Source organism: Solea solea, chromosome 1 (assembly GCF_958295425.1).
Source record: "Solea solea chromosome 1, fSolSol10.1, whole genome shotgun sequence".
In the NCBI taxonomy this organism is placed as follows: domain Eukaryota; kingdom Metazoa; phylum Chordata; class Actinopteri; order Pleuronectiformes; family Soleidae; genus Solea; species Solea solea.
Window position 1 is genome coordinate 7,632,331 of NC_081134.1, and position 108,436 is coordinate 7,740,766.

At 40.0% G+C, this 108,436-nt stretch overlaps 13 protein-coding genes across 21 annotated transcripts; 9 read left to right on the top strand and 4 right to left on the bottom strand.

Moving 5' to 3' along the window:
- The first annotated feature begins 10,399 nt into the window (after positions 1-10,399).
- Positions 10,400-14,564, top strand: rgs18 (regulator of G protein signaling 18). The gene is made up of 5 exons (XM_058637277.1): positions 10,400-10,650; positions 11,140-11,244; positions 11,451-11,512; positions 12,028-12,194; positions 13,621-14,564. The coding sequence occupies exons 1-5, from the start codon at positions 10,529-10,531 to the stop codon at positions 13,873-13,875; spliced, it is 711 nt and encodes a 236-aa protein (XP_058493260.1). The 5' UTR covers positions 10,400-10,528; the 3' UTR covers positions 13,876-14,564.
- A 5,281-nt stretch (positions 14,565-19,845) lies between these two features.
- Positions 19,846-21,403, top strand: rgs1 (regulator of G protein signaling 1). 2 transcript variants are annotated; one of them, XM_058638960.1, is made up of 4 exons: positions 19,846-20,029; positions 20,234-20,318; positions 20,401-20,567; positions 20,801-21,403. In XM_058638960.1, the coding sequence occupies exons 1-4, from the start codon at positions 19,997-19,999 to the stop codon at positions 20,975-20,977; spliced, it is 462 nt and encodes a 153-aa protein (XP_058494943.1). In that variant the 5' UTR covers positions 19,846-19,996; the 3' UTR covers positions 20,978-21,403. The 2 variants fall into 2 exon arrangements, with proteins under 2 accessions (XP_058494943.1, XP_058494953.1); XM_058638970.1 differs by having other exon boundaries at positions 19,846-19,943; positions 20,239-20,318.
- A 3,396-nt stretch (positions 21,404-24,799) lies between these two features.
- Positions 24,800-26,606, top strand: LOC131469834 (regulator of G-protein signaling 13-like). The gene is made up of 5 exons (XM_058645213.1): positions 24,800-25,034; positions 25,155-25,211; positions 25,306-25,367; positions 25,455-25,621; positions 25,732-26,606. The coding sequence occupies exons 1-5, from the start codon at positions 24,967-24,969 to the stop codon at positions 25,915-25,917; spliced, it is 540 nt and encodes a 179-aa protein (XP_058501196.1). The 5' UTR covers positions 24,800-24,966; the 3' UTR covers positions 25,918-26,606.
- A 4,175-nt stretch (positions 26,607-30,781) lies between these two features.
- ro60 (Ro60, Y RNA binding protein) lies at positions 30,782-38,305 on the top strand. The gene is made up of 9 exons (XM_058645199.1): positions 30,782-30,867; positions 32,468-33,069; positions 33,395-33,615; positions 33,919-34,065; positions 34,150-34,287; positions 34,418-34,534; positions 34,889-35,005; positions 35,547-35,693; positions 36,249-38,305. The coding sequence occupies exons 2-9, from the start codon at positions 32,481-32,483 to the stop codon at positions 36,399-36,401; spliced, it is 1,629 nt and encodes a 542-aa protein (XP_058501182.1). The 5' UTR covers positions 30,782-30,867; positions 32,468-32,480; the 3' UTR covers positions 36,402-38,305.
- A 1,153-nt stretch (positions 38,306-39,458) lies between these two features.
- Positions 39,459-58,160, top strand: cdc73 (cell division cycle 73, Paf1/RNA polymerase II complex component, homolog (S. cerevisiae)). 2 transcript variants are annotated; one of them, XM_058635196.1, is made up of 17 exons: positions 39,459-39,626; positions 40,917-41,022; positions 41,171-41,240; positions 41,428-41,490; positions 41,709-41,761; positions 42,445-42,533; positions 42,714-42,927; positions 44,495-44,590; positions 45,583-45,661; positions 47,015-47,079; positions 53,688-53,745; positions 54,313-54,348; positions 54,488-54,575; positions 55,014-55,175; positions 56,804-56,904; positions 57,146-57,287; positions 57,393-58,160. In XM_058635196.1, the coding sequence occupies exons 1-17, from the start codon at positions 39,496-39,498 to the stop codon at positions 57,427-57,429; spliced, it is 1,590 nt and encodes a 529-aa protein (XP_058491179.1). In that variant the 5' UTR covers positions 39,459-39,495; the 3' UTR covers positions 57,430-58,160. The 2 variants fall into 2 exon arrangements, with proteins under 2 accessions (XP_058491179.1, XP_058491170.1); XM_058635187.1 differs by having other exon boundaries at positions 39,461-39,626; positions 44,495-44,593.
- LOC131463474 (beta-1,3-galactosyltransferase 2) lies at positions 47,208-52,192 on the bottom strand. 4 transcript variants are annotated; one of them, XM_058635222.1, is made up of 3 exons: positions 51,277-52,192; positions 50,714-51,175; positions 47,208-49,256 (listed from the first exon to the last, which is right to left on the bottom strand). In XM_058635222.1, exon 3 carries the CDS (start codon positions 49,034-49,036, stop codon positions 47,810-47,812), a length of 1,227 nt encoding a protein of 408 aa, XP_058491205.1. In that variant the 5' UTR covers positions 49,037-49,256; positions 50,714-51,175; positions 51,277-52,192; the 3' UTR covers positions 47,208-47,809. The 4 variants fall into 4 exon arrangements, with proteins under 4 accessions (XP_058491205.1, XP_058491197.1, XP_058491214.1 ...); XM_058635214.1 differs by having other exon boundaries at positions 50,714-50,870; positions 50,959-52,192; XM_058635231.1 differs by having other exon boundaries at positions 47,208-48,960; positions 50,714-52,192.
- A 2,696-nt stretch (positions 58,161-60,856) lies between the features above and the next one.
- Positions 60,857-66,526, top strand: LOC131456790 (complement factor H-like). Its single transcript, XM_058625427.1, has 11 exons — positions 60,857-61,007; positions 61,121-61,312; positions 62,218-62,397; positions 62,503-62,691; positions 62,938-63,030; positions 63,561-63,650; positions 63,897-63,938; positions 64,914-65,075; positions 65,182-65,340; positions 66,144-66,169; positions 66,305-66,526. The coding sequence occupies exons 1-11, from the start codon at positions 60,950-60,952 to the stop codon at positions 66,335-66,337; spliced, it is 1,224 nt and encodes a 407-aa protein (XP_058481410.1). The 5' UTR covers positions 60,857-60,949; the 3' UTR covers positions 66,338-66,526.
- A 1,407-nt stretch (positions 66,527-67,933) lies between these two features.
- On the top strand, positions 67,934-72,065 carry LOC131456803 (complement factor H-like). Its single transcript, XM_058625450.1, has 10 exons — positions 67,934-68,090; positions 68,170-68,361; positions 69,134-69,313; positions 69,390-69,581; positions 70,077-70,133; positions 70,467-70,499; positions 70,754-70,915; positions 71,143-71,313; positions 71,692-71,711; positions 71,813-72,065. Exons 1-10 carry the CDS (start codon positions 68,033-68,035, stop codon positions 71,822-71,824), a joined length of 1,077 nt encoding a protein of 358 aa, XP_058481433.1. The 5' UTR covers positions 67,934-68,032; the 3' UTR covers positions 71,825-72,065.
- Positions 72,066-72,381: 316 nt separating this feature from the next.
- On the bottom strand, positions 72,382-81,144 carry zbtb41 (zinc finger and BTB domain containing 41). 2 transcript variants are annotated; one of them, XM_058625412.1, is made up of 11 exons: positions 81,052-81,144; positions 78,407-79,696; positions 77,810-78,017; positions 77,064-77,133; positions 76,767-76,914; positions 76,105-76,234; positions 75,190-75,285; positions 74,953-75,059; positions 74,713-74,818; positions 74,544-74,632; positions 72,382-74,101 (listed from the first exon to the last, which is right to left on the bottom strand). In XM_058625412.1, exons 2-11 carry the CDS (start codon positions 79,662-79,664, stop codon positions 73,482-73,484), a joined length of 2,832 nt encoding a protein of 943 aa, XP_058481395.1. In that variant the 5' UTR covers positions 79,665-79,696; positions 81,052-81,144; the 3' UTR covers positions 72,382-73,481. The 2 variants fall into 2 exon arrangements, with proteins under 2 accessions (XP_058481395.1, XP_058481388.1); XM_058625405.1 differs by lacking the exon at positions 81,052-81,144 and adding an exon at positions 80,791-81,045.
- Positions 81,145-81,650: 506 nt separating this feature from the next.
- LOC131456770 (protein crumbs homolog 1-like) lies at positions 81,651-90,740 on the top strand. Its single transcript, XM_058625395.1, has 9 exons — positions 81,651-82,161; positions 82,492-83,448; positions 84,237-84,787; positions 84,879-85,044; positions 86,183-87,101; positions 87,188-87,229; positions 87,338-87,457; positions 88,091-89,935; positions 90,677-90,740. Exons 1-8 carry the CDS (start codon positions 82,113-82,115, stop codon positions 88,341-88,343), a joined length of 3,057 nt encoding a protein of 1,018 aa, XP_058481378.1. The 5' UTR covers positions 81,651-82,112; the 3' UTR covers positions 88,344-89,935; positions 90,677-90,740.
- A 295-nt stretch (positions 90,741-91,035) lies between these two features.
- On the top strand, positions 91,036-93,156 carry ahsg2 (alpha-2-HS-glycoprotein 2). The gene is made up of 7 exons (XM_058625438.1): positions 91,036-91,306; positions 91,460-91,570; positions 91,699-91,780; positions 91,897-92,048; positions 92,146-92,241; positions 92,403-92,477; positions 92,576-93,156. Exons 1-7 carry the CDS (start codon positions 91,109-91,111, stop codon positions 92,996-92,998), a joined length of 1,137 nt encoding a protein of 378 aa, XP_058481421.1. The 5' UTR covers positions 91,036-91,108; the 3' UTR covers positions 92,999-93,156.
- Positions 93,157-94,312: 1,156 nt separating this feature from the next.
- On the bottom strand, positions 94,313-99,872 carry LOC131465274 (uncharacterized). The gene is made up of 7 exons (XM_058637777.1): positions 99,528-99,872; positions 99,224-99,406; positions 98,290-98,411; positions 98,042-98,207; positions 97,535-97,650; positions 94,474-97,464; positions 94,313-94,392 (listed from the first exon to the last, which is right to left on the bottom strand). The coding sequence occupies exons 1-7, from the start codon at positions 99,802-99,804 to the stop codon at positions 94,387-94,389; spliced, it is 3,861 nt and encodes a 1,286-aa protein (XP_058493760.1). The 5' UTR covers positions 99,805-99,872; the 3' UTR covers positions 94,313-94,386.
- A 1,344-nt stretch (positions 99,873-101,216) lies between these two features.
- LOC131467357 (profilin-2-like) lies at positions 101,217-106,911 on the bottom strand. Of its 3 annotated transcripts, none has more exons than XM_058641224.1 (4): positions 106,784-106,911; positions 106,548-106,692; positions 104,155-104,347; positions 101,217-103,056 (listed from the first exon to the last, which is right to left on the bottom strand). In XM_058641224.1, exons 1-4 carry the CDS (start codon positions 106,819-106,821, stop codon positions 102,959-102,961), a joined length of 474 nt encoding a protein of 157 aa, XP_058497207.1. In that variant the 5' UTR covers positions 106,822-106,911; the 3' UTR covers positions 101,217-102,958. The 3 variants fall into 3 exon arrangements, with proteins under 3 accessions (XP_058497207.1, XP_058497198.1, XP_058497216.1); XM_058641215.1 differs by having other exon boundaries at positions 101,217-102,734; positions 106,784-106,906; XM_058641233.1 differs by having other exon boundaries at positions 101,217-102,734; positions 106,779-106,861.
- Positions 106,912-108,436: the final 1,525 nt, after the last annotated feature.

Sequence of the window (108,436 nt, forward strand, 5' to 3'; positions counted from 1 at the left end):
TTCTTGTGATGAGTCACTCCCGTGTGAAATATGAACCATCCGTCAGCAAAGTTTTTTTCCAGCGTACCTGCATCCAGACATGCGCCGACAGCCGTCACGGGTGTAATGGAACACCGTCCTCCTCATCTATTCCATCGGAGTATTTGCTGCATCCCTCTCCAGCTTAATCACAGAGGCTAATGCTTTTAGCTAATTGATTTAATTCATCCCTGTATTTTACAACATTATCTTTAGCCTCCGTTTAATTTCAGCAGCTGCAGATTCTGTGCGTTTGTCCCCTAATCTGTTAGGGGGTGAGCAAAAAAAGGTGTAGGACAAAGGTGTAAAATGTAGACACTTTGACATAATAAAATGGAATTACAATAAGAAGAACTACAATAAATAACTCAAAGAACCTGCTTCAGAATGACACCAGGGGAATATAGCTATTGACATCAACTAAACACCTTATTTTGAACTGAAAATTGTGAACCTAAATTGGTAAGCACTGTCAAACTTATGGGTCTTATGGGCTAAACTATGTGGTCATTTATTTAAATGTGTCAAATGTGAACAAATTAAATACTAATACTGGCGGGCAGCAGTCGATACAGCGTCTACGTGAACCAGTGACTAAAATGAAGGCATGCTAATGTGAAAAAACACAAAATATTACTACAAAAAATGCATGCATGCGAGAAAAGCCAACCAAGGTCATTCCTTTGGTAGATTTTCTGAAGTATTAAGAGAAAGGTTTTTGATTATGATTACTCGCAGTTGCAGCGTCTCCTCAGGAGTAAATGTTTATTGATCAAGAAAGACTTGGCCATGTTAATTCAGTTTTCTGTGTGTTGTCTGGCACCGAGAAGCTGCAGAGTGGAATCCATCACTATTGACATGTGGACCTGATTACTGGAGAGACTCTGAAAGTCTGATATAGTCCTATGACAAAGAACTCTGTCCGAAGCCCTTTACAACCACATCACTCAGTGTGTCTGCACAAAGCAACAGTATACTGCCAAAAAAAGAAGAAGAGGAAAACTGTTGCAGAACTTGTCTTAGCACAATCTACTTCACTTTTTGAACGCAAACTCATGCATGCCTGCAAAAGGGGAAAAAGAGTTGACGAAGGGTAAAGCAGTTCTTTTGTGCTATTGAACCATGAACATGTATTTATTTAGTGCTTTTCTAGTCCTGATGACCACTCAAAGCTACTATACACTGCAGTTTCTGCCATTCACCCATTCACACACATTCATACCCCAGGACACACCACCATGCAGACTAGTGAAGCCGGGAATCAAACCCACAACCTCACGGTGAAAGACTGGCTCTACTACTGCACTACCGCAGATTAATATATTGAAATCAAGGCTCACTGCGGTCACCTATCACCACGCATGCAATCATTTTTAATATTATAGTTTATCGTTATAAATTCACATTATATACAAAAAAATAAGCGTTAATATTTAGTATAAATGTAACAGATGCAATCATTTATGCGCATGCAGACTGTGATCGTATCTGTATTTAATTTTTGATCACTTTATCCTCCACATGAGGGTCGCAGTGTTAGGGTTAAACAAGAACATCATTTACACATTTGACATCCTGTGCTTTTAAAGAAAACCAGAAACTAACGATTGACACTGTTAACTCTTCAGAAAAATGTTAACTGACGTCATAAATTAAGTTGGGATTATTTTTCCCATAGACTCATTCAAAATGTGTTCTTTTTGCAACCAGCTGAGCCACCACCTGGTAGATAAGTGCCAGTTTTGTCCATCCATCCATCTTCTACCGCTTTATCCTCTACATGAGGATCGCAGGGGGTCCAATTTTGTCCTCGATATATTAGTGCTGTCAACGTCAACGCGTTCATTTTGGCGATTCATTTAAATAATTGATCACGTTTTTACACAGTTAATGTTGTTTGTTTACCTCTGGGGGCAACTGATCCAGTAGAGGATGAAGGGCTGATAGAAGTCATTCGTGTTACCATCGTGTCAAGAATACACACTTTGTATGAGGATGAGAGAGCACGGCGGAGGAACATGCTCCAGCGTCTAGTCCCTGCCGGTCTCTGCTACATGTAATACATGTTAATACAACAAACATACGTCGTTCATGCTGTGTTGAATATTAGCTCTTTCAGGACCTTTTCAAGGCCATGGGTGTCTTCGGTGGAGTAGGCTCACGGTCTCGTTTATTTTATTTTTAATTTTTTCCTGCCCCTCAGATTGAACCCTGCCAATTGTGTGTGCCCAGACCAGACAGCTTGATGTAGGTCTGGTTTACCAGGCTACCACACTAGTGTAAAAAGTGAAAATAAAAAGGTAGAAAAGTCCAGTCTGATTAACAGAGGAAGTTTGTATGGGTCCTATCCCAAATGTTAACACACACTCAGAGGCTTTGTCCAACTTTTCAGCTGAGGGAAATGGGTTCTTTTTTATGTCCCAAAGTTGCAAATGAAAGTCATAAAAGCTTAATCCAAGATATTTATGTGTTTTGATGACGCTGACCTACTCATTATAAAATGATTCCTCACCATGTCATAGGATGGCAGCATTGAGTCTTCTTTCATCTGCAAGGCTAATGAGTAAACAAAATAGATGCTGGCCTCTGTGCATTAGTGTGGGTCAGCTGGCAGCATTGTTCTTTGGAAACAGATGGCCACTTATGGATAGCACACTTCCCTAATTGTATTAAAATTAGGGCTGCAACTAATTTGGTTCATTATGCCCGTTATTGATTAAGCTGTCCTTGATCAATCGCCTCATTATTCGGGTAATGGAATCGCTTAAAGCAGTTCAGAATGGCACTGACGACTTCCAGAATTTCAGGATAACGTATAATGTTGTTTATTCTCTCTGACTGACACAAATATTGTTGTTTTAGTGCAAGACTCGAGGCGTTATGACTGTGCAGATGAGTCATTTCCGAGATCACCACCATTTCATATCAAGCCCCGGCAAATGCCTCTCCTGTACATCCCCATTCACTCACTGCGGTGCTGTGAGCTTTGTACCAGAGTGCAGTGCGAGTTTCATCTGAAGAAGGGAGCACCTGTGCGACCCACTGACAGGGAAATGATGTCACCGCCAACATGCAGCTGTGTCACTGTCTGCTGCTCAGCCACTTCAGCTGAACGTGGAGTGTATTTCCTGGAAGCTCGAAGCCTTCTTGTAAAGGTCTAATGAGGGAGATCCCACGCGAAATCACGCAAAGATGTGAATCTGTGAAATCCATCTCATAAAAGTGTTTATCACTTTGATCGAGTTCAGTAGAATCAGTTTGTACACAGTGTATGAGACATTAGCAATACAATTCACAACCACACTACCACTGTGTGTGTGTGTGTGTGTGTGTTGTGGGGACCTAAATTTGTCATATTATGGGGACAAAAATCGATTCCCCATAATGTACATTACTAAATTTTAACCCAGGGTGTCAAACTCAAATGACCTAAGGGCCAATGAGTGTCTATAGACAAAACAATAGATATTCAGCATGATATGTCACAACATTTCAAAGCAAAGCTGTTTGTTTTGATACACAGTTCAAAGTTCGCTCGGCTCGTTTTATGAACAAAAACAAAAGGAAAAACGGTCTATTTTTGTGACTTCTGCAACATTATTGCTACTTTACATCACTGCCAAAAAATGCGATGTAAAATGAATCATAACTTTGACTCAACAACACATAAGAAGACGGAAAACACCCTGCAGCCTAAATATGTGACCTAAAAACACACATACCCAGGATGTCCGTATAAGGCGTCATGTTTTATTCCCACGGCAATTTACCATGGGTTAACGTGAAGACATGTTTCAAAGTTAGGCTGAGGTTAGGGTCAGGATTAGGATTAGGCCAGTAGTAATTATGGTTAAGGTTAGAGTAAGTCTCCAGGAAATTAATGTAAGTCTATGCAATGTCCTCTGAAGTCATGGAAACCACAATAACAAGCCAAGGTGTCTGTGATTAGTCCTGATTGTCTTCTTACTCCGTCTGCATACAAGTGTTGTTCATGAGAATGAGGGGGAGCTTCGAGTGAAGTAAAAACACCCAAGGCCTCACATGGACAGCGCTTGTGTTCATTTAATTGGACTCATGTTAGAGACAAGATGTCCCCGGTTATATCCATCAGGTTACATTTACTGTAATGTGTTACCTTTTTTTTTTTTTGCTTTGCATTCACTGCACAAGCACACCAACCACCCAGAGGAGTCATTAGTGTAGCGACACCATCTGTACAACTGCATGTGCCTGAAGCTGAAAAGCACCACAAGTGGATATTGATTCCAGGTTGCTGCAAAGCTGGGCAAATATTCTTTTGCATCACAAACACACCTGCCATGTTATTTATGTATGTAAGATGACTTTCACCTGTACAAACAGTTCATAAATGAAGAAATAGGTCATAAAGTGGTGAACGCTTGTAAGTAAAGGTTGATTTTCTGTGATAAGTCCAAATATAATCTTTGTGTTTAAATGTGAAATTACTACAGATGTGCCTAATGCAGGGAACTCTGTCTGTCACGGTGCCTTGCTTTCCGTACCTGATTGTAGTCGCCTCACACACCAATGTGAACTAGATCTTAGATCTATCTGGCCTTCGTTGAGTGTAGACAGATATACACACTGGCTGACTCTTCTTGGTTTTAGTTCCCTTCTATTTATGTATCTTTCTACAAAGAACAGTGCCTGTGTTCTTAAAAGTGCTACGTCATTCACAACTCCTGCTCTTTAACTGTCAACTTGTTTGTACTTTTAAATCACTGTTTTATTTGTAATCTGTTTTTCTTGTATTCGTCTCAATTTGTCTTGGTCTTGGTCTCAATCGGTCTTTTACTAGGTTACATAAAGGTCAAATTAAAAAATGAATAAACAGGAGCTCAGTCCCATTCCAAAATGTATCTTAATGACAACAATCAATTATTTCTCTGGTGGGAATATTTATACTAAATACTACAGCTGTAATAGACTGATCACTATGAAAACTGAGACAAAGTCTCATTTAGAGTTTAATTTTACCATAGGGACCACATCTGCTTTTCTTCATGACAAACTGCTTGCAGCACACAGGCATATTCACTTGTCCAGTCTAATTTAATCTAAACAGTATGCTTTTATTACACCTGTTATTTTTCTTTTGTTGTATTCAGAGGTGTCTCTAATATTCAGCATTCACAAAATATAATAGACAGATAGATGCAGAACCCACAGTTGGATGCTGACCTTGAATCAATCAGGGGTCTCAAGCTGATGGCCTGAACTAAACCACACTCCCTCTCAGAAGTGTTATGGTGCGTGTCCACCGGGATTGTGTCCAATAGACAATTGAGAAGTACTCTCTAGTATTCAGCCTACAGGTCTACATCTGCCACCTACAACTGCCAGAACACATGCTGCACCTAATTGGACAAACACAAATGAGCAGTGGCCAACCCAACGACCCATATCTCGAATGGTATCGCTTATATTCGCTATAATGAATCACATTTACTCACATTGCTGTAATTGAGTAGGTTTTTTTGTGTACTTGTACTCAACAAATTAGTACAAAATTTGGGATTTTTGTTACTGAGTAAAAAAAATTAAAGATAATATATTGTACCAGAAACTTTGGCAGTGAATAATGATGACAGTTGAATGATGAGGACAGGTGAATGATTAGGACAGGTGATTGATGAGGACAGGTGAATGACAGGTGATTGATGAGGACAGGTGAGTGATGAAGACAGGTGAACGATGAGGACAGGTGAGTGATAAGGACAGGTGAACAACAGGTGATTGATGAGGACAGGTGAATAATGAGGACAGGTGAGTGATGAGGACAGGTGAGTGATGAGGACAGGTGAATGATGAGGACAGGTGAGTGATAAGGACAGGTGAATGATGAGGACAAGTGAGTGATGAGGACAGGTAAATAATGAGGACAGGTTAGCAACAGGTGAATGATGAGGACAGGTTAACAACAGGTGAACAATGAGGACAGGTGATTGATGTGGACAGGTGATAGATGAGGACAGGTGAATTGGTGCTATTTAAGGTTCCTGAGTGAGTGAGAAAGTTAAAGCATTTGTGACCTTTGACCTATTTTGACTGATACATTATGTGTTTACGTATATTTTTTTGCCAACAACTATTCATTCCCAATTAATGTGAGATTTGTGTCCCTTGTCCTTTTTGCACAGCACAAGAAAGACACCCAACCCTGTTAAGAAGTAACTAAGTAACTTTTAACAAGTAACAAGCTACTTTTTTACTTTAACTTAAGTACATAGACCAGTACTTTTACTTGAGTAGAACATTTCAGTACTCTTTCCACCTCTGTGCTTCCCGACCAAAAATGCACTGTGCAGCTGTGGAAAACCATGGAAATCACTGAACAAGTGGACATGCACATACTGTATATGTCCATTCAGTATAACCTGTTTTATTCTGTCAGTCTTATATAGATTACAAAAAAGAAAACAATGGGAAACAGGATCTGTTGTTGTATAGTTAAAATTAGGGAAATCCAGGACACAAACTCTGGTTTCTAATTCTGAACAAAGACAGAGGTGCACACACCAAACTTTTACGACATCATCTTTAACATAAATACGACAGCTATTTTTAATCAGAACACCCGTGCATCTGGTGCTGAGCATGAATTGTGAATTTTTATTCCCAAGATGACACATTTTCATGGATAAAACTTTTTTTTTTTTTTTTAATCATTCACTGAATGGAAAAAGTGCATAACACATTTTATATATCAGTAATAGGATAGAAGCTTATTATAATTTTCCCATTAAATAGACTGTCTAATATGGCAGATGATAAAAAGAAATAGAAGACCTTCTTCAGGCATCTGCTTTCATTTGACATAATGTACCATCTTGGGGAAAAATCAAGGCCTTATCGATGTTCGGCCTCTGTGCTGAGCATCCTGAATAGCTCTCTCTCTCTCTCTCTCTCTCTCTCTCTCTCTCTCTCCTGTTCCCTTTTTTTAGATGAATGCATTGCTGCTGAGGCACATTGTTCATCTGGCATTTGAATACACGGACATTAAGGGAATAAAGCAGATTATGCAAATGTTAAGCAATTTCACGAAATTTTAAGTTCATGCATTTGTGTGTGTGTGTGTGTGTGTGTCTGTGCCGTTTTTTTACCTTGGATATTTTGGGTGAAATGTGGCGACAGATCAGGAGCAGACGAGTATGTGAAACAGATAGACAGATGCACATGCAGACAGGAAGTAGAGAACAACCGTCCTTCTCCCTTCAGCGCGTCAGCACTTTGCCATTTTGACGCCATCACTTCCCCTTTCACTAAACTAACTCTTCTACTCTGGTCTCTATGCACAGCTGAGTTCACTGATGCATTTACAGGAAATTCACAGCAGCGGTGGGTAAACATAAAATATGTGTCAAACAGAAGTCATGTGATTTCATATCAGTGTGAAAAATAAGGCCTGAGTTCAGTGGCATCTCTAAGGGACACACTTGGTTTTGCAGCTTTTCCTTCACTCTTTGCTGATAGTCTCATTTTATGAACAGCTGACCACAACGCCTGGTGCTGGGGAAACAGTGACTGAATAATAATTTTAAAAAAAGGAACAAGAAACATTTCAATGTGACTAAATAAAACCGTACTTATCTTTTGTGCTCAGCCGCTGGGAGACCCTTCTTGGGCTCAGTGTGTATCGATTTTGTTGGTTCTCTCATCTTGTATGTTGACAAGAGGCAAATACATACACCGAAGCTAAATGGCTGCTATTTCATTTGGTTCCAGTGATTCAGCAGTCTGTTGTTTACCTGGGGGAAAGGGATGCTGCAGCTTCAGTTTACCAGACCACTGGGCTGTAGCTGCACACATGCATTTGCAATACAGCATTTGTCTCTTTTAATCAACTCGTGCAGTGCTCGTTTAAAATGTGCCTGTCGGTGCGGGCTGATTTCTCGGCCCGTGTTAATGCAATTTGCAGCTTTCTCGAGAGTGTCTTTCAAACAACTTTACACTCAACACTGCACTTTCAGCCACACCTGCAAAATGTGAATTTGGTCACTGAGCGGTTGTCAAGAAAACCATAATACAGACAGACAAAAGATTGATCCATTTACAGCTGGAAGGATGATGCAGTTTAATCCAAGTATGGGGAAGAGTGTTGGTGTTACCTGGAGCTGCACAGGAATTTTGACAACTGCAGTAATTCTGTGACTTTGACATTTAAACTATTTTCTCAGCTACTATAACCAGCATCTTACTCTGGCACAATCTTTGCACAGCCGAGCAGGAGCTCCTTTCCTCTTTTCAATTACACATAGGAATTATTTTGAGACGTGCAAATGTTTTACTCAAGTGAAAACATTTTTAAAAGTTTCGGGGGGGGGGTTCTACAGTCACCTGTCTGTCTTCTGACGTGAACCAGTTTTCACAAAAGTTCAGGTGTTGCCATTCACTAGGAGAGTGGTTCTCAAACTTTTTACACTCCCATACTCCTTCAGACAATCGACCTGCAGCCATGTACCTCCTACTCCGTACCAAAACTGTGTCTGTAGTGTTCAGTTTGAGCCATTAAAACAGAGCCATTAATTAATTTTTAGGTATATTAGGTTTGTTTGACTTGTAAGTTGCGTTTAAGTGTATTATCAAGTGTAGTTTTCATTAAGTTTCATTGTCATACTATTCATGTAATAGCCCAACAAGGGACAAGTGTTGCAAACAAGCAATAGCTATAGCAATAGCTGTATTTTGATCTTGATTCTCAGTGTGTTGGCTCAGAAGGCTCCAAGCTTCCACTGCATTTGTTCAAGTTGCCTTTTGGACCGGGATTGTCTCCCAAACCAGTCGTGAAGTCACAAAATTGTACTCGGTACACATTTAAACACAGAAAGGGTCCCATTTTTCTCTTTCTCTCTGTCAGAGCTAAGGAAGATACTGTCAGGATTTTCCACTGGTATGTTTTTTAAAAAGGAAATCTCTCTCTAACAGAGACATCACATGTGTCTCCATCAACACCAGAAAGCATCTATCCCCTGTTGCTTTCCACGGTGTCACACCGAGTTTGTCTTTCTCCATTAAGGCTCTGATGTTCGGGAAAGAGCCAAGCTCAGACTCTGCCCAGACGTATTCTATTATTTATTGCATGTTCAGGTCAGGTTTTTTTTTCATCTTATGAAGTACCTGGCCTTGCTTGTTGTGCAAGTGAAATAAGCTGCACGTCTCTTATAAGAGACACAATATCTCGCACTTAATGTAGAAGCTTGAGATGACATTGCACCAGTTGTACCCCGCCCCCACTGGTGAAAACCCGATTTTGTCTTTTGGTTTTTGACAAGTGTAATCAGCATTCACTCCCAGTCATAGATTATGGTGATGTAATTTACAGATCTGCTCCATAAACTGAATATCATTGACCACGCAACCATTGGCTTTGTTACTGGTGTTCCCTTTAACACTCACCACTGCAGTTTATATTCCCTGGTCAACTGGTGGACTCTCTTCATTCTCGCACACAAACACATTGGTTTCTCTTCATTTACAAAACGATAAGTGGTCAAACTCCGTCTAATCTTTGCTCATTACTCAATATCCATAGCACCAGTCGTGCTCTTCGTTCCAGTAGCTGTATTAACTTACTCGTCCCCACAGTCCACGCTACTTTCGGTCGTTCGCCATGTCAGTTTTCTGCTGCATATGACTGCAATCATCTGCTGCAGACACTAGAAATCAGTTCATTCCACTTTCCTCTGTTAAAGATTTAGTGAGGGCAACAATTTGCGACTGTTGCACCTGCTTTTAACCTTAACAGGTGACTGTTATGACTATATTGTCGTCATTGTAAATGAGAATCGTTCTGGTGAACATGTTCATTTTTTTTTATTTATCTTCATTTTGTCAGTGATGCAAATTCCATTGCTAAGATGCACGATCAAGTTCTGGCAATTAGCCGTGAATATTTTAGCAAACCTTGCTTTTTAAAATGTTGTTTTTATTAGGGCCTTAGTAGGTCAATGCCTTTGAGTTTGGATGAGGGACCAAAGAAAAATGACAAGTGTAACATTGTTACTGAGCTTCATTGTGTGGTTGTTGTTCTGTGATTTGTGACATCACACCTGGGCAATGGGAAAAACACAAGTTCTGGCTTTACCTGTACATTTTAGTGTGAGAGAGTTTAGAGTTTATAAACACACTATGCAAAAAATATGTTTAAAAAAAAAAAAAAAAAGTCCTAATGTTTGACACTGTCAGGAAATACCCCATCAAAACAAACACAAGAAAAACACATACTCTGTGTGAATGAGCTGCCGTTTTCAGATTTCTGACTAAACAGTCGACAGGATGTTGAACCCTGCGGCGTCTTTTCTGCATCACTGCCGAAGCTGTGTGCTTGTAAGTGATTACACCATTACAGGAAGTAGATCGAAAGGTATGGGAAATGAAATGCCAGTGAGGTTTATAAAAGACAGCGTGGTCGGCCGATGGATGGGGGTTAAACATTTCAGAGAGCTATTTGTGGCCTGTCGCTTCACACGCCAGACAGAGACAGAACAGCATGGAGACACTTGTTTTTCTATTTCCTCAATTCAACTACATGGCCCCAAAGGAGGAAGCATATTTCAAAATGCTTGGACCAGAGGACTTGCGAGCACCGAAGATGAAGGACCAGTCTAACAGGTTAGTGTCTGAAGCTCAGTTGTTTTATATATAATACGAAATATATTATATATTATGTTTGACTCCAGTAAGTGGTACAGTTAACAGCAGAAATGTGAGGAATATCATTTTTATTGTAGAAAAAAAGGAGATTGAGGCAGTTTGTAAACTTACAAGTGCAACATTTCTATGAAAGAGCCACTATGTGATATTTCCATATAGCTTTGTCGTAATGTGACTGAAAGACTCGATGTAAAGTTGATTCCGCTGCCTTTTGTTGAGACACGTGCAGACGTCACTTGTCTCGCAGCTTTACCACTAAGATCTTGACTGATTTATGGTGTGTGTGTGTGTGTGTGTGTGTGTGTGTGTGTGTGTGCGTGCTGCCACTGTAGAAATGTGTCTGAGAGGAGTAATTCTCCGATAAGTTGCTGATTGTGTTGAATTCTGCCGCAGCTGCACAAGCAGACAAGTTTGTGGAACTTGATGTATTTTCCCTGTTGTTTGCAGACAAAAAGACAAGGAGAGGAAGAGTCGACTAAGCCTTTTTCTCACCAAGTCGGGCTCTCATGAAAACGTCAGTCCCCACAAAAAGACAAATACTCCACCCAGCAAGTGAGGCAAAGTCCATTAATTTCATATACAGCCGATGTTGTTTGGGGACAAGTATTATTCATTTTGTGACCTCACTTTTCAGCTCTCGCCATGACTCATTGCCCACTTATAGAAACATGACCACGAGACATCTCATGAGAATCCTAAACATTTTGGCTGCATCATTAGGGAAGAGCTGACTGCATCTCTGATTTTCTTTTCTCCAGCATATCACCGGAGGCGGCTTTGCAATGGAGCGACTCCTTTGAAGAACTGCTAAAGCACTCAGGTCAGATTAATGCCTCCGACTTTTCAAAAGACCTTATGTAGAATCGCTGCCAAAAAAAGAAAAAAAAAAAGACTTCACCTGCTGTCAAACAATTTGCAGAATTGTAAACTGTGTTTGAGGCGATAAGTAGTTAATGGAGAGAGTTTCACTACATTTTTTTTTAATATTTGTTAGCACACGTAGTGATACAGAAACTGTTACACTTCCTCATAATCCCAGAAGTTGCATTTTAGTGTCACAGTAAAACACTGTAGGCCACTGTATTTGCTCTTTTGTATTCATTGAAAAAAAAAATAAATAAATAAAGAAGCTGTTTCTGTATAGTAAACCTTACCTAATAAAAAATAGAGTGTTATTCATTTGTTTGTACAGAGGATGGGATGAGGATGTCATGGAGTCCATATCTCCCTCAACAGCTTGATACAATCAAACCAATTTCCCCAAATGCACAAAGTTAAAGGTGTTTACCATATTTCACTCACTGAGTGTCCCTGGTTTTTGTTTTCTGATATCAGATGGGGTGGAGACCTTCTCTCAATTCCTCAGGACAGAGTTCAGTGAGGAAAACATCGAGTTCTGGCTGGCCTGTGAAGAATACAAGACCATTGATTCTGAGACGAAGCTGCTGTCCAAAGCCAAATATATTTTGACAGTATTTATTGAGTCAGAGGCCCCTAAAGAGGTACGAGACAGCATGTTTATTTATTATAAACCGCATAACTAGGCTATAAAGCAGAGCCACAGCGGCTTAAATAACTCTGGCAGTTTACATATTTGTTTGCTTTATTTGTCACCAAGGGCTTTTGGAGGTTTCAAATATCGATGCCCTTTTTAATGATAATAAGAGCGGGTGAGTTGTAAAGCTCAATGTACAATTAGGATTCTGCTGCAGGCTCACGTTTGTGAATGATTGTTAGACGCAGGAAACTGTCCAAGGTCATGCGGCACGCATGCGACGCTGCAAAACTCTGACCACTTGTGTGCCAGACAGTGAACTTTGCTGCGGCACCGCGATGGCCGCCTGGTGCGCTCTCGGGGGCCCGCCGCAGATCTGAGCGTTTAGTTTGGTGTCATGTCACGAGGTTGTCGTGAGGTTTTGACATTGCTCTGAAACAAGCGTGTGTGGGAGTCACCCACACACTTTCAGTCTAAGATGAATGTGCATGCACATTTGAATGGTTTTTGGAGCATGCTGCAGTGGCATGAGAGTGCACAGTATACGTGCACAAGTCAATTTAATTCTAGCCCATAATGTTTAAATGAACATGACCTTCAGGTATTTGATGGTAGATGGTAGACACTGCAGTTTCATATGCATGTGGGTTTTGAATGTTGTTGACACTTTGCACATCATAATCAGGATTTTCTTCCAGTCAATACTTTTAAAAAAGCTAACGCCACTTATAATATTTATCATCTGTATTGATACCAAGAAAGCTTGAACTTGACCTCACTTGATGCCAAGAAAAACTGAGAAAACTATTCACAAAACAAAAGATTGGGGTTTAGCTTTACTTCACATGAAGCTTTAAGAAATAATAGTAATCAATAACAATTGTTTTATTTATGTAGCTGTTTTCGACCATAGGCACTTTCCACGTATAAAAGGAAGACAGAATAAAACCCAGAAAGACAAATTGTACTAAGTGCAATAACTATGAAATTACAATTAAACATGGTTTAAAAACAAAAGTGACACATCAGTACGATACTATGAACAATGAAGGCATCTTAACCGAAGTAGAGAATAACATTATAACATGTATATATTTTCATACTTTACTTCAGTTATGTTATGTTATATCCCATAACTTGGAGGTGTTTATTTTCTCCATCCTTTTTAAAACAATCTGACTTACTCTTCTCATTCACTGAGGATGTTGGGGTTTCCCCTCAATTTTCATAACGAGTTGACACAGTCAGTGTGCTAGTTCATTCGGAGTGTCTCTCTGAACGTCAGTCGAACAAAGACGACAAGGCCCAGCATTATTTGTAGACTGATAATACTGAACTGTGCCTCATCATGCAATGCACCCGTTTTAAGTTTACATGAAGTCGATTTGCTTCTGTGGGTCATTTTTTTTTACTCCCAATATTCTTTGTCTCAGGTCAACATCGACTACAACACGAAGATGGCCATCCAGAAGGAGATGGCGGCGCCCACAAAGAGCTGTTTTGAAGCTGCGCAGATGAAAGTCTACAGCCTGATGAAAAAGGACTCTTACCCTCGGTTCCTGCACTCTGACATTTATATTCGCCTCACCCGGCAGAAAGGCCCCGGGGCCACCATGTTTCGCAGAAGGTCGCGCTCCTGTGTGTTCAATGATAGGGGCGAGGCCACGACTCCGTCCTCGGCGTGGTAGTTGTAACAGACGTGCAGACGCTCGTTCACGCGCTGTGAAACACAACCGTTATCAGAGAGAATCCCACTGGTCAGAGGATTATGCATTGTCCCATACAAGCAATTGTTAATATATTTGTTTGTCTTTCCTTGAGCTCTAGTTGAGGACCAACACCACTGCCATGTGTGTAAATGTAAATGTAAAATCTAGATGTAAAGTTATACAGCTTCTGAGGACAGGAAGCATGCGGGAAAACAGCTCTGTCACGCAAAAATGTAGAATGATAAATAAATAATCACCTCTAAAAGTCACTAAGTCACGATCTAAACTAACTAACAAGCTGATCATTACTGAACCCATAGCTGCATTTGAGTGACTCATGTTACACTTCTTTGTCTTCCAGTCCAACAATAGCACCTTGTGTGTAACATTAATTAGATTTCGTGTACAACCTGTGTGTGTATACCATTAAAATGGATTTAATCCTGTGCACTATCCCTATGCCTGCAACTCTTGAATTTCTGTTAATATTCAGAATATCTCATTTCCACTCACAGAAAATGCATAATATCTTGTGTGAATTATTATTACTGTTAATCAGGCGGCTGCCGTCGAATATAATTTATGTTGTGTCGTGATCATTTGCATTGTCTTACTGTTGTTAATGTATATATTGTAATATGTGAAGTCATTCAAATAAACACTTTCTTACAAAAGTCGCTTTAATGAGGCCTTTAGTTGGAGTGACCGCTTCTAAATGTGACAAAGTGAGTCACAATGGGTGTAACGTGTTGGAGGGGAAATTGTGATCGGGTGTAGCTCCCGATTCCAAACCACTGAAATATTAATGGACCGTATCAACTCTAGCACAGAATTATTCATGTCACTGTGTATGTATGTATGTATGTATGTATGCACAAACTATACTTCATACCAAGACAAATGTGTATTCATTGCCAGCTGTCAGTGATCGCCCCCAAACTCCTACATAAGTATGTAGAAAATCAAATATGTCCCAAGACGTTGTAGTTTAGCTCATTAACACACATGTCAGGCAGAATACAGTGGCATACGTGTAAGACACTTCCTGCTGTCTTCTTACACGAATAATCAGACAAGGATTGGTAGAACATAATGATGTGTTAACAATGGGAGCAACTCAGCTGGTGTGCCAAATTCACCCCTGCTTAAACTCTTAACTGCCCACAGAAAAAACTATTTGCTGGCTGATTTCTTTTTTTCTTTCCCATTGGTATTTAAATTTCTGCCTCTGAAAAAAAGATGTAATGGAATAACTTTGAGGGGGAAGAAAAGATGAAGAAAACAGCTGGCCTGAAGACATCACAGTTTGTTAAAAACAGGATAAGGCAACTTTAAAGCAATGACATTTTTCTGTATTAGAGTTGGAGTCTGTCACAAACAAAAAGATTTCTTTTCAAAAGAATCTTCTTTTGAGGCAAAAATCTGACTGTAGTTTTACATCCATCCCCCTCTACCAAAGACAGTGCATCCCTGGCTCATCCCAACCTCCGGAAGATGTATTTACAGCATTTTTACTTTTGAAATGTAAATGTTACGTGCTTCATTCATGTCAGTGTAACACTCTGAAAAAAAAATCGTGTTGCCCATCTCTGTATTAGAGAGACAAGTGTTTTAAATAGAGACACACCATTTAATGTTGCGTCTGTATCCCAGGCTCAAGTGGGACTCGTGAACTTGTGTTTATGACCTGTCAAGTTTTAAACACAACGTGCTTGGTAAAGTCGTGAGGAGATCGCTTGGCAACAGCGAACATTACAAACTCGTAGACGTTTAAAATGAACTTTCATATTAACTGTCAGGAAAAAAGGAGCTTTCATGAAGACGTGGCAAACTTGTGAACTCGGCTTTCAGAAGCTTCCCACTTGACAGGAGATGTGCTCGTCTGGTAAACACAGTAAGCATTATGATCGTGGTTTTTTTTTTCGCACCTGATGTTGTTGCCCTTCAACAATACTGACAAATAACTTCCGATGCAACGGCAAACAGAATGGCGTGTTCAGTTTGAAAGTCTCAAGGTGACAGTTTGTACCTTCAATATTTCACACTATGCTTAAACTGAAGTGTGTTGCATCATAGAAACCTATAAGAGGAAAAGAAACTTCCTACACCTCTGAAAGCAGCTGCTTGTTAGTCATCCTGCAGAAAGTATTAGACGCATGTTTACGAGGAAACTTCTGGACCTGCAAACACAAACTATCGCCCTCAAATGTCTGCGGCAAACAATCACTAACTAGTACAAGCAGTGTGTGTGTGAAGATAACACAAAATGAAACTGTTTAGATATCACACACGGCTCATTGTTTGTTGAGCTTATTTATCCTAAAAATAGCGATCAGCTACAGTGATCCAAACGTCCCTCCTGTACCAGATCTGATACTGCTTGTTGGTATTCATTGTGTTTCAACTTCCCTCTTGTGTTTTCATCGTTCAGTAAATGTTGTCACTGCTGCTTGTTTTACTGCGAGCACTTTGATGGCGCACAATACAGTCATGCCTGCACAAGTGAATGTCAGTGTCTGGATAGTGTTTTTGTTGACTCTCGTGTACTTTATTCAGTTTCTATGGGAGCGTAGAACTGCCACGGGGGAGAAAAACAAGATAGTTTTCTCTTTATGAGATAAGATAGTTATGCTATAACATCATTGTCTTCCCAAAGTTGTGTATTGGTTGTATACATGAAAATGCAAGGGTGGCATTTTGAGAGTTTTTCCACTCTGGGACTTGTTTTTTAAAAATAGAATTTTAGGGCTCCCATATTGCTGGTTCCAAATATCAATTTTGGTCCTCTGCACTACACCAACCGTGTGGCCCCATCACTGGATCCATGTGGATAAAAAGACAAAAGAAAATGATACAAAACCTTTCTCTTTAACTCATTCTCTTGTGAACAGGCCGTAACGGTGGAGGCTCTGTATGCTCTGAGGTTTGCAGCTGCAACAGGAACTTTGGCGCTCCTTAGTTTGGCAATGCAATCCTGGCCAGTATGTGCAAAACAATATAGAGAGTGTGAAACACTTTTGCAAAGTTAGAGACAAAGTTACATTTAGGACACGCTCAAAAAAAAAAATGACATTTCACAAAACAAATTTACTGGGTGCAAAACACTTTTACAAATGCTGATACAAATTGTCCTGAAGAGTACATGTCTAAACCTGGTCTTCTTCAATAGCCTTTGATGTGAATTTGGTAAAATGATGTTCCTATTTAGAGGAAAACTAATTAGAAAGTACAGTGAATTATGCGTGTGATTGACAGCTAGTATCATCCAATAGGAGCCTCGACGTGAATTTCCAGTTGGTAAAACCTGAACATACCACTGATTAATTCATTATAATTAAATCAAAATGGGGGGTTCAAATTCTTATGGGTGATGTTATAACAGTTATAACACCTGCTGACCTAATTGAAGGAGAATTAGCTAGTGAATCTTAATCTTCTTTGTTATTCCCAGACAAAAAGCAGCATCAACATTGCTGAGACAGAAAAATACAGGACCCTGTCTTGTCACAGATGTGTGCCATTGTCCATTCACGCTGTATATATTTAATATTTCCGTATATACACGATGATATTTCGATGTATTTTTTTTGTTCACATTTTGTTTACTGTCAGCACAAAAGAACAATCCGAATACATTCAACCAAGAAGGAAACAGACAACTGCAGGAGAGACTCAGGACAGACAGACAGACAGACAGGATAATACATGAATTTAAATGATGTGCCGTGCTTATTGTCATGAAAAGACTTATCTGTATTTTTCACATTTATATATCCGCTGAATCACCTGCCGCAAGGATGGCGGTAGAAAGCAGGTGAAAGAAAGAGATGGGGCACCTGAATTGAATCAAATGCATGCTTACGGAATTGTTTTCCCAGGCTTGAAATCTAATTTAAACAGGTTTTTTTGGTCACAATTCCACTCGACAACAGCCTCTCCTCTCCAGTGTGGGACTTCAGCAGCTTCAGCAGAAGAGTCAAAGTCCAATTCACTTTCAAATAAATAAAGCAAGCAGGAGCCAGAGTGAAGAGACACACTGGAATGCAATGCTGTCCCCAATTTCAGAGAAAGTGGACATATTAGGGACGGGAAAGGAAAGGAAAGGCGCATGTGTGTGTGTGTGTGTGGGGGGGGGGGGGGGGGTGGGGTGTCTGGAGTGCCACCTTGTGTTACATGGGAAAACTGCAAATTAGTATTAAGCGTCAGTAAACTGCTGCATTACAAGCGAGGTGTCATTGTGAAGGCCTGAAAATCAATCACAGCACTTTTTTAAAAACCGGAATCCTTGTACGTAGGTTGAATGAAGTCCCCTATGTCCTTGGGCGGTCACAAATCATTGCACTCGGGAATTTAGAAACAAGTATCATAACAAGACAAAACTATACTGCAATCCTCTGCAGTGATTGTTCTAAGATAATCCTTACTTTGTGCCTTGTTTGAAAAACAAATTCCTCAACTTGGCGCGCCTACTTACATGCAAATACAGCAGCCTGGGTGTTTTCCATCACCTGCTGTGATTTACATTCTTGGTTTGTTTGGGGCCTGTCACATTTCCAGCAGTGGTCAGAAAGGTCAGGAAAAGTCAGAATGCACTGAGCATGTCAATACTGAAATATTACTATTCATAATATAAAGGAGCTGAGGACAGTCCTACACATGTTGTAACTCGTCTGAATTCAAAGTTAGATAAACAGTATGATTTAAATCACAACAATATGTAATCAACGAGTGGGTAAATGCTCGCAGGCATTAGGCAAAATGTTTAAGTTTAAACGGTAGCGTCGTGAATCAGTAATCAAACAAGTGAACATTCACTGGTGGAAAGTGAAAAGTGCCCTGTAGACTTTATGTAAATACTGCTGTTGACTCCGTTCTAGCCGTATTTAATCACACCGCTGCCAATGTGCAAGGTGAAAATTCATTTCAGTCTTTGCCCAACATCTGTTTCTCACATAAGCGATGGTCATTTTTGTGATTCTTTTAGTTTCCTGCAATCAAGACGCTATGGCGAAATTACCTTCAAGGTTGACTAAATTGTGCATGTGCAGAATTTGCATCAAACCATCATCGCTTTTAGCAGCATCGTCTGTCATGCCGCCACATTGGTCCAGATGGAAATGTCTCAATGATCAGATGGATTTTTGTGAGACTTTAAAAATACTGAACATTAATGGCCCCCTGAGGATAAAAATAAGGGACAAAAGGATGAAAAAACTATTAGAACTAGCGAGTTCAGAGAAATAGGCTTTTGCAGCTGTAAGTCTAGGTGGTGAAAAATCACCCAGATACACACTCAGGATGGGATTAAAATCAAGTCGTATGACTCTGCTTTAGAAATAAATCCAGACTAAATGGGGTTTTAGCCCCGTTTAAATGAGCTATAGTGTTTTAAGACTCTTATTTTTTTGTCAGTGCACATTTCATCCACAAAATTTCTGTTCAAAGTGTCAGCAGTGACCTGAATCAGCAGGGGTATGGTGTTTGAAGCGCATTAATAAATCAGTGCTTGTTTATGGTTTTGTCACCATGATGAATAAGGAAACATTTCTGATATGCAAATAGCAGGAGAGCAAGCCTTTTTCTTAATGGTGAATTTGTTTGCAGCTATTTGTTTATGGTCAGGATATTTCCTGACTTGGACACGTAGTTCTCCCCCACAAAAGCACATTCTATGACCACACGCCTTAAAAGTCCAATTCCTCATCATAACGTGTTGTGCTCACTATTGGATTGTAGATGTTATTAATTGAAGTTCATGTTTGTTGGTTTGTATCGTCTGGATTCCATTAGTGGGGTCAGCTTTTATCACAGGTGAGCTCCCTGTTCCGCCATGTATGACAGATGCGTGTCCTGTCATTCCACACAACAACAACAACAGCGCTTTGCATACACATTTCCATATATTCCATTCATGTTGGGTGGAGGAGGTCATTCAGATTTGTTCAGTCACTTGACTCCCTCATTTCCAAACAATCACAACCCCATCTTCAGTCTGGCAGGATCTTATCTCTGTCTCCCTTCGTAGAGGACGAGGAGATGGCGATAAAGTGAGTTACTGCATATTTGATTATTGGGCCTTTTCCATTTTCAAACAGCAGCCATGTGGAAAATACCAAGGAGTTTTTCACTCACTGTAAGTCACACTTTGCATTGTGTCATTATTTACGAAGATGCTTGTAGTGACTGGAGGATGATCAATGTAAACTGAATGTTTACACGTCTCCGTACACTTTTAATGATTAATGAATTGGCCTGCCAGTCAGGTTTAGAGGTGTGCTGCATGCTGTTGACTTCACAGATAAGTGGGCTAGTGATTGATCTTGATGGTCTTTTCAAGGGTAGATTGTGTTGCTTTCCCAAGGATCCGCTGGAGGATGTTGAGACTTGGAGTGAGTCAGTGGACAAACTCCTTGGTTGTAAAGGTGAGGGTCTGTTTTTGATTGTACACATATTATGTTCGTATATACAGTTACAATGTGCTTACAGTCATTTCACATTTTCCAGCCGGACAGATAGCTTTCCGGGAGTTCCTGAAGTCCGAGTACAGTGAGGAGAACATACTGTTTTGGCTTGCCTGTGAGGAGTACAAAAAAATCAAGACGATCCCAGAGATGATATCATCTGCCAACAGAATCTACTCAGAGTTTGTCCAAACAGAAGCACCCAGACAGGTAAATCACCATAAATGCAACTCAAACTTGTAATTTGTACCATTGACTGTAATCTGAATTCACTATTGTTCTACAGCAGCTGCATAAAGCTGTGTGTTTGTGCCTTCTATGGTGGTAAAGCTGGTGAAATTTGATTAAAATGCACTCAAGATGCTTCAGAATGGTTTATTACACAGATCAAAGATGAAAATAGACGCTGTAATAGGCCCCTGGACAATGTTGTTTAATTCCAGATCAACATAGACTGCACTTCCAGGGAGAACATAACCAAGAACATCTCCAAGCCGACGCTGACTTCGTTTGACACAGCACAGAAGCTCATCTACAGTCTGATGGCCAGGGACTGCTACCCGCGCTTCCTAAAATCAGATATCTATCAGGGACTCCTGAGGAGAAATGATTCAACGTGACTGTTTTAAAGCTGACAGGCTGACAGCAACATCTTCTCCCCAACTCTGATCTGCTGTAGCACTCTTTCATTTCAGTGTGGATAACAGGTTTATCATACAATCCAGGCCCTAAATGTAGCACAAATAACTTTTTTTTTTCCAAGCCGTGTGATTCAGTAGAGTAGACGGGTGCAGCTCAAGGGGACACAAGCTTTGTATTATACTGCATGTCTTTAATGATGTTAATTTCAATTTCTTTACCATATAGAGTTTGAAATAAAAAATGGAAAAAAAAATGGATGATTGTAAAGTATTATGAACACCTTATTAAACTGATTATTCAAATGTAGGTCATGTATGCTTTTTAGAAGTTTAACCTTAAAATGTGTGAGTATAGTGTTAAGTGCTCTTTGAAGTTTACCTTAATAAATGTGTTGTTAAACTTTAGTTGAGTGTGTGCTTATGCTTTCTTTTCAATTTCAAATTGTAGCTTTTGAAATGTCTTTGGGGAGGGAAAAAAAAAAGCCTTCGTATGTTCTACTGAGGGACATCTGGGTGTAATAGTGTAATAGTTTTGAATGAAATGCAAATCACCTTTGCTTTTGTGTGAGAAGACTTGTCTGTATACTGAAATATGGTCATCGTCCAAGTAGACACCAGATGGCAACAGAACCCTTCGAGCAACAGCCTGCAGAGCAAGAGAATACACAACTTAACAACAAGAAAAAAAGAAAAACCTGCTTCACAGTCAGGTCACTGCTGTGGAAACTTCCTCTGGCCTTCATCTGTGTAGTTCTGCAACATACTGACTGTACACACAGGAGACATTTGTATACGAAGCACAACAGGAAAAGACAATTTGCTTGCTGGGAAACATAGAACACAAGGGCAGGGCTGTGCTTTTGTTAGCACTGTGGTTGGTTTCATGTTGGAAGGTGAGGTCATTCGTCACGAAAAAAAGTATCTGTGAGGATGTTAGTCACGTCTTAGAGTCTGATGAGAGGGAAAAACTCCTCTCTGAAGCAGCAGCAGCTCATTTGGATTTATGTAAATCGCCCTTCAAAATAAGATTAGTGTCGTGCAGAGTTTGAGGCAGCATTAGTTAGAATGTAAAACGCATTACATTGAATAAAAAGCACAATGAAGCAGGTTTTCTGAATTACTTTTAGATATTATGTTAAGACGGTATTGGATTTAAATTGATACGAGTCATGGAAGTTTTAGAATAGTGTTCCTTTTTTCACAAACAACCGCTACATATTCATTGTCTGGTGTGTTTTTCGTGTTTGGAAAGAGGAAGTAGGCACAGTGTGTGTGTGTGTGTGTGTGTTTTTCATGTGACTGCTGGGAGGTGTTGGACAAACAGTTTGTTCTGTTTATATCGGTGGTGTTAAATGAATGGGGATTCATTTTATTTTTTGTTTTTTTTAAGTTTTGGCAGATGCTGATCTGAAAGTTCCCCGCAACTTCCTCTCGTGTGGACAGCTCTGTCTACATTTGTCTCTTTGTAGAACAAGGGTTCGAATATGAAAGAAAAAATTAAAGTGTTGACAACAAAGTGAGTGGCAACATGTAGCTCAGACTGTAGCTATACGCAAAAATACCGCATGAAGGAAGTGAAATAGAAAAATGACTGAAACTGAGCAAAGTCAGAGTGACAACAGCATAAACGGGGGAAACTCACAAATGGGTGTTGCAACCGATAAAGAAAATGGCTGCGATACAGCTGAGCACTGTCACAAAACATTTCCTGTCAAGCAAAACTGGAGATAAGACCGACTAACAGTATGTGCAAGAGCAACTCCTTTACTCACACACTTTGCTTGGTATGATCTGTGTTTATTCTCATCGAGTGCAGTACCCACATACATAGCAGGCTTCAACTGACTCAGCATCACACACGTGGCACATAGCCTTGCATCTCCTCTTTCTGTTGACACAGCTTTCTTTAGGCATGCAGAGGTGACTCGTTTAGCGATGTATCTGTCGCATGTCTACCACACGGCACACATCGGTGCCCTTAGTCACCTAAGCCGCTCGTTGAACTGCGATTAACAGACAGACAGACAGACAGACAGACAGACAGACGTTCCTTGAATCCTACGCTCCTTTCATCATCTGTGCAGTCACATTTTACATGAAGCAATGTGTCTGTCTGTCTGTCTGTCTGTGTGTGTGTTCTGGGTTGTGTTGTTGATGTCATTGCAACAGTTAGTGTCTGACTACAGACAGATTTATGTCAGACCAGCTTAATAGACAAAATGAGCTGTAGTACACATAAATGAAGTTGTTAGGACGTATTAAATTATTATGCCAAGTATATATCTTGAGAAACGACTGTTCGACTTAAAACTCCAACATGGAGTTGCCTTGTAACTGTGCAGTAAGTGTAAGTGTGCACAACAATCCATCCATCTTATATCGTTTTTATTATCTTGTATCGTGGACCACAGATCCTTTGTCCTTTTTTGTTGGTTCCAGAATGTGAACTTTGTGAAATGTACTTACTGTCTGTCTTCGCTTTCTGATCCAATAACGGCAATGAGCAGTCACATGAAAACCAAGGTTAGGTTACTTGACTAATTATTGTCAGCAATGGCTTCAAATCAAAAACAAGACAAACAACAACTATTTAAAAACAAAGACAGTAAAAACTGGAGAGCTTGGAGTTCACTTACAGGCAAATAAATTCAGGTTAACTCTGTTACATTCAAACCTTTGTCAGATGAGTACACACAGTTGTGATTAAACCTGTCAGCTCCACACCTGTTGCCCATTGTCGAGGTGTTTAGATCTAGTTGTGTCGCCCGGTGACATTCTCGCGCTGCACAAAGAAGGTGAATTTCTTTTCTGTTTTTTTTTTTTAATACCAAGACAGATGGAGGCAACAGCAGCATTGCCTCAGTAAAAGCTTGGAGGCTTCAAACAAACACACAAAGAACACAACACAAATAAGTGTCCACAAAAAGCATCAGACGTGAATTTTACTTATAAACCTGATCATTAAGCAGTGGTGCAGCAGCTGGTGCATACAAACAAACAGGAAGGACACTGCATACAAATAATGTTACATCGTTTCTGTTCATGAAGAGCAAACAGAGGCATAATAATTTCATCACCAACAACAGCTCCCACAATTTAACTGCACCTGTTACAAAAGATTTCTTGTAGACATGTTTTGTTTGTGGGAGTCTAGAACACATTTCTGAAGGAGTCTGTAGCCGAAAAGACGAGAAGTCGATGCGGCCCTTGTTAAGAGTTTGTTCCACAGGGTGCTTTCAGTAGCATAAGCTGCACACAGACATGAAAGTGATATCAGTCTTTTCATCTAAGTTAAACTACAGCAAACATGTCTTGAACTGATGGAGGATGCAGTGTTATCTTATGAGTTTAGTGGGACAGGAAGAAGATGAAATGTCTTCTTTCCAAAGTAATAAGGTCTTACTTCAAACACATAAGTCATAAGAGAAATAGATATAATTGTCATTAGTTATTTTCTTTGACAAAATATTCCGATACAACAATAAAAAACGTTTTGAATTGAAAATACTGCATAAGGCTGAAGTGGACGTTCATGGCTTTGTTTTACATGTGAGGACTGAAAATAGCTCCATTGTGGAGTGTATTAAAACCGAAAGGTCTTTAGCATGTGTTCTCAAAATAATTACGGACCGAGGCTAAAACATTTGCTTATCTGCAGTTACATCTTCCACTGCTTCATTTGCATCCCCAGACCAAACAAGCTATGATGCACATTAGGCACAGTACAGACATACAGCCATAGCTGCAGTTTGTGCATCTGCGTCACACCCTGTTTCCTCTTTTTCTGTGGTTAGCTGTTGTGTGACGATACTTGCCAAATTCATTTCAGACTCTTTGCTGTACTCATATAAGTCCACGCAGAGCAGGTTCCTCAAACTTGTAGCCAACCAGCACCTGGAGAGGTGTCATACTTGTCTGCAGCAAGTGCCGCTCAGGAAGCGATCACACATGTACAAAGTGTTGTTGCCATGCCAAGTCTAGTCCCACCACCACCAACGGAGCTGCAGCATTTCAACAAAAACATGGAGCATAAGAGGTAAATATCTTATTTCAGTTTGTGAATAATTCCTCCAACAGCACTCCATGTCAGTGCTGAACAATCATGAATCCTAACACAAAACATGTGAGTGAAATTAGTGTTGGTTTGCTTCACCAGAGGAGGAAACTTGAAGTTTCGGCTGCATTGTAGATCTCAACCTGCGAACACTGATGGGTTAGTAAAAAAAAAATATATACATTCGAACTGGAAAATTACAATCCAAACTATTTTTGTTGTATGTGTTGGTAACAGTGCTGTTCTTTTACAGGCTTTGTTTTGAAGAAATGTCCCAGTGGTCACACTCACTGGAGAGACTTCTATCATCCAAATGTAAGTTAATAAACACAACATTTTAGGTTTCACAGTCGCTGTGTTTTCACAACATTTGCTAACTGATTGTTTTTCCTAACTATTAAGATGGCATGAAGATATTCCAGGCCTTCTTGAAGTCAGAGTTCAGTGATGAAAACATTGAGTTCTGGCTGGTGTGTGAGGACTATAGGAAGATCAAGTCTTCCTTCAGGATGTCCTCCAGAGCCAAAAAGATCTTCAAACACTACATCCAAGCAGAGGCTCCGAGAGAGGTAAGTAACCACAGAGGTTTTTATAACGCTGACAGATGTACGCTTCTACTATTCTACTATACTTACAACCCCTGCCAGTGCTTAAGTATTATGTTGCCTCATACTTCCAGATCAACATTGATCACAAGACCAGGGATCTGATCAGGCGGAACATTAACGCAGCCACCCCAGAGTGCTTCAGTGATGCACAGAGGATTGTCTATGGGTTAATGGAGAGGGACTCTTACCCACGTTTCCTCAGGTCTGACATTTACCAGGCTCTGATGGACTCCACTTCAGACCTGGAGAAGATGTAAGGAAAACAGCTAGTGGGGCCATTGAGTTTGTAGAAGCTGGACAGTGAAGCTGAGACCAATGCTGGACGACTTGAGAAAGGCTTTGGTGCGTATGTTTGCTTGTTCTGGGACCACGGCTGGTGATTCAAACCAAACGCATCCATTTTCAGCACCTTCACGTCTTCCTTTGCAGTTGGGAAAGTCGTGTTTTGAGGTTGCACCTGTTGTGATATATAGCGCCTGTAGAGCACAAGAAATGATTTCATAGAGATGCCGCGATTACAGAGTAAGAAAAACTGTTAGGGACTTTCTGTGAGCGATGCCAGGAAGTGGTGCACATCACCTTCCATTCACAGACTCAAGAGCTGGTATCATATTGTAACGTTGCTGTTACCTTATAAAAGCAATAGATGTCATTTAGATGTGGATTATTTATTTGTTACATGCTGACACTGATGCCACGATGTTACGACCATAAACTGTTATAAGCTGTATTCCCACCGTGTGTACAAACTGTGACTGTTAGGACTGATTTGTGTATATTTAATAATTTTAGGAAAGTCACCTAAGGGTGATTAATAAATGTACATTTTATCTTATAAAAGGAATTGTTTTAAATGTTAAATGTAAGTGATAGCTACAAACTAGGTCTGGATACTGTAAACCTCTCTCTAGGCACACTTAAAATAAAGTCACTTAGTTATACTTCATTCATTGATTTTCTTTTTTTATATATTTAGTGATGTGAGTTTTAGAAATGTCTGCATCACCGTGTCATACTGACCAGTAATCATGTGGATCACAGATAATGAAAAGTGAAACTGAATTTTTATCACGAAAAGGAGGACGTTTGTCTGTGGCAACATGACTGGTGTCGCTCTGCTAAAGGTTACAGAAATGATTATGATAAGACTCCACATGCACAAGCAGGCATGAGACACATGGGCTGTATGTGTCACTGGGTTACTGTGTGATGTTGCTTGACTGGTGCAACAGAGGTGGCTTTGTTTCAGGTCAACTAAACGTTCTAGTGAGGAAATAAATAATGAGATTAAAAAAAAAAGAAAAGAAAAAGAAACTGGTATAACCAGTGAGATCACAATTAATCTATTATTGCTTTTTAAAACTGGTTTTATTGAACATTTTAGAGGAAGAAAAATAAGAGTAACTGATGCAGGCGCGTTTCAAGAGACTTTGTGAGCCCCAGGCAAAAGGGGGCCCTGAAGGGCTATCGACATTGTGGGATTTCCAACTGTGGTTTAATTGCTGAACACAGAACTGAAGGGATGTTTGTACAAATTAGTTTTGCTGTGCACTTTCATTATCAGCTAAGCAGTTGCCTTCTTTACCTTCTTTACACCACTGGACTGTCATGGTCTGAAACCAGTAGCCTGCAGCTAACTAAAGCCTAGAGGATTTTCAAATCTGACTTGATTTGAAAAATGTGGGAGACCATAGACACAACAAACTCTGTAACCAATTTCCAATGTTTTAATCCTGAAAAAGAATTAATTTTTTTTTTATTAATCCCCTTAAGGGATTTTTCCTCTGCATTTGACCCATCCTAGAATTAGGAGTAGTGGGCTGCCACACTGAGTAGCACCCAGGGTTGGGTACCTTGCTCAGGGGTACCCCAGCCCTTTTTGGCTGATTGGGGCTTTGAATCTGCAACTCTCTGGTTATAAGTCAAGTTCCCTTTCCACTTGGCCACGGGCTGCTAACAGACTAGATGATCCAGTCAAGACACAGGACCACACACTTGACGATTTCAGGGAGGAGATCCAGGGATTGGGGATCTCACAGAAACTGTGACTTCAGAATTTAAACAGACATGAACTGTCGGCGTTGTCAGTTTATAGCTGTTGTGCTGTGTGCAATGGTTTTGTGCTGAGAAATGCAAAAAGAACTGTGGATGAAGTCATGGCCGAGAAGACGGAATCAACTTGGCTCGTACAAGTTACGGTTCTAAACAAAAGTACGTAGCATCCGTTTCCCAGTCAACTCACTCTCATTGGTTATTGTGGAGTTCTGCTCATGTCCAATGTATAATACTTATGATTTGAAATCGGGAAGACTCTGATGCATCCAATGAAGTTAAAATGGCGTCTGTTAATCCCTCATACTACAGCATTCAGATTCAGCCGGTTCAGGACCGATATCTGGCCAATTACATGACAAAGAATTCAAACTGTCTCTAGTTCTTGGTAAAACCTGGTTGATACTGACAGGGTTTTTGTGTGTGTCAGTGCCTTCATTCACACAGTAATAGGAGGTGTATGTAAGAAATTCATTCCAATATTTTTCATTTTGATTGCGATACCCTTTTTAAACTCTTGTGCATATCTTACATGTAGCCCCTTTAACTCATTTATCTTGGGTAGGATTCAATCTCAAATCAGATCCATCACATAACTTATTAATACACACACTTTGCACAAAACTGCACACGTGCACTACATATTCACTGTTAATGAATAATTGTGTTTATTTATTCAGTTGCATTCTAATTAAATATATATTAGATTGTATTTTATTTTAATATTTTTATATTTTTATTCTTTTCCTCATTTTTATAGATGGATATTGTATGTATCTACATTTCACACTTAAAGAACGCAATTTCAAGGGCATCCCCTTTAGAATGATCTCAATTTACTGTGATGTAACCAAAAAACCCACAAAGAACCATCAATCATAATAAAGGAGAAGTAATAAGTACTACAAACCACAAAAGAAAGATGGGGGGGGAAAGGCAAATAAGATGCAAAACTACCTCAAGACACTCGTGACTGCTCGACCTGTGACTGAAAAAACTCTCAAAGACTTGAATATGAGCTAAATGAATAATTAACTGGATGACAGCTTATGTAATGTAATGCTTTAACTGTGTAGAATCTGGCGGGGGTTGGATTTGACACAGCAATGATATGTTCTTTAATTAAACATTCAGGAGGAGCACAAGGTTTGACGGACTTACGGTATTCATGTGGTTATGTCTAATTACAGTTTGTCGAGGGTGCAGAGAGCAAGTCACCAGGGAGTGATGACCAGGGAGCAGGAGTGTGTGCATTTATATCAAAGTTAATTCCTGAATTTGGATTTTCACTCTGACGCTGGCCCTCACTAGTGAGAGGCTGTCAGGTTGGAAAGAATCCAAGGAAAATTCTCTGAGGATTCAGTGGCATCATGCAGACTGAGATACCATCAAATTAAAATTCACGAAGAACAGCGAGTGTCATTCAAATTCAATAATGACTGGGCTCTCGAGGACATATCTGGACTTCTTGGGCTAAAAGAGAATGTACAGTAAGTACATCTGACTTGTCCAGGGGTAGCTTATTTGAATTGTTTTTGGATTGATTGAGTGCAAAAATATTCAACCCATTATTACATGATATTATTGCATATTATTGTTGAATTCTCTGATTAATTGAGATAAGCCAATTGGGAGAAGAGCTTGAGACACCCCTTTTGCAGAAATATAATGTTCATGAGCATTTAAACTTTCTTATTTCTGTGGGGAAAACCTGAAGTTCTGGCTTGCGTGTCAAGAGTTCAATAACTGCGACACTCTAGAGAAGCTAACGTGGAGAGCACAGGATTTATGAGAAGTTCATCAGGGCCAAGACAGATAAATGTCCTCAAGTCACAAACATCAGCATTACAAGACAATGGTGAAGAAGAAAAATAGGACACTCTTGATTAGAACACTGACCTGCACCTTTTACTAAATTATACATGAACCACAGCTTCGTTTCTGAATGTGGTAATGACGCAGGTTACTGTACACAGTGTGAAATATGTGCCCCACGTTAATGTCTAACTTGCAGCTGTGTCTGTCTTCTGTCATTCTTGGTGAACCTAGATTTCTACACAAGGGAGGTCATCAGTTACAGAGTAACGCATCCAATCCCCCTTTTTTGGTGTGGCGCAGATGGAGAATGGCTCCTTTCCCTGTTTCATGTAATCTGAACAATACAGACCTACCTACCTGGTGCAACTTCTAAATAGAGAGGCCAGAGACAGAGCAGACACTCCTCCCTCCTTCAAAATCATATTAACATGTGTGTGTGTGTGTGTTTGTGTCAAGATGTGCTACAATACTGTGTTTTCTTTTGTTTAGAACGTAATCATTCTCAATGAAAATTGCTCAACTCACTGAGCAATTAATTTGAACAGGCTGTATCCTCATAAACTACTATCATGTATCATAACAGTCAGTGTACTACTGCCACCCTATGGTGACGTTGAGTAACTACAAGGTTTTGTCTCTGTCTCTTTTATAAATAGTTGTACATCGCATTGCAGCACATCCTCACTTATCACACAAGCATTTTTATTATTTTAAAGGGGATAATGAATATATTTAGACAGAAGCCATCAATTACAGATGGTTTGCATTTATATGAATCATATCCAGTGCATCTGTTCAAATCATTATTAGAAACTTGGAATTTGTCTAAATGCATTATTCAGTGTTTAGTCAAAAAGAAATATCTTCCAAAAAAGAATATGAAAAAAGTCAAACAGATTATGTTGCCATAGTTATCCAATATTGTCTTCCCTTCTGGTGTGGGATTAAGATTAATTAACAGGAAAAAGACGCGGTTTTTTTACTTTGAGAAAATGGAAGTGGACAGGGATTATTTCTTCTTAAATTGCCTTTATATGGAAAGTTTTGTATGTATCAATTAAAACAATAAGCCAACCCTATATAAAACACACACAAAAGGCACTCGGAATGTGGATATTACAAAGCGTTAAATTAATAATTGAATATGTTTGTTTATGAACTTGTTCTGTTAAAATCCTGGAATGTTCATGCATGAAAGTCGAATAAAGAAGAGAATTTTGCTGTGAGTACTCGTTCTCCCAGGATCCTTGGCGGCGCTGCCCATGGTTAGCTCACTAGTCGGTCAAGGAGAGGCCTGTCTGCATTTAGCCAGATCTCAAACTTGGGCACTGGTCGCGGTAAGTCCATATGTTTGCCTGTATGTCACTGGACACCGGGATGTTTTGAATGGCAGCACTGAATAATAGAAGTAAAACCGACAAAAGCAACGTTAACGTTAGCATTGATGGTGAGCAAGCCGCCCATCCCAGCTGAGCTGCATCAAACCCGGTTAGGTAACGCCTATATAGGGCTAAGTAGACTGTGGTTGGAGGAGACTAGACGGCTAACACTAATAGTCGTTGTGTTCGTATTTCCACTGCATACGTAGTCATGTAACTTTTTAACAGGGGAGGGACACAACATCATTAAACTCTGTCTAACCAACTGACTAACGTTTGATTAACTTAATCTTATTTGCTAGCCTAATAATCGAGCAGTATTAGCTTACTTGAGGTCTTTCAGCTAGATAGCAGCTGAGGATGTAGCTGACTTAAGCCTTCTTTCATTTGGGTCCCTGTTTATGTTGGCATAGCAGGGAATAAAAGGTTTGATGTTGGTAAAATATAAATAATTTTCAGTCAAATAGAAGTGACAATAATTATAAAAGATTACACTAAAAAAAAAAAGGTTATTGGGACATAACTGACACAGTATGCAAAGATATGTAGGTAGGAATGCTTTACAGGGCTGGAACCCAGAGGAAGAGATTGTACCCACCCGGTTAAAAAAAGGACACACAGGGCTCAATCATACACAGCACTTTATAGGAAATTACCACACTGGACTATGTGACCACTGCACTAGACCCCAAAACTTTAAAACATGTACTAATTGTACGTAATAAATTCAAAGACTAAAAGAAAGTTCTAATGATCTAATGGCACACTTTGCTAAATATTCTAGCAAATGCAACATTTAATGAAGTACCTTATAGTTACTGGATTAATTACGAGAATATGATTATACTGTATATGGTGTGTGCGTGTGTTTTCCCCTGCCAAATCCTCTGTCCCCACTCCAGTCCAGTAGGTGGCAGTAATGCACCTATAAACTGGTTACCAACTGCCAATAAACCCCAACAGAAGAACTATAATATAAGTCCTTTGATGACTTTAGACACCTGTCTAGCAAACCAAGACGCACACACAGACAAAACAGACAGACATTCTTTGAATTAATAGAAAGATTCTGTGAGTAGTTACTGTACAGTGTCACCATATGCTATAATATATATATTCAAATAAATCAATTTAGAAGGTGACAGCAGTTGCATCAAAGTGTATTACTCTTGGGAGATAGATATGTATCATCTATTTCCCAAGAGATAGATAATACACATGTACTGTGTTCCGTTTATATAGTTGTATACTGTAGATAGAAAAGTGCAGTGAAAGCCAATTAGAATGTACTAATAATAAAACTAAATCCAAAATAAACCCTCACCCTCCCTTGTGGCAATCTATCCCCACCTGGTACAGTTATTCTAATTATAACAAACACAATATATATTGTTTGATTACAGCAACATGCTCATGTATTGGACATTCTGCATGATTCTGTCTTTTATAAGTTCCAGATTCTATTGTGTGGAAATGTTAAGTCACCCGCTGACTTTGGTCAGTAAATATATAGAATATAGAAGTGAGTAAAAATTCCCTTTTGCTGCGTACTTTTCAGACCTTCTATTACAATGGAACCATCGGGAAGTACTACAGTAGTCACATCTAGCAACCACACCCACAACTCAACAGGTGATGGCAGTTGTCCATGGGAGGTCGGCGATAAGGCCAAACTGTGTCGATTCCTCTGCTATGGCTCAGAGGGAGACATATACACTGCCAGAGAGGAGGGACATGTCAGCATGGAGAACGCTGGAGCCCTCCTTTCTCTGCTGCAGGAAGGACGGGGCACCGAGGTGGTGGATGAGATAAAAAGGTTCACTTGCGATGCTCAAGCTGTCAGTCTCCATCCCTCGCTCTTTGCCTTAGCCTTGTGTTCTCAATATTCTGAGCTAAAGACGAGGCAGGCAGCATTCAAAGCTGTAAAAGAAGTTTGTCGGAATCCTGCCCATCTGTTTGCTTTCATTCAGTATAAGAAGGAACTGAAAGAGGGTATGACGTGTGGGATTTGGGGACGTGCTCTGAGGAAAGCAGTGTCTGACTGGTATAATGAGCAAGATCCCATGAACCTAGCTGCAGTTGTGACCAAATTCAAACAAAGAGAGGGATGGTCGCATCAGGATCTGCTGAGGCTCTCTCACACCAAACCAGCTAATGAATGTAAGTTTACACATGCAGAAGGAAAAAATATCAGCCACTTCACAGTATAACATCTCTCCTTTGCCGTAAATAATCTAAAGTAGCATTGAACTAATTAATTAGGTTTGAAGGTCACTCTTTGAAATTGGAACAACATTTTGTTCAGTGCCTTTGAGTGATCTTTGACTACCAATTCATTGATTTTTAATTGTTTTCTCTTGCTACAATGCATATAGTAATTGTGTGCATTTGCAACATAGCTGTGAGCAACTGCAAATTAGACAGGCGGGTAGTATTAAGTTGTAACATTGTGTAAGCTGGACTTGTCATACCTTTGTGTTTTCAGCAATTGCTTTGATTTGCAAATATCTAACAAAAGGATGGAAAGAAGTCCAGGCAGCGTATGGAGAAAAAGAGAATTCAGAAGAGGTCCTCAAAGTGCTTTCATATCTTGAAGTGGTAGAGAAGGTCAAGCACAGTTGTGATGAAACGGAGGTCATCAATTTAATAGAGGAATACAAACTGGAGAGGGAACAGCTACTGACAGACCATCTGAAGTCCAAACAGGTGAGAAGCATGTGTGTATGTGGCTTGATATCATTTTAGTATATCACCAGAATGACATTATAGAAAACTGATCCACAACCGGCAAACCATTCACTTTCAGGGTATTTGTTATGTGTAAAGTGTTTTGGTCTTCACAAATGAGGTCTGCTTTTCCCAGCAGACTGTTCAAAGACTGATAAATATGGGTGGGGACCCATGAGCTGCCCATATAAATTCTCGATTTGAGAAAGACTGACTGGAAGTGTATCATGTGGAATAAATCTGTTGAGGAAATAAGTGGATATGTTGATTGTTTTATCTTAGGTATGGAGAGCTCTGTTGAAGGAAATGCCTCTCCACTCAGTGCTCTGGACCTTGGGTAAGATGACATCAAACAAAATTCTTGAACCTGGAGGCTCAGCAACTCAGGCTCTGTGTGAAAGAATCCAGAGTGAGGCAGCACTGGAGAAGGTAGGACCTATAAATCTATATTTGAACAACAACAACAACGTGAGACACTGATTGAGTTCTCTGTGTACGTCATGAATTTGCCAGGCAAAGATCCACCCCTTCAGCATTCTCTTGGCTTTAGAGAATTACAAAAGAGGCCAAGGTTATCAGGGTAAAACAAAATGGGAGCCAAACAGCAGCATCCTGAAAGCAATGGACTCTGCCTTTTATACAAGTTCTATGGTAGGTTCTTGTATGGTCACAGCTTCATACCAAAAAAGCAGTCAGCAATCAACAGCATTAGATAAAACTATATAATAAAAAACGATATACTATATAAAATAATATTCTAATATTGAAATTATGTCCTCAGAATGTGGAGCCTGTGGGCAAACGCTTTCTCTTGGCAGTAGATGTGAGCACATCACTGAGCAGTATTGTACCTGGGACATCAGTCAACACTGCCATTGCTGCTGCTGCAATAACCCTGGTAAGACAGAGCTTGAGGTGGACAACTGTGTAGTGTATGAGTGATTGTTGTGCAGTTCGAACTGCTGCATCCATTAGCAAGGCTCAGAGTGCCCAATTTTTGTAGGGAGCCTGGGTCAAGGAATTGGTCTGTTGCCACATACTGCAAATTCCTTTGAAATTCTCACTGCAGTATGACTATGATAGTTTCCCTTGGCCCTAATTCTAAGTATATTCTGCAATTCTGTCAGATTGTTAATTGAATGATAATATGATTTCATACTTTAAGTTATTTTGTGTTTTTATTATTGCATAAGAGTTGTGTTTTTGTAACATTATCATCATGCTTTCCTTTTGGACTTTCTGTCCCACACAGATTTTTGCAAGGACAGAGGTGGACACACAGGTGCTGGCCTATTCAGAAGGAGCTTTGGTTCCATGCACCGTGTCTGCCGACGTGACTCTTGCACAAGCAACAACTGAACTGGTTAAGGTGAGGCATGTCATCATATCAGAGATGTGGCCCTGCAATAGACTTGTGAACTGTCCAGGGTGTAACCCGCCTATCGCCATATGTCAGCTGAGATTGGCACAGCACCCCCCATGACTCTCCTGTGGAGGATAAAGCGGTAGAAAATGGATGGATGGACTAATCCGTATGTTTGGAGCTTTCACTCCCTCCTTGAGAAAGCAGAGAAGACTGCCTCTTTGTGGAGTTCTTATTCCTGATTGGATTTACTGTCAGACCACTGAGACTGAGATAACCATTTCTCAGACCCAGAGAGACCCAGTCTAGATCATTTATAACTGATTATAGAGCTAAATAACGCATATTTTAAGCAATGTGTTTCACTGACACCAGCAAGCTTTAAAGCATGACCATTACATAGATAGATAGATAGATAGATAGATAGATAGATAGATAGATAGATTATGACCATTTATTTCAATTCCAGTAGCAGATTAGGTTTATATTGTATGTTTTCATATTGGTTTTATTGATAACATGCTTTTACACTGACCTCCACTTCCAGATCCCGGGTGGAAGCACAGACTGTACACTTCCAATTATATGGGCCACAGAGAATGGGAAAGCTGTAGATGTGTTCATCATTCTGACCAACAATCCAGTCTGGACATTTACTGCGAGCCCTGTGGAGTTTCTACAAAAGCACAGAGAAGTACAATTATTAATTTGCATCCTAATGGAAATTTAATTTTCTCCTCTAAGAAAATTATTGTTTTTGAGAATAGAATTTAGGGCTGATTAATATGGTTTGTTGACAAAACAAGACATTTAAGAACATCATCATTTTGAGGTTTGGGACACACCAATCAACATTTTATGGACCAAACAAATAATCAAATAATGAAGAAAGTTATTAACAGGTTAATCGATTATGAAAATCTCATACTCTCATATCTCAACTGGTGAAATTTGATTGGTACTAACTTAACAGAGACATTAATTTATTTCAAACATATTCACGTTTAATAAAGCTGATCCATGGGTTGTGTTTGTTTACAGTTTGTTATAATGGACAATTAATTATCTGTAATGACATGATAGTAATACATGAACAGTACTGTCCTGATTATGTTACTGGCTGACCTTAAATAAGATATAATATGTTTAAAGGAATAGAGGGCCAATTATCAAGTGAGTGTAACATGCATATGTTGTTGCTTTTTGCAAGTGACTAAATAAAAATGTTCTTATGTGCATTTTTCAACAGAAATTTGGAGCCAATTCCAAGTTGGTGATGTGTGGGCTGACTTCCACTGGACACGCCTTAGCAGACACTGAAGACAGGGGTTTACTGAGCATGTGCGGCTTTGACCTTGGATCTTTTAGTGTCATTCGCAACCTAGCCCAGGGTCTGATCTGAAAAAGTGCTGAGACTTTGTCTTGGATTCATGGGGTTTCTTGTAGAAAAAGAAGTTACAAAGTGGACCAGTGTGGCTCACTTAGCATTTAGAGTGCCCAAAATCAGCACTAATCCAAAAAAGGTTGACATTTACATTTCCAACTCTTTTTGTACTGTCACTTAGAAGTCAACTGACGTTGTCCAGCAGGCTGGACGGAACTCTGGAAATGCTTGCCTATATTTGTTTCTGAAATTTGAAAAAGGAGGTGATGGGATATGACATGTCATTGCACATCGTGCAGAGTTGAGGTGTCAACAGCACTGTGTGTGATGAGCTATGAAGTTAATTGATGTTTGTTAATGAGACAGAAAAGGTCTCACCATTCTTTGTGCATTCAGCTTTCACAGAGTTGATATGTGATGGATGTATCCATGTCACGCTGACCACAGTTGACCATAGCAAACTTGTGTATGCTGAAACTATGAATAGGCCTGAACCCATTCAGTAATACTGTATATTCACTCATTTGTAGCAACATGTTGACAGAACAAAATAGGAAGGGAAGTCAGAAAAGGGGTAGGGCTTTAGGTTTGATGTTAGAGTTCAGTTTTTAATTTGAAAACCTGCCACTAGTGTGTGTGTAGCATTATAAATGAACGGATATAAAAGAGATGAAAACACCAAAAGTCAACAGATTACCTTGCAGTGTATGTAGCTACTCTGGTATGTTCAGTTATTTCCATTACTCAGTCAGAAAAAACTAATGGTAATGTATAGAATTCCGTTTATACAACTCTTTCTGTTCATTTAGCTGCAGTTTTAAGTTGCATTTGAATTTTGATTTTAACATGGAGCTGTTTGTTTGGCTCTCAAACATATTCTATACAAAACTACCCCTGGTGCTCTTAAAATGACATGATACATTTTTGGGGATTATTTTGGTTGTGTTGTCCTCTATGAAACAATGAGGCCAAGGTTAAGGACCGATCACTGCAAGTTTGAGAAATGAACTTGTCATATGCTACGTCTGAATCATTTGCATATCTTGGGATTTTGCTGTATTATTTCCAGGCAGGTCAAATCATAGCTGAGATTGAATCTGCAAGCACAGTCACAATTCTGTATTTTACATGTTTGTGTATGTATGTCCATGATGCAAAAACTAACGTAAAATTGCTTTTTGGAACTGAATGTACTTTTGTAAGACATAATAGTTGAGATTTCAAGCATAATGCTTTATATTTTTTATTCAGAAACTACATGCACACCACTTACAGTGTTTTACATAAGGGGCCAATTCATTTAAGGTAAATAGATGCAGGAGACTACATGTGATTTGTGATTATTTGCAGTATATGTTGCAATTACTAACAGCATTCACACAAAATAAACTTATTGCCTCTGTCAATGGGATTATGTTTTTGGCCACATCTGTGAGCAACATAAGTCATAAGTAAATGAAGCATTTTGATTAAATTTTCTTGGGATGTAGATTATGGTTCAAGGAAGAAATAATCGGATATTTATATTTAAACAATAGGGATCTTTGTGAGATGGGGGGGAGTATACTGTCATTGTTGGAAAGTGAGAGGTTTGCACTTTCTGAGTGCTTTCTCTAGTTTGGGGTCTTTATGAAGAAAAATTAACTCCTGACCATGTAACTGTGAAGGATTTTGTCTTCACACACTGTTGTTTTCAATATTAAGATAATGTTCACTGTCTTTGTGTCAAAGGTCAAGATTCTATAAAGCTGAAATATTGGTGTAATATAAATGCTGAATGTAGAAATAGTTATTTGTTAGTTCATGTGTTTCACCCTGATAATTTTTCCCCACCACCTTGTTTTGTTTTATCCATTTTACTTTACATCAACATATTTGTCTGTAGTGGCATTGTAAACTCCTAATAAACACATTGCTGCTTATCATTATGTTATATTCTTGGCTCTTTGTCCATAAATACCTGCATAACCCCTGCCAATGTACTCTTGCCTTTGATGACTTTGACCACAGGAGTATTCATAGACACTCTGTGGTGGCTAGCGCTATTATGTTGCCAACAGACTCAATAAGCTCATTAGAAAGGCCAGTGACGTTGTGGGGGTGGAGCTGGACACTTTGACAGCAACAGGAGGATGCTGTCGCCTGCTGTCGAAGGTGCGGGCGATACTGCAGCATTCCTCTCACCCTCTCCACCCTCACCCTCTCCATAACACTCTGGTCAAACAGAGGAGCACCTTCTGCGAGAGACTAATTGCTCCTCTATCCTGCCTGTGGCCATTAAACTGTACAACTCCTCCCTCTGATGATCGGACTCCTATGGTTATCTATAAAACAAAACAAACTATACTCATCCTCACTTCTTTGCTAACTATTTGTTTATTGTATATATTTCCAGATTGTCTACTTTATTATTGTATTATTTTATTTAATATTTTATTTCATTCCATCTTATTGCCTATTTTACTGTTTATTTATATCCATATCTTACGCCTTGTTTCCACTGCTGTATTTCTATTTCACTTTGCACGGAGCATCTGGAACAAAAACAATTTCCCCCCGGGGATTAATAAAGTATTCTGATTCTGATTTTGATTCTGAAAAGTAGCCTGAAGTGTAATATTATGCACAAATTTGCTGTTGTCAATAAACTCTCATTTAGATCACATAGATTTGTCATCTTTAAATTTGTCATCTTTCATTCAACATAGTTGCATCCTGGTCAAATTTGATGGGGGAACAATTGTTTTTTAGTGTATTTAAATAATGTATTCTCATCGGTTTTATTATTACCCCTGGTCTCTATCTCCTACAATTTTTAGCCGTATTCATTAATTCACACTTTCCTTGGTACTTCTATTTTGGTCAAATTCGTTTTATTCTTTTTAAAGAATTTAAGGTATGACAGTCCATGCACAGATCAGAGGCAACATGTGGGAATACACACATGCACACAACGAGAAATTGATACACAAAAAAAGACACATGAGACGAATATTCCCCACTGAATTTTCTGGGAAAGTATGTTGTGGTTCGGGTCAGGCGTTCTGTGAGGCCACGCGCTGTTGATAACTGGGGGCCTTGCAAACACTACTCCACTACAAGACAACTGAAGATGGCGGATGTGTTGAGTGTTCTTCGTCAGTATAACATCCAGAAAAAAGAAATCGTCGCTAAAGGAGATGAAGTTATATTTGGAGAGTTCTCCTGGCCGAAAAATGTCAAGACCAACTACATAATCTGGGGGTATGTCAGTGCTTAAATGTATACAAGTAGCGTTTGTAGGCCGACAGCTGAAGCTAATCGATGCCTTGTGCTCCTGGCAGCGGCGGAAAACTCGCTAGCTGCAAGATGCTAACTTAACTCAACTCAACTCCTCGCTGTTGTTGCGTTAACTTACACTCTCTGGCTACTCCGCATTTTTGCTCACACGTAGCAGTTTAATTCACATACCTTCTTTGATAGCCTTTGCGTGTGTCAGTTTCAATTTTTAACACTTTCTTTTTGTAAAGGTATGCATAGCATGTGTTGAGATAGTGACCTTTTCCTAATGGACGCTTGCTAAGGCTTTTTCCCTCACGGGATTTAATGGCTCTTTAGTAATGACTAAATTAGCGTCATTGTCAATATTGCAAACGTCTTCTCTGTGCTGTAGCTCAGCAAATGTAAGTTGTGTTACGATAAGCTCTACAAGAGGAAATAGTTATTGGCTAGTCCAGTACCCAATTGCTGTTTTGGAGATTGTTGCTAAGTGTTTCTTCGATTTTTGAAGCGAATTGCACGCAAAAATATGTCATGTTCTGTAGATTTGATGATAATACTGTACTGTAGTACAATACAATCATCTGTACTGTAGTACATTGGACTTGTAGCTGCCTGTATGCAATTAGTCGTCTTTTTACAGAGGAACACATGGGAATGCACACTGTAAAGGAACATACCATATTAAAAATCGATTACAATCATGATTAGTATTTGTAAGTCATTAATAATGTTAAATATATAGATATAATGTATACATATGCTATTATTTAAATTTGTCTGCCACATTCACTCACAGACAGGACCAACCATGTCTTTACTGTTTGAATGAAAACCTGATGTGGATTAACAAACTGGGTGGATTAAGATCTTAAAACTTTTTTTTTTCTTTTACTTGGTATGGCATACACACACCTGCACTCACAAATAGTTAACAAGCATCACACCATCCTTGCAAGTAAACAAGTCTGCTGTCATCATTATAAGCCACATAAAGTCTCTCCCATGTTTTAATTTCTATAGGAAGGCCACTGCATTTACTAGCAGTCACTGTAGTTTACAGTAACAGAGTTCATGCTGAATTTATGGTGTATTAGCTTGAGTGTACATTTTATGACACTGTCTGTTGATATCTTTATCATCTGATGAACAACAATAAGGTAGCCAATATATTGAAACCTATGACACACTTCAAGAGCAGTACCAGATTTAACTACATTTGATTTGTTATCAGTGATATTTATTGATTTATTTATGTTTTTTTTATACATCCAGTACTGGTAAAGAGGGCCAGCCCAAAGAGTACTACACCTTGGACTCAATTTTGTTCTTGCTCAATAATGTGCATCTCCCCCATCCATCGTATGTGCGAAGAGCTGCAGTAAGTAAGGCCTCTTTGTATATTCTTTATTCCATCAGTGTCAGTGTTTCATCACTTCTGGACAAAATTGTGCTTTAGACTCCATGTCTTTTACTGCAGCATCTTTCAGGATTTCTCACAATTAACCTGGCAGTGTTTTTGTTTTTAGACAGAGAACATCCCAGTTGTCAGGCGACCTGACCGAAAGGGATTGCTCTTATATCTCAATGGCGAGAGTTGTAAGTAGCACAAATAAGATCTTGATTGATTATAATGTGTCTTTCTCTCAAGTCTATGGTGTTTCCCCTAAATATACACTGTATTGTCCTGATTTCTCACTGTTGAAGCCTTCTTGTGTAAGATTCTTTGTACAGTTGATCTAATAAGAAGCTATAATGTGTGATCTATTTTTTTTTCCAATTGCAGCAACATCATCAAGTATTGACAGAAGTGCACCTATAGAAATAGGGTTGCAACGGCCAACACAAGGTAAGTTCACAGCTTTGGTTGTAGCTTAACCACTTTATCATTACCATTAACTAAAACAATTTTACATTTACATTTAATTTGTTAAATAATACACCCTTTGCTGCAAGCTTTAACTTTACTTTGAACATAAGCTTTCTATTAAGTATTTGCTTTTTTCATGGGGTTGTTGGATACAAAGATATACTGAAGTAATACAAATGTTTTGTTCGGCTTGTCAGTCAAAAGAGCAGCAGATGAGGTATCTTCTGAAGCCAAAAAGCCAAGAATTGAGGTAAGCTGACAGAACCATATCATGACTGAATGCCTAAATACAAAAGAGCAGTAACCTTAAATGGCATTAGCATTCTCCATGATATTCTCTGATGCGCACACAATACCAGTCTCTCTACTAGACTTGTTCTGATTTTATTTTTTTTACCTGTACCAATTCTGATGCCTGAATATTTTTATTATATTTTTAGCACCTTATCTGAAGATTTGTAGTAATGCTTTTACAGCGCAGCACCTTTGGGCTGTAAAAGAACCGAGCTAACCAATTATCAGAAAAGCCAATTAGAATATGGTGAGTGATTGAGAATCTGTGCAGTTGCATCTCCACAGTTCCGAAAACAACTGACGCTCATACAGAAAAACCTAGCTTCAACTAATGGCCATTGACAAACCAAGCCACCGCACCTTTCAAATTAAAAGTCCTCCATCTTCTGGGGGATGGTGAGGCGTTTCAAGTGGGTAGTCTGCACACAACAATATAAGACGACAGTCCTATTTCCGCAAAGCGTTACAGTTCAGTTAGTCGAACATTATACGATTTTATGTTAAATGGCTGCAACATTTTAATTAATGTCAATTAATTAAGCATGGCAGGAGCCATTTAGGGCATTTTATGTCTGTTGTTACACTGTAATATATAATAATGCAGTTTGCTAATATAGTGTTTATGGCTTTCATCTAAAGGATGAAGAACGAGTGCGGTTGGACAAGGAGCGTCTCGCTGCCCGTCTGGAAGGCCACAAAGAGGGCATTGTACAGACTGACCAGATCCGGTAAAATGGGTCTTTATCTGCACCATTTTTATTTGTAATTTGATGTTTCTATTGGGATTTTTTTTACTGAATAAACAGTATTCTGGGGTGACGAATATTAATGTCATGTTGTGGTAGCACCTGCTTCTTTGTGAACGATTTAAGTGATCATTTACCTTTCTCCTCTTTCTCCTTGTCCAGGTCGCTTTCAGAAGCCATGTCGGTGGAGAAAATTGCTGCCATCAAAGCCAAGATTATGGCCAAGAAACGTTCGACCATCAAAACGGATCTGGATGATGACATAACCCTGAAGCAGAGAAGCTTTGTGGATGCAGAGGTGGATGTCACCAGAGATATTGTCAGCAGGGAGAGGGTGTGGAGAACCAGGACAACCATTCTCCAGAGCACTGGAAAGGTCAGCATTTAAGCAAATGATGTAGTCACACTGTTCTTTCACTGCAAACAAATTTCTCTTGTCCCAGTAGTTGGTTTAATTTCCATTTTAATACACATGTGCCAGATTAGTACTGAGGGGGTTGTATTTTCACCTGTTAAGAGGCTTAGTATCAGATTTCGACTCATCACTTGTCATTTTCCCTTTTGTAAATGAGCTTTAATGAGCATGTCCACATTCTGTTTTGTATGTTGTGAAAGTATTATTGCAGTGACCTTTTGGATTGAAATTGTACTTCCTGTCACACAAAACTAATTAAGCAAAGTTGTGCAGCAATGGTTTGTTACTTCAGTTATGCTGGTCACCAGATGTGCAGTTGTGGATTTCAACAGCAGGGTTCCCACTTGTCCTTGAAATCCTTGAAAGTTTGTGAATCTGAATTTTTTTTTTAAGGCCCTTGAAAGTTTTTGAAATAGACATGGGTCATTGAAAGTGCCTGAATTTTGTGCAAGAAAGTTCAGTTGATATTTAGGTAAATGCCTTCTGCCGCTCATGTGCACTTATTCACATTTGTTTCACGTGCCCTGCATTGCTTGATGTACATAAACTAGGCCTACACTGAACAAACGTTGAGTTGTAATTACGAATGGTGTTGTGGGCAGCGTACACTGTCTCTACCATTGACATGAGATTCTATGCAGAACAATGAGCGAGTAACGTTAAGTAAGGGAGCCAATTACGTGATGCCCGGGAAATGCAAATTCCAAGATCTCTGGCTCACCAAAGAAAAAAAGACTGGCTTGCCCAAGATCTCAAAAACTATCACTTGGCCAGATGCAGAGCGTGCTGCAAATGAATTAAAGTGGACACCATGGGCGAAGTGGCTCTTACAATTTGCCCATGTCGGCACATTAGGCTTTTGAATTTGAGGGAATTGGTCCTGGGAAGTCTTTGAAAAGTCCTTGAATTTGATGTCAACTGACAAGTGGGAACCCTGCTTACTGTGTGTAGTAGAAAGCAGATGTACTTTATCTGGTGACACAATCTACATGTTGCTAGAAGTGTTGAGGAATATGTCAACATTACATCACTTTCAAGACTTGTTCAAAGTTGCGATAGTGTTTGTTGGCTTTAAGATCAGTGTATATATATATATATATCTGCAAGAAATAGTAGATCTAAAGTTCATTTAGACATAGGCTAGGCTGGTGGCCCATAATTCAGATCCCTCTTGAAATAATTTCAAACTGTTCACAAGATCGGGAAGTTACCACCTCACATATCTTAAATTAAGCATTACATAAAGTATCATGGTGTAAATTGCAATATATTTCCTGAGAGGGGCAGTGTTGTTTCAGTAATTTATTTTCAGTTGCTCATCATCTTCTTCTATGGGGTTTAGCAGCAGCTCACATGCATGATGTTGTGTCACTTCCACACTACCAAGTCTTGTTACCCTAAGAAAGCCACTTTCTACTGTTTTTTTTCCATCAAAGCCTTTGATTATATATCCTGTAACATCATTACCAAATGATTTAAAAACAAAACATTTTGTTATTGAAAATATCTCTTTCTTTTACCCTTCCAGAATTTCTCCAAGAATATATTTGCCATTCTTCAGTCAGTGAAAGCCAGAGAAGAAGGACGAGCACCAGAACAGAGACCAGCACAGAACACTACTCAGGTGGTAAGAATGTCGTCTTGTTTTCTTTTTCTACTTCTTTTTTGATGTTTTACAGCAATTGGCATACATTCATTACCACTGCAGCTGTGTTGAAGGAGAAACGGGTGATGCTACAGCTGCCCTTACACAAGCTGGTCACTGCAGGTGACATTGTCACAGCACAGAGAGCAAGCATCTTCTTCTTCTGAAGAAGAATTTTCAACTCCCTTAAATCAACTCCACAACGAGTTTAGTTTTCTTAAGAGAAAGAAGTTTTTTATTTGTTTAATGTTTACTTACTTGATTTGTGGTTTGCAGCACAGGCAGTAAGCCTCAGTTACCTCAGTGTGAAACAGTAGCCTTTGTAAATGTAAGAGAACTTGATTGAAGAAGAATTTTCAACATGCTCGAATCATCTCCACAGTGGAGTTTAGTTCTGTTTGTCTTTCAACAGTATTTTGTTACAAAGAAAACAGAAGTGTTATAGCTTTGGCTATTTATATTGTTAATAATTTGCATAGTTAATCTTGTTCTTTGGTGTTCAGTTTATAAAGGTTTTTCAAACGTTATTTAATAAAAAAAATAACGCCCGCCCTAATAATAATCTAATAATATCGTGGAAGTGTCTATCGCGATATATATCATTATCATATTATCGCCCAGCCTTATCCTAGGGACACACTCCTCATTTTCTTTGACAACAATACATTGTGTAGAGTTTCTTCAACCCAAATTTCATCATGGAGGCCTGTTGAACATGACAAAAGGTGGACTAACTGGTGAGGTGTCAGAGCTGATCTTAAAATCGAAAATCAAATTGAGGGTTTGGAGAGTAATGAGTCCCCTAATTACTATATCCTACTTCACAAAAGACTGTCTTTTTCCATTCCTGTGCATACATACCTTGTTTTTAGTTGTCAGCACCTGTTTAATTTATTTGAAATGTTTTGAGAATTGGACGGTATTGACAATTGATATTTACAGTTACTATTTGTGTATCCTCTATTTTCCAGGACCCATCCTTAAGGAACAAGCAGCCTGTCCCTGCTGCCTACAACAGATACGATCAGGAGCGATTCAAAGGAAAAGAGGGTGAGTTTCATTTGTGTTTCTGTAAATTGTTTTCACAAAGAAAAATGTGTGTAATATTCAAAAATGAACCATGTTGTTATTGAATTGAAAATGAGTTTGTCTCTGTATGTTGGTTCTGTGATAGACTGGCAACTTGTCCAGTTCTGGCATAATGTCAGCTGGGATTGACCCTAAAAGGACAAGTGATAAAGATAATGGATTGATTGCTAGAAAAATAATTTGGTGTTTAAATCCCAGTTTATTTGTGTGATGTTTTTCTGGTAATTGTCACAGTAACTGCTCACTGCCCACAAGATAAAAATCACATATACGGCGTATTTCCACCGGCTCTACTCGCTTCGGCACGGTTAGGTTGCATCTCCACTACAAAAAAGTACCTACTTAACGTGGGCGGAGTCATCACTTCACAGCTGACTGAAACTGCGGTGACTTTGTTTTATACGCAACATATACACAAACACACACACACGAGTGACTAGTGACTTAACACCAGACTCTTGTAGTTGTCGGAGATTAACCCAAGTTTTTTAGGTTGTTAAGTAGTTTTAACTGATCTACAGTTTGGCATTGTTTGGCATAATTTCTGTCCACACATCTCCAGAGTACAGCTCCTACAGCGGCAGCGATAGTCTGTGGAGTGATGACACCAGCATGCTGCTGTGATGTCGCGACAATCGCCGGCGCTGTCTCTAAATACACCAGACTCCTCTGTTAAATGTAGAGATTTCCTGGTAGTTGTTGGAGATTAACCCATGTTTTTGGGATTGCTAAGTAGTTTTAATTGATCTACAGTTCGGCGCTGTTTGGCTTGATTTGTATGTGGGATGTCTCTTCCTGTGACGGCACGCTGGCCAGTTAGTGGCCGGCACGCTTTTGGAACCTCTCCTGAGCAGGTACTAAAAATAATACCTGGTACCAGGTACTATGCTAGTGGAAACGCTACTTAAGCTGTGCCGTGGCGTGGAGAGGCGAGACGAGTAGAGCCGGTGGAAATGTGCCATTTGATTGATTACCATAAACATCCCATGCCCTTTGCCATGATTTTATAAAGCCCAAATGTGATTAATTTGGGGTTCATTTCCATAATATTAAGATACAATACAGTGTTACAGTTGGAGTCAGAGCATCTTAAGAAGGACCTCAAGGGATAATAGAATTAATAAAGCAATTATATTATGGCTTTTGAGGTCTCTTGTCTGATGTTTTTATATTGATAAAAATCTATGGCATTTAATATGTATTGGTGTCCAATATTTGATATTAGACCGGATGAGGTAGCGTTGGCCGGTTTGACCTACAATGTATATCAAAATGTCAACATCCTCAACTCCCTATATTCCATATTTTTTGTAGAAACTGAGGGTTTCAAGATTGACACCATGGGCACCTACCACGGCATGACACTGAAGTCAGTGACGGTAAGAACAAAGCTTTGTGTTTGCTGAAGATTTATGAAAAGAGCGACACCGTACGTGAATTTTTGTTTGTGCCAATCCAAAAAAGTGCTGCTGTGTTTGATGATGGATGTTTGTTCGAAGCTGCTAAAACCAGTTTAACTGTTTTATTGCGCACATGAAAAGCCACATAGACCACCACAGACAGGAAAGACACATTAATAGACAGCTGTTATCATGTCCACCCATTTTGTTACTCGGTTAACAAGAGGAAATGTTAAATGTATTAATCTATACAATTGCAATGCCTTAACTTAGTGAGGTAAGTACACACAGTCCCAGCCATAACAACAAAATTAAGTTTAAAAAAAAAAAAAAAACAATGGTACAGAATTGACGTAATTTATTTCGGTGTTTCTGTTTTTGGCCAAGTGTTTCCAGATTTCCGGGTCCTGGTTTCGGCCAACAATTTTCATTTCGGTGCATCCATAGTGAACATTGACTGAAATGAGACAGAGGTTACCAGTGATTTCATTACAGTAATTATACTGTGTTCTACCATTGCAAAGAATACGATGATCATGACTGGTGTTTCCACCACCACTGTTTTGAGCTGGAGCCAGTAAATATCCACTGAGTACTTAAGAGTCATTTGACCTGGAAATTGATATAGATTGTACAATTTCCCATTGGTACAGCGCTTGTAAGTACAAAAGTATCAGTTATTGAGCCTGTCTTTTGCATTCATTCCTACTTAGTGAGTCTTGACCGCTCTCTCTTTAAATGAATTGATGCAGGCATTGTGTTTATTGTTTTGCAAGTGATGCCAATATTTAAGTAGTTCATTCGGGTGAAACCCATGCGATGTTATCAGATGGCTATACTTGCAGCTTGAGTAAGACACTCGCCAGTGGTTAAATAGGAACTCATTGGGTGGTGGTGTGGGCTCAATGCCGAGCTTGGCCAGGCAAATTCCCACATAAACATCCTCGAGATGCAGGTGGCGAATGCATAGAGATGTCTCATAGATTTTAATCGCCAAGTCTCCAGAGAAGACATAACCAGTCCCAGAACAGAAGGTGGGATACTTTTCATTTGGGTACAGCTCTGGGGGCATGTACCATTTGCTGTTTTTATTTCGGTTGGGTGCAAAGCCTCTCATGTTATTTCCTGTGAAGTAGTGCTTTTTGGGATTCAGATCTGGTCTGAGAAGTTTATAAATGAGGTACTCTGTGTTGACGAACATGTCACTGTCTGTCTTCATGACATAGCTGGCTTGTGGGCAGTGCATTGCCACCCAGTTCATTCCCATCAATGTCTTAATAGTCAAGTTTTTGTAAGAATCCAGAAAGTCCTGCTGAATTATGTCATGGTGCCTCTGGCTCTCTGCTTCGAGCATCCTTTGTTGTAAAAGTCCAAGCTCCCCCTCACTTTTCCCCAGCATGAAAAGTCGGATGAATCCCAGAGCTGGAGAAACACTCTCATTCCCCCATGTCTGACGAATGGCGTTCCTTGCTTCCACCTTCCGAGCTTCAGTAGCTATCAGCAACACCAGAAATGGTGCAGGGCTCATTTTTACACATTTGTCTGGCTCATTGATGATGTAATGGAAAGGCCCATGTCTTATGTTATTAATTTCTCTCTCTTCACTTTGGCTTGTGTTGCCTGCCAGAGCATTCTCAAAATCTGGGTCTCCTTGAGGAAAGAAGTCCTCCTTCTCATGGGAACTTGCATTGACATGAGCCTTGGTAGTTGGCTGTGGAACAATAACAAATCTCCACATTGAATGTTGGGAGCTCATGTTCACTTTGGCTTTGGTGTTTTGAAGTCCACCTCCTCCATACACCACAGGATGGCCTCTCCACCATGGCATACCTGTTAGCCTGGGCAGCCACACCTGGTAAACTAGAAAGACCAATACACCCAACAGTGAGAGGAATATGGCTGTGTGATTACAGCAGTGGCGCCGTCTCCACTGCATGGTTCTGCTGGCTGTGATTCACTTAGCACTCAGCAGCATTTGGCCAGGTATTGATCCCTGGAGAAAACCCGAAGTCTATCTGGTGAGTCAATTAAAGGACTTTGACCCCGTTTTGGCATCCCATTTCAGTAAACCAATTTGTTGATGTCCAGTGGTTCCCTCGATCAGGGGTGTCAAACTAAAATAACCTAGGGACCTACGAGCATCTGGTCCGGCTAGTCTAGAGAAAAAAGTGGGCGGAAAAAAACTGTTATTCAATAGTAAATGGGCAGTATGAGCTCAAAATGATAACACAACAAAGATATTTATGATGATATTCCACAGAATTTCTGAGTGAAAATGCTTGTTTTGATATGGAATGATGTATACTTCAGAATAAAAACATATTTAAACAAATCTATATATATATATATATACATAATATCTATATGTGTACAACTGTAATTTAAACAGCAAAAAGGCTGTATATATTGTATACAATGTAATGTTCAATGTAATACATTTAATAATGTGATAATTACAGCAAAATGTCTTGTTATTACTATGACAAAAATATTGCTAGCAAATATATTTAGTAGTATATCATCTCTATATTCCATCACCTTGCAGAGATCACAGGCCATTTTTTTATCTGTGTAACAAATGCTTGGGAAAAAAATTACACATTTTCCCCAAGTCAGTCAGCCCTAGTCAATAGGCAGTTGTTCAAATAACCAGATATTTTCTTTGAGAAGATGGGTCACAAGACCTCTCTTGCGCCTCTGTTCTCACATATGACTCTCCTGAGGGTAAGCACAGATGATGTTGTACCAATAACTCCAATAGGCAATTTTTTGATATGTGAATATTGGCTATACAAATACAATATGTTTTTGAGGGAAAAGATGAAATTGAACAACAACATAAGCATTTCCCCAAAAAAAGGGGTTGGAATACTCTTACGTGTCTTACTCTGTCTTTCTGTGTATTTCTGTGTATTTCTCTGTGTCTCTATCTTTGTGTGTGTTTACTCATGCTGTTGTCTTTGCCTTTTCGGTCTTGCCTATGTATGATGGTCCAGAAAAGTTGTAGAAACATTTTAGTAGTGTATTTTAAATTGTGGCCCCACAGATAACAACTAACTGAGTCAGTGGCAGTGTCTTTTATTCTAAAATGTCTATGCACGAAACCCATAAATGTGGACTTGTTTGCCATGCAAGTTAATGGAAAAACAAAATAAAGTATATTACTTTAGACTTCACTAACTTAAACATCAGACTGCTTACATACTCAACATTGCTTTATGCCCCATAATCATCAGTAATTTGGTAAAGATGTCTTTTAAACTGTTGGTTTCAGTATGAATTGAATTGTTTCAACAATTCAGATTAGAAATTCTTAAGAGTAGCCTAAGTTTGTGTGTTCTCTCAGTTTTGACTGAATTATGCTGCCCTTTTAAAAGACCCCAACAACACAAAGACTGGTTTGTGAGAGCTTGCGGAAGCACAGGAAGACTCATGTGAGCGCTTTTGCATGCATCAACAGAAAAAAAGAGTGATTCCTGTTTAAACAGACAACACCCTTTAAACTGCATGTTGCATAAAATGCTGATCATTGTTTTTTGCAGCGTGGAACTCTGGCACATTGTTTTGTCAACGGGCATTTGCATTGTATCTTGTATCACTACAAAAAACTTACACGTTTTAATCCAAGCCTTTTCTTGCTGAATATGATGAAAAGCAGTTGCAGACTCGGTAGCGTCTAGGTCTTTGCTCTGCACTCCCAGTCAAATCACAATCGCATCCAGCTTAGATCCTCATGTATTCACATTGCCATGTGACAAAGTAGCCTCCTCCTTCATTAGAAAGTAATGTCAATGTTGTTCATTAGTATATTAGTCACTTGGAAATGAAATGAAATCTTCTCCAGGAGCTTGTACTAACCGTCACATGCATGAAAAAGCAACATGTCTGCATCAGCAGATCATGTGTCGGAGTGTCGGCGTGTCGGCGTTGCAGTCTCTGTTTTTGGTGCATTGTCTCCAGAGGCTTGATGCTAATGTTGCTGCTGTTGCTGCCACCGCCACCTCTGGCCAGAGGTAGAGGGGAGGTCTGTTGCTGGCAGGTAGCCCGATTCCTTTCACTGTCCTCTTACGCCATACTGCAAATATCAAAGCAACACTGGATAAATTGGGTGAATCCCTGGATGTTGCCCAAGCTGTACATCTCTGTCGGGCTAAGCTTTTCTTCTAAATTACACACCAGTGCTTTTGCTCCTGCGCTGCTGCTTTCTTCCTCTGATTCACGCTTGAGTGTCATCTTCCCTCCCCCCATGTACCTCTCGTCTCCTTTTTTACTTCCATTTTCCTCTCTTTGTGTCCGTCCTTCAGCGCACCGCCTTGTCTGTGTGAGGGGTAGAAGGGTGAGAGCAGTGTGGGAGGAGAATGATGAACAGGAGGCAGTGCTGTCAATTATGTTGTTTTCTGAAATGCAGCTTCAGGCTTGGTGGCAGTACATTCTCCCACCACATCACGCTATCTCTGCTGCTGTTGCTGCCTACTCTGTTGAGGTGGGGGGGGGGGGTTGGGCTTCTGACCTATATGTATTCATACCCACTGCTCAGAGAGAGCAATGAAGCGTTATCACAGTTTGGCATGCTGTTAAGTAAGAGGAGAGAAAAAATCATCCATCATCTTCTTAACCTGTGCAAACACTGACAGTGCAAATAGACCCTCCTGTCCCCGTCTTCCTCTCCTGCCTGTCTCTTGTGCTGGACAAAGATAAAGATGCTTAATTAAAACATTCTTTCCATTCTACCCTGCTCATTCAACCATTTGAGGCTGTTTCCTTAATTCTCTCATCCATGCATTGTCATTTTAATCCTAACAATGAATTGCTGGGAGCAGTATTTTCTTTATTATCCTGAATAAGGCAGGGAACAAATACTACATGACACACTATTCCTTCAAAGATATTCAGTGAATGTCAGCACAGGATGACATATTACTTGCTTGTGTCTATCAATTTCACAGCAAACTACAACATAATACAGTGCCCTCTGCTGGACCAAGCAGCAATTACATGGGACTGTTGTGGTGCTAGGCTGTATATTTTGAGCTCAAACTGGTTTTTAAGGTTGGAGTTTGACCTTGTCCCTCAAGTTTGACCCTGCTTTAAAGATGCTGTACTTACTTTGATGGATATTCTGGTATATGCTGGGAATTGTGTTCTTTATGTGGCCAGTAAATCGATACATGTTGAACCAAGTGGCCATTACTGATAGTTTGCTTTGAGACATTGCATTATTACAGCTTACTTCAAAATCACCATTCAACTTTTTCTGAAGCTCCTCATAAGAATTAGAAATTTATTTATGGAGTTTAAAGGTTTGTATTAGTGTAATGTTTGTAGTTTGAACCCATCCAGACTAGTAACTTGAAAAGAATTAATGCATTTTATCATGAAAGTGTCATCAGGATTATCTTAGAACAGATAGATAGAACTTAGAACAGGCTGGAGTAGTTTTGATTTATGTTCGAAGATGGTCTAAATGAACCCTATATTTTTTTATTTGCCAAAAAGAAACAGTGTTAGTGGGAGTGCTGCGCTCTTTGGAACAGCTGTTGTAGCTGATTTTTCTAATATTGACTTACTAGCACAACACCAGCCTAATAATATTGACACTGAATGTTCTTCAGCCTCAGCCACAGACAAACCAGGTTCGTCTGTTTCAGTGGCTCCTGCCAGTGTTGGTGCTATCCTGAGGGGATCTCACTGAATGATGGATTACTGTGAGCCTAAGAACTCCTAATGTTGCACTGCCTTCAAGTCCCTTCCACCGCATTAAACACTTGGACATACACACATTTACACATGCACCTTTCTACAGGCAAACATTAGTGACCGGGACCGAGTGAAGGATGGGTATCTTTAAGCAACATACCTTGTTCTATTAGCATGGAAAACAGGTCAAAGCCTTTAAATGGAACTTGTCCCATTTTCACAAATTTGTTTGACTTTTAAGGCTTTGCAGTTCTTAATGCACTGGGTCAAGCTTTTAAGACTTTGAGTATAGTGTTATATGTATTCTGTATGCATTAGGGATAACATTTCACTTACTGCAATTGAAAACACTAGGGGTGTGGTTTCTCGATTTTTTTTCGAAAAGCAGAACTGAGATGCTGCACTGATATCCGATACTACACTGTGTTCACACTAGACAAACATAAACGAAAAAAATAATAATGGAAATGCAAAAGTAATGGATAAAGTGTGTGAGAGACGGGGAGAGGGAGAGCGTCGGCTGAAGCTTCCTTGTCTGGGAGAAAAGTATCGGCACTGACATCTGTCATTGTCTGTTGTCAGCTTGTCGGCATCTGTATTTTAACAGATCTCAACTGCAGACTCTTGTTTTGCTTCTCCTCCCATCAATACATCTTTGAGAGAGATAGTAAGGATTTTGAGGTCCAGAATTGTTCTGTTTTTCTGACCCTACCTGTACTCAGCTGATTGACAAAGTTGAATCTAATCCAAGTGAATATTTAACTAAAGCTAGATTTTATATTGCGTATCAAATAGCAGTCGCAATGTGTGTGACAAAAATCACAATATGATATTTTATCCAAATCTTTCAGCCCTCGTTTACTTAACTTGGGGTGTTGTGTTTTTTCCAGGAAGGAGCTTCTGCTCGGAAAGCCCAGACCCCAGCACTGCAGCCGATTCCTCGTCCAGGTTAGTGTTCACCTCAAAACATCAGCACACATTCATGCATATGCCAATTGTTTGCATTTTGTTTGAATAACTGCACGTGTAGAGACTGTGACTTTCACCAAATGTGAGTGTCCATTGTGTCAGGGGGGTTTGGGCAGGTGTCCATATGTGTTGGGTACAGTGAGGAAGCTCTTCGTTGTTCTACCAGTAAGTCAGCTAGTCGATGTGTGGGCACGAGCAGCGTTTTATATTATCAGCTGCTTTATTTGTATGGCCATGTAGAATTAAACAGGGTAGGTGGTGCATTTTAGGCAACGGTTTAGTAAGAATTAATGACATGTTGAGACTGCGCATACACAGTGTGCATGGAGGGATCCTCCGCACATCCCTTTGTTTGTGGGGCCCTTCATTTCTGTCACAGTAACTTAAATTTGGATTTATTGTTGCCGTTAGGAACAGTCATCATTACAGGAGTAACCTGTGACAGTAGAAAAACAAATACCAACTCTGTGTGAAATCCATGTCCACCAACACGTTTGTATATGTCCAGACATTGTCACATTTTTCACGTCTTGTATTTTCCTCTAGTTTCACAAGCCAGACCTCCACCAAATCAAAAGAAAGGTAGGTTTACATAAATGAAAAAGCACATCTGCTTTACATTATATAATATATATTATTGTTTATGGTAACTGGCTTTTTTGGTCTCTCAGTCCAACTCTTTGTATCTATTTTTATGTTTTTCTTTGATGTTTTTTAACAGGTTCACGGACGCCCATCATCATCATCCCTGCTGCCACCACCTCACTCATCACAATGCTCAATGCTAAGGATCTTCTGCAGGATCTTAAGTATGAAACCCATTTGTAATTTGTTTTAAACAAAATTCTTTTAATTAAAAAAAACAAAACATATATGATTACACTCATAGTACAAATATGTTGTTTATTCATTACATAACATTGCTCAGGTTGATCCAAACTTCTCCAAATCTAACAGCTAAATAGCTGCTGTTGTGTACAGTAGCATCAAGGTTCAGGTTCCATTCAGTGTGCGACCATTACACAGTGAATGTGCCAGTGCTCAACTGAGCTTCATTCATTCACTGTAACTCAACACGGAAATGTATGAAATGCCACAGACCTTTTTGAAGTCGTCCTGTTTCAGCTGTGAAATGTAAGCCTGTTAGCCAGACAGGCTAATGTTGTAATGTGCAGCTTATTTTAAAGCAGAAAAACACTGAATTGAATCACTTCCTTACACTGCTCCTTTTTGTCTGTGCTGACCAGGTTTCTTACTTCAGAAGAGAAAAAGAAAGGTGGCATCCAGCGCGACAATGAGGTTCTGCTTCAAAGACGCAAAGACCAGATCCAGCCTGGTGGCGCCACACTGAGTGTCACTGTGCCGTATCGTGTCATCGATCAGCCTCTCAAACTGGCACCACAGGACTGGTGAGCCTTTACTTTATGTTCATTAATGTTTTCCCACCACACAGGAATCTCTTTAGTGCAGAAAACCTGTAAGGTCTCCACCTCCTGTAGTATTTCATTTCTAATTCTTTGATCTAGAAATTGTCCTGTGTTGTGTATTCTTGTTGTGTCAAAGCATTCAAAGAGGAAAAACAAAGCTTCAAAAAATAAACGATTACGTCGATTATTAAATTTGTTTATTTTTCGAAGCTTTGTTTCGGAGCATTTTACCAAAATAAAAGAAGAATGTGCAATGCAAAATCTGCAAGGCAGAACTTGCCTTCCATGGCAGTATGACGGCGATGCACAAGCAAGGAAGCATGTTATGGCTGATTACATTTCTGACGAAGAGGGACAGTCGTCTCGGTAAGCTAATTGGCTAGTTAGCTGGTAAAATTAACGTCAACCGTGAGCTACTTACTTATAGCTGTAAACGTTAATATTAACGATGCCGATTTCATTGGCCTTAGCACACATATGTTATGTGTTTGCTGTAACGTTACAACAGCGATGTCATGTTAGAATAGGCAATGTGATAACGCTAATGTTTTATGATATATATTCATAGTGCATATTTTTGGTTCCATTTTACAATGGACTAAACATTTACAGCCAAAAAATGTTAAAGGCCAGAGTTGTGCCCTCATTTTATTTTATTTATCACATTAAAAAATGTCAGAAATGTTCAAAGTATCAAAGTAATCGTTTGTGGCAGCCCTAGTGTGTACGTGAATACCATTTCATATTGGACCCGTAGATGGGTTTGGCCTGGCAGCCACATTTTACATTATGTCCACTAAAGGTTTTTGCTTTTGCCAATAAATGTCAAAAACAGTGATTGTAAGAGTCACTCAAGTCTCGCTCTGAATTTACATCAGACTTGAAGCAAGGCGAAGAGGGAAATGTGAGTGAGGGAGAGTTAGGGAGAGGATTTTGGAGTCTCCTGAGAGAATTTCCTTTTTTATTGCGGCATGTAGCCAATGGGGATAATGAAGGTGTGCTATTTAAATTTAATTACAGTCTGTAATTGTTTGAGCCACGAACATGGATTAAAAATTCAAATTCTCTCTAAAGATGAGCAGTCTTGAGTTTCAACCATTTTCTTCTGAGTCATAGGCCACACTCCAGATGGCTCAACTGTTGACTTCTGTGAAATTCTCTCACTGACTAATTCTGACTACTGCAGTCTGTGTAATGAGAAGTGGTATAAGTTGTTACAGAATGTGTTTTATGTACAGTAGTTGGTTAAATGTTCAAAGTCTCTGTGTCAAGGTTAGGAGAGGATGTGGTTTATATTTCCTCCCATTTTGTGCACCATTGTTGCAGGCCTTGTCATGCTTCTTTCCTGTTGGGTGTGTTGTACCAGAATTATCACACACACTTGTTCATCTCTTGCTCATAGAACTGTTGATTTTTCATTTTGATGCCACTTGCATAAAGTAGCATACAGTACAAAGTGAATTGAATCTGCAGTTTACATTCATGTAGCATTGATCATGCAAGTATGACGCAGTGACAGGTAACTTGGTTTTATGTGAAGTGTGTTCACTCCGCCTGGCCCTGACTGTGTGTCCTTTCTTTGCTCAACAACCTGCACATTTTCTTTGCAGGGATCGAGTGGTGGCCGTGTTTGTGCAGGGACCTGCCTGGCAGTTTAAAGGCTGGCCGTGGCTGCTGCCCGATGGATCTCCTGTCGACATTTTCGCCAAAAGTGAGCAATATACTTCATTTAGTTTTTCCTCTCATAGCGAGATATCAGCTTGTGGTTTTGTTATGTTGGCTTTCTTAAAATCATTGCTGCTAAATTCTTGCTGAATTTGCTAATATGATTTAAATTAAATTTAGCCTGCAGAGTGCAGCGGCTGACTTAATGTGAGCGTCCAGATGAAGTTCCTGTTCAGTCACATGGCTGGTTTTAGCCTCTTTATAAATGTGTGGCTGTTTCCCTCCAGTTCGAGCCTTTCATTTAAAGTACGATGAGGCAAAGACGGACCCCAATGTGCAGAAGTGGGATGTGACCGTCCTGGAGTTGAGTCACCACAGGCGCCATCTGGACCGGCCAGTTTTCTTGCGCTTTTGGGAAACCCTTGACAGGTGTTTTATTGTCGTACACACAATCATTTTATTTCTTTTGAAATGTTGTCATTGATGAAGATGTTTTGGTGCCAACTAACCTGTCTAATCTTTATCGTTCTGCAGATACATGGTGAAACACAAATCTCACCTCAGGTTCTGAACCCAGATCAGTGTCCATCTATCATCTATAGTCCCACAAATGATTTCTCCAAACTCCCATCTCTCCACTGATGACCTCTTACAGCTGTATCCACTCCCACCCAAGTTGCCGTCCCATCTTCCACCACGCTCCATGTTTTAAGGACAGATTACCTTGTGGTCTTCCTGACGTTTCCTCGGACTCCTAATGCAATTTGCTGGATTTGTTGCCCCGGACACTGGAGAAGAGATTTATGGGATTTTTGTGTGTGTGTGTTTCAGTTGTAATTGTAAAAATACCAAAATGTTTTATAAAAAAAAAAAAAGGCAACGTAACTTTGGAAACAATTAAAAGAGACGTTAAATAACAGTGGTGATGGAGAATATTGTGAATTCAACTCGGAACAGCTTGGTGAAAGAGACTTTGTGCTTTCATTTTTTTTCCATTTAGGGTGTTTGTTGTCTGAAATGTATATAAATAACAAAACCATGTCAGAGCCAAAAGTCTTTTGGGAGACGGGAGGAGGCAGTTGAGAGATTTAAGTTGTAAAGCTACTCTGATCTGGTTCCCAGTCATGCAGCCAGTTCCAAGCTCTTTTTTTTTTTTTGTTTATCGGACAGATTAGCATCATGCAATGGCCTCATTAATTTCTTCTTTGTTGGTGTTGTGCTGTCAGGAGAGTCATGATGCACATATTGCTTTAAGTCATCATGTGGAAAAAAACTAAAACAATAAAGCCTCAGAGAAACAAATGCTTCCCTGCTGCCTGTTGTAAACTGTTCCTCAGGAGCTTGATTTTGGTTTGTTTTCATCTTGACAGTGTGTGCTGTATATTTTGGTTTTTAAGACTGGAAATGGCTCAACTAGGAACTTTTGAAGCGTCATCTTAATGCACCAGTGACTCATGTCACTAAAGGTTTCTCATTTGAACATTTTGGTCAGTGTGGCTGTAAATTCTTCTAGTATTACTTCCTCCTGAAGAGGAGCTGACCATTGTATGGCCGCACACAAATGGATGTTTAAATAATCTTTGCTGGTCTTTTCTTCTAATGATGGCCTGTAGGAATCACATAGTTCCTTGGAAACGGTGTCTGGTGTTTAAAGTTCCTGGCTCCAGCTCCTTAACCTGCAATGGAAACCCACCCGTAGAGATGGACGACAGAATACCTCCTACAAGCTTAAGGGTCAAGTCATGTCTCCTTTATTGCTGCAGCGCGTTTCGTCTTGATGTCTACAGGTACACAAGTACAATCTCTTTCCACTGTTTATAGTTATATTAATGTGTCACTCGGTGTCTTCTGCAGCTGTGGCCCATCTGTTTCAGGGTGTTACTTGTTATCTCAAGCATTTTGACTATTTCCTCTGACATTTTCACTTCCTGGATATTTTCTCTGTAAACTACAGATGGTTGCATCTACTGAGATGGTTCTCAGTAGATCAGTAGTTTCTGAAATACTTGGACTTCAACAGGTCGTCCTGATCATGTCTATGTGACTACACTTGTTGCCATGTGATTGGCTGATTCGATATTAGCATTGAGGACCAGTTGAACCTGTGTACCTAATAAATGGACTGGACAGTGTATGTGAAATGACGAAACATGATGTAACAACTTATTACAAATAGAAAAGCAGGCTAACGAGATTAGGGATAAAAGAAAATTAGATTGAAGCGCATTGCTTGATGAGATGTGGAACGCTAAATGAGTGTAATGAAAATAAATATTCACCTCATGATCCTCCAGAGCTCATTGATTTTCTTATTAGGCTGCTGCTCGAAGAATAATGAGAAACTTCTTAGCAAACTCTGGCTGGTGTTTTGTTGATGCAGGCTCATGAAAAGCTTTTGCTGCAGTGAGAAATGAACTCTGCATTACATGTTTCCTCCAGTCTTTGAAAGCAAATGCACTGCAGGGCGTGTGTCTCTACAACTTTACTAGATTTACCTGCAAATTCTGCATCCTTGTTGGCAAATGATGTCTGAAGAGGGATTTCTCTTAAATGAACATGTATGAGCCCTTCAGCAACAGCAGTGGCTGATTAACTTCAAAGGAAAATGTAGACACAAGGAGTCGGGGGGCAATTTATGTGCAAATTAAAACTAAACAAAATGACGATGGGCTGAGGACGTTATGATTCATGATGTCATCTGCTGAACCAGACGAATAATTCTTATTATGTCAGCAGACCCTTTATTCTCCACACAGTGGCACACTTTTGATGTTGCTCTTTCAGTTCACTTGTTTTCATAGGATAGGTCATCTAGGATGATAAAAGGAAGTGTGAGGAAAAAAAAAACCCCAGGAGAAAATAGGTGCTTTTATCAGGGATAGAGATGATGGTCTTGTCTGAGGTCCCCGCGCTCACTGCAGCCCGGTTATTGGATTCTGTTGAGATTTGCTGGTGTTGTCCAGTGAGACCTTGTGACCGTGGAGCTCAAACGGACACAGGATGTAGAGCACTAGTGGCAGTGGCACATGAAATCTCAACTCTTGGGAATGGATGTTGCGTAAATCCACACGAGAGCAGAAGGAATCCAACAAAAGAAGCAGCAATGACATAAAATGAAAACCTGAGAACCAGTAAAATAAGTGAAATGGCCTCTAACACAACCACTTTCTACTTGAACACATCAGAGTATACGACAACATAGAAAATATAACTTCCTGTTAGGGAAAAACAAGCATTTTTACATTAAAAAGTCAGAAATGTTACTCGGTCTTTTAGAAATGCTGCTATGATAATGCAAACTATACATACTGAGAATTAAAGTATGTGTGTGAGAGCACTAACCTTTTAAAACAACCAAACGATTGTTTGTTTGTTCTTCCTGATCCTAATCAATTAGAATGAGGAATAAATGTGCAGTAATATATGTATTGATATATAGAACACATTTTTACTGGCATTCACTAATGTTTCTGAATTCTGACCTTTGTCATGACTGTGTTTGGCATTTTGCAACACTTATCTCTTGTCACAGTATTTTGGTAAATCATTTTGAAATCTGGTGTTTACGCCAACACTGTGGTCAATGTTCTTCAGCACAACTGTCCAATCATTGGCTTTTAATCACATTAAGTTGTTTACTAAATGGTTTTGGTTTATGATGTTTGTTGTTTGTTCTGAGAAGTAGTTTCACAATGTAGTGATCACATTGCTGTTATGACAGATTTTTATTAATACATTAGTATGAAATACATAGTTGTAGAGAGTGTGTGTTTTAAAAGTGTGTTTATTAAAATAAAACATCGAAAGATAGGCAGATAATTAAAAACAGTTAAATGTTTAAAAACATCAAAAAAGAGAAGATATATATATATATATATATATATATATACATATATACGTACATACATAAGGTGTGTATATATAAGGTTTTCCATTTTGTATGATAAGACAGAGTCACAGTCACAGCGACAGAAGTGTTGACTCTACATTCTGACATTTGGGGGGGAATGGCCCTTAATAATTAACTTGTTTGGATTTAAGCTGTGGATCCTCACTCTGTTTCATCCTGCAATAATTTCATTCCTGGCATAATGAGGATGAAATATTTTGGATTTATCCTTCTGATCTGGGTTCCAGGAGGGCTGCACGGTAGGAATAAAGACATAATAAAAAATAAATAAAAAATGTGTAATCGAGAATCATCTTAATTTGTTTTCAAAGCTTTTGAGGAACACTCGCCTTCTCACTTGTCTCTGTTTCAGCACAAAGCGACGCTGAGCCTTGTTCTGCTCCCAAACTGAATGGTGGTTATTTTGTCCCTGAACATGAGACATATTCTCATGGGACCAAACTCCAGTACGCCTGTAATACTGGACATAAACCTGCTGTGGAGGGTTGGTGGGCAACAAGCACATGTCACAGAGGTGAATGGTTTCATAAACCGCAATGTATAGGTAAGTGTGTCTTATAACAAAAATAAAAGCTATTTACTCATTGGTAGCACTTCAACTTTATTTATTATATATATATATATATATATATATATATAACGAATGAATAGTTTTGCACCGCTTTAATTACTTAAACTGTACGTTTCTCTCCTGTCATTTAACATTGTTTCAGTTCAAGTTCAGGGTGGTTTGCGTTTGTTATCAGTGGCTTTTTCCCTGGTCATCGATAACGTTGTAGAATTACAGTCGGAGTAGTTCTAAGTAGTTTTAGGGTAGTTATCAGTTGATTTTTGGTAGTTATCAGCAGTTTTGAGGTAGTTATCAGTTGATTCGGGGGTAGTTGTCAGTTGTTGTTTATTTGGAGTAGTTATCAATAGCTTGGGGGTAGATATCAGTTGATTTGTGGTAGTTATCAGCTTTTATAATGTAGTTATCAGCTGTTTTAATGTAGTTATCAGCAGTTTTGAGGTAGTAATCAGTTTTGGGGGTAGTTGTCAGTTTATTTGGAGTAGTTATCAATAGCTTGGGGGTAGATATCAGTTGATTTGTGGTAGTTATCAGCTTTTATAATGTAGTTATCAGCTGTTTTAATGTAGTTATCAGCAGTTTTGAGATAGCTATCAGTTGATTCGGGGGTAGTTGTCAGTTGTTTATTTGGAGTAGTTATCAATAGCTTGGGGGTAGATATCAGTTGATTTGTGGTAGTTATCAGCTGTTTTCGTGTAGTTATAAGCAGTTTTGAGGTAGTTATCAGTTGATCGGGGGTAGTTATCAGCTGTTATAATGTAGTTATCAGCAGTTTTGGGGTAGTTATCAGTTGATTTGTGGTAGTTATCAGTTGATTTGTAGAGTTAGAGTTGCGGTGGTTAACGTACAACAATGACTGAAGTTCTTTTCTTCTTTCCCAGATGAGAATGCCTGCATCCTACCAACTATTGTCAATGGAAAATACGAAGTCCCTCAGGAAGGTTGGTTTAAGAACGGACGCAGGATATTTGTAACATGTGACAAACGATATGAACTAAAAGACAAAGCTGCAACTGCCCAATGCAAAAATGGGACATGGTCCTCTTTGCCCATCTGCCAGAGTAAGTCATAGTTTATAGTGAATACCATAAAACTAACAGTGAGCAGGAACACTCTAAGAGAAGCTCATAATGTTGTGTGACGATGCTTTTGTGTGTTTTTAACAGAAACAAGAGACACATGCAGTGAGCCCCCTAAAATCCCACATGCAGTTGTCATTCGCCAGCAATACCAGGAGCTCTTTGCTGCTGATTCACAAGTTGAATATCGATGCGAGAAGGGATACACTATGGAGGAAGCACAAAGAAATCCAATCATTTGCATGGGCGGAAACTGGACCAACGGCCCAAACTGCAGTAAGTTGACAATTTTGTTTACAGTGTCAAAAACATCAGTAAATAAAAATGCGGAAATAAGCAGTTGGTGGTGCAAAATTTAAAATCCAAGCAAGAGGCAACTAGTTTGTCCCTGAGCTGTTGCTGGAAGAGGTCAGTGACGTAATCTGAGGTCTTTAAACCCTGAATTTCATCCATGTTATTAAAAACCTTATTATATGTGCATACGTCCACATCTGACATCTTTTTTTCCCCCTTCAAAATCAGCAAGCAGACCAGTTACTGGACAAGGTGGTTCTGCTGAGGTGGGAACACCAGGGAGCGACACCACATCTGCTGGTGGTGGGACACAATCTGGGGGTAAGTAATTTATCTGTAATCAATGAAGCCTTTAACGCCGAGCATATCGCAGACAACATGTTTGTGCACTCTGCATTACTGTCATTACACGGTGGTTTTGGAAAGCTAAGAAGTTGCACTTCAAAGTCAACATATGGTTATTATGATAATGTGCTGTTGCAGGAAGCCACAGAGGAAGTCTGTGTCACCAAGGAGGAGAGAGTTTCCATTTTTTGGTCCGTTTTTGGACATTGACTAAGACTCAAACAAATGTTATTTTAAATCTGTGTTATACTGTTTTTAACACACACAATCTGGTGTTCGTGTACAACTACAGTGGGGGCTTTTTTCTCAATAAATTTGAGTTTTTCTTCATTTTAACCTGTCAATACACTGTAACTGCCAGATATTGAAAGTTATTTTGGAAAAAACTGGGCAAAAAGCACTTAGTTACAGGAAATAAGCAGGAAAGTCCAGACGGACATTTTGAATCCTGACATGCGTTTATTTAATCACAAAACAAAACTATGTTTTTCCTTTTTTAAAACCAGGCAGCAGACCAGGTACTGGACAAGGTGGTTCTGCTGATGTGGGAACACGTGGAAGGGACACCACATCTGCTGGTGGTGGAGTAGGTAGAGGTAAGTTATTGGTCTGTATTAAATATACACACACGTGTGTATATTACTACTATAAATACTACTGTTACTACTATAATATATTACTATTAAATTACTACTATCACACAATTACCATAAATATCGTTGAGTAGATTATTAGCTCGGTATTAGAGCATTTTGATATCCTCATATGATCCAGAATATGTACTGTCTGGGTTTGGGGAGTGTTGCTTACCCGGTGATGCCTATCTTGCTATTTCTTTTCAGGATCATCCACCACCTCTGACGTGAGACTTACAACAACAACAAGTGAGTGACATATTTGAAAGGTTTGGACGTCAGCCTTTTTCTTGAAAATCGGTGTCCCTGCACTTCTTCTTCTTCATTATTCCTCAGGCATTCTCTCACTCTCCAAGATTGGTTTAAACAATGTGGTTAAAGCACGTTCACTGCTCCCGCACTAGAAAGAGAACATTTATTTATTTGTATTCATCCTTTATTTAGCCAGGAAGGTTCCACTGAGATACAAGAGCTCTTCTTCCAGGGAGTCCTGGTCAAACATAGCATCATACTGTATGTCCATGTCCGTGGTGGTAGAAGGCAGTTTTACTGAATTCAGAGTTCATTCTGGGAACATTTAAAAAAAGAAGTTTACCTAACAAGGCCTTGATATAGTTAAAAATGTCAAACGACAAACGTTTGGTAACCAAACTGGAAACCTGAAACGGTATTTTTTTGAAAACGGGTCCCAGAGTAGGAAAATCTCATAACACCGGCCTTGTGTTTCCGTGTAGACTGAGCATTTGCTTCTTTAGGATGACCATGACACCATATTCCCAGCTCATTCATTGTCTTGTGTTTGGAGGTTGTTTGACAGTTGGTTACCAACTACTGTCAATGAAAAGTAACCGAAGTCAGTCTGAAAAGACGCTCGATATCACTGGAGCACGTCCTGTCTTTAGAGATTTCAAGTTGTATGAAGATAACTTGTTTACTTTATTTTCTATTCTGTTGCCCCATGATGCCTTGTTGCCCTTACTTACTGTCCATCACACTTTGAGCCACTGCACACCATAGTAAATAAAAATGTTTGTGGTGGGGAAGCCAAGTCACTTCACAGAATTCTGACTCAGATCTCAGAAGTCAGGCTGTTTTCCTTTTGTCAATGTGGCCCCTGATCTTTGCACAATATTCATTTCATCAGAAAACTTGTTTGTTTTTTTTGTCACTGCTGAGATTACTCTGAGAAACTGTGGCATAACATCTGTTTTTTTTCCATTTCAGTCGACAACTGTGTGTCAGAGCCAGTCATCCTACATGGTGAAGTGGTGTATAGGGATGAAATGCAGTTGAAATACGCGTGTGTTTCTTTTTACACACTTGTCGGTGAAGCCACTGTGGTGTGTTACAACGATGGCAATTGGTCACAATTCCCCACCTGCAAAGGTATAAAGAAGCCAAAGCGAAAGTAATTCCTAAAGTCACGTATTTCACCTAAACAATGATTCATACGTTTGTTTGTTTGTTTGTTTCTTCTGTTTATTTTCTGTAGAAGCTTTTTGTGTCATGAAACCTCGTGCTTACACACATGGTTTAACGACACATGGACCTGAGTATATAAATGAAGGCCATGGGAAACATATTCCATGTATTTGGGCATATTATTCAGTCGTTGTTCACTGTGCTAATGGAGTGCTCTCCTACACCAATTGTAAGTATATGCCAAACCACTTTGTGTCAAAGTAATATATAAACTGTGCAGCATCGGATTCACAATAAGTAGGCGAGTGTCAAGAGGCATAAAAGAAAGTAAGTTTAAAAATGCCCTTAATGATTTAGAGTTACATTGACTCTTTTATTGTTACTTTAACACTGCTTAGACTGCTTTGCTGTGTATATAAAAGCAACACTGTCTATATTTCCCAAATAATACATTTAAAGAATTACATTTTTTCCTTTTGTATTTACTTTAACACTATTGCATTTACCGTGTATTATGGGATTGGAGGGGGCATATTTAGCCACTTTTATTAACTCCATCACCACACACGGTGATCAATCTGAAATGCTCAGTATCAGTATTTATACAGCAATAAGGTCAGCCGCGTTTTAACTCAGTCTTATTTCTTAAAAGCGGACGTAGAGCCAAGTCAGAGCCTTAATATAGGTTTTAGTTTCAACATCTGTGTTTACGTGCTGCTACTTCCACTTCTGCTGGGGAAGTTGCACCCATAATCATTTCTACAGCAGCATACTTGATTAGTGCTGCACACACTACCGTTAAATTCATATGAATCTGCCTAAAATGTTGAGCCCCTTAAGTTCTGAATTCATAGTTTCATCATATGTTAGGTGGTCATAGATAGGTTTATCATAAAATACCTCATAACAGCAACAAAGTCCCACACTGACATAGACTTTCATGAAATCTTGTGATTATTTCTGAATCAATTCAAACATTTGAGTAAATTTGACTTCTGACTGAAACATTCATTGCTGTTGTTACTGTTTTAGGTTGTTCCAGTTATGACCATAACAGGGTAAGTTTTTTTTGGATTAATGTTTCAATATTTTTTACTTCATTTCAGTCAACACTTTTCTCTCTGTTTTCTCTGTTATCTGCAGTTTTACAATCGTCTGCTAACATTTTTGCTGATTGTCTGTGTTGTAACCAGGGACTTTGCCCCATAATCGGTACAACTAGTTAGAAACTACTCCTGCCTGTTGGACCACTCACCAGTGACAGAGGCAACGTTTGCAAACTGTTGTCAAACGCCAAAGAAGAACTCATCACTGACTGATGTTTAACTGGAAGTGCGCTATTGCCATCAATACAAAACTAAAGCTTGCAGGACTAAAATTGTCTGAATAAATGTTTGCTATAAATTCCAACAGAATCCTTTGTATTACATTGTCCCTTTCATTGTATAGACACATGGACATATAGACATGTAGAGCCCCCCGAGGGTCAGGCTGGGAAATGTTTAGAATAACTACTGCAACACTTTAGTGTGCATTGGTAATAACGTTGCAATACTTTTGTGTTCTGACACAATAACTCTGCATTCCCTCACAATAACTTCACGTTCTATCACAATAACTTTTGTTTTCTCTCTGCTCCCTATGCCTGAGTCGACCTTTTATCCCTCCCTCACTCGCTGTGCTGCCATGGCCACTCAGTTTCCACAGTTTCATCACACTCTGACTCCATCAAAATGTAATCATTTCTTCTTTGGACCACAGCCTACATCCCCAGAAACTGTCATCCTAATTCATCGTATTTCACTTTATAAGTCATGGCACTCACCAAGCATCCCTGGCAGAGGTAATAATGCAGAACTACACCTGTGATAATGAACATAAAGCAGTCGTGTATAGCTTTGGTTTCATCTGATGCAAAGATATGTCTTCCCATCTTTTAAAAAAAGCAGTGCGCAACTTTTAAATTACTTAATTAATTCTATCAGCTCCGCATGACTCTGTGTTTCTCAGTGTGGCGGTTGCACACAGGAAGTGAGTTGAGCTAGTTTAGTGAAACGGCTGCAAACACATTAGAGTATCAATGAAAACACAACAAAGCTTCAACTCTTCTTGCCCCTGTCTGCCCCTGCACTGCTGCTGTATACACACAAATGCTCCCTCAGTCAGGCAAACAAATGATGTTCTCTAAAAGACTAAACAGCGATGAAGTAACCAAAATGGTGCACTGCAGCTTGCAACTGGAAGTTATTCTTGATTTTTTAAAGGATTCCAAATGTGACCTCCCTCTATTTACTTATGTGACAGTGACCTAGCATGAACAATCTGGAATCCTGAAACTGAAGCACCGATTATTCATCTTGGTGTTGAACCTTCCATTAGTGAAAACGTCTTTTAGATTCAAGGACTGACGAAGTGCTGCAGATCACATCCGAGGCTGAGCTGCAGTTCTGATCCTCCTAGCGTGTGTTGATGTTTCATAATGTTGAACTCTGAACACAACAGTCCGGGAATTCAGTTTGGAAACCTGCCGCAGTAAACACTCTCATCGATTTTGGTCGATAAAAAGCATTGTGAGAAATTAGGGCCGAGTTAATTACTGTTTTCTTTTACGATGTCAGTCACATTTTATACAGTCATCAAAAACAACAACAACTCAAGTAACATCTGAACACATCACTGCTCTGTGTACGTTGGTCACAAACTCGTTTGAGCAGGACATTTTTGCAAAGTGTGACTGAGCTGAGTTCCAGGACACGAAGCCTATTAGTTTATTTGCATTGGCCTCAAAACAACAGCACGACTCAGCTTCATGTTTACTCTGTAGCTCTCTGGGGAAAAGCCCAGATCAATTATTAAAGGACACAGAGCTGAATAAGGCTGCTCCCTCAGCTTTGTCCTACACTGATTTATTCCCTGACAAAATGAGCGGGAGGTATTTTGGATTTGTTCTCCTGGTTTTGTTTCCTGTAGAGCTGCATGGTAAGAAACTTCACACATTCAAGTCACTTGATTGAAAATCTTTCACATGTCCTTTTATTTGTCATTGTTTTATTTTCAGCTCAAACTGCAGCTGAGCCTTGCCGAGCTCCCAGACTAGTGAAAGGTTTTGTCGTCCCCGAACAAGAAACTTATTCTCATGGAACCGTGGTCTCTTACTCCTGTGATAACGGACATAAACCAGCCGTGGAGGGTTGGTGGGCAACCAGCACGTGTCAAAACGGCGTGTGGTCCCAACCGCCACAATGCATAGGTGAGCGTGTCATTAATGATGTCGAGTAAAAGGTGAACATGGGTGGTACAGGTATTAAGAGACAACGTATGTGTCTTCATTTATTTTAGATGCATCTGATCACCGCTTGTGAGCTATCGTGCTTTTTATTTATTGTGTGTTTTATTTTTTCGTACAGCACGTTGGTTCACTGTGATTGTTTTAAAGTGCTTTACAAATAAAGTTGGATTAGACTTAAGTTTTAGAAGTAAAGGGTTAGGATTTGAGCCATGGTAGCTCAGTAATATAAATCATACCATCTATACCTCCATCCAGTATTGTGTAAGAAAGCGATACTTGAGTAAAAGTACAAGTATCTCACCAGAAAATGACTTTGGTAGAAGTTAAAGTCTTAAAGTATATGACATTTACTGTACTTAAGTATCAAAAGTAATGTCCTGATATAAAATGCTCTGTGGTAGGGCGAGTTGTCTTTCAACCAGAAGGTTGTGGGTTTAATTCCTGGCTCTGCTAGTCTACATGTGTGTCCTTGAGCAAAAGACACTTAACCCCCATAGTGAAGCATGTAAAGCAGTTCATCAAGCCTAGAAGAAGCTCTATATAGATACAGACCATAATACCAACTCTTCTTCTTCTGATTTTATTTGATAGTAACGAGTAAACGGAGACAGTTGAAGGAAATGTAAAGTTCCTTGAAATATAAATAACAAAGTACAGATATGTGAATTGTGTACTTAGGTACAGTAACAAAGTATTTGTTACATTGCAATTCTTTTTTCTTTTTGCCCCACAGATAATAACGCCTGTATTCCACCAGTGATACCGAATGCAGAATACACGGCGACCTCGGATGGTTGGCACCCTAACAAAGACGTGATAAGGACCAAGTGTGACAAAGGATATGAACACAAAGACTACGCCGCAACAGCAACATGTATAAATGGGACATGGACCCCTTTGCCCGTCTGTGAGAGTAAGTTAAAAAAAACAACAAAAAAACAAAGCCGGTGTTTAAACATCAACTGAATCTTTTATGTTCTCATCCACAGAAAGAGAAGATGCGTGCGACACGCCTCCTCAGTACCCCCACACTGTAATCGTCAATCAGAAATACCAGGAGCTGTTTAGTGTGGATTCACGAGTGCAGTACGAGTGTGAACATGGATACACTATAGATGGAACACGCACGAACAAGTCTGTCATTTGCATGGGTGGAATCTGGACTGAAGGTCCACAGTGCAGTAAGTGCTGACAGTGCACCTGTTATGCATTGGTATTAAAGTGGCTTTAATAAAGTGGCGAACGTTACCTTTTTTAAAAAAAAGCTGCTCTAATCGATGTTTCTCCAACTGCTCTTATTGATTTTAATGTGTGCGTGTTTTCTCTTTTTACATTTTGTTCTCATGGAGGAAAGCTCTTATAGTAAACGTAGTATTTATTTATTTATTTATTTATTTATTTATTAATACATGACTTTGGTTCCTGCCGCTTTACAGCACTTTAAAGTGACAGTATCCCTCAGAGAGCATAACTACACACAGGTTGTTGAATATTACCACTACTTTGTCGACGTTTCATGTTCTCTTTCCTTTTAATGATAATAAAAAAAAGAAGGAAAAAGATCAGACCGTTTAGTTAAATGACAACAGTTTCAGCCGAGGTCACTGAAAGATCTCTGCACTCGTTTGATCCATAAATGTGAGTATAATGCACATAAATGTCGTCTCTGCTCTCAGGCAGACAAACAGCATCAAGTGGACATGGAGGCTCTGGCACTGCGGTGGGAGGAGCAGGTGACGTTATTCATTCTTTTCTTTTGTAATTTCACGCCATTTCAATGTTGTCTTCCGCAACTTCTTAAACACAGTTCTGCTGAAACAAAAGATGTAATTAAAGAATTATTTATGTTAACACTTTGGTTTGTGACATTGCTCCGACTTTCCGAGTTGGAAATCCGACCTGAGGGGGGTATTCCAGTTTAAAAAACTTCCGACTCTGGACTCGACTACTTATACGTATACTACCAGTCCATCCCACTCTCCATCAGTACATGTGTCCTGATTAAAGAATATAGCTCACTGCTGAAGAATTAACAAAGTAAAAAGTAACTCGCCTCTTCCTTACAGGATCCTCTGGAGGAGGAATTCATACTGTACCAGGTAAATATCCTTCATTTCTCCTTTTTGAATAAATGTCTAATTGCGATTATTTTTACCTAAATTGCTTCAAGATAATGTTGAATTCTTAAAGGAATACTTGCATTTACCTTTGTATTACTAGAATAGAGCTAGTATTTTTGAAAAATTATGCTTCCCAACCTCAGTTTCCCCTGAGTTGAGAAATATCTTCCTTCTTTCCTTTGTTACGTGCCCGTTTCAAGGATATTTACTTATTCTTCCCCCCGATATTTCAGTCAGCAGGTGTGGGAATCCCCCCTTAGTCGAACATGCTGAGGTTGTTGAAACTCGTGACATGTTTGTGAGATACCAGTGCAACAACTATTTCGATGAAGTGGGTCCAGAGGAAGTGATGTGTTTGTCCGACGGCACATGGTCACAATTGCCCACCTGCGAATGTAAGAACAGCATTTACATTTATATCCATGTCCGTTCAGGGACGACTATTAGGGCCACAAAAAAATTGAAGAAAAAAATCAATAATAAATAAGTAAATAAATAAACAAAATAGCTTGAATTCTGACTTTAGTCTCAGAATTCATGCCGTTTTAGATTTTGTTTGTGGCCCTAATACTAATTCCGTACAGAACAAAGTGAACAAACTGTTGTTGTTTCCTGTGTGCAGCCAATCACTGCTTTGTGGACACTGACCAGAACAGGAAGTTACTATCTGTCGGAATGATATTCATAAAGTATGGTGAAAATATGAAGTTGGAATGTAAGCGGCACTCGAGCTGGTTAACAGAGCATCACGCTGTGGTCCAATGCACTAATGGAAACCTTAATATCGGCGAATGTAAGTATCCCTTTAGGCTTTTTAATCCCTTTTTATGTTTTGTCTGTTGAGGGTTTGTCAGCCTGTCTTTTCAATGTGTGAAAGCCACAACATACAGTATGAATTGAAGCTTCAACAACACTATATACCACATATAAGCAGCTATTGGCACTTTTTAATAACACCATGGAGTTGTGCCATATTATCCTTTCACAGCACTCCTTGTACCTATTAATGTGGTCATTGAGCTGTTTCCAGTCATCAAGACAGTGCTGTTCATCTTCTCACCCGACGTACACATCTTACACTTTCACTTTCTTCAGTGGATTGTTTCCAGTCCTGCATATTATAACATAATATTATTCTTCCACTTCTGCACTAACATGTGATGTTTTTCAGGTTGCAGCAAGTACAATCAAGTAAGGGTTACTCCGTCATGAAGCAAGAATTCATTAATACCATTTCCAGCAGTTTGTATGATTTTATTTTCATTGTTTACTTTCTGTGAACTCTTGTACAGTGGTCCTGCTGATTCTGAAAAGGAAGACGTCGCCTTGTCTCGTCTTTGTCCACCACGGACTGAAAACAGACGACAGCCTGGAAACTTGTGGTTATGGTGTTGTGCCTTTTGTAAACGTGTACGGGCAATAACCAAGTCAAACTTTGCATTTTTAATCTGTTGATCTCCACACAACATGGTAGTAAGTGGTCTGTACGTTCAAAGCCACACAAAATGACTGCTGGACTGGCCTGAATAAACTCTGCACCGCTGATCTTTTGAGATGTTCATGTATCAATCATTCCACAGAAATCACCAATCATCCATTATTTACCTGGTCAGCCTGTTCAGGGCTGTGATTATGTGATAGTTCACCCACACATTCTGATCAGATCATTAGATCACAGCTGTTTTTTAAGAAAAGAGTTAATATTTTAAATGAACACGTACATCAACTTTAAATGCTTTGTGCTCACAAAAAAAAACAATCTTGTCTGTGTTTATGCTGCATGGTCAGGTTGTAGAGACAGTACAACCAGTACTGTATGCTAGATACTGTATATATCCACATGTTGTCATGTCACAACCACTAATTTAAATGTGTTTTATTGGGGGTTTATGAAAGAGACAGTTGCTGCAATATAAGTATGTCTCTACCAGCTCTGCCCATTCTTCTTTGCAAAAATTGCTCGAGCTCAGTCTGATTGGATGGAGACTCTGAACAGAAGTTCTCAAGTCTTGCCACAGATCAGATTATCAATTGGGTTTAGGTCTGGGCTTTGATTCTAGCACATTAATTAAGCTTTGATCTGAACCATTCCATTGTGTTGTTGTCCTGCTGGAAGGTGAGCCCCCCGCCCCAGTCTCAAGTCTTTTGCAGACTCTCAGCAGGTTTTCTTCAAGGGCGGCTCTGTATTTGGCCCCATCCATGTCCCCAGTAACCCTGACCATCGTCCCTGACCCTGCTGAAGAAAAGCATGATGCCGTCACCACCATGTTTCACAGCAGGTCTGGTGTGCTCCCACATGACAACAGTGGCTTTCTTCTAACCGCTCTTCCATGAAGGCCAGATTTGTGCAGTGCACGACTAACCTGAGTCTCCCACCCGAGCTGCAGATCACTGCCGCTCCTCCAGAGTTACCATGGGCGTCTTAGTTGCTCCTCTGATTAATGCTCTCCTTGCCCAGCTTGTCAGTTTAGGTGGACGTCCACGTCTTGGTAGGTTTTGCTGTTGTACCCTACTGATCTTTCTGGTGAGCTCCTTGGTCTTCATGATGGTCTTGGTTCGGTAATATTCTCTACCAAACAGGTCTTCACAGAACAGATGTATTTATTCTCAGATTAAATTGCACACAGGTGGACTCTACTTACTAATTATGTGACTTATGTGATGATTTAATTGCACTGGATTTTACTTGGGGCTTTCACAATAAGGAGGGGTGAATACACTCAACACTTGTCAGATTTCTATTTGTATATAATCTTTCGCCCCAACTTCTACATTATTCACTGTTTTGCGTCTCTTTCATAAAACCCCAAGATGTTATTTTCATGCCAAATTGATTGATTTTTAAAATCAATCACAATATGGAGATTAAAACAATGCCCCTTGATATTTAGTGGTGAATATTGTAGCCTCTCTTCTTCTTCTGATTAAAATAAGTATGTAGGCTTTTCAGAGTGAGGAGTATCAGTGTGTGTGATCAGGGTTGGTCATGTTCTGTACAGAGGAACCCGAGTCCAGTCCCAGTAACGTGCCCAGGTAGGACTGCTCTCTGGGGTCCAGCATCTGATCTGACCTGTTGGAGGGCTGGGGAGGGAGGGTGTACTTCTCTAAGAACGCCAGCTCTGTGGACGCCTGGTAGCCAGAGTTCTGCTGCTGTCCTTGTGCCTGCATGCTCACAACACTGTGAGCTTGGGAGGAGTGAGACGAGCCCCCTTGAGTGTTCAGGTCTCCTTGTGTGCCTCCTGGCATCTGGATAGGAACTAAAGTGACCGGCACGCAGACATTCAGAGGAGAGGGGGAGCTTTGGAGAGCTGACTTGGGTTCGGCTCGGTATGCCTTTGAGGTTTCTGGAAAAGGGATGGAGACTATTTTGTCCTCGCTAAGAGTGCTGACGGGCTTCTCAGCAAAGCGGTTGCTGTGCACATGGTCGACGTGGTACTTGAGTTTGTCCTTCCTCTTGAAGGTGGCACTGCAGTGGGGACAGTTGAAAGGACGCGCGTCCGAGTGAATCACCATGTGCTTCGTCAAGGTCTTCTTGATGCGAAATGTTTGGTGACATTCGGGACATCGGTGGGGTTTCTCACCTGTCACACAAACACGAGTGGAGACGTCAGTGTCAACGGCATCAGAGATGTTTTGATTAAGCCTAACCCAGGACAGCAACTGTCCAATCATAGCCTAGCATATCGTTGGTCTCATAAAGGATCTGGTTTCTACTAAATCCGAATCAAAAAAGAGCAATACTCAGTATCTCCAGAGTTGGGTCTGTATGATCACTCCAGTAACAGATACAGAAAGTTACGCTTTCATATCGGTACATAAACTCGAGTAGCTGCACTTTCTTTCTTTTCTTTTTTTTTTACTTATTGTGAATTGCGAGTAATAAAACTGGGACAACTCTAAATGTCATACAAAAACAAAGATTCAAACCCAGGGATTAAGGAAACAAGAGCTTTGTGAAGACTCAACAAAGAAAAACAACAACTCCCCATGCATATACAGTAACTGACGTCTTTGTTTTCTTACCCGAGTGGGTCCTGAAGTGCATCTCTAGACTGGACTTTCCTTTAAATTCTTTCTTGCACACCTCACACTGATGCACAGCAGTTTTATACCTGTGGAAAGACAACTCATTAACAGAGACCGAAACAGGGAAGAACACATACGTGATGTTTTATGTGATTTGACAACATACTTCTGCCAAACTTTCATTCCCAGATGAACACTTTTGTAGTGGACAGTCAGGTGATCGTGGCGCCTGAAGCACTTGCCACACTCTTCACATTGGTGTGCCTTCTCACCTGTAGCAAATATAAGTGAAGGATTAATAGCATGTTCCTCTGCACTGACTGTAACAGCGAACACAATTCCTCATTTCTGTGTGTGAATGAAACAAAGCAGGCAGAATCCCCCTCCTGCATGTTTTATACTGTACCGGAGTGTATTTTCTGATGTTTGGTCAGGTGATCGTGGCGTATGAAGGTTTTCCCACATTCGTCACACTCGTAGCGCTTGTCATCGTGGTGGACTCTCAGGTGAAGCCTGTCCATGGAACACAAAATGTTCAGTACAGGTAACTTCAATGATCAACCCTAAATTAAACCTCAGAGCTTGAATCATTCACAAGTTAACCACATAAAACTTCTTCTTCTTTCAGCCTCAATTCACCGACCTGTAGGAGCTGCCGTGACGGAAACTTTGACCACAGATACTGCAGAGGTGAGGCTTCTCCCCACTGTGGATCCTCATGTGCTCCCTCAAGGTCGTCCTGCAGGTAGAAGTCATTATTACCTTGATACAATTCTTAAATCGCCCTTAATAATTAGTACAAATAGATCCACATAATGAATTACCCGAGCCTGGAAGTCACTGGTCATTGTTTGCAAACATGATCCTAAGCCATGTTGTGAATAATGTATAGTATGTGAATATTTTTAAGTCAATTTTAAAGATTCTGATGAAATGAAATAAATGAACGGAAAATGTGCTTGCCAACATATGACAACACAATGAAGTAATGCCCATAAGACTATTTAACCCTCTTATGACCATCATGTTGTTCAGACTGCCTGGATTTATTTTGATTTTATCGCTGTAAAATTGTCAAAAAATGTTCAATGAGTGAGTGAGAGCTTCTGCCCCTTTTTCTAAGATAACTCACTTTAATATCTGGAGGTTATTCAATCATTTAGGAATTACGCTACTGAGAAGCTGACGTCACTAACGTGTGACACGCTGCTGAATCTTGTCTGTGATTGGACGGTCGTTCCACAGAAGTGGTCTTGGAGTTATGGTAATGAGAAGTACGCATTCCAAAGCCTGTCGGCGATGACAGGATTGGTATCAGAAGGGTTAATGAGAACCATGTCCAGTATAATACATGTTGATCAACATGACAAACAAATGATAATGTAGGAAAGAGCAGACATTTGTCCCGAAAATATTTGCAAGTCGGTTAAAGTAAGAAATGTACTAAAGCAACTGTGAACACATTAACATATTATAGGGGTTAACCCTTTAAAAGTGAAGATTATATACATTAGTAAAAAAAAATGCAATGGCGCTGTCTCAGGGAAATGACACGTACCTTTCTCTAACAGATTTCCCACATACAAAGCAAGTCCACTTCCTTTTGCCACCATGAGTACACTCCATGTGTCGCTTCCTGTTTCCTGTGTCGTTAAACTGTCGACCGCAGATCTCACAGGGAAAAGGACCTGAAAATGATTCAAAACAAAATACAAAGTACAGTTTGTTGGCTCAAGTGTTGTAGCAGCTGCCCCGTGTGTCCGTGATGTCATTTTAAAGACGTATGAAATTGTTATTTGTAACATTTTATATGTTAAGCTGGGGACACGCTACACAACCGTCAACGACGTTGTTTAGATAATCCCCGCTACTTCCTGTTGCCTTTGTCTCCTACCTGTGTACCATCCACTCTTTTTGATTTGCTGTGGGCAACATGTGTTTGCAGTTGAGACGGTAATCAGCCCACGCTACCCAATTATGTCCAGAGCAATCAATTCAACAACAATTCAAACACACTCAATTTCATGTGCCAATTAGCCATGCCGACTGTTCCCAACTAGTGCTGACTGGTGCAGACGCTGCCCATCTGTGAATCGTGGGTAGAATAGGCCAAGCTTTAGAAAGATGCAAAAGTGCTACAAACTTTAACTTCTGAATTGTGTCTATTTTAAAATGTTAGGATTCCATTTGCAAATAACATTTTCATTGTGCATGTCTCACCTAAGTGGTATTTTTCATGGTGCTTCAGCCTGGCAAACCTCGACTTGAAGTGCTCGTCACAGAAAAGGCATTTAAAAGGCCGGTCTTGAGTGTGCAGGATCATGTGCTCCTGCAGGTGAGGCCTGCGGGTGAAGGTCTTCAGACAAATCTGGTTCAGAAAGATTACAGTCTGTTGAACTGTCTCTTTACATACAATACAGTTCAATATTCATCAATTGGGCAGTACAATTGTATCAGGAACATTCATTTGAAAGTCCCAGATAAACTTGTGTAATTGTGCACATGTTGTGAACTTACAGCACATTTCCAGCCTTCACTCTTCCTCTTAGTCTTGGAAAGAAACTCTTGGATGTTGTCTGGGTGAAACCTGGCAGGATAGTGAAGAAGATCACACAGCATGAATGAAGCAGCTTATGTCATCATGGGGGACAAGTAGTGTCTATTTAAATACACTATTCCCTTAAACGTCTAAGGAACCACAATACTGTCAGCGTGAGCGTTATATGATATGACATGATACTTATAACAAGAGGTTTATTCTCCTCTTAACCATGTTTACATACATATAAGAATTGAATACTATTAGCCTTAGTAATGTTGGGTAAACATTAGGATTGAAACTGGTAGTCCCCTAACTTTTCCCCTAAATTTCCTCTTTTTTGTATGAACAACACTCAGTGGGTGGATTATAGCAGCCATTGGTTTTCACTTAATTTGCTATCTAGTGCCATCATCTGGTCAAAGTTTAAATTTTTCCAATACTTCAGTTTATGACCCAAACTATCTCCCAACAGCCTCAAAAAAAAAAGTTGCCATATCGCCCAGCCCTTATATACATATAAACTTTTGCTGTGGGTAATATATATGTCATGTTATATGCAAATAAGAATAAATACGAAGAATAATCTACCAAAACAGCATTTTTTCTACACACAGCATTATATCAGAGGAAAACTTATAAAACCTTTTTGAACTTATAAGGTAAGCTGAATGGTAAGTTGGAGTGACAGTCGACTAGGTGCTATGATAAGGCCGTGTCTAACCTCCTAACGTGTTTGGCCAGGGTTTTTTTGCTGGCGTGGAGTTTGTTGCAGAAGGGACATTTGTGCTCCTTCATCTGGAAGGGAGCGTCGCTGGCGTGCTTCTTCTTATGCACGGTCAGGTTGGACTTGGTGGAGTAGCGCTGCAAACACACGTCACATTGGAACGGTTTCTCTCCGGTGTGCACTCTGGTGTGACTCACATACTTCCCTGAACAAAAGGAGGCAAACATTAATACATTCTAACACACACTTGTATAAACTGTAGTACAAGGACTTCCAAAACAACATGACTATACTACGACTACTTTACATTAAGATAGACATCTTTCACTAATGAAGAGACCACACACATATTTTAAAAATCACAATTTAATCAATAATAAAATTAAGAAACTAAATAATTGTTAGTTCCACTCCCACATGCCAGACCTTTTATATAATTGTACTCATATTAATTAAAACCCAGATAAGATATAGATACAATGCCTGGGTTCAGACTCTTGGCCTAGTAAGCAAATGAATAAGAATAACACACTATTAATAAAACTGCTACTACAACATTATTAAGAACACTACACCTTACTCAATGGTTCTCACCTGCACGATCAAAGGTCTTGCCACATTTGGGACACTTAAGGGTCTTCTTGCTGGAGGTTTGAATGATGACGGGAGCCAGACCCTCAGGATAAGCTGGACTCTGGGTGGCTCCTCCTGCTGCTGCTCGTCCAGGCGCCTCCACCTTTTGAACAGCCTGACACTCGGTCCATTCTGCGTCCGAACTCTGTTTACTTGCACTCTTGTCCTCCGCTGCACAAACTTCAGCAGCATTCCTCTGAGCAAACACATTCTCATTCATGTCCACTCCTTCATCCTCTCCTTCCTCATCATCCACCACGCCCTCCATGTGAGCTGGTTTGGCTGTTTCATTCGTGTCCCCTTTGGACGATTGGTTTTCTACAGACACCTCTCCTGCTTCTTCCGCTCTGGCTCCAGGTTGCACGGTCGGTGATGCATTCCTTTGTTTTTCCTCAGGAGTGTTGACAAAGTACTCCACATCATCTCTCTTGTACTTTGTGGGTGTTCTCCTCCTTCGAGCAGATCTCCGTGTGACAACACTCCTCTGACCTGCCGTCTTCTCTTCCTCAGTTAACATTTCTAGTGGTACATCTCTGTTACTCTCAGTAAAGTGGTTCTGCACTAACTTGTCCAAGCTAAATTGTTGACTGCACGGGCTGCTTGGCTCAAATGGGCTCTGGATGTCTGTGTCACCTGCTGGTGAGTCACTGGAAATCATTTCTACCTCAGGAGACTTTCTCATATCTTCCTGATCCTGGATCACACTTACAGGATGGACCTCCCCTTCCTCACACAGCATTTTTAGTACATCCATCATATCCAGGAATCGGGCTGCTTCAGTAAGAGCTGGGAGGTCTGTCTCCTTGACATCGCTCTCAGAGGCATACAAAAAGCCCAGCAGGTGCTGAAAAACAGAATCCTCTACATGGTCCAGAGTCACATGTGTTGTAGTAGGGTTTTTGGACAGCTCTGCATGGAAGTAGCTGCTCCCATGGGCCAAAACCACCTTGTGGGCTTTATAGATCCTCCCACCCACAGACACAGACACATCACAGAACTTCTGCCTGCTCCGATCTTCATTTAAAAACTTGAGGAGGCTGTGACTCTGCTGTGACATAGTCAGGTGCCGGATTTGTGAGACGGATTCTGGACCAGTTTCAGAGCAGGGCAGCGGCACGTTGAAGCCCAGCACAGAGTCCAGCTCTGTGGCACATTCCTCTCTGCCTCTGACCAACCTGCTGCGTTTGGGACGCAGAGGAGCACTGGGTTTTCTCTTCATTGGTGTGTCTGATGGGCTACCGTGAATCACTCCTACAAAACACAGGACGAATTATCACAATAAGATTTTTTTCAATAGGAATGGAAGCAAGGTTCAATATTACACAATGAATTACACAAAAATATTTAACCACACATTTGTGAGATGTTGCAGTATTCAGAAAGTTTTTGACATTTTTATAAAGCCACAATCAATGTTATTTTCACTCTGAAGCAAGTATCATTCTTAAATTAACTGAAATTTATTGCATTAATTATCATTATTGACTGATATGTGGTAGCATTTTGCATCATACCACCCAGCCCTAATGGAAACTGTATGGTTACTTGTTTAAAACATGGGACAAAATTATAAATAGGATTGCAAATAACTAGTATTGTCATTGTTGATTAATCTGTGAATCACTTCCTTTATTGTTGATCAGTTGTTTGGTCCATAAAATACAGAAAAAATATGTAAATCCTCCTCCAAACGTTATTGGTTTAGTGGGGATTCATCCCCATGTATCCGCTGTTACTAGGGATGAGCCGATATGATACTCGTTATCGGACAGATAAAATTATAAAATCCGATTCAATCCAAAAGTCCTTAATATCGCACAGGCTGTAAAAACGTAAATAAAAATCAGCAACTGCATTTTGGCTGAGTCACGTTGTGAGATTTTTGGCACAAATGTGTTGTTCACGGCTTTAAAATGACTAATATCATCGGCACATACTCTAGTTTGTGATATCAGTATCGGTATCGGTTTAAAAACACGACTGTGACAGTTTAAAGTTTCGGTGCATTGGTTTAACAGCAGTCACACTGACATTATGTCGACATTGACACGTAAAAATATGCAGAATATTAGCGATGCGCTGACGTTAAAGGTGCATAACTGCTGCTTATCAACGCACAAACGCACATGAGTATCAAACGAGAAGCTGCTCAGAAGACTGCTCTCCCCAGAACAACTGACTGGTACATTAGCACGTTTGCATCTCCACCTAAAGGACCCCCTGACATAAGGTGAACACAGGAGTGTGACGAGCAGACCCCCCTCCGAGGAGAGCGTTGACAAACGACCCTCGCTGCTACACTTGAATTAACTTTAACACGTCTTCATTTAAGGGACACATTTTACCTGAGAGACGCGGGTCAAGTCTCAATAACACCGTACCACACCAGCCAACAGACGTAAAGTGGAAAACAAACAGACGAATGGTGATTTCCTCGTCATAATGTGAAGCCAAAACGTCGCCATCACACGAAAATGTCGGACCCTGTAACAAACTGTTCGCCCATTGGTTGTTTTCGCTTTTGTCCTCTCACGCTTTTTGCTCGGAGGAAAAATCCGAGGAAGAACAACAACACGCGGGGGATAATAACGAGCTGTGATACTCACATGTCTTCATTCTGTGCAAAAACATAAAAGCTGAGACACGAATCCAGCGAAAAGGGCTGTTTCACACGGATTACAAGAGGGTTCGGCGCGCGAGGGGATCATGGGTAATGTAGTCTCTAAGCACATAGCATTCTGCGATTAGCTACTAACCACCTCTTCAGCTTAGAAAACTGTAAAAAAATATATTTCACCACACACACACATATATGTATATATATATATATATATATATATACATATATATGTATGTATATATATGTATGTATGTATATATATATATATATATATATATATATATATATATATATATATATATATATATATATACATATATTTATATATAAATATATTTATATATATATATATATACATATATGAAAGTCCCAGGTTCAAACCCAAGTCCCTTCTAGGTCCTTTCTATGTTGAGTTTGTATGTTTACGCTGTGTCTGTGTGGGTCATCACCAGCACTGATATTCAGCCTTTGAGTCGCTTCCTGTGTGCTGCTCAGTGGCTGCCCACTGTTCCTGGTTCTTGAAAGGTTCCTAGAAGGGGATGAATAAAATTTCCCCACGGGTATTAATAAAGTTTTAATAAAGTTGCCTTAACCCTAACACCCTATAGTATAGTGTGCTTGCACACATACAAATCTCCATGTCTATATTGGTGATAAGGGATATGTACTGTATGTATAGTTAATGTGTTTGACATGTGAAAACAATATTTTAACTACATTGTAGTTCATCCATTTTCATTTATTGAGCCTCATCATTTTTTTTAAAGTTTATCATAATATGGTCAGGGAAAATTTAAAAGGCCAAAATTAGGCTCCTGGATGAGCCTCTCCCTTCACCAACATGTGAATTGTAAGGCATTGTAAGTGCATTAGCTTAATCCCTTCTGTCTGGAAAGCAGCACTCCATGCGTTTCAGTAAGCAGGCACATGTGTGGAGGAGCAGAGCTGAAGATGGAGCCGCACACCCATTATGTGCTCGACACCTGTCACTGACCTGAAATGAAGATACTGCCCAACATCTAGACATTTGGACGACCTTTGTGAACAATGCTGCAGTACAGCATTCATGTGTGGATGTTATGGTTGCTTTATGCAGGTAATATTGGCTACGGGAGGAAGGCTTATCATATTTCTAGGCCAGAATTATTTGTGTAGTTTCTTGAATTTCCTCTTATTGTCTTTTCACATAATAGTAATAGTAAGAAATAGTGGCATATGTGCTCGGTGTACTATGATATACTACACCCAAATTAGTGTAGAGTCTAGATATTTTGAATACATCTCAAAATATTTCCTAAACTGATTATTTTAGTAATAATTGTCTGTTCATTTTTGTTTGTTTTTTATTTTAATAACACATAGCCGGGTCAAATATCTCAGACCAAGTAGAAAATGAAGTGTACAAACTTGTGTCTTGTCTTTACAGGCACTTTGTCAAGTGAGGACATCAGTGGATGTGAACTGCAGCCGTGCCAAAATGGTGGCATATGTGAGAGCCACAGTGGGGGATTCAAATGCCTTTGCTCCCAGCAGAGACAAAATGGACGCCTCTATGGGGGTGAGAATTGCACAGTTGCACTTTCAGGCTGTGATGACGACCAGTGTGAGAACGGAGGAGTTTGTTCTCCGTTACTTGTGAATGACCAGCACACTTACACATGTGTCTGCCTTGCTGGCTTCACAAGCCCAAAATGCAAAACCCCCACGGTCTTTTCATTTGAGTCCAAAGGCTACATTTACATAGAGACACAGCTTCGGTACCCAGAGGCTCCTCTTCGTGTCAAATTCAGCTTCAAGACAGAGAGAGCAGATGGTACAATCATGCAGCGCAGAGTGGATGACCTGCTCCTCAGCATCGAGCTGAAGGATGGGCATCTTGCCCTCCGCAGCCTGAAAGGTCAAGCCACAAGGACGCTGGTTCAAGAACTCCCAGAGTACCTGTCAAACCAACAGTGGCACACAGTAGAAGCATCACTGGGCAGTGTGGTCAGCCACATCAGGCTGCTCTGCACTGAAAGAGACTGTCCAAGAGACTCCAGTGTTGGAGTCCAGCTGCTGGACAGAACTTCTGCTCTCACCAAGCCAGGAGTAGTTCGTCAAAGCCTCTTCATAGGAGCAGCGAGAGGTTTGGACAGAGCTGTGGATGAAGCAGAGTACCCATCTGCTTTTCGTGGCTGCTTCAGAGATGTGTTTGTGGATTCACATCTGGTGTTACCAGAGCCAGAGAATTCAGACACTCAGACAAACGTTACTGTGGGATGCAGTAACAAAGACAAGTGTGAAAGCAGCCCGTGTCAGAACCGCGGACGCTGTGTCAGCCAGGGCTGGAGGAGCTACATGTGTGAGTGCCACAGACCATATGAGGGACACGACTGTGCCGAGGGTAAGTGCCACACTTGCACACGCACCAACACCTCTGAATGCAAAAAAAAAAAAGTTTTTATTTTAAACAGGAATACACAAAAGCAACGTTTAGGTGGGACATGAGTTTGTCTGCATGTTCTCCTTGACACGTGACAAGGGCAACACCAAGTTCAACCTCAGTGGCCTCACTGCAGAAATCTCACTGGTTTCAGGATAATAGAGTTTGTGAACTTTAAAGGAGCTTACAGAGGCAGTAGAAATAGCACCGTGCTCAGCCACTCAATCATGCAATTAGGAGGCACTCACAGCAACACCTGGGCTGAGGATTAAAATAAAAAAACAGGGTGTCCTGGGAGTTGCATTTTCTTTTTGGCAACTGTAATCAAGTTTTAGCAAGGGAAACACTGACCTTTACTGTTGTTGGTTGTACTGACCATTTCATTAACATTTTGCATGTAAAGGTCAATGGATGATGCCCATATATTTGTCAAATATAACCATTAAACAAGAAATGATATCATTTTCTGTCAGCTGCAATCAGTTTCTGAAAAAGGGAATATCTGTATTTACTTGGTTGTACTGGGCCATTACAGGTGTAGTGTGTGGGGTACATTTCATTTATCTTTGGACAAATCCAGACTAGTTGTTCCCCATTTACAGTTTATACAAAGCAAAAAAAATAAAATAATGCTAAAATAATAACATCATAGTTATTGGATGTAAGCATTTTGACCTAACAACGTACAGTGTTTGACTTTCTCTCATGCACACTCTCCCTCTCTCTCTCCACCGCCTGTACCCATACAGAGTATATCACTGCAAGGTTTGGAAACAAAGACCTGGAGAGTTACGCCGTCTTCTCCTTGAATGACGACCCAGGTGATGGCGTAATCATATCCATGTTCATTCGCACCAGACAGTCCAGTGGCCTTCTCCTCATCCTGGCCAACAGCACCAGCCAGTACCTCCGCTTGTGGTTAGAGGAAGGCAGGGTCAAAGTCCAGGTCAACAACTTTGAGACCCTTGTTGGTCAGACGCCTATCAGCGATGGACACTTCCATTTATTGACTGTGAAGATGGAAGGAATAGCAGCCAACTTGTTCCAGTCGGCCCAAGACGAGGGCTCCATGTCCATCAGGCACACCAGAGCCCACTCTGGGGATCTGGTTTTCGTTGGTGGGCTGCCAGATTCAAGGGCCTCAGCTAAGTTTGGTGGCTACTTTAAGGGATGTGTACAGGACCTGAGGATTAACAGCAAACGGCTGCAGTTCTATCCCATACAAACTCCAGTGGAATCTCACAGCCTGGGAAAACTCATCAGTGTCGCAAAAGGATGCAGCAGTGACGACGCCTGTGCTGTGAGTCAACAGTTAGTGAGACATTTACCTGCACTCGTAGCACGTAGAACTTGCAGTGGATTCATTTGTACTGTTTCACATCCTTTATCAGGTCAATCCCTGTCTCAATGGGGGAGTGTGTTACTCCATGTGGGATGATTTCATCTGTAATTGCCCCCCCAACACTGCAGGGCAGCGCTGTGAGAAGGTGAAATGGTGCGAGCTGTCTCCCTGCCCCTCCAGTGCCGTTTGTCAGCCCCGCTCTCAGGGCTTTGAGTGTAAGTATCCTGAGAACAATAAAGCATATACAAGAAAAATTAACTTAGTCTTCCAGTTTGCTGAATAAATAACAATATACTGAACAGCCAGAGGACAATTTGAATGGAAGTCCAAGGGGAAAAAAATCCTACTTCTCACATAATCAGTCAGTAAACATCAATGGTCTCAATCACTAGTAATAGGTCTTCCATAGAACATGATGGGATTCTTTTTAAATGATGTTCCCATTAAGAAGCAAATAAATGAAGAATGGCTTTTTTTTAGTCATGATTCCTTTTATATCGCATATACATAAGAAAAAGTGAGAGTAGTGATAATTGTGCATAAGTCACAAAATAAACTGTTTTTCTTTTATTTTTGTCCATGAAAATGAGCCAAGCGTACTTTAAACTGTAACCCTGACGTATTTCCAAATTTCACAAATTCAAATTGTGTTTATATATAAAAAAAGAAGCAATTATTGCATCGGTTAAGCTGAAAAAAATGGATATAGGACATTGCACATCATTATAGCCTCTGTAAATTAGTCTTTACATATTAAAATAGTCGCAAAAAAGCAGCCTATATGTGTTCTAAGGGTTAATAATGGCCATGGTGCAGGCGCTATCCTTGAAATAGTACTGCACAACAACAGTGTACAACCTTGGTGGCTATTCCTGTTTCTGATCTTACTTTGGGGCGTCCTGCACTGTGCCGTCCTCTCACAGCACTCACTGGTGCAGGTGCTGTTTAATTACCGGGTGGTTGATTACCACGGGGAAAAGAGTTGAGGCAGGGATCCTATGGGATTCCTCTAAGAAGAGCTAATCCCTGCTCAGATTAAGTCTGAATGCCACATGTCTGTGAACGATAATGGTGACAAGTCTTCCTCGAGATGTCCTATGGTTCACAGTGGAGCAGAGCTGCCACAGCCCAAAGCAGTGTATTTAAGTGCAAAAATGTATGTTTAGAAATGGCTTTAAATGGCTGGGTTAGCTTTACAGTGCTTGTGTTATCAATTGTTCCCCAGGGATAGTCATTTAAAATAAGTGCACTTCATGTCTGTGTTGAAACAGATTAAATGTTAATGATAGAGAACTACATGGAATGCTAATATACCATTTAAGTTCATACTGTTTATTCTACCTCTGTCCTCAGGTTTGTCTAATGTGACATTTCGGGATGAAAGCAGTGTTCTGCTCTACCGGAGCAACGGCAAGATTAGCCGCAACCTTACCAGCCTGTCCCTGAGTGTCCGCACAAGACAGTCCACTGTCACCTTACTGCACGGACAACAGGGCTCAGCCTACCTCACCGTGTTCCTCCACAACTCTCATTTGGTCACGGAGATCAAGGCTGCGGATGAAAAGGATTCCTCCAAGGTGACAGTTCAAAGCCAAGGTGCCATCAGTGATGGAGTGTGGCACACAGTGGAGCTCAGCATGGAGAGCAAGACACGACCAGCCTCCAGGTGGATCATGGATGTGGACGGGAGCCAGAGGGAGCAAAGCATGTCCAGAACAGCTACAGGAAACCTGGATTTCCTCAGGGAGGGGGCAGACATTTTTGTTGGTGGACGCAGCCTGGACACTAGAATGAAACTGTCTGGTTGTCTGGGTTCTGTGGAGATCGGAGGCCTTCTCCTTCCTTTCCACTCGGACAGAAGGTTGAACCTCCCCAGACCTCAGGAGGAGCAGTTTGTGAGGGTGAATGGCAACGATGCCCTGCAGCACAGCTGCTCGGGATCCAGTGTGTGCGCACGCAACCCCTGTGAGAACCAGGGTGTGTGTGAGGATCTCTTTGACCTGCATCACTGCACATGTCCCTCTGAGTGGACAGGGCCGCTGTGTCAACATCCAATAGACGCCTGTGTCTCCGGTCCGTGCATCTACGGCAGCTGTACCAATTACCCGGGCGGGTTCAGGTGTGTGTGTGAGCCGGGCTACAGTGGTGAACAGTGTGAGGTTGAAGTTGACATGTGTGAAAACAGCAATTGCAGCAACGGTGCTACTTGCCTCAAAGGCGTCCAGACCTACTCATGCCTCTGCCTTCAGAACATGACAGGCCAATACTGCAGGTGAGTTCATTAACACTTCATTTATACCTCTCTGACGTCACACTCACGGTTGTACTAACAAGCTCTGACGGATTTGTTTCTTTCAGCGACAAAGTCCCTGAGATCCCATGGTACATCGAGACAAATCCGTAAGTGCCTGTGCATTTAAAAAAACGACACTGTGTCAATAAAACAAGTACATAATAACTCGATTCAAGTGGGTGACAGTGACGTTCTTTGTTCTTTTGTCTGTTAAGACTTCCTCAGCTGCCTGTGTCTACATGTATGGGTACAAGATGGAAATATAGCTGCTATAATGGAGGGAGCTGCTCAAAATTCAGCACCTGTCACTGCCTGCCGGGCTTCACAGGACAGTGGTAGGACAGTCCTCTTTATACTCATTAACTTAAGTTCAGGGGCCACATACAGCACAATTCAAATCTTTAGTGGGCCGGACCAGTCAAATAATAGCATAATAACCTATGAACAACTAAATTCTTCTCTTTGTTTTAGGTTTAGTGAAGTATCTTTTTACAAAACATGTTTTGAATAGCCTGAAATTTCTTGAGAAAAATAAGTGCAATTTCAACAATATAATGCCTAAGTTAACCATTTACAAAGGCACAAAACATTAAGCCATAGGTATCTGGAACTGAAAAATATCATTCTTTTATTTATTTTTTTTCAGTTAACAGATATTAAAAAAACTATTTAAATTTTAATATTTGTTATTTTTCATTAACTATAATAACCAGCAGTGGATCATCCACTCCTCTTTCCTTTGTGCTGTTTTCTCTTTCCACTTTGGTTTGAAAAGCAGCACAAACTTTAATTTCCCAGTGGAAAAGACGGTCTAACATTGAGATAAACAAACATTCTTAAGATATTGCTCACTCACTCCTTCTTATTAAATATGTACAATCTGTTTTTCCTGTCGGGCTGCTTTTGCAAATATGATTTAAATGTGTGTTTTAATGCCTTAATGTCTGTGTTCTTGTTGTTCTTCCCAGGTGTGAGAAGGATGTCGACGAATGTGCCTCAGACCCATGTATGAACGGAGGCTTCTGTGTCAACTACGTGAACAGCTTTGAGTGTGTGTGTGACATGAATTATTCGGGGGTTCATTGCCAAATGGACGTCAGCGACTTCTATCTGTACCTCTTCTTAGGCCTGTGGCAGAACCTCTTCCAGCTGGTGTCCTACCTCGTCATCCGCTTGGACGATGAGCCCGAAGTCGATTGGGGATTCTACATTAATGATTAGGCCCCTTCTTGTCTATTACTGCGCAGACATCTAGAAGAGATTATTTGATGAATGGGAAATGTCACATGATTGTGCACAGAGAGTTTGGTGACTCTCTGTGGCCAATAATGTTACTACAACACACAACATTGTTTTTTTTTATATTTAAGGTTAATTTGCAGCAAACCTCAGAGAACAATACGTATTCCAAAAATGTACTGACATGACCCAAGTCCTTCAGCACAAAACAAAATCCTCACAAAAGCAAAAACAGATCATCTAAATTAATTAATTTGGTGATTAATATTTTATATTGTATAATTTTGTATAAATGTATAATATCTTTTGTTGTTTTTCTCTTGTGCCTTCATTTTTCTTTTTAAATAATTTTTTTAGTTTTGCAAAATATCTTTTTCTGCAGAAATGAATTGTAATTAGACTCTATTTTATTTAATTGTCCAGGCAAGAACCGATTACCTGTCTATAGCTGAGACGTTGTATATGTATGTGACCTAAAATAAATGAATACAGGATATTCTGCATTTACAATACGTGATATGTAGAATAAAAAATATATACATACTCATTGAGGAACTACTGTCATCTCAAAGTGCAACGTAATAATCAAATATATATAATATATATAAAAATATATATATATAAACCCAAAAATAAAGGTAAGAAAAGCTTAAAAGATCTTGCAAGGATGTCCTTGAGCAGTGCTTTAAGGCTGACGTCACTCTGGTGAGACTTTATAGTAGTGAATCTCTCATCTGTGTATGTGTTCGAAGTCCTGAGCTGGAGTGACGACAGTGCAATGTCCTGATGGGAACCTCAGCAGAGGTTTGGCTGTGGCTCTGCAGTGTCACTAAACTGTCCATAGGTGTCACATTTGTCTCCTGTAACCTGTTTCTGCAAAGAGCTATCAGAGGGCAGGCAGAAAAAGGGCTTTAAGAATCATCGCCAACTCTACTTATAACGAACCAAGACATTCATTATTCCTGAACCTACAGACACTAGGATATTAATGTATTTTCTTGTTTTGATTATCGGGGTTTTTGTTTTATAAATCCCACGCTGACAGGTAACATAAGCACGACACCAACCGACGCCTTTTCTGTCTATTTCTCTTGTGCAGAATGCTGCTATTTAATTTATAAAAAATGTGTGTTAAGATGTGTCAACACAAATGTACCTGCATTTATTTGTGAATACCTGTGACTGAAATAAACTAACTAACTAACTAGCCGGACTAACAAATTCACCTTGCTTTGCCAAGCGTGTTCCCTGAAGCTTTAGTGGTGACACAACAGCTGCTGCACTGGTGTGTAAATGAACTGTGAGCTCTGCTGGAGCTTTTTCTTTTCTTTTTAAGTTGAGGCAAGGATAAGATCTGATCCCACAAGTTTCTTTGCTCTGAAAAACCTCAAAACAGGACTACTCTCTGTTTCCTCCACATCCACAGCTGTCATTTACACAAAAACAAGCGTCTCTTGGCTCACCGGGACAGATGAGACACTCTGACCTCTTCCTCCTCACGAGTGGTGGCTGTGTTTGGTGCATCTAGAAGAGGCTGATGCAGGGTCACATGGTACACATGGAGTCTTGGGAAGGTCAGGTCAGAAAACTGTAGATTTTATGCTGCTGTCTTTAAATATTTTTTTTTAAATGACGATTAAGAACGTAGCTATTTGGAAATCAAAGACAAAGAAAAGTAAAAAATCAAAATCTGAATTTCAGTGAGCTCCACAGCCTGAAAGCCACTTTCCGTAAAAGTAAGGATTTGAGTGACAGATCATCTTTATTATTTCTATTGATTTTTTATTTATTTTATGTGTTTTTAATTTGGTTCATTGTTTGCTGTTATCCATGTTGTATGTTTTATTTGTAATTTATATTAGTTGTTTTAGATGTATGTCCTCTAGTTATCATTCTGTACAGCACTTTGGTCCACTGTGGTTGTTTTAAAGTGCTTTAAAAATAATGGCTGGATTGGTCATGTAAAGGTCATCAGGGAATCCTTAGGACATATAATAAAAAGTTGTCCAAAGCATGGACAACTTTTGTAAATGTATGTAACCTAAAAAAAAAAAAAAAGATAAAAACAGAACAAACATGGTTGAAACATGGAGGTCTCATAGAAGTGCTTTATTACTGACCTCAGATCGAGAAGATCTCTGGTTGTGTCCTCATCCTGACCTGGAAAGTCTTGTCCAGATGGTGCAATAGGGAGCAAATATTAAGAGGAAAGCAATGTGCATCCGTGTCCCTTAACTCTGACCTCCACCACCCCAATTGGCAAACATCCTCTTTGTGGAATCGTCATTGAGCAAGTCTCTCTGAATCCCCCGCAGACAGTGAGGCCCTGCTGTGCAGCTCTGATTGACCTCTGAGGACACAGACAGCTGATTACACAATGTGGGTGCTTGGACACGACACATGTTTTAATATGATATTTCATTCAAAGATCCGTCATGTCTGATGTCAGCTGTCAGAGGACAGATCAGATGTTTGCCAGTGTCTTTCTATGAAGTAAAACAGTGAATTGTCTCTGATTTAAAGTCCCATGCTAGACTTTATTCAACTTAAATTTGTTTTGGCAGTGGTCCGAAAACAGAGTACAACCCACATGAGTCACTGGAGTCAGGAGGGATGATCACTTTGTTTAACTTGGCTCTGTTTTCCTGTTTAAAGTACAGGATATATACACCAGGAGCTACAGGTTTTTCTTCCCGTCCTTGCCCTTATAAGCGCCACTTTTCGGAGACTCTGCATCTATCGCAGACATGAAGACCCTGAGCATCACTGTGGTTCTGGTACTGCTGGCGGGGGCATGGGCTCAGGTCAATGTTTTACGTCCTCTGTGCGACTCACCTGAGGCAGAGGAGGCTGCTCTGTTGGCCAGGGATTACCTCAATGCCCAGCACACTCATGGCTACAAGTATGAGCTGAACAGGATCGAGGATATCAAGATCTTCCCCGGGGTAAGTTCTCGAGTGGATGTTGTCAAATAATACGCAAAGTAGCTGTGGTCATTCACACTGATACGACATTTCATTTTTGGACTGTGTTTGTCCATGTGGTGGACTATTTGATATATATATATATATATATCCTTTTGTTTTATCCATCCATAGCTCAATGGAAGCGACACCTATGTTCTAGAAGTTGACCTGCTGGAGACAGACTGTCATGTGTTGGACCCCACACCTGTTGCAAACTGCACAGTCAGACCCAAAATGCTGACAGTGAGACTAATGCATACATATGGTGTCATACATATACACATCTTACCCAAATGAAAAGATAACAATACATTTAAGATATGTGACAGTGAAAACTGAGAGGCAGGCTGATGTATTCTTTCTTTAACCAGGCAGTGGAAGGAGACTGTGATGTGGTGCTGAAGAAAGTCGGAGGAGTGCTGACTGTCACCGCATTCAAGTGTAAAACAGAGGGTATGACTGATCTGACTGTACACTCATCTGTATCGAAGCACACACATACACACAGCACGCCAGTGACATTCTACACACATAAACCTGCACGTGTCTTTCTCTGTATTTGCATATAGAATCAACCGAGGACTGCGTGGGCTGTTTCAACCTCCTCCCACTGAATGACACCGCAGCACTGGACTTTGTGCATACCTCTTTGGCAACCTTTAATAACAATACTGGCAATGTGACTTATGCTATTCTGGAGGTTGGAAGGATATCGTCACAGGTTGGCTTTAGTGTAAAGTGTTTACACTTACCAGTTCCAATGTACTGTTCATTGGTGATTATACAGTATTTCAATACTCCACAATGCCTCGTTTCAGGTTGTGTCTGGAGGACACCAATATTTAGCAGAATATGTCGTCATTGAGGCTAACTGCACTGACGAAGTCTGCGTGCCCACGAGTGACCCCTTGGCTGTGAGTACACAAAGACAAGTTATTTGAAAAATACAGTGGCGTAATTAAATGAGTGTTATAATGCAGTGTCATGTCATATACATATTTTGGCCCTGGTGGTAAGCTGTTTTCAAACCATTCAAAATGAAGGGTAAATTGTGTTTCTCCTTTCTTTCTACCAGGAGCGTGGCATTTGTACTGCTAAAGGTTTTGCACGTTCTCACGTTTTGCAGTGCAAGATGTTCCACATTCCCATGGTAATAACATGCTGTGTCTCCAGATACATTTCAATGGCCAAAAAATGAGTCTTGAACTTAAAACAACTTAGATTTTGCCGATGCTTTTCATCTTCCAGGTGCCTGTTGTGGATGCCAACAGCACTATGGCTGCAGTTCCCGTCTCACCACCAGCTGTCCACATACACACAGGCAGCATGTCACACAAGCACGGTCTAAGACACCACAAACTGACCCCTCTCCACAATCCTGATCTAAGCGGTCATCTGTCAGAATCATCGGAGTCAGCAGAAATTGTACCTGTTGCCTCCGCAGTGGCTGTTGATTCGGCCCCTCCTGCTGCTGCTGATGCCAATGTTGCTGCTGCTGCTGATATTGCTGTTGACTCTGCCTCAGACTCTTCCAGCAGTAGAGAGGACCACAGGTTGAAGAGAGATGCACCTGCTGCTCCTATCATCGCATTAACTCACTTTACGATATCTGAAACTGGCCCTGGTCTTGTCAGGTCAGTGTGCCCAGGAAGGATCAGATTCTTCGACTGAACAGGCCCCTCAGACTCTATATTTGCTTCCTTGATGCTATTTTAACTTGAATTGATGCAGGAACATGTTGTAATGACACAAACATGAAGTATAACTAATTTCTTGAAAATTGAGGAAGAGAGCTGTGTATTTCGTGCTCAATAAATCTTTCAAGTCCACTATTTTGTCGTCTTGCAGTCTTTAAAATGAAATCAGACAGTTGGTGAAAGACCGAGGCCTTTTCCAGGTCTTCTGAGGACACAATGACCCCTAGAACTTTCAATGAATAAATTGGCACCAGAATGCATGGGATCATTCATGATCACATGTGTCCGGTGATTGCAAAACGGCGTGTTTGCTGATCATGTTGACTTACACCAATGACGTTCCAGTGAACTCATTGACATATCTAAATAAGTGAAATGGGCCGCCGCAGCCATTTTGACAGGTAACAGTAGAAAAGTTAACAGGTATAACTAGTCAAATTGATAGAATCAGTAACACCTATGCTTCTCCCTGCTGTCAAAATGAATTCTGCAAAAGAAAATTCAATATTTCAAACATTACTCAAAACAGGATGAGATTATTTTTGTTTCTTACACATTAAACACCACCAAAACTCCAAGTTTGTTGGAGATAAATGTATTAAAGTCATGGGCTTGAGAACATATACCCATATTGAGAAGTTACAAGTTGAAAAAGTATGGATAGCAGTTTTTGCAGCCATTTGTTTATCCAGTACACTCAGAACACGGACCTATAAACAACCAAGCAGCTGACCAATCACTGCTCTCCATTCCATGGACCCAGTTAGAATCCAAAGGTGATCTAGCAATTCCTTGTTTGCACCAGTTTGACCCAGCTACCTGGAACCTTCTGTCATTAATATACCATTTGTTTGTGATCTTATCAGGGTTTTTTTTTTTTGCTCTAAACTCATCTGACTTCACAGCTCTTGGTCTTCCACCACATCACACCAGACATATGTGGCAGGGTTTATGAAAAGAGAAAACATATGCTTTTATTTTAGAACAAAATTTTGTTTTTGAAAAGGAGGAATCCATGCAGGGTTTTAGCTCAGATTAGTTTTAAAGTTTTAAGTTCTGTCCATTTTTGCAAAAAAGGACAGAACAGACTGCACATAAGGTTACAGCCGATTAATTAGTACATGTGTATTTACATGAATGGGTCAATGTTCAATTAGCCCCAGTTCATGGGTAAAGTAAGTTCAATGCACCTTTTGGGTCCCAAAAGCAGATATATGCATTATACAAACAAGCAAACCAGCAAAAAAAAAAAAAAAAATTGCTTATGGAAAAAGAAACAAGCTCAGGTACCATTTACATTTTTTTATTCGCTTATCTACCTCTACAGCTTCCAATTTCAAACTCCACTTTGGGCAGATTACTTTAGTCCTGCAAGACAACAAGCACATTAGTCAAAAAATGGGTTCTGTTAAAGACAAAAAAGCAAGAAACAGTACTTAAGGTGGTCACCTGCTGGGCTCCATCACTGAAATGCCTTTGTTGGACCATAAGCTTCTTTTGGTTGGAGCCTTGAGTAGGGGGCTTCCACATGTCTTTCAAGGATTTAATGAATTCAGACTTGAAATGTGCTGCACTCAAAGACCGGTCTGAGGACAGAGGCACCAAATAGGAACTATCTATAGCTGATTCATCAACAGGCCGTGGCCTGTATTCCACAGGTAGAGGATTGGAATTTTTTTTAAGCCATCCTGGGCGTTGCAGATTTTCCTGAGGGGGGTTTAAATTGGGATGATGAAAGTCACTATCCAGACGGTCGGGCTCTCTACCTGGCGGGCCACGCTGTAAAAGTATATAACCCTGTGACTCAAGTTTGGGTTGGATGGTCCTTTTATGACTGGGTTTCTTTGATCCACTTTCAGAAGAGTGAGAGGAATTAGTGGGTGCTTGATCATCTTGCAGCATGGAGTAAGGGACAAGAGGGCGATCAACTACACTGAGAACTTTAGTACGAGTCTGCTCAATTGATCCCCCATCAGATTGGTGCAGTTTCTTAGCGGAGGGTTCACTTTGCTCATTTGCGAAATGCTGCTGTTGATACTGGGCAATAATAGACATGAAATCATGCCAAGAGGGAGGATTCATGTCCACAGGTAACAGTTGGCTCATTTGCTGTCCTGTTGGCTGGATGTAATATGGCACCACTGGATTTCCTGGACCATCAGGAGTATTGTACTGATCTGCTGTTTGGGTTCGTGGTGAGTTTTCAAGCATCTCCTTTTGTGGTTCATATGAATAGTGTTTATTCGGTATAAAATAGGGGTAACTTGGTTTAGTATTTAAAGTCTCCCTGGGAACACCTCCTGGTGCAGCATGAATGCCATCTAGTGGCAAGAGATATGGGTGCTTTTCATTCTTAGTAAGGGGGTGAGGTGAAGTGGAAGATTGTGTGGTTGTTGCTGCCTCACTTGGCTCTTGAGGGGGAGGAGCAGTCAAATAATTGCCAAATCCAGAAGGAACAAAATGATGCAGGTGTTGATGGAAAGCAATTTGTGGACAACAGTTAGAAAACTCTGATGGACAAACTTGAGGGCAGAGCATATATGGATAGCCTGATTGTGGGCTTTGTGAGGCTGTGTCATCATTTTTTGGTTGAGCAGTGGTGATCTGTTTTGGTGGCTGAGCGGATGGAGCAGGTGTTAGAGGCTGAGGTAGTTGAGGCTGCAGTGGGTAGTAAATGTTAGGAGGATAAAACTGGCCATTTTGAGGTTTGACATGAGGAGGTTGTTCACTTGGAGCTGGCTTTTCAGTGGGAGTTTTTGGTGCTTGTGGATATGAAGGTTTATCCATTGGCTTCTGAGCTGGTTGATTTTCCTGTATAGGAGGCATGCGAGTCTGGAAAGGGCCCTGAGGCCAAACAGGTGGCCAAAAAGGTAATTGGTTGAATGGCTGATAAACTTGTCCAGTTGGTTCCTGAGAAACTGGTGGTTTCTGTGGCACAGGCCCACTTGAAGGAGGTCCTTCGGGTGGGGGGTTAAATGGATTTGGGACATATTTACCTTGTGGTGGTGGAGTTTCATGGTTTGGGGGTCTTTGGCCATTAGAAATTTGGATAGCTGGAGGAGACATTGGGATCAGTTCAGGCTTCTGTGCAGGAAAGTGATTAGGATTAGGTGGCTTAACATAGTATGGATAAGGGTTAAAAGGGTTTTCCACTTTACCATTAGGTGGTTGTGTGGCTGGAGTCTGTGCTGGGTGTTCAGGCACTTTTTCAGGTTGGGGTGGCCAGGTATAAGGAAAAAATGGCATAGGAACTTGTCCCTGAGGAGCGACTGGCAGATTAAATGGAGGGACAGTTTGTTTAATTTGCAGTCCATCAGTTTTCTTGGGTATAGGAGAGGTGGATGGCTGTGCAGTAGGTAAAGGTTTAGTGTCTGGATAAGGGTAGAAGAAATAGGGAGACTGAGGATAGAAGGGCAACTGAGGTTGCCCAGTTTCCTTTGGCCACATTGGTTTCTGGTATGGTACCTCTGGCTTCTGAGGGATACTTGGGACCTCAGGAACTACAGACTGAGGATGTGGAGCTTGGGTCGGGACGAAGGGAGGAAGAGTTTGTTTAATTTGCAGTCCATCAGTTTTCTTGGGTATAGGAGAGGTAGATGGCTGTGCAGTAGGTAAAGGTTTAGTGTCTGGATAAGGGTAGAAGAAATAGGGAGACTGAGGATAGAAGGGCAACTGAGGTTGCCCAGTTTCCTTTGGCCACATTGGTTTCTGGTATGGTACCTCTGGCTTCTGAGGGATACTTGGGACCTCAGGAACTACAGACTGAGGATGTGGAGCTTGGGTCGGGATGAAGGGAGGAAGAGTTTGTTTAATTTGCAGTCCATCAGTTTTCTTGGGTATAGGAGAGGTGGATGGCTGTGCAGTAGGTAAAGGTTTAGTGTCTGGATAAGGGTAAAAGAAATAGGGAGACTGAGGATAGAAGGGCAACTGAGGTTGCCCAGTTTCCTTTGGCCACATTGGTTTCTGGTATGGTACCTCTGGGTTCTGAGGGATACTTGGGACCTCAGGAACTACAGACTGAGGATGTGGAGCTTGGGTCGGGATGAAGGGAGGAAGAGTTTGTTTAATTTGCAGTCCATCAGTTTTCTTGGGTATAGGAGAGGTGGATGGCTGTGCAGTAGGTAAAGGTTTAGTGTCTGGATAAGGGTAGAAGAAATATGGAGACTGAGGATAGAAGGGCAACTGAGGTTGCCCAGTTTCCTTTGGCCACTTTGGTTTCTGGTATGGTACCTCTGGGTTCTGAGGAATACTTGGGACTTCAGGAACTGCAGACTGAGGACATGGAGTTCGGGGTGGGATGGTATGATGCACCCCTTTGCCTGGCATTTCAGGTTGCTTTTCTGGATCCTTTCCTGTGGGTTTAGGTTGCGTTTCAAACAGGACAGGGCAGGAAATCTTAATTTCTCCATCTCCAGTCAGCTCTAGTGTGTACATGCCATCCTGCAACACAAAATGCTTGTTACACATTTTGGTGGACTTTTTTTTGTAAACTAAGAAATATGTTCTGTACCTTTTTCTCCAGGCAGGGTGCATAGTGAACAGAGATGACTACACCCTCAGGATGTACAACTACACTGAACCCACATTTAGATGAGGCATCCATCAGTGGTTCCCAGTTACCATTCACTGTAAGGCAATATCACAATCAAGCACACTAAAAAAAAGGCAACAGTAAAGATTTTAATGCATAACTTCAGTCTGGTTTAGATGGCTTAGTGGCATGAGGTACTAACAATTGTTGCTGACTATCAAGTGCATAGGAGGGGTATTTTAGTGTAAGCAACCAAAAGTAAGTATATAGAAGACTACTAGAAAGTTATTTCAGACTAACTTGATGTCATCTAGCAAATACTATGTTGTATCAATGTGTTGTGTAAAAGCAGAAATAAATGCAGACAACACAGTTATGAAGCAAAAAAAAACACCCGGCACAACCAAATGCATGTAGCATCGTTACTCTCTTGATTAACAAACATCTTTGCAAAGATCGACAGTGTCAAAAGCAAAACAAACTTACAGTTTACTTTGATTTTATCCACAGAGAGTATCCATTCTGTTCTTACAACCATGCCCTCACAGTGGCAGGTGACCATTGGCGGGCTAGGTGAAGACGGTCTCATAAGAGGGCATGACATTCTCACTGGTAACCCTAGCCAACGCAGGGGAAGAACATAATTGTCCTCCTGAAACAAACAATAGGTTTTTAATATTCCAAGTATGTAAATCGTTCATACGAGTGTCTTTTGCTTTTAGAAAGGGTCCCACCTGAAGAGACACAAAGCAGCCGTCATAGGGTGCAACCAAGACAAAATCTCTCCTTGTTGATGTCATTGTGTATCCACAGCTTGGTGGCAACTTGGACAGAGGTAGAGGAGAATATTGACTTCCTAAATGATTACAAATGACAAAATATTAATAAAAAAATATATATTTTAGAATCAACCTTATTGTACTCAAATGACTGCAGTAGATAGCTTGGTCTTTTAAATGTGAACAGTGTATTTACAATTTGTATATGAACTGTTAGATGTTGAAAAATGAAAAACATGTTTCAGTGTTGGGTTGTAATTATGATAAATGTAAACATTACACTGGTTTGACTGCTCGTTATTCAAATACTTAAATCAGCATGGATAATTAATCACATAGCAGCAACTCAAAGCATTTGGGCATGTAGGTCAAGCCAACCTGGTGAGGTTTTAACAGAGCATCTGAATTGAGAAGACTACGACATGGGTGTGGGTGCCACTCCCGTCAGCCCAGATCATTACATAGAGGCTATAATTTGCACAGGTGCTTCATAACTGGACAATAGGTCTCGTGATAAATCTTGATTTCTGTTGCAACATTTGCATGATCCGGTCAGACTGCTGGTGTAAAAACATGCAAGCATGGATCCATCCTGCCCTGTGTCAACAGTTCAGGCTGCTTGCTGGCAGCGGTGTAATGTTTTTTAAGCCAATTCCAGGAGGATAACACCACCGTGTCACACAGCTCTAATCATCTTATCTCAAACATGGCAATGAGATCACTGTACTTCCAGAGTCATCAGATGTGATGGAGCCAAATTTACAGAGGAATATTTTTAGCACAATTAAACAAAAGATTTAAGGCTGTTCTGTAGGAAAAAGACCTACATTAGGTGTACCTAATATAGTGGCCAGTGAGTATGTATAACCACAACACCAAATTAACTTACCCCTGTCCACATAGAACAGAGACCCAGGTGTAGAAGCAGAATCATGGACTTTAAGCTTCATGGAGTCTCCTGTGCATTCCACCTTAGGTTCCAGTCCAAGGAGTAGCTCCACTGCTGAATTGTCCCGTTTTGGCATTGAAAGGCCTTCACCTTGTCCTTGAGCTTGTCTTGCTTCTGCCCAAACTTTTTAAAAATATATATATATTTTTACTTAAGTAGCACCACACCAACTATTTTTTATGCAAGTCAGATATTTAATTTAATTTAACAGTATTAAAGTCATAATGAAAGCAAAATGTCATACCCATGTCTGCCTGGTAATCAGTATCAAATCTCAGACGTTTCTTAGTGGTCCTGGTTCCTTTTCGTTTAACATCCTGCACAGAGTTTGGCCCAATTAGGAGTCTCCCGCTGCGTAGACCGCTTCCTTCAACTTGCCCTTGGCTCAGCGCCGAGTTTTCTTTTAATTTACCCAGTGCCTTAAGCCTCGACAGGGCTGTACATCTGCAAAATGAACTAGCGACCACCAAAAGCCCTAAACATAGTAAAATCCTAGCGCCCCCGCTCTCACTGTACGCCATTGTGATAGAGGAACGCACGGCACACACACAGGTGACAGGTAAACCCTAAACTCCTCTTACTGACTCACCTTTGCACCCGCTATTAACTTCAGAGCGCACGGGGTTTGTTCCTAATTACGAGCGATTAAACACCTGACCACAGCAGGTGTTGCCAATCAACAGGCTCAACGTCTGAACCAAATGAAACTAACGCTATAATGCGACATGAGATTTCATTTAGTGTCATCATTGGTCTTCTAGAGTCATAGGAACCACATTATGTGGTGCACATTTCATGTAATGCTATAGTAAAGACAGGCAGAGTGACATGTGAGGTAATGAGGTGATAAACCAGTGTTGGGGTGTTTAATTGTCCTGTTTTAGGCTCCTGTGACAAAAATGTTCTTCTTTCGGTTTCTCCCTTTAGAGGTCGCCACAGGGGTCATCGGCCTCCAGGGCCTACCCTTTATGGGGCCCTAAACTAGGAGACAGCTGTGCTTGAGCATTATTGATATAAATGTAATAATATAAACCAGTGTCACTCTTGTTTTGTTTTTGTTTTGTTACATTTAGAGGGTCATAAAATCTGTGAAAGATGAAGCAGTATGTGTGATGATACTGAATATGAATTGAAAAATAACAGTAAACCAGTGGTTTTTAAAATTTGCACTAAATGTACAATCTTCAACTACAAAATGAAACCAAATAACCTACGATAAACGCTATTTGGATACCTGAATGTATCTAAAGATATCTAGACTTCTGCTTCCCGTACTCTTCACCGTACCACCTGCCATTCAGTGTGAGTAAAAGGTTTCCTGATTAATCCATCAAAATTAACACGATATGCAGAATATTGACTTATTGTCTGAAGGCTAGTAGTTCACTTCCAACAATGTGTTGTCCGGGCCTGACTGTGAGAAATGTCATTATGCTAAGAGTGACTCCACAGAAGTGTACTTTTCTTCTCCAAATAACCTTACTTTTTCCCTTTTGTTTCCTAAAAAAAATAACTGGACAGAAGGATGGAAGTTTCCCTTCTATCATTTTAGATTGTCTGTGATAACATCCTCCTGATACAAACCTCTTAAATGTAATGTGCAGTGACACCCAACAAATAAATGTGTAAACCTCAGTATCACCTTGAGGTCATTGTATTGATTAATACAATTAGTTTTAACTTAATATCAGTTATAACGCTAGTCTTTGGAACTGTAGCATCTGTCTACATCAAAATTCATACTAAAAAGCATTAGGCAGGACATACTGGCTTTGCCTCTGGTTGGAATTGCATTTATTTGATCCATCTGTAAACAAGGTCTCATCAATTCATGGCATTCAAAATCGATTGCATCAGAAGTATATTCCATCTCAAACAAAGACAAAAAAAAAGACCATTTAAATTTTTTTTCCATTTTTTTTTTTATTCTGTACATAATCCACAATTCTTGAGATCACCGATGCCAAAACATCCCTTGGGAAAGTGCCATTAAAAGTTACTTCTTGCTGGGGAAGCAATTAAAAATCCATCTCATAGTAGCAACAGATCGGATTGATTTTTATGGCACAGAATACACAGTTATTTTCAGAAAAGTTTCACAAGACAACTTACAAATGTTCTTATTCCAACCAACACCATTTTCAATGTTTAGTGTACACAGTTAATTTTCTTTTAAATATACTTCAAAGTACCATACTATGACATTGTGAGAATACACCTTTGATGTCTAAAGCACAAGGCAAATAATCCCAAGGTGCTGGAGCCCAACAGCCTGGGTTTACACTCAAAATGCATTTATAATGTAGTAAAATGAAATTGCCATTTCATCAATTAATGGACATGAAGTTAGCAACAGTTCAAATTAGTGGCAAAAAGTTTTTTAAGTAGTGCTGAAGTCTAAAGAAGCAGTTAAATGTTGTACAGTCATCGGAAGTTGTCAATCGTTTACAGTTAACAGTGAATTCCAACAATCATCCATCTGAAAAAGATCAAGTCATTCTGATAATCCTCTTACACTGACAATTGGTCCAAAGGGGATGGAAGAAACATGTAGCAGGAGCTGACTGACAAATGTCCGAGCTGTTGCAGAGGTGGAATGTCTGGGACTCTAGGACGTGTGGAAGCATCTTAACATCTAGAGGCCTCAGTATCGCTGACCTTACACACTTCACTCAGAAAACAGCCCAACACCACATCATTAACTTCTAAGACCACATTCAGGTACAACAGCAAAAGCATGTGACGTGGGTAACAGAGGTTGTGCCTGGCGGTGGTGAGCAGGAACACACATACAGGACTTTGTCAGAGGAATTTTGTCATTTCTTAAATGAAGGCTATGACGACTTGGGAGATGGAGGCAGGTGAGAAGATGGTTTTGGCTGGAATATAATGCTGGGACAGAGAGATGAGGAGTGGGATCTGTATGCTAAAGAGGTGTGCATGCAACTTTTAAATGCCCACATGCTGATGGGAAAAATGGCATATTCTAATGATGCTTAAAATGAAAAAGAAAAAAGCTTTATTCTTCACCAATTATGCAACATTACATGTGGACTTCCCCTTGAAATATGAGCCAGCTGCTTAGTGAATTTTGCACCACGTGAGTTCAGATTTAACATTTGTATTACACTTTGCAAAATTTGAGCAAGAACATGCCATTACTGTCATGCCCAAAATATGAGAAGTATAATGCTCAAATGGGGAGGGGGGTTTTCATACAAAAAAAACAGGGTGGAGTATATAAAAGAATGTGGATAAAGTAATTTTGTATGCCTTCTAATGCTGGAAGTAGTGTCGACAATGCGGTTGAGTGCGAGCAAGCTGCTAAGTTGATGGATGGGTGGAGAGGTTGCTCAGTATCCAGACTTCCTCAGGTAATCAGCCATTGTATATGCTTTCTTGTTAAGAATTCCACCATGGACCCCATCCTTTGCCATGACTAAAACCAATACTGGAGCACAAGGAAAAAAAAAAGAGAAATGAACAAAATTGAAGGAAGAGTCTCCCCCCTACAGGATAAAGGGGGGGACAAAGGTGACACAGGATCTTACCACTCTTCATTGCTATTAAAAAGTTTCCAAGACATTTGACTGCTTGCAGGAGAAATGTTAACAGCAATATTTCTGTTCTCTTCTTTTTTTGTCCCTCAATTTTATCTGAACAAGCTTGAAAACATTAAAATCCTGAATCCCTCAAGTATTTTGCCATTGAGTAAGCCTTCTTATTCAATCCACCTCCATGGACCCCTTCTTTGCCCATTACAAGAACCAAAACTGAAAGAGAAGAGATAGAAAAAGGGACAGTTAAGAAAAGTGAAAGGGTAAAGGCTTTGCAAGAAAGAAGGATTGTCACCCCAAGTGTTTAGCACAGGGACATGCAACACTAACACCGTCTGCAAGATCAGTTTAGCCTAGTTATCAATTGGACTGATATGCTGCTGCATCCTGGACTGTCGATTCAGTGTTCAAATGTTTAAAATGCTACACACTAGGGCTATAACGACTTTTCGATCATTAAATCGATAACTGAATTAATTAATTAAGTCAACCATTTTAATAATCGATCTTTTTTTTTTTAATAACTAAAACAAGCTTCCTGACTTATCAGCTACTTAAATGTGACATAATGAAATGATTAAAATGTTATAATTTTGGTTTGTGGACGAAACAAGGCATTTGAGAATATCACAATTTCCAGGTTTGGGAAACACAGATCAACATTTTTTTGGAACAAAAAAGTACTTGATTAATTGAGAAAATTTTGAAAGATTGATCAAAAAATTTTTTTTGTTGCATCCAACTACACTAGTGTTTCTTTAATGAGAAACTGTCAGCATGAATCGGTTTAATACAGTCCAGGTCCTCTATTGCACATGACTGAATGTCAGTGTGTGCACAACAAGCATGTGTGTTTTCAAATAAAATATCAATAAAAAAAATGACAAAGACCAGTGCACTTCATTTTTGCAAAGAAAAGGTTTTTTGTTTGGAAAATTGAAGCAGGCACTGGCTTAATTTAGTTTGTGAAAGAGAAAAAAATACAGCACTACATGCAGAGCAGGAGGGTGAGAGGTCAACAGACAATCCGAAGGAAAAACAGAAAAAAAAAAGTGAGCTATGTTGGGAAAATGAAGGAGGGAAATTATTCCTAACAATCAGTGTTTCTCACTTTGGAAGCTCATGGGTAAATTATCTCATGATGACAATGTGAGAAGTATGATTTTCAGTCAGCACTTGTTCAAGTTACAAAACTATGAGGGTAAGTCTCAAACTGTAATGCTTTCATAATATTTAACACTATGGTTTAAACCCATGAAGGTGGCATTTCTTGCATTGTAATGAGAAGAAAAATCTGTTAGAAATGACTTTTACCTTTTCCTGCTTTTCCCAAAGAAATATTGTATGTAGGCTCTCCTCCTTGGCTCTTTGTCCTGATGTCCATTGTCCAGTCCCCCTCATCCTGGAAGCTGTCTCTGATGACTGAACATTTCTTTGAGCCCAGAGTGAGACCATTGGTGAAAAAGCTCTCCCTATCCTTACCGACAAGGACATCAATTTCTTGAGACTGGAAAACATGCAAAAATACAGAATTGGGTAAAAGTGAGTCAGATTTCAAGTATGCTTTGAGAAACATGAGTAGCATTTATTTATTCTTAGGATACAATATTAATAATTATTATATAAATGTTCACATGGAAATATGAGCCCCCTTTAAAAGGATGAAACAGGTTGTTTAGGTACTTTAAGATAGAAAGGTTCAATATTCTTAGAATTCGATAGCAATGTCTATATAAGCATATTTTTTCACTGAGACAACCATTGAAACTGTTGCTTAAACTCTATTTTAAAGCAAAATGCTCTATATATTCTCCAGGATTAAATAATATATACAGTTTGCTGCTTTTATGCAACTGTTAAATTAACAAAACAGAAATTACTTTTTGAAAAAATGTTTGGCATTTATTAACCAGGTAGACCAAACAAGTTAAATTATCAGCAAACTGGTTGACTCCCAACAATTCCAATCATCAACTGATGGTCAACAGCAAATTTACTGCTTTGGCCATATTGGTTTTCTCACCTCATTACTGAGGAATCTACATTTTTCATAAATTGTTATATAATGAGGGCCTTTGCTTTCAAGATTTATTTCTCTTATATGTTGTGAACATCTGTACTGAATTGGGGAAAATTATATTTCACTTTAGCTGCATTTAAACCAAGTGATACACTGCAATTCAGCTTGATGTGGTCCAGTTCGCTATGTCAACTAAGTACATAGCATGAAATTATATTAGCAAGACGATGTGGACCGCCAATCAATATAATGAAGAATGCAACACATTAAACCAGTCAATTCCTTTTTCACCAGATATTGATTCTTTCTTTCAAACCAATCAACTGACTGCAGCATGTCTAGCTCCACCCTTTAGATACCAGACCACTGGGCCAAGTAAACCAGCATTTGGAACCCATCACACCTTTTGACATTTAATACACAAACAATTACCATTCCGAGAGAACATAACTCTAACACTTGGAGACGGGGCCTTTTCTGCTCCTTCTGCTGGGAAGACCTGGTCTCTCTGGATAATGTCTCACTTTGAGCCAGGCAAATGTGGCTGTAGACCAGGGGTCTCAAACTCAAATGACCTGGGGACCACAGAGCACCTAGTCTGGCCAGCAGAGGGCCAGTCAGGTGGAAAAAAAAAAGCCCCAAACCATAAAGAAGTCATTTGATATTCAGTAGCGAGGCACATGCAATTGATTGGAGGGCTGCATGTGGCCCTCGGGCTGCATGTGGCCCTCGAGCCACAAGTTTGAGACCTATTTTTTTTACACAAAAGTAAAAAAAGATATATATATATATATATATATTTCTACATGTTACTGTATACTTTGCACTACAATTTATTCTATTTTGTTCCATTTCTAATCTATTGTGTTCTATCTTTTAACTGCTGCAACGTGTGAATTTCCCCAGTGTGGGATCCATAAAGTCTAATGTAATCTAATGACTGTATTTTAATACAGTCTTATTTAAGATGAATATTACAAGGACGTGATTATGACCCTGTCAATTTTACTTTGTTGTTCACATGTAATCATGTGAAATGTGCTGCTGCCGGTCTTGATCTGGACCCATTACATAAGGGATTTTCCATCTAAAAAAAAAAAGCTGTTAGAATTTAAGGCAACGATTACATTAGTAACAATAATATTATCCGTATTTCGTGCATAAAAGGAAAATGTCACGCAGATGTATTGTAGGCTGACCGAACGCCAGTGAACCGGTAAACCGGCAGCTTAACGTTTTCTTCTCCAAGCGGCCGTGCACACAAAAGCATGCACGCTCCCTAAACTCTCTCTCACACACACACACACACACACACAACGTCTCCTCGCTGATTTTAAATTAGCACCGGGCTAAATTTGTGTTGTCATTTTCATCAATTCATGTCGGTGGCAATATGACGGATTCATGTCTTCTGCCATCAAGCAAGCCCCGGTGTGTTAAATCCTATACGAGACACACGAGGTCTAATCCCGCAGCATTTCCTTAGCAGGAAATAACCGCGACAGGCCACCGATGAAGCTAGCTCCCGTCGCTAGCTAGCACGCGTACCGTTAGCTTGCTAGTCATTTATATCCTGGGAGGTAACGGTTTTTTTTAAACGCAATTTATTCTGGCGACCGTTAACACACAGTACCACCAACCCAGAGACGCACCTTCTGCCTCATTACACCATTTCAATCGCTCTTACCGTTATATTGTTGAAAGTACCGCCGGCATGTGCTGCCCAAACATATTTGGCGTCCGTATACCCAACAATGGCGCTATCCTGACAGCTGCCATCGGCCATCAGGTTTTCCACGTAGCTTTGCCAAGACATATTCAAGAAATGTGTGCTACAAATAAAAAAGAAACCCTACAGCTTATTACGAAAGGTTTCCAGACGAGAGGACAACCCGCAAGCGAATTTGTAATATCCAACCTAACCCGCACTCCGACGTTGTCCAACGCCAAGGCTGGGGCATCAAAGGAAGCCAGGCAGGGCAGTGAGGCGGCTGGGTGTAGTCCGTATCAGATCACTCCGCACAATGAGCTGCCGGCGCTTTTATGGCGGCGGAATAAAGAGGGACTTATCAGCTCAGCGAAGAGTCAACTGTCTGAGGGCGACACAAACACACACAGATGACTGATTTAATCATGAAGTCATTGATTCTTTCATTCACTTAATCACATCACATGAGAGAGCAGTTGACATGTCCTAATGTCCACGTGACTCATGGGGCTTTATGACATTATATATCAGTTTTATGAAAACAACACTGGGGAAAAAAAACATCTTTTAATTGTAGTTTTATTTTTCAATAGGAAACACAAAGTAATAAGTTAAATCTAGGATAAACACAGTGTTGAAATATTACGAAGTAACTTTGTTACTGTACCTAAGTACAAAATTCACATATCTGAACTTTATTTATTTTTCAAGCAACTTTTACTATTACTCCACTTCATCCCCTCTTACTATCTTTGTTACTCGTTACTGCCAAATCAAATCAGAAGAAGAAGAGTTGGTAATGGTATGTATTTATATAATCTTGATGAGCTGCTTTTTGTCATTCAGTCACAAACTGTCTTGATCAAGGACACAAAGACAACTTGCCCTACCACTGAGCCACTATGGCTCAATCATTACCCCTAAATGTCATATACTAGACTTTTACTTAAGTAATATCATAAAAAGTGACTTCAACTTCTACCAAAGTCATTTTCTGGTAAGATACTTTCCCTTTTGGTACTTTATACAAGACTGGATAAACTTACTATCACTTCAAGATGTGTATACATGTTAGTCAGTAAAGTTTATTTACATAGCACCTTTCACAGATATAAAATCACAAAGTGCTTTACAATAAAAAAATACCATAAATATTAAAAGAGACACTGGTGTGTACTCATTTGATAATAGTTGGAAGGTAACAGAATGTATATATGTATGTATAATATACATACATATATAAAACAAATGTAATTTTCATTCTCAGTTTGTGACAACTTAAATACCGATACTGAACTTTAACCAGACCAGACAAAAATAATATCTGTGTCATTGAAGCATTGAAGGCTTTTAGTGATAAAACTTTAAAACCAGGAACATCTGTAAGCATCTGTATCATGATCTTCATTTACCCCACCTGGGAATCCCTCCTCCTATTACCCAAAAAGTAGCTGAATCATGTATTGTCTTTAAATCAATAAGTGATTTTAAAAGGGGGAAAATATAATGGCAATTTGTCTACTTTGCTACGTTTTAAATCACATCCTTACCTAAATTTTTTTTATAAAAATAATAAATACATTTAAATTCATGCACTGGAAGCTTTGGCAGTGAATGGTGAGGACAGGTGAATTGGCGTTAATTAAGGTCCCTGAGTGAGTGAGAAAGTGAAAGCATTTGTGACTTTGACCCATTTTGACTGATACATTATGTGTTTACATATTTTATTTTGTCAGCAATTTAATTTGCAAAGGTTTGTCTTTAATTAATTAATTAATGTGTGTCCCTTGTCCTTTTTGCACAACAAAAGAACCCCAACTTTATTGAAAAAGTAACTTTTACTTAATTATTTCTGCTATGATTTGCAG

Coding starts and splice junctions, on each gene's coding strand:
- LOC131456803 (XM_058625450.1), top strand. CDS start 68,033: ATGAGCGGGAGGTATTTTGGATTTGTTCTCCTGGTTTTGTTTCCTGTA. Junction 69,582..70,076: donor GACTGAAGGTCCACAGTGCA/GTAAGTGCTGAC, acceptor CTCTGCTCTCAG/GCAGACAAACAGCATCAAGT. Junction 70,134..70,466: donor CACTGCGGTGGGAGGAGCAG/GTGACGTTATTC, acceptor TCTTCCTTACAG/GATCCTCTGGAGGAGGAATT.
- zbtb41 (XM_058625412.1), bottom strand. CDS start 79,664: ATGAAGAGAAAACCCAGTGCTCCTCTGCGTCCCAAACGCAGCAGGTTG. Junction 74,819..74,952: donor ACATCAGAAAATACACTCCG/GTACAGTATAAA, acceptor TATTTGCTACAG/GTGAGAAGGCACACCAATGT. Junction 74,102..74,543: donor GCACTTCAGGACCCACTCGG/GTAAGAAAACAA, acceptor TTTGTGTGACAG/GTGAGAAACCCCACCGATGT.
- ro60 (XM_058645199.1), top strand. CDS start 32,481: ATGGAACCATCGGGAAGTACTACAGTAGTCACATCTAGCAACCACACC. Junction 33,070..33,394: donor CACCAAACCAGCTAATGAAT/GTAAGTTTACAC, acceptor TTGTGTTTTCAG/CAATTGCTTTGATTTGCAAA. Junction 34,066..34,149: donor GTGAGGCAGCACTGGAGAAG/GTAGGACCTATA, acceptor TGAATTTGCCAG/GCAAAGATCCACCCCTTCAG.
- LOC131463474 (XM_058635222.1), bottom strand. CDS start 49,036: ATGCAGTGGAGACGGCGCCACTGCTGTAATCACACAGCCATATTCCTC.
- rgs18 (XM_058637277.1), top strand. CDS start 10,529: ATGGAGACACTTGTTTTTCTATTTCCTCAATTCAACTACATGGCCCCA. Junction 11,245..11,450: donor ACAAATACTCCACCCAGCAA/GTGAGGCAAAGT, acceptor TCTTTTCTCCAG/CATATCACCGGAGGCGGCTT. Junction 12,195..13,620: donor AGTCAGAGGCCCCTAAAGAG/GTACGAGACAGC, acceptor TCTTTGTCTCAG/GTCAACATCGACTACAACAC.
- LOC131465274 (XM_058637777.1), bottom strand. CDS start 99,804: ATGGCGTACAGTGAGAGCGGGGGCGCTAGGATTTTACTATGTTTAGGG. Junction 98,412..99,223: donor TCTGTTCTATGTGGACAGGG/GTAAGTTAATTT, acceptor GTAATCATTTAG/GAAGTCAATATTCTCCTCTA. Junction 98,208..98,289: donor GCTGCTTTGTGTCTCTTCAG/GTGGGACCCTTT, acceptor TGTTTGTTTCAG/GAGGACAATTATGTTCTTCC.
- cdc73 (XM_058635187.1), top strand. CDS start 39,496: ATGGCGGATGTGTTGAGTGTTCTTCGTCAGTATAACATCCAGAAAAAA. Junction 44,594..45,582: donor CACAGAACACTACTCAGGTG/GTAAGAATGTCG, acceptor TCTATTTTCCAG/GACCCATCCTTAAGGAACAA. Junction 45,662..47,014: donor GCGATTCAAAGGAAAAGAGG/GTGAGTTTCATT, acceptor TATTTTTTGTAG/AAACTGAGGGTTTCAAGATT.
- LOC131469834 (XM_058645213.1), top strand. CDS start 24,967: ATGCCAAGTCTAGTCCCACCACCACCAACGGAGCTGCAGCATTTCAAC. Junction 25,035..25,154: donor AAAAACATGGAGCATAAGAG/GTAAATATCTTA, acceptor TTGCTTCACCAG/AGGAGGAAACTTGAAGTTTC. Junction 25,622..25,731: donor AAGCAGAGGCTCCGAGAGAG/GTAAGTAACCAC, acceptor TCATACTTCCAG/ATCAACATTGATCACAAGAC.
- rgs1 (XM_058638960.1), top strand. CDS start 19,997: ATGTGGAAAATACCAAGGAGTTTTTCACTCACT. Junction 20,030..20,233: donor CAAGGAGTTTTTCACTCACT/GTAAGTCACACT, acceptor GGTCTTTTCAAG/GGTAGATTGTGTTGCTTTCC. Junction 20,319..20,400: donor CAAACTCCTTGGTTGTAAAG/GTGAGGGTCTGT, acceptor CACATTTTCCAG/CCGGACAGATAGCTTTCCGG.
- LOC131456790 (XM_058625427.1), top strand. CDS start 60,950: ATGAGGATGAAATATTTTGGATTTATCCTTCTGATCTGGGTTCCAGGA. Junction 62,398..62,502: donor CTCTTTGCCCATCTGCCAGA/GTAAGTCATAGT, acceptor TGTTTTTAACAG/AAACAAGAGACACATGCAGT. Junction 62,692..62,937: donor GACCAACGGCCCAAACTGCA/GTAAGTTGACAA, acceptor CTTCAAAATCAG/CAAGCAGACCAGTTACTGGA.
- LOC131467357 (XM_058641224.1), bottom strand. CDS start 106,821: ATGCCCCAGCCTTGGCGTTGGACAACGTCGGAGTGCGG. Junction 104,348..106,547: donor GTACTTTCAACAATATAACG/GTAAGAGCGATT, acceptor CATGTTTTCCAG/TCTCAAGAAATTGATGTCCT. Junction 103,057..104,154: donor TTTGGGAAAAGCAGGAAAAG/GTAAAAGTCATT, acceptor CTTCTCTTTCAG/TTTTGGTTCTTGTAATGGGC.
- ahsg2 (XM_058625438.1), top strand. CDS start 91,109: ATGAAGACCCTGAGCATCACTGTGGTTCTGGTACTGCTGGCGGGGGCA. Junction 91,571..91,698: donor TCAGACCCAAAATGCTGACA/GTGAGACTAATG, acceptor TTCTTTAACCAG/GCAGTGGAAGGAGACTGTGA. Junction 92,049..92,145: donor TTGGAAGGATATCGTCACAG/GTTGGCTTTAGT, acceptor GCCTCGTTTCAG/GTTGTGTCTGGAGGACACCA.
- LOC131456770 (XM_058625395.1), top strand. CDS start 82,113: ATGCTGCAGTACAGCATTCATGTGTGGATGTTATGGTTGCTTTATGCA. Junction 82,162..82,491: donor GTTATGGTTGCTTTATGCAG/GTAATATTGGCT, acceptor TTGTCTTTACAG/GCACTTTGTCAAGTGAGGAC. Junction 87,230..87,337: donor TGGTACATCGAGACAAATCC/GTAAGTGCCTGT, acceptor TTGTCTGTTAAG/ACTTCCTCAGCTGCCTGTGT.